At 40.3% G+C, this 115,458-nt stretch overlaps 1 protein-coding gene and 1 long non-coding RNA gene across 6 annotated transcripts; one reads left to right on the forward strand and one right to left on the reverse strand.

Annotated features, from left to right (window-relative positions):
• Positions 1–13,728: 13,728 nt before the first annotated feature.
• Positions 13,729–115,017, reverse strand: abcb5 (ATP binding cassette subfamily B member 5). 5 transcript variants are annotated; one of them, XM_087987085.1, is made up of 29 exons: positions 114,949–115,017; positions 112,989–113,067; positions 104,030–104,108; positions 103,883–103,940; positions 102,373–102,529; positions 99,281–99,350; positions 98,978–99,169; positions 97,877–97,985; positions 93,698–93,822; positions 92,231–92,408; positions 81,187–81,300; positions 80,540–80,650; positions 78,209–78,334; positions 70,452–70,655; positions 66,677–66,847; positions 59,560–59,721; positions 57,952–58,149; positions 53,537–53,683; positions 50,605–50,709; positions 50,346–50,423; positions 46,817–46,900; positions 39,210–39,413; positions 37,099–37,199; positions 36,064–36,204; positions 33,012–33,168; positions 29,668–29,865; positions 28,560–28,766; positions 18,165–18,311; positions 13,729–16,777 (listed from the first exon to the last, which is right to left on the reverse strand). In XM_087987085.1, exons 2-29 carry the CDS (start codon positions 113,035–113,037, stop codon positions 16,580–16,582), a joined length of 3,870 nt encoding a protein of 1,289 aa, XP_087843211.1. In that variant the 5' UTR covers positions 113,038–113,067; positions 114,949–115,017; the 3' UTR covers positions 13,729–16,579. The 5 variants fall into 5 exon arrangements, with proteins under 5 accessions (XP_087843211.1, XP_087843210.1, XP_087843213.1 ...); XM_087987084.1 differs by having other exon boundaries at positions 97,877–98,048; XM_087987087.1 differs by lacking the exons at positions 112,989–113,067; positions 114,949–115,017 and having other exon boundaries at positions 97,877–98,048; positions 103,883–103,960; positions 104,030–104,102.
• On the forward strand, positions 65,335–68,697 carry LOC148149903 (uncharacterized). The gene is made up of 3 exons (XR_015757171.1): positions 65,335–65,446; positions 65,975–66,051; positions 68,526–68,697. It is a non-coding gene; the product is annotated as an uncharacterized LOC148149903 (long non-coding RNA).
• Positions 115,018–115,458: the final 441 nt, after the last annotated feature.

Consider the following 115,458-nt stretch of genomic DNA (forward strand, 5'->3'; position numbering starts at 1 on the left):
TGGTGCCATCATCCTCTTTCCAAGACTGTATGTAAGTGCTTATTTGTTTTTGAGCGGTAGAGAAAAAACACTAGTGAGTCCAATGAAAAGTGGCTCTTGTCTTAGATACAGTTGTAGTTTATTGTGTGTAATGGTAACAGTAGAATTTACGTATATTTCTCAATATTATTTATTGTGAGTTTGGGTTTCTGGACATTGCGATAGTATCTGGTTGATTTGTCTGAAGTTAATAAATAAGTTATAAGCATTTCTGTTGACATGGTGATTTCTTTCGAAAATAGATTTTAGGCTTTGTGCACCGAAGATGGACATTTATTTATTTTAGATTATTTTGTGATCCATGAAGGTAAATAGCAGGGTCTCAAAGTTTGTTAGATACTGCTTAAACTTGTTAAGCAGTTAAGGAAGACACCCCTAGCTTAGAGAAAGAGTTTTTGGGTTTTAGTTTTTGTTTTAAGTGAGACAGTTCCCTGAATAGGATTACTGTGTTGACCTGCGCTGCTTAGAATGGAAGGATATATAATGAATTAGGTTACTTTAGAGTAGCAGTTTATTGCTGGACCCCGACAAGAGGTATTGGTATAAGACCATAATATGTAGGGACAGAATTAGACCATTTGGCCTATTGCATCTACTCTGTCATTTGATCGTGGCTGATTTGTTTTTCAAGCCCATTTTCCTGCTTTCTCTCTGTAATCCTTAATTCTCTTGCCAATCAAGAATCTATCTACTTCTGTCTTAAACACACTCAATGACTTGGCCTCCACAAATTAGATACCCTCTGGCTGAAGAAATGTCTTCTCATCTCAATTCTCTATGGTCACCCCTTCACTGTGAGGCTGTGCCCTGGCATCCTAGTCTCTTCTACTAATGGAAACATCTTCTCTACATTCACTCTATCCAGGCGTCTCAGTGTTCTGTAAGTTTCAATGAAATAACCCCCCCCATCCTTCTAAACTTCACTGAGTAGAGATCCAATGTCCTCAACCACTCCTCCTATGACAAGCCCTTTGTTACCAGGATCATTCCTGTAAGCCTCCTCTGAACCCCACCAATGCTAGCATATTTTCCTTCAATAAGAGACCCAAAACTGCTCACAGTATTCCAAATGAAATCTGACCAGAGACACAGCTTCAGCAGTACAACTCTGCTCTTATATTCTAGTTCCCTCGAAATGAATGCTAATGTTGCATTTGCCTTCCTAACTGCCAACTGAAACTGTATGTTAACCTGAAGTGAATCTTGAATGTTGTCCCCAACCTGAATATTGTACAGGGCTTGCTGCATTTGGATACAGATTGCATCAGTTATTGCCATTCTTGTAAAGTCAGAGCCCACAGGCAGAGCAAATGGAGGAAATACACCCCATTGATTTTAAAAAAAGTGTGCATGTGTTGGGATGGTGGGGTGAATGAAATTTTTAAAACAAAATCTGAAAAACAAATGTTGAACATGTTAAAAAAAGTGAATCTGGGGAATTAGGAATGGAAGATAATGAAATGGCAAATGAATTGAACAAATATTTTTAGCTAGTCTTCACTAGAGAGGATATATGTAACATAAATCAGGAACTGAAATGGAGGGAGGAAACCAGGAAAAGTACAATTAGCAGGGAAGTAGTACTGAGTAAATTGTTGGAACTGCAAGTTGACAAGTTTCCATGTCCTAGATGGATTTCATCCTAGGGTCTTCAAAGAAGTAGCTAGTGAGATAGATAAGGAAGAAGTTTTAATTTTCCAAACTCATTAGATTCAGGGAGGTTTCCTTTTGACTGAAATTAGCTAAAGTAACTCCTTTATTCAAAATGGGAGGGAAACAGAAAGCAGGGAACTACAGACCAGTTAACCTGACATCTGTCATAGGGAAAATGTCAGTAGTTACTACTAAAAATGTTATAACTGCGCATCTCTCTAAGTTCAAAGTAATCATGTGTATCCAACATGGTTTTGTCAAAGGGAAATCATATTTAGCTAATTTTTTGGAGTTTTGTTCTGAGGAAGTAGCTTGTCTGTAGATAAAGGGGAACCAAGTACAGGGGATGTACTGTACTTGGACTTGGTAAGATGCCACATCATAGATTATAGGGAAAAATTAAAGCTCATGGTTTAGGGGGTAACATATTGACATAGACAGGAGGTTGATTGGCTAACAGGAAGCAGAGAATAGGAATAAATTAGTTTTTTTTAGGCTCACAAGATGAGTAGTGTGCTATTGGGGCAAATAATGGGGCTTTTTACAATTTATATAAATTATTTGGATGAAGGGACTGAAAGTATAGTAGTTATATTTTCTGATGACACAAAGATAGGTAGGAAAGTGAATTGTGAAAATGCTGTAAGGAGCCTACAAAGGGATACAGATAACTCATGATTTTTTAAAAAATCATTTGTGGAATGTGGGTGTTGCTGGCTGGGTCAGCATTTATTGCCCGTACCTAATTGCCCTTGAGAAGGTGGTGGCTAGCTGCGTTCTTGAACAGCTGCAGTCTGCCTGCTGTTGGTTGGCTCACAATGTCAACAGGGAGAGAATTCCATGATTTTGACCCAGTGACAGTGAAGGAATGGTGATATATTTCCAAGCCAGGATAGTGAGTGGCTTGGAGGGGCATTTGAAGGTGATGGTGTTCCCAAGTATCCTCTGCCCTTGTCCTTCTAGGTGGAAGTGGTTGTGGATTTGGAAGGTGCTGTCTAAGCAACTTTGGAGATTTTCTTCAGTATGTCTTGTAGATAATGCACATTGCTGTGAATGAATATTGGTGTTGCAGAGAGTGGATATGTATGGATGTGGTGCCAATCAAGTAGGTTAGTTCATCCTGGATGATGTCAAGCTTCTTGGATATTGTTGGGTCTGCACTGTTCCAGGCAAATGGGAACATTCTGTCACACCCCTGACTTGTGCCTTGTAGATAGTGGACAGGCTTTGGGGAATCAGAAGTTGAGTTATTCACTGTAACATTCCTAGTCACTGATTTGCTTTTGCAGCCACTCTGTTTATGTAGCGAGTCCAGTTGAGACTTAGTCAATGGTAACTCCTAGGATGTTGACAGTTGGGGATTCAGTGATGGTATTGATTGTCATGGGATGGTGGTTATATTGTCTCTTATTGGTGATGGTCATAGACTGGTATTTGTCTCTGGCACCAGTATTACTTTCCATTTGTTAGCCCAAGCCAGAATATTGTCCAGATGTTGTTATATTTGAATATGGACTGCTTCAGTATCTGAGGAGTTGCAAATGGTGCTGAACATTGTGCAATCATCAATGAACATTACCACTTCTGACCTTATGATGAAGGGAAGGTCATTGATGAAGCAGCTGAAGATGGTTGGACCGAGGACACTATCCTGAGGAATTCCTGCAGAGATATCCGGGAGCTAAGATGACTGACATCCCACAACCAAGACCATCTTTCTTTATGCCAAGTTTGATTCCAATCAGCGGAGAATTTGCCCCCGATATTCATTTATTCCAATTTTGTTTGGGCTCCTTAATGCCACACTTGGTCAAATGCAGCCTTGATGTCAAGGGCTGACACTTTCACCTCACCTTTGCAGTTCAGCTCTTTTGTCAATGTTGGAACCAAGGGGTCAGGAGCTGAATGGCCCTGACGGAACCCAAATGGGGCATAACTGAGCAGGTTATTACTGAGCAGATATTCCTTGATAGCAATATTGATGACATCCTTCCATCACTTTACTGATGATCGAGTGATGAGGTAGTAATTGGCCAGGTTGGATTAATACTGCTTTTTATACAGGACATACCTGGGCAATTCTCCACTTTGTTGGAGAGATGCCAGTGTTGTAACTGCGCTAGAACAGCTTAGCTAAGTGAGCGGTAAGTTCTGGAGCACAAGCTTTCAGTGCTATTGACAGAATCTTGTCAGGGCCAATTGCCCTTGGTGGGCAGGGTGAGTAGGCAAAGATCTGACAAATGAAATGCAATACAGGAAAATGTGGAATTGTCCACCTTGGCAGAAAGAATAAAAAACATGCCTTTTTTCCAAAAGGTTAGAGCTTGCAGAGCTCCGAGATGCAAACTTAGTGTAGAAGGTCAGGATGCAGGAACAGCAATTAATAAGGAAAGCTAATAGAGTGTCACTTATTATCGTGAAGGGATTTGAAACCAAAAGTAGGGAGATTATGTTTTAGCTATAGGGCTTTGGTGAGACCACATCTGGAGTACCGTGTACAGTACAGGTCACTGTAATGATGAAATGATGTTAATGCTTTGGAAACAGTTTAGAGAAAATTTTCTAGGCTGAAACCTGGAATGTGCAGATTGCCTTATAAGGAAAGGCTCGACAGAATAGGCCTGGATCTTGTGTTGTTGAGTAAAGTATTAGGTGTCTTAACTGAAACATATAAGATCCCAAGGGACTAATTAAGTGGATGAGAAAACACTCTTTCAACTTCTGGGAAAATATAGGACTGGGGGGCTAAAGTATAAAGGCTCTGGTCAAGATAAAGAAGGAGATATATGTCAGCCTCAGGCAGCTGGAATCAAGTGAATCCCTGGAGGAGTATAGAAAAATCGGGAGGGCAAAAAGGGGACCTGAGAAGCTTTGGAAATTAAGGTCAAGGAGAATTCGAAGGGATTCTACAAGTATATTTAAGATTAACAAGGTCGTCTATGTACGGAGCCACAAGAGATGGGTGAGACCCAAAATGAATATTTCTTGTCAGTATTTACCATGGAGAAGGACACGGAAGCTAGGGAACTTGGTGTTGTCATGAATTTGCTCAGGTGTCCCACAATACCGAAGCGCTCAAATCAATACAAACATGAGCTGGTAATGCAAAACAGTCCCAACTTTACCTAGTAATACTAAACATACTATCGCTATAATCCTATTTGACCCCTTAGAGTTAAAATACATCCTGGGTATCTTGTACATTTACACAGTTGCTCTCTCTCTGGCTCTGGCTCTGTGAAGCTACTTTCTTCCTCTTTCTGTCTGTCTCTCTCTGGATGGTCAACTGGTCTCTGCCTCTTAAGAGACAAAAAAACTGCAGATGCTGGAATCCAAAATAGACCGTCAGACCACAGACCATAAGAAATAGGAGTGGAAGTAAGGCCATTCAGCTCATCGAGTCCACTCCGCCATTCAATTATGACTGATGGGCACTTACCCGCACTCTCCCTATATCCCTTAACTCCTTGCGAGATGAAGAATGTATCAATCTTTGCCTTGAAAACATTTAACATCTTGGCCTCCACTGTGCTCCGTGGCAATGAATTCCATACGTCTCCTCATTTCCATTTTAAATTGACCCCCTCTAATTCTAAGGCTGTGCCCACGAGTCCTAGAATCCCCACCTGACAGAAACAATTTCCCAATGTCCTCCCTTTCTAAGACAGGTGGGAGGCTGGAAGAACACCGCAAGCCAGGCAGCATCAAGAGGTGGAGAAATCGACACTTCGGCTGTAACCCTTCTTCAGGACTGGAGGAAGGTGTGGAGGGAGCTGCAGATAAAGGTGGGGGGGGGGGGGGGGGGGCGGAGGGGCAGGGTGGTGAAGTGGCAATAGGTAAAGACAGGTAGAGGGTATGACCTGATTGGTCAATCAGAGGAATGAATCTGATTGGTGGCAGGGAGCAGTGGAAGGGAGGGGAGTCGGAGGATGGCAAGGGACAGTATTTGAAATTGGAGAACTCATTATTGAGTCCTCTGGGCTGTAGGCTGTCCAGGCAGAAGATGCTGCTCACCTCAGAGACCTCAGATGATTCCAAGAGAGAGGTATGCAGATGAACCTTGTTTTTTTTTGCCTTGAGATGGTTTTTGTAACTTTCTATAGTTCTGGCCAATCAGGGAGATACACTTAATAGCTTGAAACATAGTCAGTCATTTAGATGGCAGCTACTGTTAGTTTCTTTGTGTAGCAGGACCTGGTGCCTTTCTGTCTGGGCTCTCCTTTGTTTAGTGAATAAGTTGCTGGGGGTATATCTGACCAAGATAACTGTTGCCCTTTACATTATGCTAATGTCATTAGCACCTGGCTGCTGTGTTTGTACTGTGTCTGGTGTGTGGGTTTTGTGATTTCCGAGTTTCACTTGGCCAATGTACCCAGAATCCCTTACTGTCTGGCCAAGTTAGCACTCCATCTGTGTTTTAGCAGCCAGGAGACTGCTACACTGGGGAAGTAAGTAGCGATGTCTTGAACAGTCCACATTACAAAAGAGGTGTTAGAGGTCTTAAAATACATAAAGGAAGATAAATGCGCAGGACCTGACCAAGTGTCTCCTAGGAAATTGTGGGAAGCTAGAGAAGAAATTGCAAGAACCCTAGGAGTCATAGTTGTATCATTGACAGTCATGGGTGAGATGCCTGAGGGTCGACTAATGTAGTACCAATACAGTACCTGGAAGGAAAAGCCATGGAACTACAGACTGGTGGGACTAACATCAGTGATCGGTAAGTTATTGGAGAGGATTCTTAAGTACAGGTTCTATAAACATTTGGAAAGGCAAGGACTGATTAGGATAGTTGGCATAGCTTTGTGCGTGAGAAATTGTATCTCACAAATTTGATTAAGTTTTTTGAAAAGGTGACCAGGTAGATAGATGAGGGCAGTGTGGTAAACATTGTGCATGTGGAGTCAAAAGGTGTGGCACTGGAAAAGCACAGCAGGTCAGGCAGCATCCAACGAGCAGTGGACCCTTCTGGATGCTGCCTGACCTGCTGTGCTTTTCCAAAGCCACACTTTTTGTCTCTGATCTCCAGGATCTGCAGTCCTCACTTTCTCCATTGTGTAAATGGACTTTAGCCAGGTCTTTGACAAGCTACCACATCATAGACTGGCTAGTAAGGTTAGATCATATGGGATCCAAGGAGAGGTGGCCAAGTGGATACAAAATTGGCTTGATGGTAGGAGACAGAGGATGGTGGTAGAGGATTGTTTTTTTCAGACTAAAGGCCTGTGACAAGCAGCACTGGGCAAGCATTGGTGCTAGATCCTCTGGTGTTCATCATTTATATAAATGACTTGGATGAGAACATGGTGCATGGTTAGTAAGTTTGCAGATGACACCAAAATTGGTGCTATAGCGGACAGTTAAGAAGGTTGTCTGGAGTACAATTGGACTTGATCAACTGTGCCAAGGAATGGTAGATGGGGTTTAGTTCAGATAAGTGCAAAGTGTTGCATTTTCGTAACACAAACCAGGGTAGGACTTACAATGTTAATGGCAAGGTTTTGGGAAGTGTCGTTGAACAGAGACACCTAGGAGTCCAAGAATGTAGTACCTTGAAAATTGCATCACAGGTATGTTGTATTACTTCAGTATATCTAGAATATTGATAAGTTTGCTCCCTCAATTTCTGCAGTGCATCTATCACCATTGTATCTTAGTAGCTCCTATTTATCAATTGTATTATTAACATGCTTGCATCAAACTGACACTTACTTATTGTGATAATACATAAGAATTCTTAGTAATCCAAGATGGAGGACAGGAAAAATTTGTCGCTGCAAACAGCTGCTCAATTGTTGAGGTATTTTAGGTGTTGGAGGTGATTTCCTCAAATTCCAGGAGCAGCAATTACTGTCTTATATGCTGTTGCAATTGTTTTAGGACTTTGGGAAAAAAGTCAAAACAATGGCGCTTTTAAAAGGGAGAAAGACAGACAAAGGCAGTGAGCACATGGTCTTGAAGGGAGAGAGAAAAGAAACCTACACTGCTAACTGATACAGCAGTGAATCTGCGCAGTTACTGCCTTTGCTGTTTGAATTCATGTGTCGCTGGACATCGGAGTGTGTCTAGGCGAACTTAACAAACAGCGAAATGCATAACTTATCTTGAAGGAACCTGTTTAGGAGACGTCACAGCACAGGAATAAATAAGTGAACAGTTTAAGTATAGCCTTGCTGTAAATCTACAATAGTCTGTAGAGTGGATTCTTTTTTGATTATATGTTTTTATTGGGATTTGTCTGTTGATTAAATTATAAAAATGTAAGCCATAAGTTAGCCTGGAGCAGTGTTTTGTAGAGCAATAAGATAGTGCTATTTTCTGGGACTGTAGATTAGAAGCAGCAAAATGGCCTTTAAAAGAGTGATATGCTCTTCTTGTTGGATGTGGGAGTTCAGGGAGAGTTTACGTTTTACTGGGGATTTTATCTGCAATAAACGTTGTTCGTTGTGAATCCTACCAGATCAAATGGATCGGTTGGAGTGACAGTTAGAGGCAATGAGGAATTTACAAGAGCTAGCAGGTGTGATGTGTGGCAGTTATAGGAAGGGAGAAAAGCTGCAGATATAGTCAGGTAGATCTGTTAACTCCAAGAAAGGTAGGAGAGGTAAGCAGGTAGTACAAGAGTCTTCTGTGGCTATGCCCATTTCAAACAAGCATGCTATTTTGGAAAATATAGGGGATGATGAACTTTCAGGGAAATGGAGCACAAATAGCCAAATTTCTGGTATTAAGACAGGCTCTAATGTAATGAGGGCTATGTCAGGTTCCAAGCAATCAATTGTGTCAGGACACTCTCTAGTCAGAGGCACAGACAGATATTTATGTGGCCAGCAGAGAAAAATCAGAATGGTATGTTTCCTCCTTGGTGCCAGGATCAAGGATGTCTCAGAGTCAATGCAGAATGTTCTCAAGAGGGAGAGGGACCAGCAGGAGGTCATTGAACACATTAGAATCAGCGACATAGGAAGGGAAAAGGATGAGATTCTGAAGGGAGAATATAGAAAATTAGGCAGGAATTTAAGATGGAGATCCTTGAGGGTACTAATATCTGGATTACTCCTGGTGCCACAAGCTAGTAAGGGTAAGAATAGAGCAGATGAATGCATGGCTGGTATATGGAAGAAGGATTCACATTTTTGGATATTTGGAATCTCTTAAGGGGTAGAAGTGACCTGAACAAGAAGGACAGATTGCACCTGAATTGGAAGGGGATTAATATACTGTCAGGGAGATTTGCCAGAGCTGCTCGACAGGATTTAAACTAGTAAGGAGGTAGGGTGGGACCCGGGGAGATACTGAGGAAAGAGATCAATCTGAGACTAGTACAGCTGAGAAAAGAAGTGAGATTAACAGTCAGGGCAGGCAGGGACAAGTGGAGAACAAGGTAGGACTGATAAATTAAACTGCATTTATTTCAATGCAAGAGGCCTACAGGGAAGGCTGATGAACCCAGGGCATGGGTAGGAACATGGGACTATGATATCATAGCAAACGTGGCTCAGGGATGGACAGGTCTGGCAGCTTAATGTTCCAGGATACAAATGCTATAGGAAGGATAGAAAGGGAGGCAAGAGAGGAGAGGGAGTGGCGTTTTTGATAAGGAATAGCATTACAGCTGTACTGAGGGAGGATATTCCAGGAAATACATCCAGGCAAGTTATTTGGGTGGAAGTGAGAAATGAGAAAGGGATGATCACCTTACTGAGATTGTATTACAGACCCCCTAATAATCAGCTGGAAATTGAGAAACAAACTTGTAAGGAGATTTCAGTTATCTGTAAGAATAATAGGGTGGTTTTAGTAGGGGATTTTAACTTTCCAAACATAGACTAGGATGGCCACAGTGTTAAGGGTTTACATGGAGATGAATTTGTTAACAGTGGACAAGAAAAAGTTCTGATTCAGTATGTGAATGTACCTACTAGAGAAGATTCAAAACTTGACCTACTCTTGGGAAATAAGGCAGGGCAGGTGACTGAGGTGTCAGTGGGGGAGCACTTTGGGCCAGCAACCATAATTCTATTAGATTTAAAATAGTGATGGAAAAGGATAGACCAGATCTAGCAGTTAAAGTTCTAAATTGGAGAAAGGTTAATTTTGACAGCATTCGGCAAGAACTTTCAAAAGGTGATTGGGGGCAGATGTTCGCAAGGGTCGGCTAGAAAATAGGAAGCTTTCAGGAACAATGAGAGTCCAGAGACAGTATATTCCTGTTAGGGTGAAGCACAAAGGTGGTAGGTGTAGGAAATGCTGGATGACTAGAGAAATTGAGGTTTTGGTTAAGAAAAAGAATGAAGCATATGTCAGGTATAGACAGGAGAGATTGAGTGAATCCTTGGAAGAATATAAGGGCAGTCGGAGTATACTTAAGAGGAAAAACAGGAGAGTAAAAAGGTGACATGAGATAGCTTTGGCAAATAGAGTTAAGGAGAATCCAAAGGGTTTGTATAAATACATTAAGGACAAAAGGGTAACTAGGGAGCGAATACGGCCCCTCAAAGATCAGCAAGGCGGCCTTTGCATGGAGTTGCAGGAGATGGGGGAGATACTAAACGAGTATTGTGCATCAGTGTTTATTGTGGAGAAGGACATAGAATGTAGGGAAATAGATGGTGACATCTTGAAAGATGTGCATATTACAGCGGAGGAAGTGCTGGATGTCTTGAAACACATAAGGTGGATAAATTCCCAGGACCTGATCAGGTGTACCCTAGAACTCTGTGGGAAGCTAAAGAAGTGATCGCTGGGCCTCGTGCTGAGATATGTATATCATCAATAGTCGCAGGTGAAGGTTGGCTAATGTGGTGCCACTATTTAAGAAAGGTGGTAAGGACAAGTCAGGGAACTATAGACCAGTGAGCCTGACATTGGTGGGCAAGTTGTTGGAGGGAATCCTGAGGGACAGGATGTACATATATTTGGAAATGCAAGGACTGGTTAGGGATAGTCAACATGGCTTTGTGTGTGGGAAATCATGTCTCACAAACTTGATTGAGTTTTTTGAAAAAGTATCAAAGAGGATTGATGAGGGCAGAGTGGTGGACGTGATCTATATGGACTTCAGTAAGGCATTTGACAAGGTTCCCTATGGGAGACTGATTAGCATTGTTAGATCTCATGGAATACAGGGAGAACTAGCCATTTGGATACAGAACTGGCTCGAAGGTGACAGAGGGTGGTGGTGGAGGGTTGTTTTTCAGACTGGAGGCCTGTGACCAGGGAGTGCCACAAGGATCGGTGCTGGGCCCTCTACTTTTTGTCATTTATATAAATGATTTGGATGTGAACACAGGAGGTATAGTTAGCACGTTTGCAGATGACACCAAATTTGGAGGTGTAGTGGACAGCGAAGAAGGTTACCTCATATTATAACAGGATCTTGATCAGATGGGCCAATCGGCTGACGCGTGGCACATGGAGTTTAATTTAGATAAATGCGAGGTGCTGCATTTTGGGAAAGCAAATCTTAGCAAGACTTATACACTTAATGGTAAGGTCCTAGGAGTGTTGCAGAACAAAGAGACCTTGGAGTGCAGGTTCATAGCTCCTTGAAAGTGGAGTCACAGGTAGATAGGATAATGAAGAAGGCATTTGGTATGATTTCCTTTATTGGTCAGAGTTGGGAGGTCATGTTGCAGCAGTACAGGACATTGGTTAGGCCACTGTTGGAATATTGCGTGCAATTCTGGTCTCCTTCTTATCATAAAGATGTTGTGAAACTTGAAAGTCTTCAGAAAAGATTTACAAGGATGTTGCCAGGATTGGAGGATTTGAGCGAAAGGGAGAGGTTGAATAGGCTGGAGCTGTTTTCCCTGGAACGTTGAAAGCTGAGGGGTGACCTCATACAGGTTTATAAAATCGTGAGGGGCATGGATAGGATAAATAGACAGTCTTTTCCCTGGGGTGGGGGAGTCCAGAATTAGAGGACATAGATTTAGGGTGAGCGGGGAAAGATATAAAAGGAACATAAGGGGCAACTTTTCCATGCAGAGGGTGGTGCATGTATGGAATGAGTTGCCAGAGGAAGTGGTGGATGCTAGTTCAATTGCAACATTTAAAAGACATCTGGATGGCTATGTTTTTAGGAAGGGTTTAGAGGGATATGGGCCAAGTGCTGGCAAATGGGACTAGATTAGGTTGGAGTATCTAGTCGGCATGGACTAGTTGAACTGAAGGGTCTGTTTCCATGCTGTACATCTCTATGACTCTTTGACTCTATGATATGAAGATGCCCACTTTCTGCATTGCAGTTTATGTTCTGACCCTGTCCCACATGTTTTCCTGAGCTCTCATTCAATCCCATCTTCATGTTCCACGTCTGCTGCTGCACCAACTCTACTCATCACTACTGTCTTCCAGGTTCTTTTTACAAACAAACAACAGGCAGAATTTGTGTGGTTTGAACAATGGCACTTTTAAACAATGGCAAGAGCATTGGGAAAATGGGTCAAGAATGGAAAAAAGTTCTAATTTTCCCTTTCACATTTAAATAATGACTTCAGAATCTCATTATTGAACAGCAAATATCTTATTCCCATGAATTTACAACATATTTATATCTCAAACAATCTTATTAATGAGTCTCTTCCAGTTCTCCCACCTTCCCAGATGGCAGAAATCCTGAACATAAGTCAGAGTCTGTACCCACTTCTACAGGTCAGTTGTATCTTCCCCACAATGTCCCAGCATGCTCCAGGCTGTCATGTTCCTTGACCCTCTATCCAGGTGAATCAGCATCAGCAAACCATCAGCAGCCACTATATGATCATGCTTAATGTCACACCATTTCAGCCCTTTAACACTTTGACTTGGAGCCCAGAGGCATCTACAATTTGCATGTTTCTACCATGCTACTTTGTGCGTGCAGATTTTCGTCTCAAGCATCTGAAAGCTCTCAGCTTCATATTTTTAATGCTTACATACAGCAGCTTGTCATGGTGGGGAGCCCTGACCAGGTCAAGGGGATGGTGAACATTCAGATATGTGTCTTTGTACAATACTGAACTATACCATAGCCAGAGCTACATCATGTGCCAGTAGCCTAGATGGAATAACATTGCATGTGACAATAAAACAAAGGGAAGGATTCAGTATGCTAGAAATCAATGGAAGAGAAATGGGTGGTGACGCAGGACAGGGAGTGAGATGCCCAAGTGATTGAGTGGGAGGACAAACTAGGAAGGCTGAATACTTTGAGTTGATGAAGTGGGTGAAAGCTTTTGATTAGACACGATGCGTGCAATAGTGAATTGTAGTCCATGATCCTTGGTGTGATGAGTATGTAGTGGCTGAGGTGGAGTGAGTAGTGGTCCTGAGGGTGAGCTAGAAAGGTTTGCAGATTATGGTCGGGTCGTGTGATTGCACATGAAGGATGCCGAAGAGTCCAGTTGCATAATTAAAGGGAGGAGGATTGTGTGACCAAAGTTACTATGAGCCATGGCAGGCTGAGTGACAAGAATCACATTTAACCAAAATGCTAACTGAAAGTGAAAAAGGTTAAGCTCATACCTTTAACTCACCATGAGCATTGCCTTAGATTTCGGACTCCAGAAAATATCATAGAGTCTAAGATTTCATAATCTTGAAGAAAGCTATTTACAGAGACTGATATGAAAGTAATATTTAACAGTAGCAATGCATTTCCTGACCAGCAGAATTGAAAATTCAAAAAGATATTTTGATAAGGGGAACTCTGGAACTGATTGGCTGGACCAAAATGTTTTTCTCCTCTGTATTGTTTCTGTGATTCATTCATTGAATGAAGAAATTTACCCAGAATAACCTGCTGAGATTCATTAGCTCGTGAGACTCATGTATACAAAATACAATGACAGCACTGAAATTCAAATTCAAGAAATACCTCAAACCAGTTCTCAATTGACAAATTACTGACTTTAACTTTTACCTGGACATGCAAATACTGCTGACATCGGTTAAAAGAGAAACTTTAACTGCACAGGAAGATTACACAGTTCAGTTGCAGTGGAATCATCAAAAATCCAGCTCTGATTTAATAATTCCATATACAAATAGCTGTTCAGTTGACTACCAAATATTTTTATTCATCGGATATTGTTAGAATACATTCAAACCTGTGGATTATTCATGCTTATCTTTATTCAATTATACTTACATAATCATGACTGAAAAATTTCATAGAATTACCGCATTTGAAAGCAATGAAACAGACCATTTAACCCATTTACAGAAATATGCACATACTTTGGATCTATTAGATTTCTTCCAATCTTATGCTACTTATTCTATCCTTATTTTCAAACGTATCAATATTATTCATTACCAGTCTGTCTTAACAGCTTTCACCTTCTCACCACTGTAACTAAACAATTTCCAAGTGAATATTTTTTAAAAAATCAATGTTTTATTGTATTTATGACGCCTTGTTTCAAACTACCTCGTGGATACAACCTCCATGCTAATCCCATCAACCTTTTTCATAATTTAAAGGATTTTCTTACTGTTTTCTACAGAACAGACAGCATAGTGGAAACGTGGTTAGCTCTGCTGCCTCACAATGCCAGGGACCTAGGTTCAATTCCACCCTGGAGTGACCTTTTGTGTCGATTTTGGATGTTCTCCCTATGTCTGCCAGATTCCATATCTTACATAAGGTATTCAATTGACCCAATTCAATTGATGTATCCAAAGTACCTTCACCATTAAAATGAAATGAGGCAGGCATAATAGAATGGAATCCCTTTAGTGTAGAAGCACTACAAGTTCACACTAACCCTCCAAAGAGTAACCCACCCAGACCCATTCCCCCCTGACCAATGTACCTAACCTACACATTCCTGAACACTATGGGCAATTTAGCATGGCCAATTCACCTAACCTGCACATCTTTGGATTGTGGGAGGAAACCCACACTGACACGGGGAAAACTCCACATAGACAGTCACCCAAGGCTGAAATTGAACCCAGGTACCTGGTGCTATGAGGTAGTAACGCTAACGACAGAGCCACCATGCTGCTGACAAGTGCTTGAATACTTCATGTCTCCTCATAACTGCAATTGGTATCCGGGTCATTAATTCAGGGATGCCCAACCCATTATCCCTATTTCATGCACATAAAATTTCATCTGCCATATGTGGCAGTAAATGAAGTGTCTCTTTGGGTTTTCAGGTTTCCTTCCACATTCTGAAGATGTACAGGTTAGGAGGTTGTACATGCTAAATTGCCCATATAACATCCAGGGATGTGCAGGTGAGGTAAATATGGTGTAGTGGGATAGAGTGGGTAGAGGTTCTTCAGAGTTGGTGCAGACATGATTGGACAAATGGTCTCGGTCTGCACTGTAGGGAATCTATGGCTGTAATATCCCTGATTGTTCAGTGCTTCTCTCTAGTTCTTTGTTCCAATATCCTGCCTTTTCTATCACACACATACACACACACACACACACAATACTGGATAATACAAGAGTATGGAAGAGTGCAGTTGGTGCACTTGTCTACAAATCATGGGGCTGTAGACACATGGGTAGTGAGATTACATCAATTCTTGTCATCATTATCTTTTAAGTTGTTGGATCCTTTCCCAAGTTCAGTACACAATTTACACCTACTCTAAAGCAGAGGCCTACTAAAAGGTTAGTTCGGTTGGCTGGATTTCGAGTTTACAATACAGAGTACCACCAACAGCATTGGCTCAATTCCAACACCAGCTTAGGCTACCCCAAAGATCCTGCCATTTCAATCTTGTTCGTTAACTGAGTTATCACCTCCCATTGTCTCTCTGTAGTGAAATGTAGCCCTCTGAGACTATGGTGACTTTACGTGTACTAGCATTGAGGACAAAATGACAAGGCAAAGTCCACAGCCCATGAAAAGAAAAAGAAGGGACAGCTCATACTAGACTTTGAAAATCAATTGAATAGCAGAGTTATTCCAAGACATAATCAAAATTATTCACATTACAATAGTCAATAATAAAACAAGAAAAACAATTCAATTGTGTTATCCAGCACTGTAGCAAGTGAATTTCTCCACCAACCAGAATGATACACCCTTTGTTCAAAGCAAACCATGTACATTTTAAACATTCTGACTTTGTGTTGAGGGTGATATTCTGAACTGAGACTCATAGCTTCCATTTTCATGGTTTGGACTTCTTTTTTCTTTCGCCAACAAGCTGTGTGGTTGAGCTGCTCACAAAATGCAAAAATACATCTCCGCAGAAAGCCATAATGTGGTGCACGGGAACGAGTCAACACGCCAAGTGCAGAGCAATATTTGTTTACAAGTTACATATTTCTTTCTGTACTATTAGTGGTGATTTAGTTATTGATTGCTCTACTAGTTATACAAAATATATATTTGTGGTTTATTGCTGGTAGCTCTTTCTCTCTGAGGCACTCAAAAGCACCACTGTACAAGTCAATTTACATTCTTCTACGTCTAGAACATAGAAGATAGAACATTATAGCGCAGTACAGGCCCTCCAGCCCTCAATGTTGCAATAAAACCCTTTCTCACTTTATTGTTGTCATTGTGGTAACTCCCCAGCAAGTGGTATTTTTATTTACTGGCACCCCTAATTTTATTGAGTGTATGATAACAATTTCTACTGTATGTTGGAGTACTTTAACTCAAAACCAAATAGGCAATAACAATTATCTGCTATTTGAACATCAGAGGAAAATTTTCATTAATATAAAAGAAAATCACATTTTTGCATAATATTTCATCAAATTGCACCATCACAAGAAATCTTAAAACAAAGAGAATCTTCCAATTAAAATTTTAATTTTCAAAGTTAACATGTACAAATAAATTTCCTTGGAACTTGTGCAGTTATAACAGCAGAGTACCAAGTGAAACACGCTCCAATGCCATTAGAAATCAGTTCGACAACATTCACATTAATGTTGAACTTGTGCATTGACAAGTGCATGATAAGCTCCTTCTTTACTAAGAAGTTGGCTATGAGTTCCCTTTTCCACAACTTTACCATTCTGTATCACAGCTATAACATCAGCATTTTGGATTGTTGACAGCCGGTGGGCAACGATAATGCAAGTTCGACCCTGCCTCGCCTTATCCAAGGCCTGCTGTACAATCTGTCAAAAAGATAAAGAAAATAAATGCTCAGTTTGATATTCAACATGGTAATGTAATTGTAGCAACAATGGTCACCTGTTAAGAGATTATCAATGTCAACCTGCTGGCTTTTTTGAAAAAAATGCCTATCAGATTATCCAAAGTGCAGCCACTTCAGAATAATCTGATTTTTCACTCAAAGCATGACTTGTGCACTTTAGGCCTGGTAGGAGAAGGCCCAAAACTACCAAAGACCTTTGGAGAAGTAGGACACCCTTTTAGAAATAGTCCCAGGACATTTAAGGCTGGCCTCGTGATGTTTGCAAGAAATAACTGCCCTTGAGAGAAACAGGTGGGTTGTGGGACTGATAACATTCATAAAATCATTGCAACTGGCAGGAGGGCTATCAAACGGAGCTGTCAAAAAAGTTTCAACAGAGTTGTCAAAAAGGAAGTTGCCAAGTTGTAAAACCATTTAAAACTGTTGCTAGTTAAATAGTTCATTATCATAGTAGGTGGCCTATCATTTCACATTTTAATTGACAATTCCAATTTGGTATAACTTCTTTGAAGTGGGATTATGAATCTTGATGCTAGTTTTTAAAATGGATTAAAGGAAGTTAAATATTGTGAATTTTACCAACAGAAGTAATGTATTTTGTAGACAGTTAGTTAATAGGCACAAAAGCACTTTGTTTTCCCCATCTCAGCATAAATCCTGAGGTCTGTCCATGGAGGATATGGAGTAAATTAGCACAGTGGATGTAAGGACATGGGTGGTTTACAGAAAGAATGGGTGGTACGAATTGGTACTAAGTTGGTGTAGGGGCTATAAAGAGCATGGGGAGAGTGGAGGGCGTAGTTTAACATGGAGGAATGAAGGGCTGTAGGCCTGGGTATTGAGAGTGAGGCTGGTATGGAGGTTATGAAATGGATAGGGATGAGTTGTGGGTATGAGATCACATGTTACGGCATGGAAAGTGTGTTCAATTTGAGAGATGAGTACTAGAGGGATAATCTGTGTTGGATTGCTTTTTTGTCCCCTTACCTTGAAGTGCCAGCACACTGATGTAGGCTTTCTACTCAGCCCTGCCCTGCGCAAAACAACCTCCAGAGGTTTTCTGGTGTCACCTGCAAGACTCTCAACTTTTATCCTCCTCAAATCGAAAACCTCAACTTCCATTATTTCAAGCTAGGTTTCTAGTACAGAGCACTGTTCAGACTTCATGCTACTAACCAGGATCGAAAATTTAGTTCTAATATTGCAATGTCAAGTTCATTTACCGTCAAGAACTAAGATACCCTGAGGCTGGATTGATTTAAACTACATAAAATTTAATCTGTTCAAATATAAGTAAAATAATTACATGTTACCCAATGATACAGATGATAGATTAAGATTATAACCTTTTCACTTTCAGTGTCCAGGGCAGATGTTGCTTCATCAAGGAGTAGGATCTTTGGTTTACGTATAAGGGCTCGTGCAATGGCTATCCTTTGTTTTTGACCACCAGAGAGTTGTGTGCCTTTATCTCCAACTCGGGTGTTGTACCCCTACCACAGAAGGAGATCCATTAAATTAACACAGTAGAGGGAATTTGTAACCAATAGTTATTGACAATCTTTATCGAATGATAACAAGATCCCTACAGATGAAGGCAGCTATCTGGCCTAACTTAACTCGTTTATGTTACATTCCCACACTGCTGCATCCAAATGTGTCTTAAATTATTCCAGGATATTTGAATTCACAAATCTATCTGGAAGTTCACTCAAAGCACTGATCACTTTTCAGGCTAAATTATTCAAGGCACTTGATTCCCTGGCTCCTGATCCAAATCCCGATGTCTGAAAGATTGAGGGAGCCCACTGAGGAAAATACAATCTGCCCTGTCACCAATTAATGGCCAGTTAGCTGAGAAGAGGCTGGAGGCAGAACCTGCTCTTTGTAACAGTCACAAACAAGTAAAGAGGAAAACATTCCTTGGGTAGTTCAACAATATCTGTGACTAACAATCCAAATGTTAACACTGGCTTTATAAGTGCATTGATTAGATTACTTACAGTGTGCAAACAGGCCCTTCGGCCCAACAAGTCCACACCGATCCGCCGAAACCTACACAGTCACGGGGAGAATGTGCAAACTCCACAAAGTCAGTCGCCTGAGTCGGGAATTGAACCCGGGTCTCTGGCGCTGTGAGGCTGCAGTGCTAACCACTGTGCCACCATGCTGCCCATTGGTGACATCATGCCCTGTGAATAAGTTTTTTGATATTATTTCAATGCATTTGCTTCTTAAAATTTGAGATAATTGGATCTGCTATAAATAATAAATAATTATAAAACTGATGAGAAAACTAAGAAAAAACAATGAAACCAACTAATTATTAAATATATTACAGTATGTTGATTTGTTTTGCAATGGAACACATGAGAACCATTGTATTGTCAAAGTTATTTGAAATGCTTGTTCATTAACAAAATTTATATCTATTTCATTTTGGCACAAAAATATCTCCTTCAACAGGTGTGGAATATTCATATATGTGCAGTGTATCCACATATGTATTATAACTTAAATATTCTTCATTTCTTCAGAAGGCTGCATGCACACAGAGATACCAAGTTCCAAACAGCAAGGTAGGGAGAAGATCTTAGATGTTCTGTGCATGAATAGTGAACTATGTACATATGCAATGTGACCTGACAAAAGTTCTAGGTGGGCCTTCAACTTTTATCTCTTTAAGATGAACTGGAGCAGATCGTGGCAGGTTCTGTGGTGGTGGCAGTTTTGTATTATTGCATAGTTTCTAGATCAGACAGGCAGTGTAACTTCATCAGTTACATGACATCACACCATGTGATGCTCAGATATAAAGGTACCTGTCTCATCCTCAGTCATGTTTTCAGTGCAATAGAGTCAACACAGAAAGTTATGTCTATGCAATAAACAATGGCATGAGTCAGCACAGAACCATGGATAAGTCTAAGATATTATATCAATGTAAATAGTTTGTATGGCTAATAAACTTCAAGATATCTATCTCAACAAGAACCCAGTCTATTTGTATATTTAACATGAGGTACGCGTAGAGCAGGTCACAGTAGTGTTTGACACAAGAAGCTAAAGCAGTAGTGACTATAAAACAGTCAGCCTTTGTCACTTTCATTCCACTGAACTGCCAAAACTTTGACAGTCTGAATAATGCAAGAAAAAAAATACAAGTTACATGTTCCTCCTGTGGATGCAAATCCAAACTGTAATTAATAGAAATCTATGAATGGATAAGAAGTTCCACTCTTATATTGTTAGTCTCACAGGCGAAGTGTTTGAAAAAGTTGCACCTTGTTGAAAGTGGTGTAGCTCAATTTTCAATGATGTTTAAAACTTATAATTGCTGCTAAACACCTTCAGTTGTCTTGGAAGCTAATTTAAATTGGTGGGGTATCAAATTTCACCTTAATGCTAAAAGAAAATAATTTTAAACTTTTCCTTCCTTGAACTTCTATCTTAATCCAAATCTAATTGCTATTGAGTGAAAGAAAATTTCAATTAAACAGAAAAATTATTAAGTATTTTTGTCTGAAACAAAAATAGAAATTGCTGGAAAAGCTCAGCATGTCTGGCAGCATCTGTGGAGAGAAATCAGAGTTAACGTTTCGGGTCGAGTGACCCTTCCTCAGAACTGGTTTTTATGAAGTTTTTTTTTATCTGATTGCTAACATCACAGCTGCTGCACACCAGGATATCCCCTTGAACTGGTGCTAAATTTAAGTGGCTGTTGGGAAAAAGAGAAAACCATGGCTTCAGATAGCACTAAATCTTTGTTGACAGCTTTAATTGAGGCTATAGGTAAGTGTTGTCCTTCCATAGCTGACTAAAAATCCTGTACCCTTTTTTCTGGAAACTTCTGTGACCTTCTGGGTGAGAGTGAGAAAAAAAACAATCTACTGCCAAACTGTGACAAAAAACTGTAGATATTGTTGAATTCTGACTTTCCAGCAATTTAATCAAGCTAATCCTCCAAAAACTAAGTTAGTGATGCCTGTATCACATTTTGTGGCAAAATTACCCATCTTAATAATTAATTTTTTGACTAATTGGCTAACAGATGAATAGAATAACACAAAGACAATGACATAGTGCATATATCATTTGCCTTGTGTCCACTGAACACTGTGTCAGATTCTGTTTGCAGATGCATTCCTCCCGATTAACTTGAAAACTGTTTTACCCTTAAAAGCAACGACTACACTTAATAGTTTATGTTTTGCGACTGTAGGTCATCCCAAAGTGGCTTCCAATGAATGAAATTTCTTGGAATTGTATGACAGGGTTTTCCTTTCCTCAGAGTGATAGGAGAAATGGTGGGAAGAGCAAATAATGTAGCCGAGCTAACCGTCCCTTTCTGCCTTCTCAGCAAACCAGTTCAGGGTGCAAATGTCTATGGGCGACCTTCCTGAACAGTCACCAATTAAGGCACATGAAAATCCTAATTAAATAACAATACTAAATAAATAAGGGCCTCAATCCACCACTGAGATTACTACCTATCGTTTACTGGTGGTGGGTAATAAAAGGAAATAAAAATACCATGCATGATTTGGTGTTGGGGTGAAAAGACAGTGGCTAGAGTGTCAGAGCATTTCTGGATATAAATTAAATGATTACCCAATTTCCTTCCAGGTAAGGAAAGTGGCTATTCTGGGCCTGTTTCTGTGACCATGGGAATAAAGGCAAAACCCAATGAAAGTTTTGTTTTAAAAAGAATAGGGAAGTGGCTCCAAGGAAATGAGGTTGGCTTACCTGCAGCTTGGGAAGGAATTGGGGGGGGGGTTCTCTATTTACCCCTATCTGGGGGGTAAGTGTGGGTATGAATGTGGCTGCAACACAGCCACCTTTTTTACTGTAGTCTCCCCAAGGTGATCCACTCTGTGATGCCCCAAAATTCTTGCCCCCCGCAAAAAAACACAGCTTTATGCTGGTGCAGGCGTTTATTGTTGTACAGCAAGATCTCCACAGACTCTCTCCAACTCCAGTGGATGCCTGACTATCAGGTATCAATAGCTAAAGGCTGTGTGGAACTCGAAGGCGAACTTATTGTACTATGAAGCCTGCCACTCAGCATCATAGGGAATGATTTGTGCTCGATCTGATGGGATCTCTTGCTGGCAAGAAAGTTAGTCGCTGTGCTTACTGCTGTAATGTAGGAACGCAACAGCCAAATTGTACACAGAAAGCTCCATCTAATGTGAAAATAATCAGGCAATCAATTATTTGTTTTGAATGAAGGATAAATATTAGCCAGGGCCAAGGACAGTAGGGATAACTGCCCTACTGTTCTTCAAAAGTGGTGCCTTGGGAATCCTTACATGCACCCAAGAGGATTGACAAAGCCTTGACTTAGGGTCTCATCCAAAAAAACAGTGGGTGGCATTTTCACCATCCCCTGAGTGACATGGAGAATGCAAGGCAGTTGGGAAACTATTAGGAGAGTGGAAATATTGGAGAAATGGAAGAAAGAGCCTGATTTTCTATGCAAGGTTTCAATATTCATTGGGAATCTCACTGTGAGTGGCAAAGCCATGATTTGCATGCATTAACATCTCATGATTATCAAATCTTGCCCAGTTATATGCAGGTTACAGTTTTTCTGGTTAGTGGAGAGGAGCTAAATGACATTAACCATATTCTCTTAGAATCCAGCTTGGTCAGCGTTCCCCAACATCTCAGGGTACACTCCATGGACAGTGACTGCTCACACTATCCATCCACAGAATTCAGCTTTGATCAAGCACAATCTCAGCACATTATCATCTCACACTCACATATGAGCAGAGCACTTCAATATTGCACTTTGGAATTCACTGATATCTTACTTTACATTGCTGCTGCCTAGCTACTTGGTGCGCAAGGATAGGAACCCATCAAAACGTGGTATACCTCAGAGTTTTTATACTGCTTTCTTAGCACTCACTGACTTTGCACCTACATGGATGATCACGTCATCTGTTGTGCCTTACCTTGTAGCTTTGCTGGCTCATAGTACTTGCCTTACCTTTTCGTGCAGACCAAACCAGGCAACTTGTCATGTTTGCCAGCAATGATCAATTAAGGGGATGGACAGATTGCTGGATGGCATTGTGCTACATTAATGTCGAACCTAAACCAGCTTACACAGTAAATAAAAGGAATGTGCTTCAATCAAGTGGCCAAGTCTCAAGGATTAATGGAAGTAGTCCTCCGTCAAGTCTGAGGGTTTGTTGTCGGTCAGACAGTACTGCCACAGTTAGTCACAGGCATTTTCCAGTATTAATTGTACAATGATCTGTTAGCCACTGGACCGTCAAGGTCAAGGGTTCTGCATCATTACAGTTCAGTCAGTCCTGTAAACCCAGTTCAACCAGTCCAGGGATTAGCAGGAAGTCAGTCAGGGAGCTGCACAATGATCAGTCAGGGTGTGATCCAACATTAATCAGAGCTGACCGTCCAACTTAATTAAGGGGTTGGGTCATGGCCAGTCCAGGAGCTATGTTCACTGAAAGTCAAGGGATCACTATCAGAGGCCAATGTGTGGTAAGAACTTTGGAGAAGCCAACTATGGAATTGGAGGCAGCAGCATACTAGGATGCAGAGGGGATAATAATTGTGAATGGGAGTAACTCAACATATAAGGGTGGGAGGCTGTAAAGCCAAAGAAAGCACAAGAGTAAAGTGTTAAACAAAAGGTTTGAGTGGGACTGTGGGAAAGCTCAAACCTCTTGGGCTTGGCAGCAAACCAAGGCAGAAAGGAACATGAAGCTTTGAGGGGCCAGCTACACTGACAAGCTGAATCTGCAACTCACTCCATGAAGTGCTATCTGTTTTACTTTTCATCCCCATATGAATTGCAAATGTGAAACAGAAATGAATGTTGGCTGCCAGCACACTCAGAATGAATGGAGTAACTGTACTTTATTTGTGTGAGGAAGTGGCCTCAGCATATGAGAAATTTGATGGCCATCAAGGACAATGGCATTAATCAGGCGCTCACACAGTACGGGTAAAAGGTACCTGGAATCAAAAGTGAGAAACTATGTCAATTAAAAACCCTGGCCACAAGTAGCCATGTCACTGATCATTACAAATTGCAAGTGGTGGGGGGAAGAATAAGAAAGAGAGAGAGTGACTGAGTGAGTGTGCATGTATGTGTAAGAGAGTGAGAGACAGAGAGTGAGAGTGTGAGTGTGTGTGCAATCTCCTACATTATGTAGACCTAATCTATGTAGGATAATGTTTAAATGTATTTGTGTGTATTGCAACTGCTGAATGACCACATAATAATTAGCTAAATTAAATTTATAATGAGCTGCTTTATCTCTGATTTTCCTCACAAGTGCTCTTTGGAACCAACCCCCCCCATGGATCCTGACACTGTAGCTGTTGCTATGTTTGTTCCACCGTGAACATCCACAGAAACTGATGAGGAACTCATGCATTTGGAAACCCAGAACTATTTTTAGCCTCCAGCCAATCTGCAGCAGCCACATCGTGCAAAGTTTCCTTCAAAAGGTGCCTTCCTGATATGGAGAAAGTGCAGGAGTCCCATGGTCATTCTCCTTTGGTGGAATATCCTTCAGATTAGAGAGGGGTTGTTGCACCACTGAATGAGGATGTCCCAGGACACCACACCAAGACTGTGTCATCTGCAGCAACATTGGAGTTTCAGGAAGCAGTCACAATGCCACGACATGAGGCCCAGCGTGTGCGCAATGCAACACCTTCTTCCAGTGGGGCCTCCGGTGAGCTGCCAATGCTTACACAGGCCGTGGCAGTACTGTCCAGATGAAGCGCTCCTTGCATGGTTTATCTATGACAACTGAAAGTTACAACCATGATATGTGATGGATGATGAAGATCTGAGAGAGCTACAGCATCGTTTAGTGTAAGAAAATGAGGATGTTCATCAGAAAAAGTATCACCTTCACTATCTGACAGAATAACACCATCAACTGCAGCGACCATTATACGATTACGGCAAAGGAAAGCATCCCCTATTTAATCCCAACCACAAATACACCTTACCACTTTATTCTTTTTGTTTTTCTTGTTGTTTCATAAATATTAGCTCCAGCAACCAATATCTGATGCTCCCTCATTCAATCATGGCAATGTCTTATGTTTGTATGGGCCATCAGGAAAAATTAGCTATCCTCCAGACAGGGTTAAAACATGGTGGGCAATAAGGATGGGTACCTACCTGGGCACACTTTGAGTATCCTGAGAGATTTCTATATGAGGTGCCTTCTTCTGCTGGATGCCTACTGGCATTACCTTGTCACTTTGTGAGAAAGGGGTTCACCTGGAGAAAGGTCAAAGTCTTCCATCCCTCTGTCACCTTGTTATTGGTGTTGACCACCAACAGCAAAAGTGATGAAGTGCAGGTCTGCATGCATCTCCAGCAGCTAATGACCATTCTATTGGCTCTCCATGGCAGCCACTAACCAGTCTGCTAATAGGCCAAAGCCAGAATTGTACAGACAATATTGGTGGACTCTTCCAACTTTTGCTCTAGCTTCCCTAGTATTAAGAAAAGGGTTGCTGCTGCTCCTTTGTCAATTTGCTCATGTTGACAAAGTTATTAATGGCCAACACCATGCAATCCTCTCTGACCTGAGACTGAGCAGGGACCTGGACTCCAGCAGTCCACACGGTGCTAGTGAATTGGGCATTTCTTCCTTGGCTATCTACAGAGACGTGCCAGTAATATGCTCACCAGGGCATCCTCCCACCTCTAACCTAGCTCATGTACCCATTGAGATGTCAGTGTCTGAGCTGTGCAGGAGACATCCTCTCCTGTACATCCTCTGATGGGTCTGTGCCACAAGGCGCTGAGGTGGTGGAACTGGTGTTGGCAGGAAAGGCTGGTCTCTTCATGGTGGGGGCTGTGAGGGGGGAAAGCAAGTTAGGGAATGGGTTGTGAAATGGGGTTTGAAACTCAGGTATGTTAAGAATACATTCACAATGCTGGTATTGGGAAAGCAGCACAGCACTTGACAACAATTCTTGGTCAGCAAGGCATAAAGCTTTCACCATCACCACATCAGCAATCATGGTCCTCTCATGGTAAGGTGAGAATTCTCTCTGCATAGCAGATGAGCAGTTGATTTTCAGGCAGCCCACTACCCATCCTTTTCCTCACTGCCCTGTGGTGGGCTATTACCTTCTGGGAAGAAACAAGGTCAGAATTTGAGTGAGATGAAAGTGACTGGTACAGCTGCTGCACTGGAGCAAGTTGGTAAGGTGTCTGAAGTCAACGAGGGTGTGCTAGATTAGATTACTTACAGTTTGGAAACAGGCCCTTCAGCCCAACAAGTCCACACCGACACGCAACCCACCCAGACCCATTCACCTACATTTACCCCTTCACCTAACACTACGGGTAATTTAGCATGGCCAATTTACCTAACCTGCACATTTTATTTTGGATTGTGGGAGGAAACCGGAGCACCTGGAGGCAACCCACGCAGACACGGGGAGAATGTGCAAACTCCACACAGAGTCGCCTGAGGCAGGAATTGAACCCGGGTCTCTGGCGCTGTGAGGCAGAGCGTGCTAGGTTAGTGATTTTGGGGGAATGGGGTGTGTTTGAGGGAAGATCCTACATCTAATAATGGGAGTGGCCAATCATGAACCTTGGTGGGCACAGTAGTGGAGTTATGAGTGAAAGTGAGTTTAGAAGAGAGAAGATAATGACATATAACTTGTGGAGTGCAGAAAATCATTAACCTTCTCCTTGCATAGCTGGGCAAACCTTACCATGGACACCACATTGACCCAGGTGACAAATTCAGACCAGACTGGGGAGGTTCTGCTGCTCTGCTCTCCTCTGGCAGATGTGAGGAAAGATGACATCCTTCCTGTCCACTATTCCATCCAGCAGGATCTCTGGGTTCCCATCAGCAAACTGGGGTGCCAATATTTCTCTATTGGCCTTTTCTGGTGTGATGGTTCACAAATGTGAACCATGAAAGGCTATTTCTGGCTTGCAGCATTCCAACCAGTGCTCAGCTGGAGTTTAAGTGTGACACTGGTGGCAGAAACCACAGACCATCCTCGTAGCTGAACATATTTGCACTATTGTTGGGTACAAGATGGCATGAGAACACCTCTGTGGAAGTGTGGTGCATGCTTAAGGTGAGCGTCACATAATCACATGAGAGCTCACGGAGAGAAACCTTCCATGCCCATCACTGAAATCAACATTAGGCCAAATTTTGGAAAAACTCATTCCATTATCTCTAACAGAGAATCGCGTCCTCAGTCCAAGTATCAATCCAGACTGCCACCCTCAAAGCCAAGGGTGGAATTTGAACACAAACCCTTTAGAGTTTGAATCCAGTTGCTACCATTTGAACCATAGCTTTCTGCCAGTGTGAGCTGACAGTGACCACTCTTGACATCAAAGCAGAATTTGAGCAAAACTGAAGTCATTAGGAATTGGGGAAAGCTCATAGGTGGTTGAGCCATACCTAGCACAAGGGAAGCTGGCTGTTTTAGTTTAAGTCCAATTATGTCAGCCCCTTCAGAGGAGTTTATCGGGGAAGTGTCCCCGGACCAGCCACCTTCAGCTGCTTCATTAATGACCTTCCTTCTTTTATAAGGTCAGAAGTAGAAATGTTTGCTGATGATTGCACAATGTTCAAAACCATTTATGACCTCAGGTGCTGAAGCAGTCCATGTCCATTTGTAGCAAGAACAGGACAACATTCAGGCTTGGGTTGATAAGTGGCAAGTAATATTTGTGCCAGGTAATGACCACTTCCAACAAGGGAGGATCTAATCATTGCCCCTTGATGTTCAATTGTGTTACATCACGTAATCTTCCACTATCAAATTCTGGGGATTAGCACTGAGTAGAAACTAAACTGGATCATTTACATAGATAGTGTGGCAACAAGAACAGGTGAGGAATTCTGCAGCAAGTAATTCACCCTCTGAATCCTCAATGCCTGCCCACCTTCCACAAGGTAAAAGCCAGGACAGTGATGGAATACTCTGTACTTGGCTTGATGGTTGCAACTCCAACACTAGTCAAGAAGCATCAAGGAGAAAGCAGCCCACTTGTTTGGCACCCCATCTACCAACTTTAACTTTCAATCTCTGCCACAGATGCTGTACTAACTCAAGCCTCCTTTGAGGCACCTTCCAACTTGTCAGCACTACTAGGTGGAAGGGCAAGTGGAACAGATGCAGGGACACACCATTATTTGCAAGTTCTCCTCCAAGCCACACTGCATTCTGACATGGATCTTCATTGCCATTCCTTCTCTCCTGGTCCAAAAACCAGGAACTTCCTACATTACAGCACTGTGGGTCTGCCTACAGCCAAAGGCACTTAAAGAAAACAGCTCCCAATTACCTTCTTTTGTACAAAGTGATGCCCAATAGATGCTGGCCCTGGTCAATAACAACATCTCAAAAATAAATACAAAACCCCTCTTTTAATCAAGTCAAATAAATAATTAATAACACTTTCATCCATCTGTTTTCAAAGAAGGCGTGTAATAATGATTCTGTATCAATTAAACAACAGAAATACATTTATGCTAGTAATTCACTTACTATAAAATACTCATTTGGTAGCACAAAACTTCAGGCACTTACAAATTCTATCATTTAGATTTAATCTCTTAATTATGTACATATACTTGTGTATGTTTGCACAGAAAATTATTTAATATGTAGCAGTGTATTAAAATATTAAGGATTTTGTGCCTGCCTCATCATTAAAAAGACAACCAATGTAAATATGGACTTACTTCAGTTAAGCTTTGTATGAAACTGTGAATATTAGCTGTTTTTGCAACCTCTTCAATTTCTTCCGGAGTTACAGTTTTGCTGTTGTCACCATATTGTATATTTTCAGCAATGCTACAGTCAAAGAGTATGGGCTCCTGGGATACGATTCCAATCTGTTGTCTCAGCCATGACAAGGGAAGACATTTTATATCTTTCCCATCTGCCAACTGGAAAACACAATGACATGATGCAGTGAATTCAAACTATACATGCTGAAAAAGTGCATGAAGTATTTTGTTGATTGCTATACACATAATTAATTTATTCTAAGAAGAGTAGTTTTAATCCACACTTACTTCCAAAATGATTTCATCTTGCATAATAGCATGATATAATGTACTGTAGTCAATAAAAACTATGAAATGTACAGATACAAGCATCATATCATCATTATTTCTTGAAGACTGGGATTTGTTTCCAGGAGAACAGCACCTTTCCATTTCTCTGTTCAAGGTGCCATGTTTCATTTATAGGAGCAGACAGGTTACTTGATTATAAATTTGTATATCTTGAATGGTTAGTGTCAGTGAATGAGAACTCTGGATGAATACAAGGATTGCACTCGCACTGATGGAAAGAATAAACAGGATATAACAAGCCAACAACATTTCAGTTAAAAATACTGTGAAGTCAGAGATGTATTCTTGTTATAAGGTTGGGAGAGCTGGTGCATTCGAAAGGTTGACAGCAGCAGTTGCTGACAGCTGATGAGCTCATGAAAAGGACACAGTGACAATGTGTGAATCACCAACCTATCTTCTAAACACATAGCTTGGACAAGAGTCACCTTAATTCAAAAGGTTCAGGAGTGATAACTGCGATGATTTTAACTGCTGGATGGACCCTTTTATGGACTTACCTGCAAAGGTACATGGAATAATCAGCCAAAGAGGACTAAGGAGGCACCGAATAGACAATGTCAAGATTAATTTGCTAATGAAAGGGATAAAAGTGACTGAAGCAAAGAGGTCAGTTCAGAAGTAATGACCATGAAGTGAATTCATTTGATGTTCAACATTCCTGCTGAGCTGATGGATGACAATTTAAGTGTTATGAATTGACTCTTACCACTTGTCCATCTACAGCATCATAAAATCTCTCAAGTAGCTGAATCGATGTGCTCTTTCCACATCCACTGCTTCCAACAAGTGCCAGAGATTGGCCTTTATTAACTTGTACGTTCAGACCTTTCAGGACCTGTATGTCTGGTCGTGTAGGGTATGCAAATTTCACATTGCAGAACTCAATGTTCCCTTCGAACTTGCTCTGCAAAAGGAGAAAGGTTGCAATAGTTATGATAATTAAATAGAGATGAGATGCTATTATTGAACAATCAATGACATTGCTGACTTTAATAGACAACTGAATCTTTAATAGTTCATTTACATAAGACATTATACAGTTATAAAAGCAAAACAGAAATAATGGAAATACTCAAAGTCAGGCAGCATCTGTGGAGAGGAAAACAGAGCTAATGGTTCAGGCCTGTGACCTTTCATGAGAACCCCAAGAAAAGTTTCACATGTACAGGTTTTGAGTATGCAAAAAGGGGAGAGTAGGAAGAAAAGAAAAAGAAAACATTCTTTGACAGGGCAGGAGAGTTAAAGAATAAAGCAATTAAATCAAAGAGGAGAGCCAAAGTCATGGGACCAGTAAATAAACTATTGAGGTGTCCAGATGAGGTGTCAATGGCAAAATAGTAGCTATATGAATGTAAAGGAGTTAAGAAGAAAGTGATTGAAAAGTCAAAACAGCAAAAAGCAAGGCACAAAATGGAGGTGAAGAACATGATCTTGAACTGTTGAGCTCCATGTTCAATCTGAAAGACTTTTAAACACCAAGTCAAAAGCTTGCATTGCGATTTATCGAAGCACAGCATAGGCCTAACAAGAAAGATCAGAGTGGTGGCAAGGGAGAGAATCGAGAGGACTGTTAGGGTCTGGGATTTTCCATCTTGGAGCTAAAGCTCTGCTTTAGCCTGGGGTGGGTTATCTCATGTGATTAGAGGATTACATCTCATTTTCTATGCAAGCAGGGAATTGAGCAAATTACTCCATAAATCATAAAGGGCTGGAAAGCAGGATCAAAAACTCGGGTACTGTATTTAAGAACCAGCTGACACACATCACTCACTGAAGTCCAGGAGCTTTCATTCAATCTGAGGGTCACTCCCACCCTAGTGAAGACGCCATCAAGAATCAGAAGCTGGCTGACAATTTCGTGACCCCTCATTACAGGTGCTGCTGGATGGAAGGAAGACAAAGTAGGCAGGTCCTCTTCTTGGGAGATGGCAAAAGGAGGCCTCCCCAGCAAGAACATCTAGCCTGGAGTCAGGAGTGACACCAGTACCCACCAGCATAACCAACTGCAGTGCTTAAGAGAATGAATGAATTGCCACACTCCATAAAAATGAGTGTAAGTCTCACAGGGCATCATTCTGTCTGACTTTCCACTGCACAGGCATCTCATTAAAGGATCAATCTGTAAGCCTGCGTATCACATGCATAAGTTGACCGATTAAAGTTCTAACTGTAGAAGGGACTATCCGACCTCCGCACCTACCAGGTATGGCTCACCAACTTGTCCTGCCCCCAGTGATATCACGTTTAATCCTCCTATTTATTTCATTGCAGAATAAACTGGCCCATAATTAGGTGGAGAAGGACATGATTGACAGAGAGGTGTTGGACGTGAAGATCCTTACCCACCTTGAGGAGTGGGCAATGGAGCTGATCACAGAAGACCAGGTGTATTCGTGTACCACTGAAGAGACAATGATTGCTCACTCAGTCTCGCATACTCCAAGGTCCATTGTCACATGAAATGAATGGCATTGTGTGGCTCACCCATCTTCTCCCACTCTTATTCCCTTTTGTCGCTTATTCAACTTTTCTCTTGCCCTGACCTGTTATTTACAATAGGAGAAAAATGAGGACTGCAGATGCTGGAGATCAGAGTCAAAAAATGTAATGGTGGAAAAGCACAGCAGGTCAGGCAGCATCCAAGGAGCAGGAGAGTCGATGTTTCAGGCTTAAGCCTTTCATGCGTTTGAGATGTCGATTCTCTTGCTCCTTGCTTGCTACCTGACCTGCTGTGCTTTTCCAGCGTCACCCTTTTCGACTCTGCTATTTACAAGATCCTTGTTTAACTACCCCTTTTGTATACCTCTTTCTCTATGGGCTCCACATCTAACTGTCTACTCAACTCTCTCCTTTCCCCATGCCTCAACCTCTCCCAATTTCAGGTTCAGTATAACCATCGCTTTTTCTAAGGAGTTAACTAATGAAGTCAGTGGACCTGAAGTGTTAACTCTGCTTTCTTCCCACAGATGCTGCCAGAACTGCTGAGCTTCTCCAGCAATTTCTGCATTTTTGTTTTGTTTCAGCTCTCCAGCATCCACAGTTCTTTGCTTTATTTACACAACATTTTGCTAGATGTAGAAGAGGCCGGGAATGTACCTGGAGGTCAAAGATCAAGTTGCCAGGCATGTGTTTGTTGAACGCAGATGAGCATCTGAAGTGTGAGATTGAGCAGAAGTCAATGGGAAGGCAAAGTTAATTCCACTGAGTTGTGCCATTAAGGAGACACGGATACTTGCATGTTAGGTTCTTACCTCTTGATGGCAAGAACGTTGACTCGCCTTGAGGAGAGAGTCTTAACCATTAAAGTTTCACTCTCCTGAATGAGTTAGCACATTATTCTCCCTTCCTCTGGCAGCAGAAATTCATGCCCAGGGTCTCTCCAATAGAAAGAGTGGAGGTATTCTGCAGAAAGTTTGTGTTTAACATTTCCAAAATTGAGGAGACCATATTGTGAGCAGCAAATACTGGACAGAGTATTCAGGCTTTTGGATGGTGAGAAAGGAGGATGTAAAAGGAAGGTGTTACATTTTCTGTGCTTGCATAGAAAAGTACTGTAGGAAAGGAAGGTGCTGTAGGGAGCGGGAATGAAATGGACCAGGGTATCACAGAGAGAAAATTGTCCCTTTGGCAAGGGAAGATGTCTTCTGCTGGTGGCTTCTCACTGGAGCTGGAAAAAAATTGGCAGAGGATAATCTGTTGAATAGAGATGCTGTTGCGGGGTAAGATGAGGAAAAGATGAATCTTGTCATGGTTCTGGGAAAGATAGAGGTGAATCAGGGATGACAGCAGAATTGTTAGTATGGAAAAAGTGACAGAGATGGAGAAACTGGGAAAATAGTTAAGTGGGATGCAGGAAGTACAATTCTCTAGTTAGCTGTGGTGGCCCATGGATTTCCAGTGAGTGTTAGTTAATAAAAAAATTACAGTTAGAGGTGAAGATAGAATTCCAAGAATGCACCATGAAAATTGTAGAATTAATTAACATGCATATAACAGACAGTTAATACTTATTGAAATAAGTTTTGGTTGATGCAATTGCTTGCTACTTACCAGTTTTTCTCCTCCTTCATCGTAAGTTTCAATAAGTGGCTTCCTTTCTAAAAGACGGAATATCTTTTGTGCTGAAATTTTAGCTTTGGTATAGTCTGGTGCAAAAGTTGAAGCTTGTCCCAAATTCATAGCAGTAAATACAATGACAGCAAAAACCCTAATATTAATTAAAAACAGATTTTAGAAATAGTTTTATTCTCTTTAGTATTTTGGAAAAGCATGCTTGCAATGAAATAACTTCACCAGAATTGGGCAAACTATTCAATTGTTGCTTTTTCTTTTGCCGATTTCTAATTTTCTAACATAGCATCCCTTGTGGAAATAAATGTATGTGATTTGTCTCTGCAATAATTCAAATAAAGACATCATGGACAAAGACACTTGTCTGAAATATTCTGACCTGGTTGCAATCCCTATATCTAAACCAGATTAGACCAACTGTTGCCAACTTCTAACAATTTTGGTCGGATTTCTGATGCAAGATTGATCACAACAGGAGTAGTCCAGCAATCCATACAGGCAGCTTTCCAGTGGGCTGTTGCAAAGATCATTGTTATGACAATAGCTGCCATATTCTATTCTTTCTGGTCACAGATGTGAACGGTGTTGACCAGGAGCTGAGAGGCAGCCACTCTCACACAAGCTCAGTGATGATGGAGCAGTAGCATACATTGGAGGGAGTGCAACACTCACCCCTTTTGTTTAAACGAGAGAAGCAGAGAGGAATGAATTTTGCAAGATTTAATGGGGTAGCATGACAGGCAGATAAAATAATGGATGTCAAGTGGTTGAGGGGGTTAGTGTACCAGGGATGTAAGGGTGTAGGGTGCCTTGGTGGGTGAGGGAAAGGGGTGCCAAGTGTATCTGTTGACAGGTGAATGAGGGGATAGGGTTCTGGAGATATAAGTAGTATGGGTGGCAGCCAGATGCACATGGATAGAGTCCAAGGGCTGGGTGCAGAGTGGATAACAGCTCAACTGCATGGACCCTAAGGGAAAAGGGTGCCAGGTGGGTAAGGGATAGAGTGTTAGCCAGGTGGTGAGAAGGTTTGTGTAGCAGATTGGTGGAGAATACAGGTAGCAGTTAAGTGGGTGATTTGATTATGGTGGGTCAGTTGTCAGGGGTTGGCAGGACTGGCATCCATTTATCAGGAGGGGCCTGGGAGCTGCAAGATAAGTCAGGAGGTGGGTGAAGTTGGACCGCATTAGGGAATATGGTCAAATGCCCGTGGGTTGTGGGTTGGCTTTATGGCAAAGGTTTAGTCGTGTGGGGAAATCAGGTGCCAGTGGTTGGAGTATTCCTTGATGTGGAGTGGAGTCACATCTCCAGTGTGGGAAGTTGAGTGTCCCAAATGTTGGTCAGTTCCTCAACGGAACTTTAAGCTTGACAGGTAATTATATATAAACAGTGTACTAGGATTGCCAAGAGATCCCAACATATATCATTCAGATATGCCTGGTCTGTGCCATCATAATAACTGGGACAAAGAAAGCAAAACACAAAATTCCAAAAATCTGAGATTTCTTTGCAGGGCAAAGTCATTTATTTTTTGCCTCAGGGATCAGAGTTTGGAGCATAATTCAAATAAACCAGAGTTGCTCCCATTCCAAATTCCAGCTGAAATAACTATTAGCAGCTCATAAGAACATAAGAAATAGAGTAGGCCATCTGGCCATTGAGCCTACTCGACATTCAATTAAATCATGGCTAATCTTTTCATGGACTCAACTTTAATTCCTTTATTGTTCGAAAAACTATCTTTGTCTTAAAAGCATTGAAAGAGATAGTCTCAACTGCTTCCCTGGGCAGCAAATTCCACCAGATTCACAATCCTTTAGGTGAAGAAGTTCTCTCTCAACTCAGTCCTAAATCTGCTCCCCCTTATTTTGAGGCTATGCCTCCTGGTTCTAGTTTCATCTGCCTGTAGAAACAACCTCTCTGCTTCTATCTTATCTATTTCCTTCATATTTCTAGATGTTTCTATAGGATTCCTCCCTCGTTCTTCTAAATTCCAAAGAGTACAATCCCAGTCTACTCAACCTCTCCTTATTAGCCAAGCCTCTCAATTTCAGAATCAATGTAGTGAACCTCCTCAGTTTCCCCTCCAGTGTCAGTACATCCTTTTTCAAGTAAGGAGACTAAAACTACACAGTACTCCTGGTATAGTTCATCACAAATTGATCACTGTTCACAAATGAGAATCAATGTTGCCTCAGAAATCCCACCACTCAGACCAGACTGTATCAGAATTTTAAAAATTAAATGAAAGTAATGAAAGCAAAGTTGATTAACTGCATAGCTTGTCAAAAGAGGGATTGCTTGAACACACAGGCTTTAATTGCTCACTAACACAGCCTGAAAAATTAGATTTAATTTCCGCTTTCAGACACATTCTAAGAAAAGAGTCTGCAAGTGTATACTTGGCCATTCAACTTGAACATTGTTCTGGTAGCTTATCACACTACCTCTTGCCACTATTCACACCATCCAGTTAAACAGCCCCTTCATTCATTTCCAAGATATTATATCCTAATCAACAAAAATATTGAAGGAATGTTATATGAAGCCCTAAACTGTTGTATGGGACAACACAGCAGTGGCTACAGGAATAACATCAATAGTGTAATAGGATATTGTCATCTTCATGGTTATTATTTTACTGCTTTTTTTGGGGTGATGATCAATCATGCTTCAAAACATTCTGAATAATTTTGTATAATATATAGTAAAGTATGTCACAATCAGCATGCAAATTGTTTTTGGATAGACTGTTGACCAAATACAAAGCTTTGCTTTGTTACACAGTTCACATTAAGACCTTTTCAAACTGACTTACATATTTTTTATTCTTTTGTGTAATAAACTTGTGTTCTTTTGTTAGGAAACATTGGCAGCCTCTTGAGAATACATTCAGCAACTAATCCCCACAGTAAGCAACCTCAAAAATTCATCTAATGTTCTGTTTACCCAGATTTCACTCAGGGATCTAACCTGTCCAATATTACCATCAGCTAGGATCATAAGAACGGCTTTACTTTATAAAGTTACTTACAAGAACACGTCCTCAAAAACCATGAAGCAATTTACAATGAGCCATGCTCCAAATCGAAAGACTGCAGCTTGAACAAAAAATGCAAAACATTGTGCCAAACCGTAACTGAAGCCATAGAATGGAGCTTTTGAAAGTGCGGCTCTGCAAAAATCATAAAATAGCTCAGAAAATTTGGCATCTTATTTACAATGCGAATCAGTGAAAATATGGTTCATGCAATATATTCATTGACTTTATATTTAAATAACTATCATTTTGAAAATGTGTAGTGTTAAAAAATCCAGAGTTAAATTTAAAACAATTGTGAAGGCTATCATAGAATAATAGGGAAATCATTGCTATGGTTAGATTAGATTAGATTACTTACAGTGTGGAAACAGGCCCTTCGGCCCAACAAGTCCACACCGCCCCGCCGAAGCACAACCCACCCATACCCCTACATTTACCCCTTACCTAACACTACTGGCAATTTAGCATGGCCAATTCACCTGACTTGCACATCTTTGGACTGTGGGAGGAAACCGGAGCACCTGGAGGAAACCCACGCAGACACGGGGAGAACGTGCAAACTCCACACAGTCGCCTGAGGCGGGAATTGAACCCGGGTCTCTGGCGCTGTGAGGCAGCAGTGCTAACCACTGTGCCACCCACAAATGTCATAGAATAATAGGGAAATAATTGCTATGGTTAATGAATGGATCACTTTATTCTTGGTGAGAAAGGAGAAAACAAGCTCCCCTTGGATTATTCTTTGGATCTCGGATTGGTTAATTTCTCCAGAGCTAAAAAAATAGCAAATTGGAGGAACTGGTTTCTGATAAGGGGGAATCATGGATCAAAAACAAGTATTTTGTCTGAACATATAATATGCATTGTGGACACCCATGTTCCCATTTTAGACTAAAGACTGCATGGGAGCTTTAAATCTTTTATAAAAAGAGCTACTAAAATGTTGCTCTAGGTATAATGTTTTCAATCATAGACTCAGCATGTAATATGTTTGCAATTTAAAATAAGTTTGGGAAAACTATGTACCTGTAAGGTTTATCTACATGTTCCATGTATTTTTTATAAAAAACATCTTCTCTTGTTAAAGATACCACAGTTCTAATGTTCTCTACTGTTTCTGTTGCAATCTGAGAGGAAGTGAAACAAAATATCACAAAGATTGCTATTTCATACAATTTACTGAATCAAATATAACCAGAACAACAAACAAAGTCTGTTTTCAGTAATGAAGTTTAAAAAAAAGATTCAAAATTTTATTCTCTAAAGCAGAGGTTCTCAATTGTATCTGAAGCCATTCTGAGGAATCCACCTGAATTCACAACAATTCTGTTTTCGAAAGGGGAAAGAATGTTTACAAGTTATTTAGACTATGTTTAGTTTGGTGATAAAAGTACAAAAAATCAATTCAGAATATCTATAAAAACACAACCTGCAAAAATAATTAAATTATTAGTTCATAAGTAAAGCTGCTCAAAGGAATCTGATTCTCTTTGCCATGGAATATTAACATATCTAATTACTATGTTTTAATCTAGAGTAATCTTAGAATAAAAGAGATCATCTTAAAGATCAGAGATAAGGAGAAACTTCTTCAGCCAGAGAGTGATGAATCTATGGAATTCATTGCCACAGAAGGCTGTGGAGGCCAGGTCATTGAGTATATTTAAGATGAGATAGATCGGTTCTTGAGTATCAAGGGATCAAGTGTTACAGGGAGAAAGCGGAGAATAGGGTTGAGAAATTTATCAGTCATTATTGAATAGCAAAGCAGACTCGATGGGCTGAATGGCCTAATTTCTGCTCCTATGTCTTATGGTCATATACTTAGCCACACATTCCTAATAAAGTGCACTGACGATGTGGTGAATTATGCAGTAGTAAATATTGCTCTTAGTAAATACTCAAATATTAGCAATGTAACATATTCTGTAAATATTTATTTTTCTAATTTCTTACTAAGTGTTACAAATCTCAGTGAGATGTGGCATCGAGCAGTTTAAAAAATACATTGCAAATGACCAGAACAAAGCATATATGAGAGACTGAAAATCACATTAACCCCTTTAACTTTTTATTGGTTAATACATGTGTAGCATAGTAACAGCCAATTGTATTATGTTCCTGTGATTCCTGGAGCCTCTGATAAATTATGCAAAATCATTTATACAAGAGAAACAGGCAAGGAATGGCAGATTGTTTAAATTATGTCTCCTCGACCTACAGGATGTAGAACTATTTTGTTGTTATCATTTGAAAACAATATTCAGTTTATTTGTACTGTATTTGCTCGGAGTAATGAAAAAAAGGATAATTTCTATTCAGAGGTCCAGATCCACCAAGAGATTATGTTGGAAATTACATCCCATAATTTCCTATTTCAAATTTTAATGGACAGGAAGTGTTAGGGGTTGTGCTCTTAGTTTCTTAATTTACACTCCCATCTAATATCCAATAAAAATATACACTTGTTGATTCAACTTGTAAATATCAATGAAAAGACATTTTAAATATGGAAGAAAAAACATTTTAATGCATCACCAAATCACTAACACAAAATAGATTGGCCCTGTTCTATCAGTGTTAGCCTTTTCTTTATAAAGTTGCTTACAATTTTAACTTGGGAAAATTGTGGCTGGTGAGAAATACCAAAAGAAGCTTTGGTTTTAATCAACTGTGCAAAATAGACGACATTGGCTCAGTCACCAATTAAACAGTTCTCTGGACTTTGATGTTGGGCGATGGGGCAAGATTGTGGCTCAGTGGTTAGCACTGCTGCCTCACAGCATCAGGGACCTGGGTTCAAGCCCTGCCTCAGGTAGAGCTTGCACATTCTCCCTGTGTCTGTGTGGGCTTCCTCCCACAATCCAAAAATGTGCAGGCCAGGTGAATTTGCCAGGCTAAATTGCCCGTAGTGATAGGTGCATTAGTCAGGGGTAAAGGTAGGGGGATGAGTGTGGGTGGGTTACTCTTCAGAGGTTCGGTGTGGACTTGTTGGGCTGATGGGCCTGTTTCCATACTGTAGGGAATCTAATCTAAATGCTCATTTTACATTATTGCCTGAAGTTATGACATGTAATCAGAACATTTGCCTCTTGGGCATCAAAAAATGTAGTAAGAATGTCTAGCTAAATTCTCACCTTTCCAGATTCTTCGAGGGATTTGTTATCCTTATATGCGTGCCCAAGAACTGATTTCATTGCAATAATATTTGCAGCAACAAGAAATGGGATGCAGCACAGGATGAGAAGAGTTAACTGCCAGCCAAAAATGAATGCAAGAATTAAAGCTACCCCAAAAGTGCAAACAGTCATTGCCATCATACCAAGTCGTATTCCAGTTGCCTGAGGAGAAATTAAAAACATTGCTGATTAAATATAAAATACTTCGGGCAGTTCAATATACAGCGAATAAACCGCTGAACTAATTCACACAAAAATGAAATAATCAAATGGTGTTGTTAATAAATACTTGGTTGTTTTTTGAGGTTATTTAAAAGATTAGCATCTAATTTTGTTGAGAGGATGATAAATACATAGGAATTAAGGATAATACGGTTAACAAGAGTTGGGAATTAATAAGTCAATTCTATTAAAATGTGTAGATGGTCCTCTAGTGTAATGGTAATGGCCCTGGGTCAGGAGGTTGGTGTTGAAGTCCCACTTGCCCCAGAGGTCTCAGAACATGCCCAAACCAGTTGATTTAAAAGGAGGGCTCTTGTGGTGCAGGGCAGTGTTCTCAGAACTAGAAGCTGAATAGTGAAGAACAGTTATGACTTAATGAACTTTATGACATAAATCTATATGAAAGCTGACTTGTTGAATGTCTATGGTGCTCGGACAGACTTTGACTAATTGAAAAAACTGGATGATGTTTCTATTGAAGAATGCATCATGGACACAATTTGACTGTGTGTGATGCAATGCTTCCCCAGTGGGGCAGCATGATAACTCAGTGGTGAGCACTGCTTTCTCACAGCGCCAAAGACCCAGGTTTGATTCCAGCTTCGGGCGACTGTCTGTGTGGAGTTTGCTTATATTCCCCGTGCCTGTGTAGGTTTCCTCCGGGTGCTCCAGTTTCCTCCCACAATCCAAAGATGTGCAGGTTAAGAGAACTGGCCATGCCAAATTGTCCATAGTGTTCAGGGGTGTGTAGATTAGGTGCATTCGTCAGGGGTAAATATAGGAAATAGGGTAGGGGAATGGGTCTGGGTGGGTTACTCTTCGAAGGGTCAGTGTGGACTTGTTAGACTGAATGGCCTGTTTCCACACTGTAATGCAGACTGTTGAATCAATCTAGATTATCAGCATGGATAAGCTTTTTGTCCTAACCAGAGTTAAACTCAAAGAGGGACATTTTATCTGAAGCTCCAAAAACATTGTTGGCAATGCATTAATTTTTGGTTAGTTTTGTGGCACGAAGACCCTCATCAGCAGTGACACATGTCACTTTACTATAATTGTGGAGCCAAGTGGAGGGAACAGATCCATATCTCATGGCCCAAAGTACTGGTATTGTCAGTGATTATACATTGCAAAGGTTCACTGCATTTTGCAACAGTGAAGGGAAAATTAGGAGTATAACAAGGCTCATGAAAAGCGGTCTCAGAGCTTAGTATAATTTGGTGGTATTTACAAGGGAGTGGGCTTTCTAATATGATTCACATGCCTCTGTTACAAAGGGCCATTTTGATTCTGGATAATCCAAGGTGGAGGACGGGAAAAATTTCTGTCTGTAACAGGCTGCTCCTTTTTTGAGGTACTTTAGGTGTTGGAGGTGATTTCCTCAAATTCCAGGAGCAGCAATTACTGTTTTATAAGCTGTTGCATTGTTTTGGAACTTTTGAGAGAACAATAGTCAAAACAACAAGATGTTGAAAAGGGATAAGAACAGACAAAGGCAGCACATGGTGAGGTCCATGCAGGAGAGAGACAGAGAGAGAGAAAAACCCACTGTTGCTGTTTGAATTCATGCATTGCTGTACATTGGAGTGCGTCTGGAAAAATTAACAAACAATAAAATTCACAACTAATCTTGGAGGAATCTGTTCGGGAGAGGTCACCGCAGAGAAACAGATAAGTGAATATTTTTAAGTGTGGCCTTACAGTAGGTCTGCAGTAGTGAGTAGAGTGTGTTCTTTCTTGATTATATGTTTTATTGAGGTATGTCTCTTGATTGCAAATATTAGATCACTTACAGTGTGGAAACAGGCCCTTCAGCCCAACAAGTCCACACCAACCCGCCGAGGCACAACCCACTCATACATTTAGAGCTGAAAATGTGTTGCTGGAACAGCACAGCAGGTCAGGCAGCATCCAGGGAACAGGAGAATCGACGTTTCGGGCATAAGCCCTTCTTCAGGAAGGGCTGAAGGCCTTATGCCCGAAACGTCGATTCTCCTGTTCCCTGGATGCTGCCTGACCTGCTACGCTGTTCCAGCAACACATTTTCAACTCTGATCTCCAGCATCTGCAGACCTCACTTTCTCCCCACTCATACATTTACCCCTTCACCGAACACGACAGGCAATTTAGCATAGTCAATTCACCTGACCTGCTCATCTTTGGACTGTGGGAGGAAACCCACACAGACACGGGGAGAATGTGCAAATTCCACACAGTCAGTCACATGAGGCGGGAATTGAACCCGGGTCTCTGGCACTGTGAGGCAGCAGTGCTAACCACTGTGCCACCATGCCGCCCAATATAAGCCATAAGTATTAATTTAACCTGGAGCAGTGTTTTGTAGAGGAATAAGACAGTGCATTTTCTGGGTCTGTAGATTGAAATAAGCAAAAATAGCCTTTAGGAGAGCGATGTGCTCTTCTTGTCGGATGTGGGAGTTTAGGGAGAGTTTACATGTTACTGAGGATTTCACCTGCAATAAATGCTGTTAGTTGTGAATCCTATCAGATCAAATGGATGGTTGGAGAGGCAGTTAGAGGCAATGAAGAAATACAAGAGCAAGGGAATGTGATGGATGGCAGTTATAAGAAGGAAGAAAAGTTGCAGATACAGTCACATAGGTGGGTTAACTCCAGGAAAGGTAAGAGAGGTAGGCAGGTAGTGCAGGAGTCTTCTGTGGCTATCCCCATTTCAAACAAGCATGCTGTTTTGGAAAATGTAGGAGGTGATGGATTCTCAGAGGAATGTAGCATGAACAGCCGAGTTTCTGGAATTGAGACTGGCTCTAAGCAATGTCGGGTTCCAAGAGATCTATTGTGTTCAGGGACTCTCTAATCCGAGGCACAGACAGATGTTGCAGTAGCCAGCTGGGAAAAATCAGAATGGTGTGTTGCCTCCCACTGCCAGGATCAAGGATGTCTCAGAGAGAGGGTGCAGAATGTTCTCAAAGCGGAGAGGGACCAGCAAGAGGTCATTGTACACATTGGAACCAACAACACAGAAAGGGAAAAGGGTGAGATTCTGAAGGGAAAATAAAGTGAGGTAGGAATTTAAAAAGGAGGTTCTTGAGAGTAGTAATATCTGGATTACTCCTGGTGCTGCAAGCTAGTGAGGGTAGGAATAGGAGGATAGAGCAGATGAATGCATGGCTGAGGAGCTGGTGTATGGGAGAAGGATTCACATTTTTGGATCATTGGAATCTCTTATGGGGTAGAAGTGACCTGTTCAAGAAAGACGGATTGCACCTGAATTGGAAGGGGACTAATATACTGGCAGGGAGATTTACTAGAGCTGCTCAGGAGGATTTAAACTATTAAGGTGGGGGTGTGGGACCCAGGGAGATAGTGAGGAAAGAGGTCAATTTGAGAATGGTACAGTTGACAAAAGAAGTCAGTCAAACAGGCAGGAACAAAGCAGAGAACAAGGTAGGAGTGATAAATTAAACTGCATTTATTTCAATGCAAGGGGCCGAACAGGGAAGGCAGATGAACTCAGGGCATGGTTAGGAACATGGGACTGGGATATCACAGCAATTACAGAAACGTGGCTCAGGCTTGGACAAGATTGGCAGCTCAATGTTCCAGGGTACAAGTGCTCCAGGAAGGACAGAGAGGGAGGCAAGAGAGGAGGGGTAGTGGCATTTTTGATCAGGGATAGCATTACAGCTGTACTGAGGGAGGATACTCCCGGAAATACATCCAGGGAAGTTATTTGGGTGGAAGTGAGAAATAAAAAAGGGATTATCACATTATTGGGATTGTATTATAGATCCCCTACTGGTCAGAGGGAAATTGAGAAAAAAATTGGAAGAAGGCTAATTTTGACCGTTTTTAGGCAAGAATGTTCAAAAGCTTATTGTGGGCGGATGTTTGCAGGTAAAAGGAAGGTTGGAAAATGGGAAGCATTCAGAAATGAGATAATGAAAGTCCAGAGACAGTATATTCCTGTTGGGGTGAAAGGAAAGGCTAGTAGTATAGGGAATGCTCAATGACTAAAGAAATTGAGAGTTTAGTTAAGAAAAAGAAGGAAGCATATGTCAGAAATAGACAGGATAGATCGAGTGAATCCTTAGAAGAGAATAAAGGCAGTAGAGAGAAATCAGGAGGGCAAAAAGGTAACATGTGATACCTTTGGCAAATAGGGTTAAGGAGAATCCAAAGGGTTTTTACAAATACATTAAGGACAAAAGGGTAACTAGAGAGAGAATAGGGCCCCTCAAAGATCAGAAAAGTGGCCTTTATGTGGAGCCACAGAAAATGGGGAAGATACTAAATGAGTATTTTGCATCAGTATTTACTGTGGAAAAGTATATGGAAGATATAGAATGTGGAGAAATAGATGGTGACATCTTGAAAAATGTCCATATTACAGAGGAGGATGTGCTGGATATTTTGAAACACATAAAAGTGGATAAATTACCAGAACCTGATCAGGTGTACCCTAGCACTTTGTGGAGGCTGGGGAAGTGATTGCTGGGCTCTTGGCTGAGATATTAGTATTGTTGATAGTCACAGGTAAGGTGCCAGAAGACTGGAGGTTGGCGAACGTGGTGCCATTTTTTATGAAGGGTGGCAAGGGCAAACCAGGTAACTATAGACCATGAGCCTGATGTCGGTGGTGGGCAAGTTGTTGGAGAGAATCCCAAGGAACAGGATGTACATGTATTTGAAAAGGCAGGTCTGATTAGGGATAGTCAACATGGCTTTATGCATGGGAAATCATATCTCACAAACTTGATTGAGATTTTGGAAAAAGTAACAAAGAGGATTGATGAGGGCAGAGTTGTGGACATGATCTATATGGACTTCAGTAAGGCATTCAACAAGGTTTCCCATGTGAGACTGATTAGCAAGGTTAGACCTCATGGAATATGGGGAACTAGCCATTTGGATATAGAATTGGCTCAAAGGTAGAAGACAGAGGGTAGAGGTGGAGGATTGTTTTTCAGACTGGAGGCCTGTGACCAGTGGAGTGCCACAAGGATCAGTGCTAGGTCCACTACTTTTCGTCATTTATATACATGATTTGGATGTGAGCATAAGAGGAATAGTTGGTAAGTTTGCAGATGACACCAAAATTGGAGGTGTAGTGGACAGTGAAGACGGTAACCTCAGATTACAACGGGATATTGATCAGATGAGCCAATGGGCTGAGAAGTGGCAGATGGAGTTTAATTTAGATAAATGCGAGGCGCTGTATTTTGGGAAAGTAAATCTTAGCAGGACTTATGCACTTAATGGTAAGGTCCTAGGGAGTGTTGCTGAACAAAGAGACCTTGGAGTGCAGGTTCATAGCTTCTTGAAAGTAGAGTTGCAGGTTGATAGGATAGTGAAGAAGGTGTTTGGTATGCTTTCCTTTATTGGTCAGAGCATTGAATATAGGAGTTGGGAGGTCATGTTGCAACTATACAGGATGTTGGTTAGACCACTTTACAATATTGTGTGCAATTCTGGTTTATTTCCTATCGGAAGGATGTTGTGAAACTTGAAAGAGTTCAGAAGAGATTTGCTAGGATGTTGCTAGGGTTGCAGGATTTGAGCAATAGGACGAAGTTGAATAGGCTGGGGCTGTTTTCCCTGAAGCGTCGGAGGCTGAGGGGTGACCTTATAGAGGTTTATAAAATCATGAAGGGCATGGATACGATAAATAGACAAACTCTCTTTCCTGGGGCGAGGGAGTCCAGAACTAGAGGGCATAGGTTTAGGGTGAGAGGAGAAAGATATAAAAGGGATCTAAGGGGAAGCTTTTTCACACAGGTGGTGCGTGTATGAATGAGCTGCCAGAGGAAGCGGTGGAGGCTGTTACAATTGCAACATTTAAAAGGCACCCTCAACTTCCTCCTCATTGGTTTCCTGGCAATCCTGTATCTCATCCTTGGCTGACACAGCCCTCTTTGGTTTTGAGGATTGTGCAGGACGTTGCTAAGTTGCAGGATGCCCCTGTCTAGAGTATGCTGCTTTGCACAACATGAGAAACCCAAGCACAAAAAGTATTCCTGACCCAGTCTACTAAAGTACCATCCATGAAACTGAATTGAGGGTGTAGCCATTCTCTGGTTAGGTAGAGCAGTCGTCAAGGTACACATCCTGCCTCCTCCCTCATGGACAGTCTATCTGAAGTGGTAGAAGCTAGAACAGAAGTGTAAAGAGGACCATTGTGAAGGTTTCAATGGAAGGATTTTTAAAGGGAAAGGCAATGGGTTCTAGTGAGCATGAGGATGTGCAAGTGAAAAGGGATAGGAATACTACTTATCCAGAGGTGTAGAATTGACCAGCCTCAGTTGGGACACTGGTCTCAGGCCACTCTTGAAGAATCAGTCATTTGGGACCTGGGATCTCATGTGTAGGTAGTGTAAACAGTATCGTTTCATGTGTTTGGGGTGATAGAGACACATAGATGGATATCTCAGGACATTCCAAAACAGCCAAGGAAGTACTGGTGATGTGTAGTCACTGTTATAACACAGGAACCATGCTGTGCATATTAAACATCCACAGGCAACAATGATTTGAAAATCAGCTTTTAGTGAAAGATAAACGTGAGGGCCAGGGGAAGTCAGTGGTCTTCACTTGTACCTCTGAGATGTTACAAGAAGTTTGACGTGACTAAAAGAATATCAGGGAAAGTGAAGCAATCCAGAAAGATGCCTCAAAGTTCCAGGTGGAGGCAGTAAGGCTGTTCATGGTTGCTGCTGCTTCAAAAAGATACGTTGTGGATCAGCCTGAATACGGTTTTGTCACAAGATATCTAATGCTGTATCAGGACTATATAACCTGCTCTCAAACCTAGCAGAAACACATTAAAAACTCTGGTATTATCAGGTGTCTTATTGTTGTTTCTTGAGAATAAGTTCATATCTGAGTGGAAATAGTGCCTGACAGGTGTTATCAAGAAGATTTCTGTTGAATATTTCTGTTTGGAGGATTGTAGTATTAAAACTGATAATTCTATTTGGTGCTGCGTTACTGTCTATGAAAGCTACTTTTGCGAATTAAAATCTATCCAATTAGCAAGTTACTTCAAAGGTACTGCTTTAAAAGATCAAGGTGCAGAATTCGCTTAAGGGTTCTACTGACTTCGTGCTGTAACTTTGACAGAAATCCCAGAGAAATGTGACAAAGATTTCTGTCAGTTCTTTGGAGGATCTACTGATCGCATGGAAAAGTTTCATTTTAAAAGAAAGAGTTAAATTGTAAAAAAAATGCACTACATTACAGAAATCATGTCTTAAAGAATATATACTGCTCTCTTCTGAACCTTACACCTGTGGTTATCATGTAACTGTAAGATAGTAAGCATTTATTCCATGAATGAAAGAGGGATATTCTAATAAATTTACTTACCCCTTTAACCTGTGATGCATCTGTAGCCAGATGGGTTATTAGCACACCAACAGCATTCTTGTGATCATCAAACCAACTGATATCCTAGTGTTAGAATAAATTAATTGGCAATCAGATTTGAATCATTAAACAATATACATTGATAAAAGATGCAATATCAGGGACCCTGCCATTCCAATCTGGAAGCATGGTGAATAAGTTGTTTCTTTGCTTGATCTGGTATTTTGGGTTCAACAATGATTCCAGTTTCTAATGTACAGATAGGCAGATCCAATGTGCAGATGGGTGGTACGGTGGCTCAGTGGTTAGCACTACTGCCTCACAGCACCAGGGTCCCAGGTTCAATTCCAGCCTCGGGCAACTGTCTGTGTGGGTTTCCTCCCCCAGTCCAAAGATGTGCAGGTCAGGTGAATTGGCCATGCTAAATTGCCCATAGTGTTAGGTGCATTAGTCAGAGGGAAATGTGTCTGGGTGGGTTACTCTTCGAAGGGTCGGTGTGGACTTGTTGGGCCAAAGGGCCTGCTTCCACACTGTAGGGAACCTAGAAGATCTTCTATACATACCTTGTTTCAATGGGCCACATAGGAGCGAGTTCACAAGCTACCCTGGGGTCTCTGCCTATATCCATCTTTGAAACCTTGTTAGGAACTGTCTCGATGAAAAAGCCATAATCTTCTGATATGGGAAAGATAAGCCCAGAGAGCAATGATCACCTTTCTCAAGAGGCTTACCAGTTGCTGTGGGAGAGAATGGTTTTTAAGAAGTGTATTTTTTTTTTACTGGACTCTATAGGAGTCTGTGCTCTGTCAGTGGAGTGGAGACGAGTGGAATTTTCAGGACAGAAACTGATGGGAGTTCTGAGATAATAAAGCTGCCAGATCTTCTGGCAATTAGGCAGCTGATGGACTGCCTTTCTGATGGATTAGGACCCTAGAGCAGGAAGTCCCACCCATTTAGAATTACTAGGGAGAGATGGGCAGTGCCAGAACTCAGTAGCATAAGACTGCTGCTGGGAAAACACCACCCAGTGAGTGGATCAACACTGAGAAATGTCGGTGATATTTGATGGTGGGTTGGCAGTGGGTATTGCAGGGAAAAGGATACAGGGGTGTCAGATACAGTGGTGTTATGAATCCTTACCACTGCTCATCATTTTATGTGAGTTACTTGGATGCTTGGTGACCAGAAAGTAAATTTGTTGCCACCAGCTTCATTTTTAGGCGGGATCTACAGAACCGGTCTACTGTGGCAGAGGAAAACTATTAGATAGCCTAACAAGAAGAGACTCTTGTCGTTATCAAATTCCACATAAACATGAGACAGAAGCAGGACCAGCTCATTTGGCCCCTTGAGCTGGTTCATATATTCAGCAGAATTGTGGCTGATCTGATCAATCTACATTCCCACCTACCCGAATTAACCCCTGTTTGGTGTAGTTTATTGCATAGCAGCAAATCAGGTAGGAGTTACATTGATAATATGATAGACATGGTTCTGAAAATTGCAAGAAGGTCTCGATGGTGTGTCATGCTTCTTCAGAATCCAGAGCTGTACACCCCATATGTGACATTATCCAAATGGTGGACCTTAATGCACTTCGCAGCTCTAATGCTTTCAGAACCAAATATCTTCTACAATGCCTCTCCTCAAGCTTTTTTTTTCTGATTAATCTGTTCATATACATAGTTATATTTACTACCATCCTAACTCATCCATCAATTCTTTGAATTCACCAATTCAGATATTTTTCACTAAATACAATGTTGTCATTCATCTCAAGAAGACGAGAATATAAAAGCAGGAATGTATAAGGCTCTGATCAAACCATATTTAGAGTATTATGAACAATCTTGGGCCCTAAAAGTCAGGAAAGATGTATTGGCCCTGGAGTGGGTCCAGAGGAGGTTCACCAGAATGATAACAGGAATGAAAGGCTTAACATATGAGGAATGTTGGGGACTCGGGAGCTGTACTTGATGGAGTTAAAAAGGATGGGTGGGCATCGAATTGAAACTTATAGAATACTGAATGGCCTGGACAGCGTGGATGTTGGGAAGATGTTTCAACTGGCACAGCCTTAGTGTAAAGGGAAGACCTTTTAGAACGGAAATAAGGAAAAATGTTTTCAGCCAGAGAGTGGTGAATTTGTGGAATTTATTGCCACAGAAGGCTGTGGAGGCCAGGTCATTGAGTATATTTAAAACAGAGATAGATAGTTTCTTGATTGACATGGGGATCAAAGGGTATGGGGAGAAAGTGGGAGGATGAGGTTGAGAAACTTATCAACCATGATCGAATGATGGAGCAGACTCAATGGGCTGAATGGCCTAATTTCTGCTCCTTTGTCTTACAGTCTTATTATTCTGGAAAATATTTCCTTTGGAATTGGACATTTTGCTCAGTGTTTGGCTGGCGGACTACTGACTTTGACGGTGTTCTCCGTATGTGACGAGTCCCTTTAAACTGAAAGGTTTTTTACTTTTGAATGCCCCTCGCAGAGGACACCATTTCTACTGAACCAGGCTTTTTTTTTATATAGTGGTTCATGCAATCAGGGCATCTCTTGCATTTAATGCCCAGTCCTAATTTGTCCATACAAATGTTTGATTACCTTCCCCTCATGGCATCTTCCCTGCTGCAGTTCAGGAAGGGAACATTCCTCCAAACATTTCATTCACCCGTCACCACTTTTCCTCTGGGATCCATACTGGCTTCCAGTTGAGAAACTCCTTGGTTTTACAAATTACCTCCCGGTTTCTAAATCAATCCATGATCTTGCGACTCCCTGTCTGTTATCTCCTCCAGTTCGTTAATGTTCCACAATATTTGTGCTCTGCCAATTCTGGGCTCTTGCTTCATTTCCAATTTTACCTGCTCTAACACTGACTCTGTCTCACCAGTTCCTGAATTCTAGAATCCCCTGCTTACACTGGCTCAATTGAGCAGGTTAAAGTCATGAGCTGGCTGCTTCTGGCATCTCTAGTGGAGATAAAATAAGCCAAGAATTTTACATTCCCTTATGCTAATCTTATTGAAGGATAAATCTGTTCTTGACACTCCCAGCGAGATGTTCATAGAAGCCCAATTCACAGTATTGTATTCCTACTTTGCACAAGGCACTTCAGTCATTATACATACATACATATATATATATATATATATACACACATATATGGAATCCCTACAGTGTGAAAACAGACCCTTTAGCCCAACAAGTCCGCACCGACCTCTGAAGAGTAACCCACCCAGACCCTATTACTCTACATTTACCCCTGACTAATGCACCAAACTACACATCTTTCAACACAATGGGCAATTTAGCATGGCACATCTAACCTGCACATCTTCAGATCGTGGAAGGAAACCAGAGCAGACATGGGCAGTATGCATGGTCGCTCAAGGCGAGAATCGAACCCGGGTCCCTGGCACTATGAGGCAGCAGTGCTAACCACTGAGCCACCGTGCTACCTCACAGCATCAGCAGTCATGACAGCTGACATTCTCCCAGAAACTTCGAAACACGACCTACCTGATGCAACATGGCTTTAAAGGATAATCCACGCAGCCTCATAGTTAGGATTTCTCCAGACTTTCCAAACATGTATCCCTAAAGGATTTAAAAAGGAAAACTGGTGATTAAAATAAAGCATCAGATTAGCAGGGATTTTTTTTAAAATTATGATTCCCCAAATGGGTAAAACCAGCATTCAAATTAAAACTTCAATCTGTTTCAGCTTTAAAAGTTTTATTTTGGTGGGTAAACATTGTGTCCTCTCTTGACCACTTACCTGTATACTGTAGCTCACAAAGAAAATAGCACCTAGAGCCAGGAATATCAGCGAAAACATAGCAGTCCTCTGTCGTTTCAACTCAGGGTCTAAGATTGAAAAAACCTATTGGAAATAATAAAAACAGACTTGCCTTTATATCAGAACCTTCATGACTCAGGACTTCCCTGAGCCGTTTGTAGTAGGTAAGTATTTTTTTTCCGTGTTGTGAGGTTCCTGTTGCAAAACAAACAGCTAAGACTTGTGAATTTTTTTGATTGAATTTGAGGTAATAATGTTGTGTAGGAGGAACTTATCATGTTCTTCCTTAAAATAGTGCAATGAAATCACTTACATCCACCTGATCAGTAGAGAATGCCTCCGTTTATTTCATGGAGGTCACCTCCAATTGTCTAGTGCTGTAGTGTAAGCTAGATGTATGCTCAGACCTCCAGAGTGGTGTTTGAACCCAGATGCTTCTGAATCAGTAGCAAGTGTACTCTCATTGAGCCAAGGCTGATATCTAATTAGAGTAATTAGAATCATAGTGATGTACAGCACGGAAATGGACCCTTCGGTCCAACCGTCCAAGCCGACCAGATGTCCCAACCCAATCTAGTCCCACCTGCCAGCACCAAGCCCATATCCCTCCAAACCCTTCCTATTCATATAGCCATCCAGATGGCTTTGAAATGTTGCAATTGTACCACCTCCACCACTTACTCTGGCAGCTCATTCCATAAACGTACCACCCCCTGCGTGAAAAAGTTGCCCCTTAGGTCACATTTATATCTTTCCCCTCTCATCCTATGCCCTCTAGTTCTGGATTCCCCACTCCAGGGAAAGGACTTTGTCTGTTTAGCCTATCCATTCCCCTCATAATTTTATAAACCTCTAAGGTCACCCCTCAGCCTCCGACCTTCCAGGAAAAACAGCCCCAGCCTGTTCAACCTCTCCCGATAGCCTAAATCCTCCAACCCTAGCAACATCCTTGTAAATCTTTTCTGAATCCTTTCAAGTTTCACAACATCTTTCTGATAGGAAGGAGACCTGAACTGCACATAATATTCCAAAAGTGGCCTAACCAACATCCTGTACTCAATACTCTGACCAATAAAGGAAAGCATACCAAATGCCTTCTTCATTATCCTATCTACCTGCAACTCTACTTTCAAGGAGCTATGAATCTGCACTCCAAGGTATCTTTGTTCAGCAACACTCCCCAGGACCTTACCTATAAGGTGGTGGGCCACTGGTGGGCCTGTGGAAAGCATTGCCATGGAGCGCAGTGGAGGCTGGAACGTAAAGGCAGAGATTGATAACTTCTTGATCTCACAAGGAATTAAGGGCTACGGAGAGAGTGCGGGTAAGTGGAGTTGAAATGCCCATCAGCCATGATTAAATGATGGAGTGGACTCGATGGGCTGAATGGCCTTACTTCCACTCCTATGTCTTATGGTCTTATTAGGTATATAAGTCCTGCTAAGATTTGCTTTCCCAAAATGCAGCATCTTGCATTTATCTAAATTAAACTCCATCTGCCGCTTCTCAGCCCACTGGCCCATCTGACCAAGATCCCATTGTAATCTAATGTAACCTTCTTTGCTGTCCACTACACCTCCAATTTTGGTGTCATCTGCAAACTTACTCATTATACCTCCTGTGTTCACATTCAAATCATTTATATAAATTACGAAAAGTAGTGGATCCAGCACCAATCCTTGTGGCACTCCACTGGTCACAGGCCTCCAGTCTGAAAAACAAACCTCCACCACCACCCTCTACCTTCGAGCCTGTTCTGTATCCAAATGGCTAGTTCTCCCCGTATTCCATGAGATCTAACCTTGCTAACCAGTCTCCAATGGGGAACCTTGTCAAATGTCTTACTGAAGTCCATACAAATCATGTCCACCACTCTGCCCTCATCAATCCTCTTTATTACATCTTCAAAAAACTCAACCAAGTTTGTCAGACATGATTTCCCATGCACAAACCTGTGTTGACTATCCCTAATCAGTTCTTGCCTTTCCAAATACATCTACATCCTGTCTCTCAGGATTCTCTCCAACAACTTGCCCACCACTGACATTAGGCTCACTGGTCTATTGACCCCTGGCTTGTCCTTACCAAGTAAACAGTGGCACCACGTTAGTCAACCTCCAGCCTTCCGGCACCTTACCTGTGACTATCAATAATATAAATATCTCAGCAAGGGGCCCAGGATTCGCTTCCCTAGATTCCACAGAGTTCTATGGTATACCTGATCAGGTCCTGGGGATTTATACTTTACGCGTTTCAAGACATCCAGCACTTCCCCCTCTGTAATATGAACATTTTTCAAGATATCACCATCTATTTCCCTACATTCTATATCTTCCATGTCCTTCTCCACAGTAAACACTGATGCAAAATACTCGTTTAGTATCTCCAACTCCTGCAGCTCCACACAAAGGCCGTCTTGCTGATCTTTGAGGGGCCCTATTCTCTCTCTAGTTCCCCTTTGTCCCTAATGTATTTGTAAAAACCCTTTGTATTCTTCTTAACAGTATTTGCCAAAGCTATGTCATGTGCCATTTTCACCCTCCTGATTTCCCTCTTAAATATATTCCTATTGCCTATATGCTCTAAGGATTCACTTGATCTACCCTGTCTATACCTGACATACGCTTCCGTTTGTTTCTTAACCAAAACCTAAATTTCTTTAGTCATCCAGCATTCCCTACACCTACCAGCCTTTCCTTTCACCTTAACAGGAATATACTGTCTCTGGACTCACGTTATCTCATTTTTTAGGGTTTCCCATTTTCCCGCTGTCCCTTTACCCTTTAATTGAGTTCCTAAATACACTTAATCATCAATTTTCAATGTAACTTGCAAAATCACTCGAAACAAAGCAAAGCATATGATTTTAAATTTCTGAATGTTACCAATTAGAGAAAGAAAAGCAGCTCACCCCAATAATCCTGGAAAACACAACAGCAAACGCTGGTGAGACAGCACCAGATACTACGGCAGTGAGAGCTCCTATAGCAATGTACAGCCACTCTGGCTTGTTCAAAGAAAGAATTTTTGAATATGAAATTTCTTGCAAGTTTTCCTCCTTTAAAATTTGAAAACAAAAATAAATAATTAATTACAGCTCTAGTTTAGCATTTTCTATTTCAGCGTGATTCAGTTTAACTCAAAAATGCCTTTCATTTGATATTGTGGAATATGGTTGGACTGAATCCTTAGATCACAGAACACATTTTATATGATAATTCAGCTTTTCTGTCACCGAGCATTGTACGTGTTTGTTTTGGAAAATAAATGGTATTCGTCTCATTTTAGGATCAAACAACAGTTAACAATGTTTGGCCACATTTTGTTAAAATGGAGGCATCGGAACTGGCAACACAGACATTTGATTTTGACTCTGTTGGGATATCAGGGTCCGGGCCAAGTCAACTGGTTCACATGGTAACAGTGAGCAGCCTTTCAAAGTTTATGCATCTTAAATAATACCTGCAGAATACAGTCTACGTGACCAAGATGATGGCTACGGAGAGAGGATTAGGTCCCTCAATACATTAGTAGAGATGTTAGAGATTTTTACCTCTAGTTTATCCCTTTATAAAAGAAACTATTTAATCAAGCTTATAAGCTGTATTTCATATCAGGACTTTGACCTTAAGACCTTTCTTAAACAGTGATATGAATCCTTTGATGTTTTCAGGCAGCTCGAACAAACAGCACAAATCCTTAACATGGGAACTGCTTCCCCTTGTCTTTGTTTCTTTGGCATCTCTCAGGCCCAGGTCTGGAGCAGGTTGAGGTTCCAACTACTCTAGGTTCCTGGTGCAGTTCAGAGGCAGCAGTCATTTAGACAGAGATCCTGCATTTCTGATATTTTCAAGCCTTTTGCATATACTTTTGCTAAAGATCCACCAACAGTGTAGAGGATTTCTGGTCCCTTCAGCTTGAATAGATCTACCAACTCCTTGCATTATTTTAGATCAAGTAAACAAATAAACCAATATTAGATAGCTGTGTATTGAAAGTTACTGAACTGGAAATCTACCATAATTCTCAACTGACCATGGTGGGGATTTTTTATATATAAATTAGAAGTTAACCACAATTAACTTCCTGAAAGAAAATGTTTGTTTTTGAATATTACTCTGGCATGTAATTGCAGATGTTAAGCAGGGAGTGCAGAGGTAAGAACATGTTTTCAATGATAACTTAAACTGTAATTTCATCTTCCACAGGTATCATTGTCAAATAAATACTTACTCAGAATGAACAGCTGTAGCACCCCAGCAGCCAATATTTAACTCTAATAATCAGTAGCAACACAATGTCCATAGGCACAGGTGGATTTTTTTCTGCTGTTCTCCTTAAAAATATTAATGTTGCAAGCTGATGAAGTGTGTGCTGATACTGCAGGGGAGGGCAATGGGGCACTTAGATTCTCCATGGATGACAGGGCCAACAGTCTACCTCCTTGATCAATGAGTTGAAGGAATGGCAAAGAAACTGAGGAATGGCTGATAGCAAATAAGCTGATTAAAGTTATATCAGTAACCAAAAGAGAAATAAAGGGAGGTGTTGGAAATTGAGGGCCCTTCTGAAACATTTAGTATTGCACATTTAATATTTCCAATGTAGTGTGAGACCTCATTTAACTGTGCTCCAAGTAGTAACTAGCCTTCTATAAACAGAAAGCAAATCCGGGGCATGTGAAAACAATGGTCACAAGGTCATTGAACTGACAGCAAAGATTTATTGGATCCACATTACTTTATCAGCAATACAGCGTCTGAGAGAATTAGGATGTTTTGGTCTTAGAAGAATGACCTTCATATGGAGGTGGGCAAGGGGATATCAGCCATCTTGATCATAATTAGTTGCTCCTTGGTCATTGGCCAAAGGATTCAGACAGTTGATTGATGCAATGTAAATTCTCATTCATTAGAAGTAGGTAATCTTAACAAGTACTCAAGAGCAGAGAGCAGTCCTCATTAGATCGTCCTGGAGGTGGTAGTCCTCAGGGACTGGTCTTCTTCAGATGGAAAATGGACTTAGAGAGATTGAAGAAAGACCTGGGGAAAACTTCAGCTGGAAAATAGGATACTGAGATACCAGCTTTACTGAGATTTATAAGTTCCATGGCCAACAGCTTGTTTATCCTTTGGTATGAGTGACTCATCCTCAATTGTCATGACTGTCTATTTTCCCTGTCTAATTAACTAATTGTCAGATCTAAACCTCTGCTCTTTAGAACCTCAAAGTATCTGAAAATTGTTTACAAATGGTCAACTGACTATAATCATGTGATCATGCCTCCCCAAAATCTAACAGAAGAAAAGAAAACCACAATTAGAGAGAGTGAAAAAGTAAAGAGGGTAATTATGAAAATGCTGCAAAATCTAAAGAACCACTCAAAATAATTTGCTGCAACAAAAACAAGACTCAATTGTTTGATTGTACTCCTTGTGAGAAAAATGGTGGAGGGGTATCCTACAAATATAAATCTCACTAAAAAGGTATTTCCATAGTTAAGGAGCCACTCTCTGTGGAGAGTTCAACAAACTATTAATATGCTGTTATGGCAATTTCTTGAAAATGGCAGGGACACTTTGGGAAAGCTACTGTCCTTTTCACAAGGTTCGAAACAAAGCAGCACAAATTTCCAACATTTTGTTGAGATGGTCACCACTCGGGTTATCTCCTTAATGCCACCAGTTACTGCACAATTTATTTATTAATATTGGCAAATTAATCTTGCCATTATTTTACCTGTAAATTATACTCCGATATGTTGGATGAATATAATTTGCGTACTGAACATGGATCCTGAACCCGTGGTGAGCACTGCTTTTGAATATAAACTTAAGAGATTTAAAACTAAATATTTTCTGATTAATGCTGTGTCTACTGGCAAACAGGAGGAGTTACATACAAGAAAAGCCTGTACAAAAGGAATATCAGTCAGGGTAGGGTTACAATTCAGAGACTTGGATTTTAGATTGCACGATTATAAACTTATTCTTTTTCATGTTACTTTTTTCTTCACTATCAGTTTCTAATAATAAAGCATGAATTTCATGGTACTTTATTTTGAGACACCACCATTGTCAGTCAAATCTCAGGTGGCAATGAAACAGACTACAGATGGGAGGTGGAAGACCCGGACAAATGGTACACTGAGAACAACCTAGCTCTCAATGGCAGCAAAACCAAGGAACTTATTATTGACTTTTGGCAGGATATTACTCATGCTCCCCTACACATTAACAGCACAGAGGTGGAATGAGTGGAGAGTGTCAAGCTCCTGGGAGTGGTCATCCACAACAGGCTTTCTTGGACTCTTTATGTGGATGCACTGGTTACAAAGGCCTAACAACATCTCTTCTTCCTCAGGCAGCTGAGGAAATTTGGCATGATGGCAAATACCCTTGCCAACTTTTATAGGTGCGCCATGAAGAGCATTCTGTCTGGATGTATCACTACCTATTATGGCAGCTGTGCCATTCAAGATCGGAAACGGTTACAGAGAGTGGTGAACTCAGCCTGGACAATCACAAAGGCCAACCTTCCATCTATAGAATCCATCTATCAGGCCCACTGTCAAGGAAAGGCCACCAGGATTCCCATAGATCTATCCCACCCTGGCAATGCTTTTCTACAACCTCTACTATCGTGGAGAAGGTACAGAAGCCTGAACTCACGCACCAGCTGGTTTCATATCAGTTTCTACCCTACTGTAGCTAGAATACTGAATGGACTCATAAACACTGTACATTTGCCTGTACCTGTGTTTTTGTTTTTGCTGCTGTTAACCTAGTATTTACTTTTCTATGCTACTTAATTCTGTGATCTGCCTGCATTGCTTATGAGACAAAGCTTTTCACTGTGCCTCGGTACATGAGACAATAAATTCAGTTCAATTCAGTTCAAATGTTTGAAAGAAATCGAAGCAGGAACTGCATGAACTCGGTTTGTGAGTCAAACCAAGTTACTCAGAGTTCTGAGAAAATGTCACTGGACTTGAAATATTAACTGTGATTTCTCTCCACAGAGGCTGCCAGACCTGCTGAGCTTTTCCAACAATTTCTGATTTCTAACATCCACAATTCTTCAAGATTTTATTACTGAGATTACCTTTTTTTAAATCATGAGGTTAATGCTAATTACTTCTCTGATTGCTTCACAGTCATGGAGATGTACAGCATGGAAACGGACCCTTCGGTCCAACGTGTCCATGCCAACCAAACATGTTTCTGATTTTCCTCAGAATAAAAGTCAAAAAAAATACACACAAATGTATACTGTATATTGAAAAACATTTGCCAATATTAATTCACATTATTATTTAAGTCTAACCGGTTCCTTCTCTTGCTCATTGGCTCCTGTTGTTGGTTCTCGTTCAGAGGAAGCAAATTGGTGATGTTTCCTGCTTGATTTTCTTTTAAAGCTGTTCCTGTCGATAATCTTTACACTTTTCTGTTCATTGTCTAGTTGTTCCACTTCCTTCAAAGTATCATCTGTTTCTTCATCGCTTTCACTCTCCTCACATGAATTCTTAAACATAAAAACATTATTTTGGAGTTAGTATTGCTGATTCTAAATAGATAATTTGAACCCCAATTGCCCTTCATAATCCAAAATAGTCAAAATCACCAGACTACTTAACATGCCGTGGAGTTGTGATGAATTGCTATTTCCTGGGTTTTTTTTTGCTTACTCAGTGCTGTAGGTTAGTGCACTTGGGACATGTTATCATAACCAGCAGGGCTCATTCTCATATATGCATAGAAGGTGAAGACAATATCAGGATCTGACAACAATTTTAAAATCCAGATCTAAGTGGCACACTGTAGTGAGTTTCCTAGCAGGAAACAATACAGTGGATTAGTATCAGGAGGCTTCCAAAACCACAAGATTTTGTTTTCCTTTTAATAGTCACTCATATAGTAGTATGGATGCTCCTACAAATTATAGATATCCTCAATTGGAGGAATTGGTTTAGTTCAGTTGGCTGGACTGTCGGTTTGTAGAGTAGTATGACGCTAACAGCGTGGGTTCAATTCCTATCACTGTTTTGAGGTTACCATGAAGGACTCTCCTTCTCAACCTCTTCCCTCAACTGAGGTCTGGTGGCCCTCAGGTTAAATCACCACTGGTCACTTCTCTCTCTAATGAGAAATCAGCCCCTATGGTTTGGTAAGACTATGGTGACACAACAACATTCTCGATTGAAATTCCATCATTATATAAAATGAACCATTTCAGATGTTAAGGGCTATTCATATTGTTATTGTGAACAGTTGAAAGTGTTGCCAAGGTAAATGTTGATTAATTTCTTAATTGCTTGGAACAGGGACATTCGTGTCCTTCTCACGGAGGGCTATGTTGACATTCTAGGGCAGGTCAATATTAAGAAGGAGATGGTGTTGGGTATCTTGAAAAACATTAAGCTAAGTCAGTAGGTCCTGATGGGATCAGATGTAATGATACAGCTCAATTAACAAAAGCTTTCATACAACTCAACTTCTTTGCCCAGGGTTTTTCTAGATTTTCACAGAATACATATATGTCACAAGTCAATTTGTTTTGGACCACTGTACAAATTAGGAGACATATTCTTTTTATGGTGAACATAATTATTTCTAGCTAGCAGAAAGGAAAATGCAGTGTGTTGCCCCTCTGACAAGAAACTTGGTTTCTTAAGAACACTAGAACATTTGATGCGAGACTTCCATTCTTTTGCTCAGGAAGGTGTTCTTGGAATAAAAAGGAATCTCTGAATTTTTCTTCCTCATTGTGTAGTCCCATATTGTTGTTTCTCTGCCATGAATTGCTTCGATACTTTACCTTGTTATATGAAGTGCTGGTGGCAAAATTCTAAAGCGACATCTATCACAAGGAAACTGATTAATTAATGCTGAATTTGTAATTTTCTGGTTTCTGGTGAAGATGTGTTCAGCTTACCTGTTGCATTACCAGGGAATAATAGATCCCTTTTCTTTCCATGAGTTCACTGTGTTTTCCTTGTTCAGTGACCACTCCATTGTCAAAGGCAGCAATAACATCGGCAGTGCGAATTGTTGAGAGGCGGTGGGCAATCACAATGGTGGTCCGGCCTGCCCTTGCCTGTAATGAAAGAGAATGATTAGAGAAGGTATTACCAAACCTTGCTCAAAGGGATTGAAAACTGAAAAATATTCATCTGTAAGTCTCAAAGGTTATTTTAATTACAGTGTCCTTTTAACGGAGAACTGTTCATTGATAGGTCCAGATCATCCTGACGTTCATTTTGCCATTGCTCAAGGAATCCAGAGTGGGTACCAATGTTATAACTGCATTAAATAGTCACAGCAAAACCCATTTATAAAGGTAACAGCTTCCCAACTGGTATCATTGCTGTGAAGAAATATTTTTGCAATAAAATTCAATAAAGGTGGTTGCTTTTCAGACTGGAGGCCTGTGACCAGCAATGTGCCACAAGGATCAGTGCTGGGTCCACTGCTTTTCATCATTTATATAAATGATTTGGATATGAATGTAGGTGGTATAGTTGGTAAGTTTGCAGATGACATCAAAGTTGCAGGTGTAGTGGACAGTGAAGAAGGTTACCTCAGAGTACAACGGGATCTTGATCAGATGAGCCAATGGGCCGAGGAGTGACAGATGGAGTTTAATTTAGCCAAAGTGAGGTGCTGCATTTTGGAAAGGCAAATCAGGGCAGAACTTAGACACTTAATGGTAAGGTGCTGGGGAGTGTTGCTGAGCAAAGTGACCTTGGAGTGCAAGTAGATAGGATAGTGAAGAAGGCATTTAGTATGCTTGCCTTTATTGGTCAAGCCAGCTTTGACATAAATTCCTGGAAAGATTTTGGTCTCTATATTTTTTGTACCCTATCACATTTCAAAGTTAAAATGCCTGTTGCAAAACAACGCATGTACTTTCTGTACTTTGAGATGATAGTAAAATCTAAACATTTCGACTCCCCCTCCACTCTGCCAAAGACATGCAGGTCCTGGGCCTCCTCCACCACCGCTCCCTCACCACCCGACGCCTGGAGGAAGAACGCCTCATCTTCCACCTCGGAACACTTCAACCCCAGGGCATCAATGTGTATTTCACCAGTTTTCTCATTTCCCCTTCCCCCACCTCAACCCAGCTCCAACCTTCCAGATCAGCACCATCCCCATGACCTGTCCTACCTGCCTATCTTCCTTTCCACCGATCCACTCCACCCGCCTCTCTGACCTATCACCTTCATCCCCACCCCCATTCACCCATTGTACTCTTTGCTACCTTCCCTCACCCTCCTCTCTGATCTATCACCTCCATCCCCACCTCCATTCACCTATTGTACTCTATGCTACTTTCTCCCCACCTCCACCCCCCTTTCATTTGTCTCTCCACTCTGCAGGCAGCCTGCCTCTATTCCTGATGAAGGGCTTTTGCCCGAAACATCAATTTTCCTGCTCCTCGGATGCTACCTGACCTGCTGTGCTTTTCCAGCACCACTCTAATCTAGACTCTGGTTTCCAGCATCTGCAGCCCTTGTTTTTACCTAGTTATTCATCCTCTACCACTGTTAGGTGATCAGGTACTTAGACCCAATACAGACAGGAGAATTGGTGGCAACACTCACCCCCAGCCATTAGTGATTGGTTCTGTAAAGATATGGGAGGAGAAAGTGAGGACTGCAGATGCTGGAGATCAGAGCTGAAAATGTGTTGCTGGAAAAGTGCAGCAGGTCAGGCAGCATCCAAGGAACAGGAGAATCGACGTTTCGGGCATAAGCCCTTCTTCAGGAATGAGGAAAGAAGGGCTTTCATTAGAGTGGAGTGATTTCTGTTAGAACTCTTAATCTACCACTTCTTGTGTATACACATATATTAAACAGAGCTGAAAAATATGTTGCTGGAAAAGCGCAGCAGGTCAGGCAGCATCCAAGGAGAATCAACATTTCGGGCACAAGCCCTTCTTCAGGAACATATTAACAGATCTACCATAGTCAAGATTCATTCTCTTGAAAAGAAAGAAAGGGACAAACAAATCTAGGACTGCAATGCAAAATGCAAAATGCAAAAAAACCATTGAAATTATGCTAACATGGAAAGTGTGTGCTTATGACAGACGTCAAATGAAAAATACAACTGGGAATCAGACTGATTGTAGAAGGCTCAGAAGAAAAGAGAGTCAAAAATCAAATAAGGGAAGCAAAAAAAGGAACATTATTAGAGATTAGCAGCTAACATTTGAGAAAATCCCAGTGTTTTTGATAAAGAGATGAATGGTAGAAGGAGAGGCAGAGCTGATCAGAGATCAAGGAGACACAGCTGAGGTATTAAATTTAAAGTTTGTAATTATCTTGAAAGAAGAGAAAATTTGGGTGCTTGAGCGGTTTAAAATTGATAGAGATTCGATATTACACAAGTTGTCTTTACTTAAAGTTGACTAGGAGCTGTGATCAGATGAGATACATCCAGGGACACCGAAGGAAGGGAGAATGGAAATTGTGGAGACACTAACAATTTTTCAGTCTTTCTGAGACTCGGGGTGATGCCAGAGGATGAGAGAATTACAAAGGTCGTGTCCTTTTAAAATGACAAACCAGTCAGTTTAACTTCAATGTTGGGAAACTGCTGGAACTTATTAAGGAGCTAATGGAGTGGGTTGATGAGAGCACCTCAGCTAATGTGTGGTGGACATGGGCATCCAAAAGGCAGTTGATATGATACCATACAACAAAACTTCTCAGCAATGTGGAAACCATTAGAGCTCATGGAAAAAAAGGGATAGTACCAACAAAATTGGCAAAGTGACAGGAAATAGAAAATAATGCTTAGTGGGTGCATTTTGGAGTCAGAAGTCAATGTTGGAAACTTCAGTTTTCCTGATATAAATTAATGATCCAGACCTTGGGGAACAGAATACAATTTCAAAATTTGTGGATGATACAAAATTTGGAAGCATTGTGACGAAGTAAGGTAATGTAAAAAAATCAAAAGGATATAGAGAGATTGGTGGGATGGGGAGAATGGGACCGGACAAAATTCACTGTGGAAAACGTAATGTTAGGACGAACATGGAAAGACAACACATTATAAGGTGCACAATTCTAAAGGGATTGGAAGAATAGAGGGACCTAGGTATATATGTGGCCAAGTCATTGACATAATTGGGTGAGTTTGGAGTTAATAAAGCACACACAGCATCCTCGGCTTGATGGGGATATTAAAACTACAGGTAAGGAGGTTATGTTGTACAAACATTAATCCAGCCTCAGTTACAGTACTCCACCCAGGTCTGGGTACTGTGCTTTCGAAAGCACAGAAAACATTAATGTGAATGTTTTCAGTCGTGAGGAATTTCAATTATTAAGATAGATTGGAGAATTTGGGACTGTTTTTCTTGGAGAAGAGAAGGCTGAGAGGAGATCCAATAGAAGTATTCGAAATATGAACAAAATAATTGGGGAGAAAATGTTGCCAATGGGAAAGGATTGAGAATGAGAGGGCATAGGTTTAAAGTAATTTGTTAAAATAACAGGTGATGTGAGGAATTATTTTTTTCCACACAATGAGTGGCTAGTGTCTGGAATGTTCTGCCTGCAAGAGTGTGGATAAGGCTAATTAAATTGTTACATTCAAATAGGAAATTAGATCTCCATTTAAATAGAGTTACAGGGAGAAGGCAGGTGAATGGCACTAACTGAGCTGCTCATTAGGACAGCATGCACAGACATGTTGGGCCAAATGGCCTCCTTCTGTGCTGTAATAATTCTGTGATCCTGTGATGTTGCTTGAACTTCTGCATCATTCCAGTTCTCTCTCCATTATCACAAGATACTGACATCATCTTTACACATGCTGTTGCTATCTCATTACTCTATAATAGTAACTAACTAAAAGCATAATTTACATCTAAGCTAGCAACAGTGTAAAGATTCACATATATGTGTTTAACGATTTACTTGAAACTACAACCATTTGTGAAGAAGCCTTCAGCAGAACTTTACGCTGACAGCTATGAAAGATGCTGAGGTTATGGAGTTTCTGGCAATGGCGATATGGATTGGGGTGGGGGGGCGTTTTTGGTCATTCAACTTCTTGCATTCCTGGTGCTTTTGAAGTCACTGCACTTTATACTTTCAGAAATGTTCAACTGAGCTTTCTAAAAATTACCCTGTACTATTCTAGTCTTTTCCTTAGACAAATTACTGTCTTTTGCTGCTCAAATATTCTTTGATGCTTTAAATTCTTCAAATTATTTAATGGCTATTTTTATTGTTTGGTTAAGAATACTGTTTATTTCATCTAACAATAATTCTACTAGTTTTTCCTCTCGGTATTTCTTTGTTGATTTTGTCCCTCCCCCCCCACCCCCTCTTTCAAATTTTATTAAGATGTTTTCCTTTTCTGAAGGATAAGAATCTGAAACATCAACTGCATTCTCTTTCCAAAAATTAACTGGTCTACTATGTGCGTCCAGATTTTCGTCTGTATTTGGATTTATGGAGAAGAAAAAATTGTACAGATACATTATAGAATCATTGAAATGGAATGCATTACAGTTAGTAAATATATGTTTGGAATTTGAGAAACAAAATGGAATACTTAGAACAAAGCAAAATTCTCACAGAAAGTACTTCTGACGGAAAAAATCGTCAGAAAAACAACTATTCAAAAACAAGCTCATCATGTTTGCTGAAGACATTTAGTCACAAATCTAACCGAGAAGCAAGACTTACCTTTTTAGTATAAGTTCAATGACCAAGAGAGCAGGTCAGGAAATATAGCATGAAGGTCAACACATTTCACAGGATTTTTTATTTTAAATTAAAGAATGGAAAATCCTACAATACTCATTGGGCTCCATGGACGAACAAATGTCTATACACAGTACTTGGAATGCACATTTGTGTCTTTCATCAAATTTGCGGCAGAACCTTTGAGAATATTGGACACATATTGAAACTAATAGCTTAATAGTACTGGGGAAATACTGCATCACATACAGATCAACTGGTCATTCATCACAAGGATGTTTGTGAGATGGTACTTTACAAAAACTGAGTGCTGCGTGTGTCTACCTGTAGCAGCAGCCACACAGTAAAATCATGCATGCAAAGTGGTTTAAAATGTTTCTAAAATATATAACAATGCAATTTTTATCTTTTAAAACTATCACCAACTTGGCTTACTCAGTAAGAAAACTGGACCAAAAAGTAAGAGTAACCGAAAGAACTTTGGAATTTCCTATATTCTTGAATTTTCAAAGTTTAAGGAATTTTGTGTCCCTTGCGTCAATGTATCGCCCAGACAGCAATTTAAAAAAAAAGAACATTGCTCACTTACACAAAGTACAGAGTCAGGTTTTTTTTATAGCCTGCCGTTTATTAAACCAGTTTCATCTGAAGCATGCAAACCGTACACATAGGAATTTAAAACTTTAAATTCTCAATTAAAGTATTGCAGAAATATATACTGAATTTGATAGCATTATAAATAAAAATAAATCAACTGGTTTGTTTTATCCAATCATGAATGAAATCAAAATGTAATTATTAATGGATTTACATTGATGGTTAAGACTTCCACTTTGATTCTTACTCCTGCAATAAATGTTTTGAGACAACTATCTTTAGCAAGTACAAAGTTCCATCAGTTGTTCATGAGTCACCTCAATCAACATTCTTACCATTACCTACTGGCTGTTTATTTACAGACAGTTTGCAGCTCTACAATTCTAAAATCCTGTAGCTAAGTGGAGATTCCATAAATATACTTCTTAATTCAAGAAATCTAGATGAAATCTAAATAAGAGATACCAAGTTGAAAAGAATAGGAAGGAAAATAATGTAAGCAATGCTTGAATTTCAAATAAGTATATTTCATAAAAAGCAGGGAAGACTGAAGTGCTGAGGAATCACATTTGGAATGGATCTAAGCTAAGATTTAAAATGATTGGACTCAAAGAAGGTGCAGTTTGTCTTGTTTTCATTACAACAACAATTAGGAGAGGAGTATTTAATGCTAATGAGGAACAAAAAAGGAAACCTGAGGTAAAATTGGGGTGACCATATTTTCTAGACTGAATCCATGAATATACAGAGTGGGAGTTTAGAAGGTAACCAGGATGTAAATCTAGATTGCATCGTAAAGCAAGACTAAACATCGTTGGAAGATCATATTTTAACAGTTAATATTGGGAATGACAAATGTAAAACAGGATGTGATGTCATATTATAAATGTCCATTCAGTCAATACTTTTTAAGAATGTCAAATTTCTCATATATACTGACTAAACAGGTTATGGTTCAATCTTGTACAGAAAATTGGTAGCAGAACTTCTTTATGGTTAGTGTGCTTTTGTGCTCTTTTATAGATGATTCTCGAAATGGAAACTGATCTACATGAAATGGAAACTGCAAAATTAACATCATGCGGACGTTTCCTTTTTAGGTAATTGTAAATAAGGAAATGGTAAAGCTGCAAATACACAAACTTTGACAACACTATTTTCAAGTTATATCAAGTCTGGAATGTTGCATGTATACTATGTGATACAGCATACAATGTTATGGCAACTGCAATAGTGGTGCACCCTCTAAGTTATAGCTAATTGCAATAATTACAATAGAAATGCTCTGTGTACTTCCCTCTCATGCATTCTTAATGAATAGATATTTACCAAATATTTTATCCAAGATAACTTAAATTAAATACACTGTTCTATGGACCTGTTATGCATTGGAAATATTTCAAGATGACAACTTGAAGTTTGAGTTTAGTGTTGTTGGAGAGTTGTTTGGCGAACACAGGATTGTTCTGGGGATTGGTTTATCCAGGAATACAGGGATGGACAGTTATCAGGTAGCCTTAAACTAATCTATCTGGCAGAAACTGGTTCAGTTACCCATTTTGCATTGCACTTACAGATGATAGATAGCCATTGCAAGAGCCCACAGTTTCCATACTGTGCTCCGTAGAAGCTAACAGTGTGAAATTGATCACAAATTCTCCTAAAGTTAACTTCAGGAAAGAGATGCTGTGAAATTTAATAGCAATTTCCTTGATAATTTCTTACCTTATCCAATGCTGCCTGCACTATTGATTCACTCTGAGTATCAAGAGCAGATGTTGCTTCATCCAGCAGAAGGATCTTTGGGTTTCTGACCAACGCACGAGCAATAGCAATTCTCTGTTTCTGTCCACCACTCAGCTGGGCACCTCTTTGACCAACCATCGTATTAAATCTCTAGAAATTGCATAAGTAAAAAAAGTAAACTATTAGGAAAAATATACCTCCATACTTGCTACCATGCAGGGACTTAGAATGATGACAGAAGGTATCGCTTGGTCTAACAATCAATTATTGCATTAGTAAAAGAGAATAGAAGACTTACATTTATACCTTTTATGCACTCAGAACATTTTCATGTGCTTCACTACCAATAAAGAGTTATTGAAGTGTTATAACCACTGCATAGGAAACCTTCAAACGATAATCCAATTATTAGCCAAAATTGACTGTGACAGTAATGATGAGGGTAACAGTGTATTCAATGCCCTTACACACAAATCACTCAACGTGCCACAATTGTGCATTGTTATATTTTGAGGTTTTATGATGCTACTGTATTTCAAATTGTCTCTTTAAATTAAGATACAATGAAGGAGTGAAGAGACTGCTCTGATCACTGCCCAACAACAAACCAAATGACTTGATTAGGAAGAGATGGGGTGCAAGGTTGATTTAGTGGGAAGAAGGTGTAAGTTGTTCATGAGATTTAAAAAAAAAGGAAAGAGCAGATGAACTGACTGTGGACAGACTTGCATTCTCCAATTTTTCGGACAGAGGGGATAGAGGTCACACACAAAGAGACAAATCACTATGGCTACTGAGGCTTGCAGAGAGAAGAAACTGAAAGTTCTCTGTGAGCTACCAGGCAGAATGTGGTAAGGAATGTGGTCTCTGGTCAAAAGATATACACAAAGATACATTGAATCCAAAAGATTCACCCTAGCATGCCAATGTGAAAAGAATATCCCAGTATCAACTCCCCATACATATACTGACTATTTCTAATGTCACTATACATTTTGTAAGATAAGGGACCCAAAACTTTTCTTGTATTCCAGCTGTAGTCTGACTGGTGTCTTGTACAACTTGACTATGACACCCCTATTTTTGTAATCTATTCCAGTTGAAATAAAGGACAGCTTTCCCTATTAGCTGTTGAAACTGGCTTCTCGCTGTTTCTAATTCATAAGTGAGGGAGTGCATTGCTCTATTTGCTTGTCCAGCTGACAGTATCTTGTAAAAATCTTGTAAAAAACAGACTAGAGCCAAGTGTAAGTATGAAGTAAGTTAGTAACAAACAAGTAAACTGGTGCTGTTTGCTTACCACTCACTGTACAATTTGTGGAGAAAGTGAGGACTGCAGATGCTGGAGATCGGAGCTGAAAATGTGTTGCTGGAAAAGCGCAGCAGCTCAGGCAGCATCCAAGGAGCAGGAGAATCAACTTTTCGGGCATGAGCCCTTCTTCAGGAATTCTCATTCCTGAAGAAGGGCTCATGCCCAAAACGTTGATTCTCCTGCCCCTTGGATGCTGCCTGACCTGCTGTACTTTTCCAGCAACACATTTTCAGCACTGTACAATTTGTGCCATTATGTTTTTTAACGATCAATGAGCACTGTTCACTGTGCACCTCATTGTCCTGAATTAAAATTTCCAGTAATTTCTGTGTTATGTTTAAAACAATGAGCTATATTGATCTAAAATAAATTGTAGGACAATAGAAGATCTACAGCTCTCAAGCAGGTGGACTGTACCTCAACCAGAGTTACTTTTGCAGCCTTTGAAAATATGTGGCCGAAATAATAATCTCAGCTTGTTATTAATTCTGTGAACAATTTTTCTTTTCTTTGCAGGATAAATAGAAAAATCACCTCATGATTGTAGTCAGGAAATCAACCATTTGTGAAGAGTGCTGCTTCCTTCAAGTTGGTCATGAGTAGTTCACCTGTAGTGTTATAGTTTTCCACACAGTAACGATAAAAATTGCAGCTACCATTCATATTGTGATCTCACAATAATAAAATATCCCAATTCACTTACAAAGAACATTAACAATGAAAACTTTTTTTAATACCATGCCACAGAAAAATATATCAGAACAGATGGCCAGGATATTAGGCATTGGGAAGAATTCTCTGGTTCTGAAGATAATAGCTCTGGCTTAGGGAAGGCAACTTAATTAGGCAGAATCATGGTATTTCAGGATCCTGCCACATTCCCATCTCTACTAGAACCAACTTCTGGTTGGAAAGGTTCAAACTCAAACCTCCCACCCTGCAGCTAATTCAGGCCTTTAAATGGTCAATTAATAACCACCTAAGCGCCATTTAAAACTCTAATCCTACCTGTTCTGTAACTATTGAGAGACTGGATACAGCCAAAAGAGTGACCAATTAGAGCCGTACCCCCGACCTTTTCCTGGCCTGATGAGGTCAAAAGTCCATTGGTGACCAATCCACATGCCTGATCGTTGGAAGATCCAGTTAATTATCAGGGTTTAACATAATACAGACAGCATTTAACAAAACACACAGCATCATCTCTGCTAACCTCTTGCACTTTCACACTTAATCTTAGAATGGGAAGATACTATATAAAGAGTTCAGTTTTACAGAAAATCTTAAAGCTTGAGAGAAAAGTAGAAAGGTAGGAAGGCAGGAAAATATAGAGAGAGAATCTCAGACATTAGTACAAGGCAGATGAAAGGACAATAATGGATTGTTGAAAACAGATAACTTATAATATCATAGCTGCTGTATGACCAGCACATGATTGCCTCATTTACATTAATCAGACCAAATTAATATCTACATACTGTCAGTTGTACTATAGTACGCGTTTTCTTTAATGCAAATTGGTTATAATGTGGATTGAAGAGTTTAGACCATCATTTGTAGAAAGTGAACTTTCCTTACCTATATTGGCTATAACTTTATTCTGGTCCTATTGGTTTAAATGGTGCTGCTAAGACCCAATTTTGTTACAACACAGGATCACACGGGAATGGAACTATTGCATTATATCAGAACAGACTGTAATTGTCACTAAGTTAAATATGATAATAGTGAAATATTAGAGTGCACTGTATGCTGTTATGATTAGATTAGATTACTTACAGTGTGGAAACAGGCCCTTCGGCCCAACAAGTCCACACCGACTCGCCGAAGCGTATACCGCCCAGACCCATACTCCTACATTTACCCCTTCACCTAACACTACGGGCAATTTAGCATGGCCAATTCACTAACCTGCACATTTTTTTTTTGGATTGTGGGAGGAAACCGGAGCACCCGGAGGAAATCCACGCAGACACGGGGAGAATGAGTAAACTCCACCCAGAGAGTCGCCTGAGGCGGGAGTTGAACCCGGGTCTCTGGCGCTGCGAGGCAGCAGTGCTAACCACTGTGCCACTGTGCCACCGTTATCATTTGTGATAACAGGGAACATTAAATACTATCAATTGAGCAATTGAGCAATCAGTTAATGCATATGCTATTCAGACTTTTCAATGTTACTGCGCAAGAGGATATTTTTGAACACATTTGACTAACATAAAAGGAAAACCTCCCACCTCAATGTACGCAGGTTTCCAGAGATCAAACCTGGTGGGATTTGTGTTCAAGTTATTTTCTCTAACTCAGACATCGATGTAGCATGTTACAACAAATGGAAAGTAGAAAGATTCAACATAAAAACGTTTTCTACAGAAATCATGTCACTCAAAACAAAAACGAGATAAATAGGATTTGTGCTTTTGTAAAATTCAAACATTCACTTACATCAGGAAGCATAGATATAAAGTCAAAAGCATTTGCTTCCTTTGCAGCTTGCTCAATCTCTTCATCAGTTACATCCTCTCGACCATATCGTATGTTTTCAGCAATTGTTGTGGCAAATAATATTGGTTCCTGGCTCACAATGCCAATGTGTTGTCTCAGCCACTTCACATTCAAAGTACGGATATCATGCCCATCAAGAGTGATCTAAAAGAACAGATAAAGTGATTATTTTTCAGTTAAGCATTTTCTACACTATTCATTTAGCAGTTGCCCAGATTATGTATTTTGCCCAGATTATGTATTTAACTTGTTTCAATACATTTTCTTTTCCCAATATCCAACATGCTAGTGAATTGCAGTTGTTTTCGTGAATTGTTTGTTTTATTGTCACCTCCTGATTCTTGCCTCCTCTGCACTGAATTCTATATTCGATGAATGATTGCATTGGAATGGAGTTTATTTTTATGGGGGAGGGGTGCAGAGTGGTGAGGGAGCCCTTGAAAGTTTTTAAAAGGGGTGAGGTTGGCAGGAGGACAAATGACCCTTTTTCACACAATGAGACATCTAAATCTGTCAAAGCTTTTAGTAGTTTACCTTTTGTCAGGTTAGAGCCAGTCAGTTTGAACAGAAGGAGAAAAGTAAGTGCATAGTTTACCTGGGGTCATCGATATCAGAAGATTAGAGCAAGGATGTGGAAATTAAACAATAGATTAATTCTAGTTGGAGTAATGGCAATAAGTTATTACATAACTTATATTATATTACATAATACATATGGCAAATATAAGGAGAACAATGAATGGGTACTCATGAGATGAATTTGCTGAAACAGTTGTGTGAAGTGATGAGAAAGAACAAAAACTGAATCGACTGATCAGTGGGACAGTGAAGATTGTGGAAGCACCAAAGAATGTAGCCAAGAGGACAGTGAAATGATACAATTATCCAAATTGCAAAGAGAGAGAAATGTGGTGAGTCGAATGATAGAGATGAAACTGCCAGGATTAAAAAGGAGACGAGATTTTTTCCTATGACAAAATGGAGTGATGTAGTGGAAGGATTGAAAAGACTGACAGGAGGTCTTGGTGAAGAGGTATCAGTTAGAATTGTAGTGAAAAGATCCCATATCGCACATATTTCACTGACTCACAAAGAGCAGAAAACATGACATAATCTTCCTTAATGTTAATCTCAGAATAACTATTAATTTTGTGTCTGGATCATTGATGTAGATAAACAATGAACAGCAAGAGATTCAGCGCCGTGGTACGCCAATGGACATGGGCTTCCAGTCACAAAAAAAAACCTTTGACCTGTGTCTCCTGTCACTAAGGCCATATTGGCAAATTACCCTGTGAAATTGCTGGAGAAACTCAGCAGATCTGGCAGCATCTGTGAAGAAAAGGCAGAGTTAATTTTCAAGTTGTGCCTTTTAAGTAGCCTGCCTATATCCTCAGTTCATTGATGCAAAATGTTAACTCTGCTTTTTCTCCACAGATACTACCAGACTTGCTGAATTTTGCCAGCAATTTCTGTTTTTGTTACTGAAATACCAAGCATGTTTTTTATCTTTTTATTTCTCTTGGACAGTTCATGACCAGCTTTGACAAATTTGACTCCTCATTGACAACTTTGAACATTCTGGCAGTTCTTTCGATAGTTTTGGCTGTCCCAATCATCATCAGCAAAATGATAGAAGGGTTAATTGAGAGTCGCTGTCAAGTAGCATTTGCTCAGAATAAAAAACACCTGCTCAGTGATTCTCAGTTTGGATTTTGTCATGGCCCTCTAACCCCTGACCTCACTTCTGTCTTTTTTTAACACATTGTCAAGATGTGTTGAGTGATGTCCCATAGAAGTCTGTGCTTCATCTTCAACTTTTTAGAATTTACACCAATAACTTCAATAAAGCATTCAAAGATGTGGTGGCTGAATTTGCAGTTAACATAAAAATAGTTCGGAAAGTACGTACCAAGCTGACCCAAGACCTTCGCCTAGCGATTCAAATCACTGATATCAGATCTGCTATTATCTGGTGTAATCTCCTTTCCCGAGAGGCTCCAAACTCCCATGACCTGCTAAATAGCTCGCTGTATCCAAGAACTGTGCATGCACAATTTATGGATTGCTTCCACTCACAACTGCATCATGATTAGAGGTACCAGATTCAATGAATAACTTAAGAATCCTGGCTTCTTCCTAACATTCTTGCTGTGACGAAGATAGTCTCAGTCATGATGAAAAGCTAAGCCCAATTGCATCGCACCTATATTGTCTGGAATTGTAAGAATACCACCCCCTAGAATGATGTTAGTGAACACATAACAAAGACTTGAAGAGAGTTTGAACATAACTTCAGTAGAGACAGACATAATTATATATAAGCATGACATAGTTCCTTACTACATGATTAAACTTTCACCCTTTGAATCCACTATGGTTCAGCAATCTCTTCCAAGATATTCTAGCTAACACACAAAACTAGCAACACGTAGAAATAAATTTTCTCCTTACTTTCATGATAAATGGAAGAGCTCTATAAACCTTGCTGCTTAGTTCTAGATTCCCCTATAGAGGGAGACATCATATCAGTATCTTGCCTGTCAACACCCTCAGAATCTTACGTTTCAATTAGATAGTGTTTCATTCTTTGAAACATCAATGAATATTGGCACCACCTGATCAAAACTATGCATAGTACTCAGGTTGTGGTACCAACAATGTCCTGTTGAGTCATAGCAAGTCTTCCCCAATTTCATAATCTAACTCTTTGCAATAAAGGCTGATGTTTTATTGCCTTCTTAATTACTTGCAGTACCTGCATTCTGAAGGTTTGTGGTTCAAATAAGAGGACAGACAGGTTCCTCAAAAAACAATTTACACTCTTTCGAATGGAAACATGAAATCAAACTTTTAAAAAGTTGTCTTAAAAAATACAAATTAACAAGGACTTAAGCTTATAATCAAAATGTCCACCTGATTTGCAAAAATATCCATCCTGCATTCAACTTAATTAGAATGAAAACAGCAAACCTGTAAAAGGACGAAAGGCAATAGCCCCCTGAGTGTGAAGGTCCCTCCACCTGCTTTATTAACAAGGCAGTCACCTGGGTATTCAACTGTTAGAGATGACCATTTAATGTTAATTGTTTGGATAATAGAACCCTTCTTTAAGATACATCAGCGGACATAACCTAATTGACTTACAATTAAAATGTAAGATTCAAATTATTATTAGTTTGACAGAATGGTCAAACACCTCTATGTGTTTCTGTCTGAACAAGAATCTAAATTTGATCCCTCTTTTTCCATATTCCTTGGAAGCTTTGAATCTTGCTTGCTACAGTTCATTGTCTCCACATGTAGCAAGCAACAATTTTACAAAACGGACTGAATTCTACAACTGTGTTAGTGAGTTTTGAGAAGATTTGTAACTCATGTTGCGGGTCTGGATGTAAGTTTGCTCACTGAGCTGCAAGGTTCTTTTTCAGATGTTTCGTCACCATACTAGGTCACATAATCAGTGAGTCTCCAGTGAAGCACTGGTGGCATGGCCCACTTTTTATTTATGTGTTTAGAGGTATGTGGTAGCCCACCAACCCATTAACACACTAAAACAGCAGCTAATGAACTTGAAAGACCCTACACAGGCAACAAGCAAAACTAATGTCATTTACAAAATACCTTGCACTACACTGGATGAACAGGCAGAAATTTAGCTACCAGGATACATGAACATCAACTAGCCACAAACATCCATGACCCACTATCATCCTTACATAGAGATGAGGAAGAACACCACTTCGACTGGGACAACACATCCTAGGACAAGCCAAAGCAGGACATGCATGAAAATCCCTAGAAGCATGGCATTCCAACTGGAACTCTACCAACAAACACACTGATTTGGATCCAATTTACCACCCCCTGAAGAAAATAACAGGAAATAACATTGCCAAGGTAAATAACATCACCAACCCAAGGAAACCTAAACACATAAATAAAAGGCTGGCCATACTACCAGTGTTTCACTGGAGGCTCACTGATGATGTTACCGCGTATAGTGACAAAACGTCTGAAAATGAACTTTTCAGCTCAGCGAGCAAACTTACATCCAGATCTACAGCTGTGTTTCCTGAAGAACAATCAACTGAGTTGTCTACATCTTTAAATTAGAAGCACAGACGTTCAAATTTGGGCTGAAACCAGCCAAAGTCACCAAATGATGTACTCTTTTACTTTTCTTCAAAGACTCTAAATTGGACATCTTACCCTTTCCTCCAATGTAACCTGTGTGTATGGATTGAGTGAGAAAATCAGTATTTCTTTATTTAGATTGATTTAAAGATGATAAACTATTGGAATTATTGTTAAACACAGGAAAACTTGACTAATTGGTTATTTTATTATCATAGAAAATACGTAGTCAAGTATTTACTGAATTGGAAAATATTATTTTTATTTTTAAATGAAAACTTGTTGTGTTCAAACAAGGAGGGCAAAGACAGGAGCTATTTGACTGTTCTGATTTAGTTGGAACAGTTTAGATAATCTGGATTTCTATCCATCCCATGAGAGTTTACCATCTTGCATTTTCCTATATTATAATCCATTTTCTGCCCACTCACTTAAACTACCTATATCCTTTTGCCAGCTCTTAACTTTCTCACAAGCTTGCCTTCCCAACTATTACTTTTCTTCAAAATATTTGTCTAAAAAACACTTGGTTCCTTCAGCCAAGCATTTCACATCAATCATAAATAATTGAGGTCCTAGTAATGTTCCCTGTCGCATTCCACACGTTACTGTTTGTGAACATCTAAATGACATACTTCAGTGGATGGGGCTTATCTCTCTGGGACCATTGATCTCATATGAAGCCTGCTGTTATACTGTGAAATGCCAGAGTGCCATTTAATTTGACAGGCCCTGCTTAAAAGAGCAAAAGGTGTGTTCCCTGCTGGCTCTTGAACCAGTATGTGAAAATCCCTGTGACAGGTAAGAAATCCAGTCCTGCAATGTTATTTAAAGCACATAATTTCTTAGAATTGCACCATTTATGTGATGGAGGACAAGAAACACAACATAGTTCAATTGGCAAGTAACTCCAGCTGTTACGTAACGAACAATTGTGAAATGCATTTAAGCAATGATGTGTTGAAATTTTTTTAATGAAGGGCTGATTGCTACAATCATCAGTATCACATAACTAAGTGTAGTTTCTATGCAGAACACTTGCATAATTTGCGCTAGGAATGTGATTTCCCTGGTAACGCCAATATTTGTTAGCCGTTCTTAATTGCCTTTCAGCAACTCATTGGCTTACTAGGCTATTTCAGAGGGCACTTTGGAGTGAACCACATTGCTGTGGGCTCAGAGTCATATACAGGCCAGATAAGGTCAAGAAAGCAGATATGTCCTTTCCTGAAATACCAATGAGTTTTCAATGACAACATCATGATTTTAATAATCATTTATAATAAAGCTGGTACTATATTCTAGTCATGATTTGGAGTTGCTGGTGTTGGACTGGGATGTACAAAGTTAAAAATCACACAACACCAGGTTATAGTCCAACAGGTTTATTTGGAGGCACTAACTTTTGGAGCGCTGCTCCTTCATCAGGTGGTTGGTGGACTATAACTTATACTCTTCGAGGAGAAAGTGAGGGCTGCAGATGCTGGAGATCAGAGCTGAAAATGTGTTGCTGGAAAAGCGCAGCAGGTCAGGCAGCATCCAAGGAACAGCAGAATTGACGTTTCGGGCATAAGCCCTTCTTCAGGGCATAAGCCCTTTTCCAGCAACACATTTTCAGCTATAACTTATACTCCACAACTACTTGATGAAGGAGCAGCGCTCCAGAAGCTAGTGCTTCCAAAGGAACCTGCTGGACTATAACCTGATGTTGTCTGATTTGAACTATATTCTAGATTTGTTAATTAATAGAATTTAAACACCTCTTGCGCTGTGATCGGATTTGAACTTATGATTCCAGAATATTCACCCAGAATTCTAGCTGCAGTCCTCACTTTCTCCCAGAATTCTAGAGTGGTAAAGTTACCATCATGCTACAAATCACAATGTTGATTAATGTCAAAAATGTATCTTTGAACTTACCTCAATCCTAAATTAATGATTAATCAAATTAATTCCATGCACTGCATTTGAAACTGCTTCTTGAAATACATTGGGACATTGAATTCATGAGTGTCATTCAAGTGCATTTATTTTCCTTTAGATTAAAAGTGGCTTCATGATAGATAGCAGACATGGGACTCACAAGTGAGATGGGTTAAGAGTCAAGGGTAGGGGTCTGCAGGCATAATGATGATTGACAGTGGCTTGAGATCCACCAATTGAGATTTACAACCTCAATTCCGTTCTTTAGTGCATAAATATTACTTGTGTAACAACAGACAAACTTCAGTGATCTGGAGTTTTCAATCCTGATGGATGGGAATAGTGGGCATGAAATTCAATGTCACCAGTTAGTTGGCATTCCCTTACTGGCTCCATCCTGCCCCCAGGCTATTCATCACCAGGCAGAGTCAGAGACAATCAGGCCTTCTGCCTGCAAGCAGGATGTAGCCACTTATTGACAGTTTGAAGGCTAATAATGTCCTGTTATCAGAGGCTGACTGTGACCTTTCAAACCACATGGTTATAGTCCCAACAGGTTTGTTTGAAACTACAAGCTTTTAGAGCCTCCCTCCTTCCTCAGGCAGAATGTGAGACATAAAACATTGGACACATAATTTAAAAGTAAAAAATCGAAGGGTCATACAACTTATGCAAATGTACTGAACAATCCTAGATGGCCATTAAGTCTTTAATCAGTAAGAATGGAGATACAGGCTTCGATGACTAATATGTAAATCGTAGAATTTCTTTCAAGTCACTGCCCCAAGATAACTTTCCAGTATAAAGGTGACATCTCAGGTCAAACATTGCATGTTAGGTATAAGGTCTTGTTTTGAGTCGTTTGTCATACTTGGATAACATCAAGCTCGTGAGGGAGAGTCAACTTGATTATGTTAGTAGGAAATCATGTTTTAAATCATCAGCAAACATCCTAAATGTGACCTTATCATGAAGGTATGATCATTGATGAAGTAGCTGAAGGTGGCTGGGGCTAGTACAGTGTTATGAGAAAATTTCGGAACTCAGACAACTTCTCTTCAACAACCATAATCATCCTCCTTTGTGATCATTATGACTTCAGCCCGTGGAAAGATTTCCTTCAATACCCACTGACTCCACTTTTGCTATGGTTCCTTGATGCCACACTCAGACAAGTGTGGCTTTGATGGCAAGACAACCCCTCAAGCCTCATTTCTGGAGTTCAGCTTTTGCCCATGTTTGGATCAAGGTTGTAATAACAGCAGAATCCAGTGAACAAGTTATTTCTTTGCAAGTGCCCCTTGATACCATGAAATGTTATTCATGAAGATGTTTCAAGGTTATCCATTCCTTTTATTATTTCTCTGTAATGAGGGGATTCTAAATCAAGACTTAAAGCTTAATAGCAGGCATATTTTTCAATTATTATAATATTATTGTTGGTACATAGTCATCTTCCATTCATGGTGATTGTTGACCTTGGATGTGATGCTGTTTGCATGGGTAATGTTTTCTCAATACCATGAAATCTGCACTTGAGGTCAAAGTTTTAAACACTGGGTTTAAGTTAGAATTGATGTGTGACATTAATGATATAGTGCTCTCCTAAGAGCTCAGTAAATGTAATACAATCTTACCTCTCCTGCTTCTGGATCATAAAATCTCTGGAGCAGTTGAATTGTTGTACTTTTACCACAACCACTAGCTCCAACCAATGCAACGGTCTGTCCACTCCATACTTTCATGTTCAAGCCCTTAAGAATCTGAGATTTAAAAAAGAACTGTGATTTACAAGCCTGTAAAATAAAAGGGGTTATGGATAACAATACAAATTAAAAGTTATGGCCATACAATGTTTCCAAACATACATTACACGGATTACTTATGCGTTGTGTTTTTTTGAAACTTGTCACTGTCAACATTTTAACCTTGCATTCAGAGGAAGATAATATAGAATATCAAAATATAATAGTTTGCATGATATTTATTGATGAATACTGTAAAAAAAACTTATGGACTATTCTATAATTCACCCATTCTGCTAAAAATTGGACTGTTATACCTTTTCTTGAAGAATATTATTGATGACTGAGCACCAAATGCTGAAAATTAATCAGTTAAGAGAGATGGATTTTAAAGATGTCAGGGAATACAAACTGGAACATGAAACAAACTGAAACATAATTCGTCATCAAAGGTAAACTGCTCCTTAATAAGAAATTTGTAAAAAGAATATCAACAAAACTAATCAAAGGCTAAATAACAATCTAGGCTTTTAAATTCAAGTCATAGAGACCTACAGCAGACCTTTGGTCCAACACATCTGTGCGGACCAGACATCCCAAACTGACATAGTCCCACTTGCCAGCATTTGATGTATACCCCTCTAAACCCTTTCTAATCATATACCCAACCAGATGCCTTCTAAATGTTGTAATTGTAGCTGCCTCTACCATCTCCTCTGGCAGTTTGTCCCAAACATACACCACCCTCTGTGTAAAAAAAATTACCCTTCATGTCCTTTTAAAATTTTCCCCTCTCACCTTAAACCTATCCTCTCTAGTTTTAGACACCCCCTATCCTGGGAAAAGACCTTGACTATTCACTCTATCCATGTAACTCATGATTTTATAAACCTTTTAAGGTCACCCCTCAGCCTCAGATGCTCCAGGGAAAAACAGCCCCAGCCTCTGCAGCCTTAAAGCCACCTTTGCAGTCAAGCAAAATGAAAATTTACTAACTCAAATTAAGCAAAAGAACAAAGGTTTTTTTTAATGGAAATAACTCATTCAAATTTAGCAACTTTGATTCAAAAGGAGTATTATTCGTTAACTCATTTACAAATGAACTGGATAGGTATATGGTGAGGAATGTGATTATAATCTGTAAGGAAATGTACTAAAGAATATAAGGAAACAATCAGTGGAATACTGTGGTTCTCATCCTCCTGGCACTAGAACATGGCATTTATAGAATGCAGCTTTTCACATTTGAAAGTAGTTTAGATTTGATTCAAGGATTTTCTTTGAACAGTTAGTTAACTCTTTAAGCCACCAGTTTGATTCATCTAGAAGAAATGGTGGAGATTTGAGGATATACTCAAAAGTTTGGATCATTAATCTTTGACAAATTTCATGCCCAGCAATCAGCCGAGTGATAAATTTCTCTTCCAGTTAGTCAGGGACAAGGCCACAGAACTGGGCAGGTCAGATCCCTGACCCTCAATGTAGGCATGGCAGACCTAACCCAGGGGCATAAGCTTGACGTTCAAATGCTGAACCTTTTCTGCAAATGAAATAAAGGAATGGTCAATGTTTGAAACCAGTCAAGTGTTTGATTCCTGACTTTGTAAAGGATTGGCTTGATCCCAAATGAGGAATCTGATCCTGACCTCAGGGAATTGTTGTGTTATATATTCATGAGATGCAGGCATTGATGCTGGGCCAGCGTTTATACTCCATTCCTTTTTGCCCTCTTGAGAAATCATTGGTGAGCTGCCTTGAACTGCTGCAGTCCAATTGGTCCAGACACACATACAATGCTGTCAAGGAAGAAGTTCTAGACGTTTGACCCACCAACACGGAAGGAACAGCAATAAATTTCCAAGTCAGGATGGAGAGTGGCATCTGCTGCTCTTGTCCTTTTCGATAGTGCTGATCATGGGTTTGGAAGGAGCCTGCAGTGTTTCTTGTAGTACTCTAGTACACTTTGCTGCTACCCAGCCTCAGTGGTGGAAGGAGTGATCATTTGTGGATGCGGTGCCAGTTGGCTAGATTGCTTTGACTTCAATTTTGTCAAGTTCATTTGGGGGTGCGCTCATCAAAGCATGTGGTTCAGTGAAACTTTAGTTGGGGTTTTCCCAGTGGTTTTCAATGATAATTCTGGCCTTAATTTGTACACATTGACTTTTTGATTTGGCTATTTAGATATTTTCCCAAATTACCAGAGATTAATGAAAAAGTACATACTTTTGTATCTGGTCTAGTTGGATAGGTGAAGTGAATATTCTTGAATTCAATGTCTCCTTTGATACTATCTGGCTTATGACCATCTTTGGAGCTGCTGTCTATAGGCCGATGCTGCAAATAAAGGAATTCAAAATAAATACATTTGCATTGTGATGTTTTCACAAAGCATCAAATCTCTTTTGTGACAGGTGACCAAGTAATTGCATGAACCTTCTGGTTTGTATTTTCTTTCCAATATTTTGCAGTTTTCTTTTGTTTACGCCCCTTCAGAGTTCTTGACTAGTGCGATGTTCCAAAAGTACAAAAAAAACCTAGAGTTACCTCAATCATCTGACTGTTTTACTTTTGAGTGCCTGGATGATGAATACATATCGAAGATTCAACCAAATGTTCAAACGTGAACACTCCCCAGCAGATAACATTAGTATGAACAGATACAAGAGATTGGGTCATTTCTGTGATCTCTAGCCTTTACTTTAAAGTCCCAACTGGTGACCTGCTAAAATTACCAATGCATGACAGCTTTGCAAATGGACCACTGACCTTCTGCGCTGCCGAATTAATCACCACATCACCCCTGTGAGAATCAATTTTAAACAAGTCAAGTAATTCCTAGCAGTGGAACAGATATACAAGGCATTATTTACCTTTGCAATAAGGCTATACACATTGTAAGCAGCACCTCGAGCTTTTGAAACACCTTCTAGGTTTGGTGCTCCCTGGCCAAGTGAGAAGGCTCCTATGATCACAGAAAAAAACACCTGCAAAATGAAGATGGAAGGTTAGTTGCCAATTTCGAGGTTAATTTAACAGAACACTGAATTACATTTCTAACATCCCACATAAAGGGTGGCAATTTATACTGAATAACAGACCGCATTTTATATGTGTTAATGAAAACAGGATACTGATTCTCACCAGTATAATTATTTTTTAGCTAATGCAAATCCCCAGGGCCAAGCAATAGCTTCATCACTTATTAAGTTTAAGGTGGTACATCTACTATTTTGAGAGGACACTCAGGATAACGCACAGCATAATTTATGATATAAGGAGTTTTACAACAGTAGAGCTTGGCTGCACAGAGGCCCTGGTATGTCCTGCATTTGTTCAGCAAGGAGTGCTCTTGCCATGATGGCTCAAAACTTGCCATTCAACAAATGGGCACTGTCACAAGGAATGTGTTGGTGACTGCCCATGTTTCCTACTTCCAAGTCCAAAAGATGCCTGCTGGTACATTCGCACAGATTGCTCTGTATGGAGTCGATGTGTGGGGAAGTGATGTTTGCAAGGTTAGGAAGACAGAGGAGGGATTTTGAATGAATAATTCCTGTTACAGTATACATTGTTACACTCGACTGAATTTGTATGTGATGACCTCCGCCTCTGCTGCAGTCTATGATAGGACAAGTGCTGAGGTTTGAGAGTTGTCCCAGCAGTTGTAAGTGCGCCAGAGAACATTGTGCTTTATAAGCACACCCAGTGGCACACCCACAGGTACACAAACAGCATGGGGAGATAGAGTGTCTCAAAGCCATGAGCAGCATTTAACTGACCGGGGTGGGTGCAGGTTCAGGAGTAGGAAGTGTTTGGTAAAATAATAGTTATGAAAAAGTTAATGTTGAAATTGGGTTGGGCTCCACCCAATCTGAAAATATCATTCAACTTTTATGTGAAGAATCAGGCAGTTCAGCTTGAGGTCAGGACACAGAAAAATGTCATCACTGGATCTTGATAGTCTTTAATGTAACATAAACCTAACTAATTAATGTAACTTGTACATATTGCTATTATGCAATATACTTGCCTCTTGTTGCATAAGACGAGTGCCTTTTCTTGGCTCATTAGCGGTCTATACTCCATATTGACAATCAAACTAAACCTTAGACTCAGTATGAAGAGGAAAACATCCATTGACATTTGATTCTGGTTTTGTTATATTGTACCACCAGAGGTAATCTCATTGGGTACATGTCTCATCGGCTCAGCCTTGGAGGGCCGAAGGGCCTGTTCCTGGACTATAAATTCTCTTTGTTCTTTGTTCTATGTTTGTTTTATAAATAGTAGAAAGGAGCACATCTCCGTGCTATTCCCCCACCACCCAGAGACCAATAATTTTAAATAGAGTTTTTACCTCTAAAAAATATCAGTGTGTTGAAAGTCTGACATAATCCCATTTATTTCCAGTTTTCACTGGAGATCCATTTGGAGCTAATAATGGAAATTATTCTTGGAATAATGGGTGAGTATTTTAAATATAATAAGATGTCTTAAACAGAATCCTGGCCTAAACAGCCAATGTATTGATTTCCAACCTGTTTGAAGCTTAACAGAATCAACAGGCCTAGAGCGTGTAGTCATAGGGATATAGAGCACAGAAACAGACTCTTCGGTCCAACTTATCCATGCAGACCAGGTAACCTAAATAAATCTTGTCCCATTTGCCAGCATTTGGCCCATATCCCTTTAACCCTTCCTATTCATGTACCCATCCAGATGCCTATTAAATGTTGTAACTGTACCAGCCTCCACCATTTTCTCTGGCAGTTCATTCCATTCACACACCACCCCTGTGTAAAAAGGTTGCCCCCTTAGGTCCCTTTTAAATCTTGCCCCCTCTCACCTTAAACCTATGCCCTCTAGTATTGGATTCCTTCAACCCAGGGAAAAGTCCTTGTCTATTTACCATATCCATGCCCCTCATGATTTTATAAACCTCTTAGGTCACCTCTCAGCCTTCGACATTCCAGGGAAAAACAGTCCCAGCTTATTCAGCCTCTCCCTATAGCTCAAACTCTCCAACCCTGGCACATCCTTGTAAATCTTTTCTGAATCCTTTCAAGTTTCACAACATCTTTCCTATAGCAAGGAGACCAGAATTGCACACAATATTCCAATAGTGGCCTAACCAACATCCTGTACAACCACAACATGACCTACCAACTCATATATTCAATATAAAGAAAAGCATACTAAATACCTTCTTCACTATACTCTCTACTGAGACTCTACTTTCAAGAAAATATGAACCTCCAGTCCACACTCTTTGTTCAGCAACACTTCCCAGGACCTTACCATTAAGTGTATAAGTCCCACTCTGAATTACTTTTCCAAAATGTATCACTCACATTTATCTAAATTAAAATCCATCTGCCAGTCCTCGGCTCATTGTCCCACCTGATCAAGGCCCTGTTGTAATCCGAGGTAACCTTCTTCACTGTTCACTACACCTCCAATTTTGGTGTCAACTGCACATTTACTAACAATACTTCCTATGTTCATATCCAAATCATTTATATAAATGATGAAAAGTGGACTCAACATCGATCCTTGTGGCACTCCACTGGTCACAGGCCTCCAGTCTGAAAAGCAACCCTCCACCACCACCCTCGGTCTTCTACCTTTGAGCCAGTTCTGTATCCAAATAGCTAGTTCTCCCTGTATTCCATGTGATCTAACCTTGCTAACCAGTTCATATAGATCACATCCATCCCTCTACCTTCATCAATCTCTTCATTACTTCTTCAAAAAACTCAATCAAGTTATTGATACACGATTACCCACACACAAAGCCATGTTGACTATCGTGAACCAGTCCCTGCCTTTCCAAATACATGTGCATTTTGTCCCTCAGGATTGCCTCCAACAACTTGCGCACCACTGATGTCAGGGTCAGCAGTCTATAGTAAGGCTTTTCCTTACCACCCTTCTTAAATAGTTGCACCAAGTTAGCCAACCTCCAGTCTCTAGTGCCTCACCTGTGACTATCGATGATAGAAATATCTCAGTAAGGGGTCCCGCAATCATTTCCCCTGCTTCCAGAGAGTCCTAGGGTACATCTGATCAAGTCCAGGGGACTTATCCACCTTTATCTGTTTTAAGACATCCACCACCTTCTTTTATGCAATATGGACATTTTTCAAAATGTTGCTAATTTTCTCCCAATGTTCTCTTACTCTCATTTCCTTCTCCACAGTAAATACAAAATACTCATATTATCTCACCTATCTCCTGTGATTCCACACATAGGTGGCCTTCCTAATCTTTAAAGGGCCCAAATTCTGTCCCTAGTTACCTTTTTGCCCTTAATGTATTTGTCGAATCCCTTTGGATTCTCCTTAATCCTATTTGCCAAAGCTATCTCATGTCTCCTTTTGCCCTCCTGACTTCCCACTTAAGTTCACTCCTATTGCCTTTATACTCTCAGGATTCACTTGATCTCTCCTGTCTGTACCTGACAATATGCTTCCTTCTTTTTCTTGACGAAAACCTCAATTTCTCTGGTCACCCAGCATTCTCCACACCTACCAGCCTTGCCCTTCACTCTAACAGGAACATACTGTCTCTAGACTCTCGTTATCTCATTTCTGAAGGCTTCCCATTTTCCAGCCATCCCTTAACCTGCAAACATCCAGCCCCAATGAAAATTTGTAAGTTCTTGCCTAATCCTGTCAAAATTAGCCTTCCTCTAGTTTAGAACTTTAACTTTTACACCCGGTCTATCCTTTTCCATCACGAGTTTAAAACAAATAGAATTATGGCCACTGGCCCCAAAGTGCTCCCCCACCGATACCTCATTCACATGCCTTGCCTACATTTTGCACCTTTTGTAGAAGGTACATCCACATATAGAATCAGAAATTTTATTCTACACACTTAAATTCCTCTCTCTCCAGCCCTTAACACTACAGCAATCCCAGTTTATAATCTGAAGGTTAAAATCACCAACGATTACCACCCTATTATTTTCACAGATAATGAACTTCTCCTTCCAAAATTTGCTTCTCAATTTCCCACTGACTATTGTGGGGTCTATAGTACAATCCCAATAAGGTGATCATACTTTTCTTAATTCTCAGTTCCACACCCAAGTAACTTCACTGGACATATTTCCAGGAATATCCTCCCTAAATACAGCTATAATGTTATCCCTAATCAAAAATGCCCCTCCCCCCTCTACCCTTCCTTAGATCATTAAGCTGCCAGCCCTGCCCATCCCTGATTCACGTCTCTGTAATTGCTATTATATCCCAGTCCCATCTTCCTAACCATACCCTGAGTTCAACTGCTTGACCTGTTAGACCTCTTGCATCAAAATAAATAGTTTAATTTTGTCTATCCTATCTCGTTCTCTACTTTGTTCCTGCCCTGATTATTTGACTTAGTCTTTTTCCAAACTGTACTAGTCTGAGACTGCTCTCTTTCCTCACAATCTCCCTGTTTCACAACCAAGAACCCCCATCCCACCCCAACCTTACTAGTTTTAATCTTCCTGAGCAGCTCTCGCAAATCTCCCAGCCAGTATATTAGTCCCCTTCCAATTCAAGTGCAATCCACCCTTCTTATTCAGGTCACTTCTACCCCAGAATACATTTGAATGATCCAAAACTGTGAATCTTTCTACCCTGCATCAACTGCTCAGCTACGCATTCATCTGCTCCATCCTCCTATTCCTACCTTCACTAACTCGTGGCACTGGGAGCCACAGGAGACTCCTAAACTACCTGCCTCCCTCTCTTACCTTTTCTGGAGGTCAGCCATCTACCTGATTAAACTGAAGATACATCTCCTTCCCTGAAACTGCCATCTATCACACCCCCAGCTCCTGTAAATTCCTTATTGCCTCTACCTGCCGCTCCAACCGATCCATGCAGTCCGATAGGATTTGCAACTAAAGACACGTCCTGCAGACATTATCATCAGTAACATGGAAACTCTCCCTAATCTCCCACATCCAACAAAAAGAGGACATCACTCCAATAATAACCTTAACAATATGCAGACCAGAAAATAACGCAGTCTTCCTGTTCCAAAAAACACTGCTCCAGACTAACGTAGTAACTTCGTTTTTATATTTTTAAAGTTCAATCCAGAGACAGATTTCAATAACAACATACAATCAAAAAAAACCTCACTCTACTTCACTCTACTTCCAATCAAAATATTGATTAGAAGCTCTTTAGATCAAGTAGATTGGACGGGGCGGTGTTTGTGCAGTGTGTCCAGGTAGCTTTTCTAACTCAGTATGTAGATTGTCCGACCAGAGGGGAGGCCATATTGGATTTGGTACTTGGTAACGAACCGGGACAAGTGATGGGCTTGTAAGTGGGTGAGCATTTTGGTGATGGTGACCACAATTCTGTGACTTTCACCTTGGTTATGGAGAGAGATAGGTGTATGCAACAGGGCAGGTTTTACAATTGGGGAAAGGGTAAATACAATGCTGCAAGACAGCATCTGAGGAGCATAAATTGGGAGCACAGGCTGTCAGGGAAAGATGTCATTGAAATGTGGAACTTTTTCAAGGAACAGATACGACGTGTCCTTGATATGTATGTACCTGTCAGGCAGGAAAGAGATGGTCATGTGAGGGAACCTTGGTTGACGAGGGAGGTTGAATGTCTTGTAAGGAGGAAGAAGGAGGCATACATAAGGTTGAGGAAACAAAGGTCAGACAGAGCGTTGGAGGGATACAGGATTGCCAGGAAGGAGCTGAAGAAAGGGATTAGGAGAGCTAAGAGAGGGCATGAAAAATCTTTGGCAGGTAGGATCAAGGATAACCCCAAGGCCTTTTATGCGTATGTGAGAAACATGAGAATGACGAGAATGAGGGTAGGTCCGATCAAGGAGAGTAGTGGGAGACTGTGTATTAAGTTGGAAGAGATAGGAGCGGTCTTGAATGAGTACTTTTCTTCAGTATTTACAAATGAGAGGGACCGTATTGTTGAAGAGGAGAGTATGAAACGGACTGGTAAGCTAGAGGAGATACTTGTTAGGAAGGAAGGTGTGTTGGGCATTTTGAAAAACTTGAGGATAGACAAGCCCCCTGGGCCTGACGGGATATATCCTAGGATTATGTGGGAAGCAAGAGAGGAAATTGCAGAACTGTTGGCAATGATCTTTTCGTCTTCACTGTCAATGGGGGTGGTGCCAGGGGACTGGAGAGTGGCGAATGTTGTGCCCCTGTTCAAAAAAGGGAATAGGGATAACCCCGGGAATTACAGGGTAGTTAGTCTTACTTCAGTGGTAGGCAAAGTAATGGAAAGGGTACTGAGAGATAGGATTTATGAGTATCTGGAAAGACACTGCTTGATTAGGGACAGCCAGCACGGATTTGTGAGGGGTAGGTCTTGCCTTACAAGTCTTATTGAATTCTTTGAGGTGACTAAGCATGTGGATGAGGGTAGAGCAGTGGATGTAGTGTACATGGATTTTAGTAAGGCATTTGATAAGGTTCCCCATGGTAGGCTTATGCGGAAAGTCAGGAGGCATGGGATAGTGGGAAGTTTGGCCAGTTGGATAGAGAACTGGCTAACCGGTCGAAGTCAGAGAGTGGTGGTAGATGGTAAATATTCAGCCTGGAGCCCAGTTACAAGTGGAGTTCTGCAGGGATCAGTTCTGGGTCCTCTGCTGTTTGTAATTTTTATTAATGACTTGGAAGAGGGAGTCGAAGGGTAGGTCAGTAAATTTGCAGACGATACGAAGATTGGTGGAGTTGTGGATAGTGAGGAGGGCTGTTGTCGGCTGCAAAGGGACTTAGATATGATGCAGAGCTGGGCTGAGGAGTGGCAGATGGAGTTCAACCCTGCCAAGTGTGAGGTTGTCCACTTTGGAAGGACAAATAAGAATGCGGAATACAGGGTTAATGGTAGGGTTCTTAGTAAGGTGGAGGAGCAGAGGGATCTTGGGGTCTATGTTCATAGATCTTTGAAAGTTGCCACTCAGGTGGATAGAGCTGAAAATGTGTTGCTGGAAAAGCGCAGCAGGTCAGGCAGCATCCAAGGGACAGGAGAATCGACGTTTCGGGCATAAGCCCTTCTTCAGGAATAAGGAAATCCTCTTACTCAGGTGGATAGAGCTTGTAAGAAGGCCGATGGTGTATTAGCATTCATTAGCAGAGGGATTGAATTCAAGAGTCATGAGGTGATGTTGCAGCTGTATAGGACCTTGGTAAGGCCACATTTGGAGTACTGTGTGCAGTTCTGGTCACCTTATTTTAGGCAAGATGTGGAAGCTTTGGAGAGGGTGCAGAGGAGATTTACCAGGATGTTGCCTGGAATGGAGGATAGGTCGTACGAGGATAGGTTGAGAGTGCTAGGCCTTTTCTCATTGGAACGGAGAAGGATGAGGGGTGACTTGATAGAGGTTTATAAGATGATCAGGGGAATAGATAGAATAGACAGTCAGAGACTTTTCCCCCGGGTACAACAGAGTGTTACAAGAGGACACAAATTTAAGGTGAAGGGTGGAAGGTATAGAGGGGATGTCAGGGGTAGGTTCTTTACCTAGACAGTGGTGAGGGCATGGAATGCGCTGCCTGTGGGAGTGGCAGAGTCAGAATCATTGGTGACCTTTAAGCGGCAATTGGATAGGTACATGGATAGGTGCTTAAGCTAGGACAAATGTTCGGCACAACATCGTGGGCCGAAGGGCCTGTTCTGTGCTGTATTGTTCTATGTTCTATGTTCTACTTGCTATTGTAGATTTGCAAAAGTAAAACAGGAAGATTACACTTTTTAAAAAAGCCCTCAGGTACTCCCTTGCTGTGTGTGTTGACACATAGGTTTCTCCAAGGTCAGCTGTGAAATTCGTTGTATGTTTATTTTTCTTAGAAGAACTTCGATGTCTAGAGATCCTCAAGTAATAGTCAATCTCATGTAAAAGTTGATGCCCTATATTTTGGCCCAATAATCTGGAATTTTCCATGTATCTCATGTAAAAGTCAACCCTAGCTCTTCACAGGTAACAGATCAATATTTATGACATGTCCCGCTCCAACTATCCAGTCTGCTGGTTGTTTTAGATTAGATTAGATTAGATTACTTAGATTAGATTACTTAGATTAGATTAATTACAGTGTGGAAAGATGCCCTTCGGCCCAACAAGTCCACACCGACCCGCCGAAGCGCAACCCACCCATACCCCTACATTTACCCCTTATTACCTAACACTAAGGGCAATTTAGCATGGCCAATTCACCTGACCTGCACATCTTTGGACTGTGGGAGGAAACCGGAGCACCCGGAGGAAACCCACGCAGACACAGGGAGAACGTGCAAACTCCACACAGTCAGTCGCCTGAGTCCCAGTCTTCCAGTCTTCCAGTCTTCCAGTCCAGTGGCTGTTGTGCTCTGCTCCAGGTTTTCAGAACTACCATAATTCATTTTTTCTTTCATAGAGATGTACATTTCTTTATTTGTTTAGAGATCAGTTGGCCTTCTGCTAATGATATGGTAGGAATTTTGACTGGCATGAATTTCAGCCCCTCAAAAGTAGCATCCATGTAATAGTCAACCTCATAAATTCAACCTTAAAAAGCAGTCAAACAATTTGACTATTACTCAAATATATAAGGTGAAAAATCACACAACACCAAGTTATAGCCCAACAGGTTTATTTGGAAGCTGTAGCTTCCAACATTTTGCTATAAATTCTGCGTCTTACGATCTTATACTCCACAACCATCTGATGAAGGAGCAGAGCTCCGAGAGCTAGTGCTTCCAAATAAACCTGTTGGACTAAACCTGGTGTTGTGTGATTTTTAACTTTGTACACCCCAGTCCAACACCGGCATCTCCAAATCAAGTATAAAAGGTACTTGAAACTAAACAACAAAGGCAGTAGCTGTGCAAGTTACTGCTGGCTCAGGCAGTGCAGATTTCTTTCTCCATTTGAATCACTGCCCTTGTCTCTCTTCCTCCTTTTTAAAGTGCCATTGTTTTGGTCTTTTTTTTCCCCCAAAGTTCCAAAACAATGTAACAATAGAACAATAATTACTCTTCCTAGAATTCGAGAAAGTTAGCTCCAGCACTGAAAATACCTCAAAAAAAGGAGCAGCTCTTACAGCTAAAATCTTTTCCTATCCTCCATCTTGGATTATCCAGAAGCCCTGACAGGCTTTAAAATCTTTCAAGCCTGGATCTGCACCCTGTGACAAAGTCTTATCTGCAAGACTTCTTCAGAGTGTGCTTTCACTTTATTAAGTATTTCTATTATTTATATGGTAGTTACAGGCAATCTGGAGACATTAAAGTCTTTCTTATCCTGCTCCTCTCCTCCTCCTTTCCCTTCTCTTAACTTATCCCTCTAAACCTTTTGTATTCAAGTTCCTGTCCAAATATCTTTTCATTGTTATAACTGTACCAGCATCTATCGCTTCCTCTGGTAGTTCATTCCATATATAAACCACCCCCTGGGTGAAAAAGTTACACCTCAGGGTCCCTTTTAAATCTTTCTTCTCATCTTAAAAATATGCTCTCTTCCCCACTCTAGGCAAAAGACCTTTGCTATTATCCTTGTCTGTCATGATTTTATAAACCTTTATAAGGTCACCCCTCAACCTCTAATGCTCCAGTCTCTTCTTATAACTCAAACCTACAGTCCTGGTAACATCTTTGCAAATATTTTCTGAATCCTCTCCAATTTAATAATATCCTTCCTATAATAGCAACCAGCACTCCAAAAGTAGTCTCACCAATGTCCTTTACAATTGCGAGTTGATGTGCCAACCCCTACACTCAATGTGTACACAACTCTGTTTAAAGAAATAAAGAATCCGGTACCTATTACATGTGCTCCATTTGGCTTCAGCTGCTTGTTTTACTATTATGCAAGCTGGATTTCATTCACCTTTCTGGCCCTCATGACGTCAATGAACCACTTGCAGCACTCTGACCCCATGCGAGGGACCAGCTCTTGCTGGTCATTTCATCTGCTATTTCCTGCTGTATGCTTGTTTGTTCTTTTGGAAAACAGTACCTCTCTGTAGGTTCTCACAGCTGCCCCAGGATTTCCAGGAAAAAAGAGAGCCAGCAAGCAGCTTTCCCATGTTGTGTTTTGATTCTTGCGCATGCTGAAGCCTCAGGAAGCCACTCAGACTCTGATTCTGCTGGAGTCCTTTTAAATAATTCTTCCATTGAGAAGTGCAGGTTGTTATGATCTCTGCACTCAATGACTGGTCAGAAAACTCAGAGGTGGGGCATTAATGCCCGCTTCTCCTGTAATCAGGATTTTGTTGTCAGATGCCCACATGAGGTCTGGTTGGTGAAATAAAATTTCTGCCTACGAACTCAAATAGCTGGGTACAGCTTGTGGTATAATCCAGCTGGCATCAGAGAAGAATTGGAGGTTATTAAGCACAGACTATGAAAACCCAGTCCCCCCAGACTTAGATATTTTCTGATCAACCAGTTCAGAGACGTTATTACACATCTCTGGAGCAGGTGCCCAAATTTATGTACGTATGAAAGAATTCATAAAGATGAACAATCTCCATGAAAGAACAGCAGATCCTCTTAAACCTACATTAGTAACTTCATCTCTTTTCTTTATTTCCACCACCTTCTATACAAATTTGGGGGACTGAAGTTTCCTGCTTCCAATTCTCCTACTTGTTAAAATAAGTGAGCAGAATAATACAAAATGTGAACTGTCCAAGTGGAAGACTCCAAAGCAATGTTGCTTTGAAGGTGTGTGGATGCTCAACAGTTAAGGATGTTCTGCATAGTGAACAAATAGGCCGCATACAAGCAATGTTCCCTTTAAGGTACATTCAGGTACAGTTACACAGCAGTCTTGAAGGCTGGTGCATAGACCGCAGTGCATAGCAACCAGAAATGGTAGAGAACATTACTCCAATCCTAATGTCACATATTCTGCAAAATGACAAAAGTAACAAAATACCATACTCACAATCAAAACTCGTCCAATTGAATAATTTTCAGGTTCATCAACAACTAGTTTGGACCCATACCAAAATGCAAGAGCATAGGAAGCATAAATTAAAAAGTTCTGAAGTCCTATGGAAATACTTGTGGTGACAGCTCTCTTTATTCCAGCATCTTTAGCCTGCTTTAAGTTGGCTTCATATCTGAAATAATTAAAAATAATGAATGACCATAATGACTTTAAAGTGTTTTATAGTTGATAATTTATTAAAAATTGTTATTGTTCATTAAAATGTTCATGGCACGAAATTGGTGGAGTAGCACAAAGCATAAGGGACTGTCAAGGAACACAGGAGGATATAGATAGACTGGAGAATTGGGCGGAAAAGTGGCAGATGGATTTCAATCCAGACAAATGTGAGGTGATACATTTAGGCAAGACTAATTCTAGAGTGAATTATACAATGAATGGAAGAGTCTTGGGAAAAGTTGATGAGCAGAGAGATCTGGGAGTGCAGGTCTATTGTACCCTGAAGGTTGCTGCACAGGTGGATAGAGTGGTCAAGAAGGCATATAGTATGCTTGCCTTCATTGGACGGGGTGTTGAGTATAAGAGCTGGCAAGTCATGTTAAAATTGTACAGGACGTTGGTTCGGCTGCATTTGGAATATTGTGTCGTTCTGGTTACCACATTGCCGAAAGGATGTGGATGCTTTGGAGAGGGTGCAGAGAAGGTTTACGAGGATGTTGCCTGTATGGAAGGTGCTAGCTATGAAGAGAGGTTAAGTAGGATAGGTTTATTTTCATTAGAAAAAAGGAGATTGAGGGGGACCTGATTGAGGTTTACAAAATCATGAAGGGTAGAGACAAGGTGGATAGAAACAAACTTTTTTCCCAGGGTGAAGGATTCCATAACAAGAGGTCACACTTTCAAGGTGAGAGGTGGAAAGTTTAAGGAGGATACATGTGGCAAGTACTTCACAGAGGGTGGTGGGCATCTGGAATGCATTGCCAGCAGTGGTGGTAGAAGCAGGCACGGTAGATTCATTTAAGATGAGTGAGTAGGTGGGGAGCAGAGGGATACAGATGCTTAGGAATTGACCGACAGGTTTAGACAGTACATTTGGATCGGCTCAGGCTTGGAAGGCCGAAGGGCCTGTTCCTGGGCTGTAAATTTTCTTTGTTCTTTGTTCTTTACTCTTAAATATAAAACGCAGTTGTACATCTTTCTGTGTAAGTCATGTACACAATGATTGTAAACTATTTAAAGGTTCTTGTGCTGTTGGCAGCACAGGATGTTGAACATGGCTCACTGAAAGTAGCAATTCTATGCAGAACCTTATGTAATGTCAAATTTGTACTGTTATGTAATGTATTTTTTAAAAATTGTCAAATAAAGTATGTTTTCTGAAAATAGAATCTTGTGCAGTTTTCATTTATTTGCACATCACAATATCAGAGTTGCTACAGGTTAACTCACAATGAAACTTACTTTGTTAGTGCTTTTTGTTGTCCGTTGAAGGCAAAGACTGTTCTTATTCCCATTAGAACTTCTTCAGCCACTGCCCCTGCTTTAGCATAAGCTTCCAGTTCCTTCCCGGTCAGTATTGTCAAGATCTGTTTCAATATAACAGATGGTGATAAGTCATATCCAAAATGAATGAAACTGCACTTAATTAAATTTGGAAGATTAAATTATTGTCATTGCATGGGAGGGCAGAACTTAACTTTGCTAAAAGGAGACAACAGATCAAAGCTTTTAATCTTGCAATCAGCAGAATTAAGATGCAAGGAACAGACTTGAGAAAAATACACCATTTAGTACTGCATGTGGAAAGTGTGTTCACTGGTGGAGTCATCAGTGACCTGACAGTGCAGCAACAATAGTTAACTGTCAATCTTAATTCTCAGACCAGGCAGGTTGATTCTGATTGGTCGGGGTGTTGCCACTCTGCTGATGATATAGCAGAGACTATCTCCATAACCTTTTTTTAATGAAAAAGCTGTAGCGTGTGTGCAAAGTACTTTTTCCTACATGAAACAGGTCCTGTTTATTTATATATATATAGCTTCCAGCATTCGTAAATGCACCACACTTTGAGCCCAACTGGTAATCCTAAAATGGTTTCCAGTGTAACTCTTACATGGTTTGGATTATTCAGTACACTATTAGTAATAATAGAATCACATCTAAAAGTAGATGGGCTGGTTAAGCACAAGTGACACGTTGCCAGCTGCAGATGGCCAATTGGACACATTGTTTGATATGGTCTGCCACTTGTTGAGACATACAGCCAACACTCCCATCATTCCCACCTGTATTGAAACATTGGTCAGATCAGCATTTACTGTAGCCACACAGATGTTTGGCTTGACAGTGGCATCCCATTAGTGGAGAAAAACACTCATGGGTTTATTGCATAATAGCAATGTGAGACAGCTAGTTCCACATGTTGTCCAAAACTTTGTGACACCTTCTTCTTGTAAGGTAATCTGAGGTAGACTGGAAGACAAACATTCCACTCTCAGGAGTTCCATAAGACCATAAGACACAGGAGCAGGATTTAGTTTATTCAACCCATCAAGTCTACTCAGCTATTCAATCGTGGCTGATAAGTTTCGCAACCCCATTCTCCTGCTTTCTCTCCTTAACCTTTGTTTCCCTTGATACTCAAGAACTTATCTACCTCTGTCTTTAGTATATTCAAAGACCTGGCCTCCACAGCCTTCTGTGGCAGTGACTTCCACAGATTCACCACTCTCTGGCTGAAGAAGTTTCTCCTTATCTCCGTCCTAAAAGATCTTCCCTTTGCTTTAAGGATGTGCCCTTGGATCCTAGTCTCTCCTACCAATGGAAACATCTTTCCAACGTCTACTCTGTCCAGGCCATTCAGTATCCTGTAAGTTTCGATTAGATCCCCCCTCATCCTTCTGAACTCCATCAAGTATTGACCTAGAGTCCTCAAACTTTTCCCACATGTTAAGCTTTTCATTCCTGGGACCATTCTCATGAACCTCCTCTGAACACGCTCCAAGGTCAGTAATATCCTTCCTGAGATATGTGGCCCAAAACTGTGCACAGTATTCCAAATGTGTTATTTAAATTATTTAAGGAGAGAAGATGACTCCAGTTTCAGATGATTTCACAGTGCAAGTGAGTCAGAAAAAGCCAGGTCTACAAGGTAAGTGTCTTTACAGCATTTCCTGTTGGCCACAATGTGCTGAAATGTTTCCTCCAGCTCAAAAAAATTAAATCAACTTGGAGCCAATGATGAACTTTGGTATTTATGCTTTTCACATTGGTCTGTATTTTAAAAGCTTCACTTCAGTCTCTCCAGCTTTGATCTCCCATCTTTGATCTCCTCCTCACCACCCCAGGTCAAATTTCCCACCCGACTTTCACCCCTCTCAGCTCCACAGTTACAGTCCTCTCCTCCGTGCTTTCTCTCCAAATGGGAAGTCAGTTTGTCAGTTGCGGAAAATTTCAGAGAACATCTCCGGGACACATGCAACAAATAACCCCATCACCCTATGGCCGACCACTTCAACTCTCCCTCCCCCTTCACCTCTAAATCCTAGCCACCAGACAACTGGAGGAAGAACGCCTCATCTTCCGCTTTTGGATCCTCCAACCACACGGCATCAATGTCAATTTCACTAATTTCCTCATCTCCCCTCCTCCCCACCTTATCCCAGATCCAACCCTCCAACTCGGCACCGCCCTCTTGAACTGTCCTACCTGTCCAACTTCCTTCCCATCTATCTGCTCCACCCTCCTCTCTGACCTAGCACTGTCACCCCCACCTGCATCGACCTATCACCTTCCAAGCTACCTTCCCCCTAGCTCTACCCCACCTCTTGTTTATATCTCAGCCCTATTGGGCCCCTCCACACTTCTCATGGAGGGCATATGCTCGAAATATCGACTCTCCTGCTCCTTGGATGTTGCCTGACTGGCTGTGCTTTTGCAGTGCCACACGTTTTGACTCTGACCTCCAGCATCTGCAATCCTCACTTTCTCCTGGTCACTCAAACTAGCTGTCAAGGAAGAAATTGGATAAAACATGTAAAAGAGGGCCTGCTAGTATTTCAGCAGGACCTTGGGGAAACACTTGTTTCTCGATCAATAATCCCTCACCTGCCATACCCATAACTCTTCCCTTACCTTCTCAGTTCAGTCTCTTCATGGCCCTGAGAAAACACTGTATTCAAGATGCAGTTCAAACAAATTAATATGAAATTTGATCACTACATTTTGAATTTAGTCTACTGTTTTGTCAATGTGGCTTCAGACAGTTTGAGTTTGTTGGTTTCTGTTCCGAACTAGTTAGAAATACTTAGTGTCAAATCTACAAAGCTACCCAAGTCTCAGCGCCGGCATTTCACTGAGTATATGTGCTGTCATTTTTTCCTAATGTCTAGCAAAGGTGCTGTATGAAATCTAGGATATTCTGTATCTCACAGAATATACATTATACTAAAGGTCTATTTTAAAATTATATTTCAGAACCTTCTCCATAGCATTTATAAATATTTCCACCACGTAGAGTAATCTGGGTATAATTTATGCCACTATCTGTTATATTTGACATAACTTGGGCAAATCAAGCTAATTACTATGTGCATCAGGTAATATGAATGAATTTCAATTTCATGTTATTTAGTTTAATAAAGTACATTAGTTTAATAAAACATTATAGTGTTGACAATTATAGAACATGAAATGTATTAAATACTCAGGACCTATTTACATTCCATAAAGCTACAATAACCAAAAACATTGAAAATTAAGCATTTTTTTGGTTTATATAATTGAAGCTGCTGATACTATTTATAAATCACACTACAAAGGGGATACAGTCTGAAAGCTTGGGATTTCAAATCTACCTGTTCGTCTAAAACCTGGTGTCATGTGATTTCTGACTTTGTCCGCCCCAGTCCAACACCAGCACCTCTACATTATGGATAATATTCAACTTCAAGTATTTTTCTAGTCACCAGCATGTTTCATTTGAATTTGCTGTGTGTTTTAAATTTCATATTTGTTGAAACCAATGTTTTTTTCCTCCTTTTTGGTTGTGTTTCTTTACCCCTCTGCAACCCCCAAATAACTGGAATATTTGTTCTTTACATGTCGGGTTAATCAGGTATGGGGACACTGAATTTTTAATTTGGGTGAGAATGTAATATGGGTGATATGGATCAGCCAACTTTATTCATTTCTTAGGATTCTCATTTCTATCAAAGTCAGTACAAATAAAAATTGAGATTGATCAAGGTCAGAATTATCTCCATGAACTTCTATGCCACAAGTTTTCTATTGAACAATTTTCAGTATATTAGACACTGTAACTGCTCTCAATGTTTGGTGTATCTGTTGATTCTTTCTCCTGTCTTTTATGTTTCTGACTTTATTCAACTGTTTTTGATCTGATAAAAAGTTAATACACCAAATTTCATAACCTGTCTTTCTCCTGTTGTTTGACCAATTCCTTATTTAAAACAATTATTGCAGAAGCTATTCCAGAATTAAAATTGGTTTAAATTTATAAGTTATTACTTAAAAAGTTATTAACTTTATAAACATAAAATAATAACCTTCATCTCATACTGGGTCCATTTTGCTCTGATCAGGTATTAAACTTATTGAAAATATATGCTATGCTTTTACCTTTGTCCATGCTGCTACTGAGACCATGATAAGGGGAGACACTGCCAATATGACCAGTGTAAGCTTCCATCCATAGACAAATCCAATAGTAAACCCTGCCACAAAAGTGCTAAATAACTGAGTGAATATGCTGAACTTGTCTCCAAGACCGTCTTTAACAGTATTTATATCACTGTTAATATAAAAGACACAGAATCAATTACTGTCATCAGTATAATTATGTAACTGAAAGAATGTCACATTAAATTAATACTATGAATACAATTTTCATAGTTATATAAAATGTTTGTTCATAGCTTAAATGCTACCAAGAAATACTGATGTAGCAACTACAAAAAGTCTGATAAGATCTTGTATGACAGGGTGTGTCTTTTTCCATCTTGTTACAACAGAGACATCAAACATATTTGCCTATTTCTTTATCAACAACATCAAAAGATCAGGTATATAACTTTGATGCTCTGATTTAAAGACCCATCTTTGGTACCTCTATATATGACAGCAGTTTCAGAGAAAGCAGTGAAATGTTTCCCTCATGCATTTTGTGATAAGTAACTTATCACGGGCGGCACGGTGGTTAGCACTGCTGCCTCACAGTGCCAGAGACCTGGGTTTAATTCCCAACTCAGGCGACTGACTGTGTGGAGTTTGCACATTCTCCCCGTGTCTGCATGGTTTTCCTCCCACTGTCCAAAGATGTGCAGGTCAGGTAAATTGGCAATGCTAAATTGCCCATGGTGTTAGATAAAGGGGTAAATGTATGGGTGGGTGGCGGGTCGGTGTGGACTTGTTAGGCCGAAGGGCCTGTTTCCATCTAATCTAAACAGTAATTGAGGGAAAATTTAAATAACTGATTAACATAGAAATAGACAAAAGTGATGTAGAAAGGAATATGACCATTAAATAACTTTGGTAGAGTAATAAAGTTGGCTATCAAATGCTTAAATGTACTGTTAGGCCAATTGGGCATACAAATTAAGCTGCTATAAAAAATAGGCAGTTCTAAAACTTGACGTTTTCTAGGCTGGATAAATATGTTGTAATCCTAATAGTATTTGATTATCATAAAGAGTAGCTAGTTTTTAAAGCTCAATTACTTACTCTGTCAGCCTTGTGTTTAGTTCACCTATTTGGACTGAGTCAAACCAAGCCATTTCTTGATGAAGAATAGCATGGAAAAATTTTTGTCTTATTCTTCCAGTCTGTCGTATGCCAGCGATTAAAAACATGGAGACATGAAAACTGCCAAAAATCAGGACAGCGAACCCAAGTCCCACAAAGTAGAGGGCAAACCTATAGTAATGAAGACATTTAGGTAAAAACATTGCAGGAACTTGATGTGTCAACTCTAGTTAAGGATAGTGACTGCGGTAAACGTATTTCCAAGTTCCATAATCTATTTACCGTGTCATGTCAGCTTCCAAATCCAGTCCAGGTATTTCAAAACATGCATCTGTTGAACTGTTGTTAAATGCTGTTAAGACCAATGGATATATGTGTATTAATGTAAATGCTTAAATTATAGACAATTGTTAAATGACAAATGTATTGTTGTCTGCATCACCAATCCATATCGTTTATAAAATCTTAGGTTTCTGTGAACTATTGTGGTGAGGTTAGGATTCGGGTTTAGAATTCTTGTTTTTGCAATCCAGGTAACAGAGAGGAAATATCAACCAAAGTCTCTATCTTGTCTGTATCCAATGGCTGTTGCTGAAATTCTTTTATTGAGGAGGTGATCATCTGTGAGGGTTTAACATTCACTAGTATTCAGTATCCTGTTCACACATGAACACTGGGCATAAATTTCCCAGCCCCTGAATACATAAGCAATGGCGGATCAGTTGAGAAAATATAGCAAGAGTAGCAAAATGAGATTCTCGTTGTCAAGAAGAAAAGGATTAACTTTTCACCCAAGATTCAAATGGTGAGATGAGCATCTTCCTAGGGAGCATCAAGGGACTTACTTTCAGATATTAATATCTCATCGTTACCTAAGTGCGTGTCATTTAAATGCAGTTTGCTGCTTTCCCAGGCAGTGGAAATGGCAACAATTCTCAACATGAAACTCTGAGCAGGTATCTGGTCAGCATTTCCCAACATCTCAGGGCGCATTCCATAGGCAGCAACTGCTTACACCCTATATCTATGGATGTTGGCATCAGCACTGCACCAGCCTCATCACATCATCATGGCACTTGAGGAACTCATTTATAAAGCTGTTCAGCACTTCACTACCGTACTTTGGAGTTCACCACCACCTATCATTGCAATGTTGCTGACAGGGTGCTTTGTGCATTGGAAAAGACACCCTTCTCTGAGGAAGGATCACTCGACCCAAAATGCTAACTCTTGTTTCTCTCCACAGATGCTGCCAGAACTGCTGAACTTTTCCGGCAGTTTCAGCGTATGTTTGTGATTTACAGCATCCACTGTTCTTTTGGTTTTTATTTTGTATCTCACTGCTGTTCACTTGCTTTCTTCATACTCATTCCCTTTACGCTTACTTGGATGCTTACAGCATCTCTGCCTTACCTTTTAGCACAGAGATAGCCAGGCAACTTGTCATGCTTGGCAATAATGAACCATTGAAGGGAAGTATGATCAGTCAGGTGGCTGTTCTGTCATTGGTCAGTAAAGGTAGTGAGGTGTCTTGCGTGAGGGAGTATAAACGGCAGAGGGCAGGATGGGTTAACAGATTGTGCGGGGAGAGGGAGGAGGTAGTGGGAGGATAGGATAGTTGGGATGCATTAGAATGCAGCAGCGGAGTTAGAATGCGAAGTAGTAGAGAGAAAAGTGGGGCACTTCTATTCAAGGAGCGCAGAAGGTCATTAACTATCCTGTGGCATTGCTGAGCATTCCTGATTGAGGTGGCTACTTCAGACCAGCTGGCAGTGTTTGGCATAGGGGGCAGCTGGGATTGGAATGTGACAGCTGCAATGTGAGTGCCAGGGGATCCCAGCAGCAGGGAGCACAAGACAGTGCAAGGGCGGAGTCATGTTTAAAATAAGAGCATCTTTATTTTAAGTCTTACCATTAACTTTCCTCCAACACTATCAAGGAAAAAGGATAATGGCAACAAACTATCCCAACCGCAGGCTCATAGTGGTTGGCATCATCACATACACAACACGATAATAGCAGTGGGCAATGTTGTTTAGTACCACAAAATAACAATGGCACAAATTCCAGTGAACCAACAGCAGAAAATTACAGTGGATTAGCTTTCGGCATTCTCTGTGTTTGCTGCTGAGAACAGTATCAATTCCCCTAACTGTACTATCCCGATTACTATCAATTTCTCTTTTCTCCCTGTACTCAAACAGTGCTCCGTACCATGGAGCTGTGGGCAGTTTGCTCATTGTCCCTGCAGTCTGTGCCTTATCTACACCAGGAGTAAGAATTTCATACCTTTGGTCAAAAGCACTGGCTGAAGCTCTTTCACAGTTAAATCTTGGATTCCCATATCTACCTCACTCATGATCACATGTCCCTGCAATTATTCTAAGGGCTGCATCCTGAAACACAGTGTCCTGGTAATTCAACCCTTCCATGATGAGTCACAGTGTCTGCAGCACATCAACTCTGAGCTGAAATTCCTCAAGCAGCCAACACTTGCTGCAGATCGCACCAGGATCTACCAACACCCACATACTACAGCTGCAACAGATCACCTGCCAGGCCTCTCTCTTTTTAACAACTTAATATGGATGTCAAGTATTATTTTTTTCTTTTTTTTAACAGAAGTCAGACACTTCTTTTTTTTGTGTGTGTGTGCAGGTGTGAGACACAGTGAAAGACACAAGGTGCACGAATCTTTATTCAGATTTCCACCACCAGGAAGAAAGGAAACACTTGAGTGGCCTGTGACAAGCAGTGCCCTTCACATCAAAGGGCAATGCTGTGTGATCAAAATGTTAAGTATTATAAAAGGGAGTTTCCTAATTGTATTCTTCAGCTGTAAATAATGTGTCCTGATTAAAATCACTTGGCAAATCAACAGAGACTATTGATGCTAGTCAATCACCCAATTGTTTCCTGTTATATCACATTTTGGTAAGTTGTTTCTGAGGCGATATTCTTTTACTGATATATTTTATCTTGAAATAGAGAACTAAGTCCAAAGCTAGTAACAGTAACTGAATTCCTGTAATGGTTAAAAGTGTCTTTGGTAGAGGTTTTAGCTGAACAATACGTTCACTTGGATTAATCTACTTTGCATGGTGTAAAGATGGTAGCACCATTAACACTCTTAGCCTCATCCATAATGCGAAATTGGAAGGAACTGGGATCAGACGTTAGTCCACTTGTGTTAAATACACTCAGACCATGTTGCTTTTACAAAACATTATAATGCAGGAAGAGCAAAGATAGGATTCAAAGTTTGCCAAGTGAAAAGTTTATCTGTTCACCAATTATCTCTGGGTGATAAAAGTGCTTTAAAGTTAATAATTTCTTTTTTTTAACTGAATGAAGCATCAAAGCATTTTCAGTACCTGCAGTGGAGATGTTAGGCACGATACCACTTCTGACAAAACTGTCAGTCATTTCTCCAAAAACAATGATCATGAGGGGCAAAGCAACTCCATGTAGTATTGCACAGATCAGTCCTACTGTTAACAACAGGATGTCCAATCGATCTGCAAAGCGAAACTATAAGTAACAACATGCCTCATCAATAGATATATCACATTAAAGTATGAAAGATTTAAATACAATGACCATATTATTCTGAATGTAATTCTGATAACAATTAGTAAATACTGATATAAGGTCAACTTCTTCATGGACATTATCTTGGACCACCTTTACTTCTGCCCTAGCTCTCTCGATACTCCCAATACTGTTGCACTATTGTTTGTCCAACATCCAACAATTCCATTTGTTAAATATTGGGAAAACTAAAGCCACCATTTCCAGTCTGCTTCAAAGTTTGATACCCCTGTGCAAGTTTCTTCCATTTCTCCACCCATTGTCAGAGGATGACTCTGGTTGTTCCCCCCTTCAACATCCTAACTAACCCCACATTTAGTTTCTGACTCCATATCCTTCATATTGGAACACAGGACCAGGATGAGACAATTCACCCCCTTGTGCCCTGCATTGCCATTCAATAAGATCATGGTCTAATTCCATATGCCTGCCTTGTGCCCATAACTCTTGACACCCTTACTGAATTAAAAAATGTCTATCTCAGACTTAAACTTAACAACTGAAGTAGCAAAAATTGCCGTTTGAGGAAGAGAGTTCCAAACCTCCATTACTCTTTACAGAAATCCTTTCTAACATTATTCCTGAATGGCTCGGCCCTAATTTTTAAACTATGCCCCTGGTTCCAGAGTCTTTGACCAGTGGAAATTGTTTTTCTTTATCTATTTTATCTTTACCTGTTAATATCCTGAAGACTTCAATTAGATCACCTCTTAACCTTCTAAATTCTTGAGAATAAAGGTTTGATTTGTTTAATCTCTGCTTATAACTGAAGTCCAGGTATTATCCTTGTAAATCTGCTTTATGAACTCCCTCCAGGGCTAAAACATCCTTCTTAAGGTATAGTGCCCATATCTGCTCACAGTGCTTTAAGTGGAATCTAACTAGGGTTTTGTATAACTGCAACATAACATCTCATCCCTATACTCCAGCCATTTAGGTATGAAGGCCAACATTCCATTTGCCTCCTTGAATTATTAAACCATCTCTGTAAAAGTCTCAGTCCTCAAAGAAAGTTTTGCATCTATCATCCCACCTCACGGCAGGAATTTTGCTCACCCGCTTCCCTACCTCAGATGTTAGCTAAGACGTGAGGGGAGGAGATAAAATCAAGGGGCAGTGACCCTCTTCCTGCTGTCCTGCCAGTCTACCAGGATTTAAATGTAGCAAGTATAGGACAGCTGGTCATGGAGTTGCAATGGCAACCAAACAATTCACACAATCTGATGCTCATATTCAAGTGTAGACCAACAATATACAGTTCCTATTGTGTAAAGAAAAATAGGAAAAACAAACCAGTTCAAAAAATCCAACTGCCTTTCTTAACTTCTTTTCTTTCTTCTTGCTCTGTTTTCTGCAGAAATAAAAAAAAACCTACGATTAATTTGCAGTGAAAATCGTGAGAAAATCTGTTTGCCCCTGAATTATGAGTGGATTCCTTACTCTCCTTTCTGTGGATGACCAGTATCTTCATTCTCATCCTCCCTGTAGCCTCGATTGTCATAGCCAGCAGTTAAGAATCCTGTGGGAAATTTGTTAATATTTTAATCAATTTTTGTTGGTATTGAAATATATGTCATTAAAGCAATGGGCATATAAAAGGCGCTTAGCCCATTGTTAACGTTGTTTATTTGAATAATTAGTTCACTCTTTTATACATTCTTTCTCATTCTCCATCACTTTACAGATAGTTTTCCTTCAATATATCTTATTCATGTTTGATAATTAGTACTGAATCTCCTTCAGCACCAGGTAAGGCAATAGATGCCAGATGATTGTGACAAATGGCATGGAAAGAGAAAGGAAGCCCCCATTTTCCCTTTGCTTTTTATTTTGTCTATTATCCTTTTCCCACTGGAAACCATTTTTCATTCTCTACAATAAAAGTTCAACACTCTTACTAAATCTTCCTTTAATTCTTTTTGCTGCTGGCCATGATGGTGGAAGTGCAATGCACTCATGGGGCAGCCAGCAGCTACAATAGGCCACTGTGGGACAAAGAGCACAGGTTTCCCCTTGCTTTCTCTGTGAACCCACACATGATCCCAGGCCAAATGTCAGGCAGCCCATCACTCATCTTGATTACTTCAGCCCAATTGTGGGCTCTGTTCCTCCTGGCATGACAGAGAAGCAGATACAGAGGAACCTCGATTATCCGAAGGACACGGGCGGGCAGTACTTTGTTCAGCTAATCAAATTCCAGATAATCAAATGCCGGATAACATAGCTTAGCCAAGCATTGGGACCTTGAGATCTTTCCAGAGAATCCATTATTTGGACGATCAAATGCCAGATGATCGAGGTTCCTCTGCTAAGCCCCTTTAGAACTGATATGTTTCAATGAGATCACCTCTATTCTTCTAAACTCCAGTGAGTAGACTCCCATCGTGTTCAGCCTTTGCTCATAAAACAACACCTCCATTCCAGGGATCATTCCAGGGAATCTTCTCTGAACTGCCTCCAACGAAATGATATATATGTCCTTAAATAAGGGGACCAAAGCTGCTCACAGGACTCTAGACGTCATCTCACCAGCACCTTGCACAGTTGCAGTAAGACTTCCCTATCCTTACACTGCAACCCTGCTCTTGTTACATTGCTGGTTCAATGGTAGTATTCTTGCCTGCCATGTGGGAGGCCTGAATTCAACTCCCAGTCAACACCTGGCAGTCTTTTCCTTTCATTCTTTGGGAGGTCTTGACTTACAAACTTGATTGAGTTTTTGAGGAAGTGATGAAGATGATTGATGAGGGTCAAGCTGTAGATGCTGTCTACATGGACAAGGTCCCTCATAGTAGGCTGGTCCAAAAGATCAAAGTGCAAGGAATCCATGGTGAGTTGACAAGCTGGATGCAAAACTGGCTTGGCCTTTGAAGACGGAAGGTAATTAAGGAGGGGTTTTCTGCAATGATCAGTGCTGGGGCTTCTGTTGTTTGTAATATATATATAAATGATTTGGATGAAAATGTCTGTAGTCTGATTAGTAAATTTGCAGGTGACACAAAAATTGGTGAAGTTGTTTTTGACAGGAAGGATATTAAAGGAGGCAGCAGGATAGACATCAGGTGGAAAGTTGAATAAAGAAGTGGCAGATGAGTTTAATCTGGACAACTGTGACATGGTGCATTTAGGGAGGTCAAATTCAAGAGGAAAGTATACTGTAAATGGCAGGACCCTTCAGAGCATTAATGTACAAAGGGACCTTGGGTCCAAGTCAATAACTTCCTGAAAGTGGCAACAGAAGTGGATAAGGTGGTATGGAAGGCATATGGCATGCTTGCCTTCATCAGTCAGGTTTGGAGTATAAAAGTTTGCAGTATAAAAGTTTGCAAATCATCTTGCAACTGTATGAAACTTTGGTCAGTCCACATTTGCAGTTCTGGTCACCACGCTATAGGAAAGATGTGGAGGCTTTGGAGAGGATGTAGGTGAGATTTGGCAGGATATTGCCTGTATTGGAGTGTATTAGTTATAAGGAGAGGTTGGATTATCTTGGATTGTTTTCACTAGAGCGTCAGAGGCTGAGGAGCGACCTAATGGACCTATGTAAAATTGCGAAGGATTTGGATAGGGTGGATAGTTGGGGTCTCTTTCTCGGAGAGGAAATATCAAATATTAGTGGGTATAGGTTTAAAATGAGAGGGGGAAAGTTTAAAGGAAATGTGCAAGGCAAGTGTTTTTTATGCAGAGGGTCATAGGTGCCTGGAATGCACTGTCCCTTGAGATGGTAGAAGCATGTACGATTACAAGGCATTTAGACAGATACATGAGTTAACTGGGAATAGGCGATAGGCAGGCAAATGGGATTAATTTAGATTGGCATCATGGTCTGCACAGACATGGTGGGGTGAAGGGTCTGTTCCTGCACTGTACTGTTCTATGTTCTATGTTCCAAACCTCTTGAAAGAAGGCCCAACATTCCATTAATATTCCTAATTACCTGCTGCACCTCTATGCTAGCTTTCTGTGTTTTGTGTACAATTCCCTCTAAGTCTTTGTGTTACAGCTGTCTGCTAAACTGTCACAGAAATATCAACATTTTCAACAGCAACCAAAATGGATTTTTATGAATGATACGTTTTTTTCAATCAAATGTAGTCTGCAATATACAACTTTAAGTAATTGAACCTTATATTTTATCCTGTGTGCATGGGTAGCAGTAGATCCTAGGTGAGTTGACATGGTAGACAAAGGGGGAAAGGGCAGAATTTTGGAATGGCACTTAAATCCCTTCATAGCCCACATTAAAGACAACTTTTACAATGCATGGAGCTGTTAATCAAACCATGAAAGTAGAATGTTCCCACTGTGTTAAATGATAGGTTGTAAATGCTGTCATTGAGACAGAGATCTACATCACAGAAAAAGGTCCTTCCCTTTGGTCCATACCAGTCACAAACAACCACGTAACTATTTCGAATCCCATTAGGTGGTTGCTGCCCAACTTTGTCTGACTCCTAAATCCCTGGTCTTCATTTTTGCATATTCCCCATGTAGTTGTTGATAAAAAATAAAGTTTCCCACAGTTTTTGTAATGTGGATATAGAGAGGAATCTGTGCATTTGTCCTTTTTTTGTCCAGAGACATGTAAATTTAATCTATCCTTGTGATCCTAACTTTCTCTACAGATAGTTAAGGAGAGCATAACATTATTATCAAACACTTCTCACAAACACTGTCCTTGCTATTTACACATGTTAAGTATTAACCCGAATACAACCCTAGGAATGAGGTATTTTCTTCGAAATCACCAATGAATCAACATTTTTCTTGAGAAAACTGCTGCTAGTGATTGACCACCTGTTCTACACAGAACCCAATAATAACTTCTATTCCAGAAAATGGAAACAAATAAATAGGTAAATAATTATTAGATGTTGTACAGAATGGGTTTCTGTTTTGTGTCACCTCCCAAGATAAATAACAATCCATGGAAGGCAATTTGTTTATCGTATTCTCCCATTCTTCCAATTCCTGTCTCAAATCTATCTTGGCTATTACATTTCACAATATCTCATAGTAAAGTAATTAGGTAAGCAAATAGATTGTTATTGTTTATTACAAGGGAATTGAATACAAAATGGATGACTATGCTTCAGCTATATAGGACATTGCTGAGACATCTGGACTCCTGTGTACATGTTGGTCTCTTTATTTTAAAAAGAAATGTATATGTATTGGAAACAATTCAGAGAAGGTTTATTAGGCTAATACCCAGAATGGATGGGTTGTCATATGACAAAAGGTTGCCAGGTTAAACATATCTATCTGGTGGAGTTCAAAAGTGTAACAGGTGATTTAATAAAAACATAAAGGATTGTGAGGGTTCTTGACAAGTGGATACAAAAAGAATGTTTACACTTGTGGAGGTTCTAGAATGAGGGGTCATTGTTTAAAAATGTCACCATTTAGATTGTGATAAAGAGAATTATTTTCTTAAAAGAGTTTGAGAGTCTTTGAAACTCTACTCTTTTTAAGGAAGAAATACATAGATAGATTCTTGATAAATAACTGAGTGAAAGATTATTTTGGGTGGGGGGAAGTAATTAGATCAGCCTTAATCTTAATGAATGAGGTAGCAGGTTCAAGGGGTCAAGTGTCCTACGCCTGCTCTCATTTTGACATGTCTATGACCTGAAAAGTAATTTAACAAGCACTAATTGCAAAACCTACACTTTTATCAGAAGTTCAAGAACCCAGTCCAGTAAGTTTTGCCACAGGGATCCCTAAAGCAATCAGAATTAACAACTTTAAATATTTCAACATTTCTACATCCATAAATCATTTATAAGTCAAAAAAACAAACATTTTAATCATATATTTACTAACCAAATTTTAACCTCTGTTACATACGTATGCACAACTAAGGTATCTTACAATCCTCAATTTCACACCATTTTGCTGACAAATCTATTTTCTGTTACCTTATTCAATACCTTTTCAAGGCCAATCAATTCTCAGACCAAAACTAGACGACACAGATTTAAGGTGAGAGGGGAAAGATTTAAAAGAGACTGAAGGGGTAACATTTTCACGCAGAGGGGGAAAATCGTGTATGGAATGAGCTGCCAGTGGAAGTGGTGGAGGCTGGTACAATTATAACATTTAAAGGCATCTGAATGGGTATATGAATAGTAAGGGTATAGAGGGATATGGGCCAAATGCTGGCAAAAGGGACTAGATTTATTTAGGATATCTGGTCGGCATGAATAAGTTGGACCAAAGGGACTGTTTCCATGCTATACAGCTCTATGACTCTATGTTACATTTCTCCATTATTTCACTGAAGAACAAAATCAAGTTTGCTGTTCATAGTTTGTCTTTATTGAATTCACATTAGTTATCATTTATTAATCATTATTCTTTGTGAGAGGTAATTTCGGTTTAAACTTTAAGATGTGCCTGGACCACAGACTGATCTATAATAAAATACAAAACTTTTGTTTCTTTTCTAACAACCATTTTATATACTCAAAAGTAGAATAGTTTAAATTGTGCAGAATGCTGACAATTTGTGAGCAGAGTAAAAACAAGCAGGCTCTTGATTGATGAAGCCATTAACACAGGCAGGGAAGGATGAGTCCTTGACTGATAAGACTGCTAGCACAGACAGAGAAGAATAAGTCTTTGACTGATAAGACTACAGGGTGAGAAAAACAACAACTTTAGAGACTCTGAAGACATTTGTTGCAGACTTTGTGATAAGGGTACAAATCGAAGAATAATGATGTTTTTAAGAATGTGAACCTCATGGCTCGTTAGAGCTAGGGAGGGGAGGGTCTGGAGACGTTTGTTGCAGACTTTGTGATAAGGGTGCAAATTGAAGAATAATGATGTTTTTAAGAATGTGAACCTCATGGCTTGTTAGAGCCAAGGAGGGGAGGGACTTGTACTGTATATAATGGGAGACTTTGTAAGCCTCAGCGCGCTTTTCTCAGAAGAGTGCCCAACTCTGCAGACTTGCTAATAAAACTTTGTTTTCCTGAATTTGTCTAGAGCGATTATTGAGAAGCGATTTTCGTTTATAACATTCTTCTAAACGGCAATCAATTTTAACCCACTCTTGATGCTTCCCAGCACTGAAATTAAGCCTATCTATCCGTCTCCACTTGTGTGAACTCGATGTCGCATTTACTAAGTCCACACTGATAGGTAATTGTCTCAAATAATACATCCGTGATGTCTTTCAAAATTTCAAGTAATCTGCATGAATGATGGTGCATACCAGGTCAATACTGCAGCACAAATCATTTTGAGGAATCTCCATTGCAACGTGATAAATTACTCATCTATTCACAAGAGTCAGAGGGAAATTGAGAAACAAACTTGTAAGGGGATTTCAGCTATCTGTAAAAATAATAGGGTAAGAATCTGTAACAATAATTATGGTAGGGGATTTTAACTTTCCAAACATCGACTGGGACTGCCATAGTGTTAAAGGTTTAGATGGAGAGGAATTTCTTAAGTGTGTACAAGACAATTTTCTGATTCAGTATGTGGATGTACCTACGAGAGAAGGTGCAAAACTTGACCTACTTTTGGGAAATAAGGCAGGGCAGGTGACTGAGGTGTCAGTGGGGGAGCACTTTGGGGCCAGCGACAATAATTCTATTCATTTTAAAATAGTGATGGAAAAGAATAGACCAGATCTAAAAGTTGAAGTTCTAAATTGGAGAAAGGCCAATTTTGACGGTATTCGGCAAGAACTTTCGAAAGCTGATTGGAGGCAGATGTTCGCAGGTAAAGGAACGGCTGGAAAATGGGAAACCTTCAGAAATGAGATAACAAGAATCCAAAGAAAGTATATTCCTGTCAGGATGAAAGGGAAGGCTGGTAGGTAGAGGGAATGCTGGATGACTAAAGAAATTGAGGGTTTGTTTAAGAAAAAGAAGGAAGCATATGTCAGGTATAGACAGGTTAGACCGAGTGAATCCTTAGAAGAGTATAAAGAAAGTAGGAGTATACTTAAGAGGGAAATCAGGAGGGCAAACGGGGACTAGAGATAGCTTTGGCAAATAGAATTAAGGAGAAGCCAAAGGGTTTTACAAATATATTAAGGACAAAAGGGTAACTAGGGAGAGAATAGGGCCCCTCAAAGATGAGCAAGGCGGCCTTTGTGTGGAGCCACAGAAAATGGGGGAGATACTGAATGAATATTTTGCATCAGTATTTACTGTGAAAAAGGATATGGAAAATATAGACTGTAGGGAAATAGACGGTGACATCTTGCAAAATGTCCAGATTACAGAGGAGGAAGTGCTGGATGTCTTGAAACGGTTAAAGGTGGATAAATCACCAGGACCTAATCAGGTGTACCCAAGAACTTTGTGGGAAGCTAGAGAAGTGATTTCTGGGCCTCTTGCTGAGATATTTGTATCATCGATAGTCACAGGTGAGGTGCCGGAAGACTGGAGGTTGGCAAACGTGGTGCTACTGTTTAAGAAGGGCAGTAAAGACAAGCCAGGGAACTATAGACTGGTGAGCCTGACCTCGGTGGTGGGCAAGTTGTTGGAGGGAATCCTGAGGGACAGGATGTACATGTATTTGGAAAGGCAAGGACTGATTCAGGATAGTCAATATGGCTTTATGCATGGGAAATCATGTCTCACAAACTTGATTGAGTTTTTTGAAGAAGTAACAAAGAAGATTGATGAGGGCACAGCAGTAGATGTGATCCTTATGGACTTCAGTAAGGCGTTTGACAAGGTTCCCCATGGGAGACTGATTTGCAAGGTTAGATCTCATGGAATACAGGGAGAACTAGCCATTTGGATACAGAACTGGCTCAATGGTAGAAGACAGAGGGTGGTGGTGGAGGGTTGTTTTTCAGACTGGAGGCCTGTGACCAGTGGAGTGCCACAAGGATTGGTGCTGGGCCCTCTACTTTTTGTCATTTACATAAATGATTTAGATGCGAGCATAAGAGGTACAGTTAGTAAGTTTGCAGATGACACCAAAATTGGAGGTGTAGTGGACAGCGAAGAGGGTTACCTCAGATTACAACAGGATCTGGACCAGATGGGCCAATGGGCTGAGAAGTGACAGATGGAGTTTATTTCAGATAAATGCAAGGTGCTGCATTTTGGGAAAGCAAATCTTAGCATGACTTATACACTTAATGGTAAGATCCTAGTGAGTGTTGCTGAACAAAGAGACCTTGGAGTGCATGTTCATAGCTCCTTGAAAGTGGAGTCGCAGGTAGATAGGATAGTGAAGAAGGCATTTGGTATGCTTTCCTTTAATGGTCAGAGTATTGAGTACAGGAGTTGGGAGGTCATGTTGCGCCTGTATCGGTTAGGCCACTGTTGGAATATTGCGTGCAATTCTGGTCTCCTTCCTATCAGAAAGATGTTGTGAAACTTAAAAGGGTTCAGAAAATATTTACAAGGATGTTGCCAGCGTTGGAGGATCTGAGTTATAGGGAGAGGCTGAACAGGCTGGGGCTGTTTTCCCTGGAGCGTCGGAGGCTGAGGGGTGACCTTATAGAGGTTTACAAAATTAGGAGGGGCATGGATAGGATAAATAGACAAAGTCCTTTCCCTGGGGTCGGGGAGTCCAGAACTAGAGGGCATAGGTTTCGGGTGAGAGGGGAAAGATATAAAAGAGACCTAAGGGGCAATGTTTTCACGCAGAGGGTCGTACATGTATGGAATGAGTTACCAGAGGATGTGGTGGAGGCTGGTACAATTGCAACATTTAAGAGACATTTGGATGGATATATGAATAGGAAGGGTTTGGAGGGATATGGGCCGGGTGCTGGCAGGTGTGACTAGATTGAGTCGGGATATCTGGTCGGCATGGATGGGTTGGACCGAAGGGTTTGTTTCCATGCTGTACATCTCTATGACTCTATGACTTTAAACAATTAGTGCAACAGAAGAAATAAAGCCTAGAAAAAACATACTGAATCCATAAAGCAGATGAGGAATGGATTTAATTCAATTTACTTGTTTGAAAAGTTGGTAGCACCTGTGGTCATTCTGGGAAACTAGTGATCTAATAGTCCTTCTCTCCAACACATGCCCCCTTATAAATAAAGTGAACAGTTAACAGTAACATACCATCATTTTAAGGACAAAACTCAGGTTGCACACAGAAAAGCCCACTTGCCAACTAGATAATTCCTTTTAGGTCATAATGTCAACACTCAGCACGAACATGGTTTACTAAATTGATAATCACTTGAAAATCTGAGAAACAAAAATATGCTTTGCAAATTTCAAACTTAGTTTCATATTCAGCTGAGCTTCAGAATATTTGTTTCTTTTTAAGAGTGATCTCAATGTGTTCATGTTTAAAATAAGCAGTCGCGCTTCGACTGCATATTTTAATAACATTTTTCGGATCTTGTGAAATGCATAGTGCACTACTTGAAACAGAAACCTACAGAATAAAGACTCACCATCAGCAGAAACATCTTGCCCTTGGTTTGCTTTGTATTCTTGAATCATGATTCCTGGGATTCCTACTCTCCTCGAAAACTAATTAAAGAAAGCGAAAAGCATTCAGGCTGTTGTGTAAAACAAACCTAAAAGAAAGAAATTTCCTGAAAATGAAGGTGTTTTCTGTGCTGACACTAGGAAACTGTGAAGACATTGCAATGTGAAGACATTAGCTTGCTTTCATATTCATTTATTTATTCATGATTTACAGCTTTTGCTGGTTTTGCTAACATTTACTGCCGATCCTTAGTGTATCTTGATGGTCTGGATTTTGGATTCATTGGTGAATGAATGGCAGCATATTTTAATTACACTTGAATCTGTCAATTTGTTTTCTATGCGTTTTGAACCAAAGGTCATGGTGTAGTAAAGGCCAATAAATATGACATCCTTTTTCGAGCATCTGGGAGCTGTATGAAAAAGATAAATAACTTTCCCACTCTTCCTGTAAGTTCAAGTGTGAACCTCTCCAACTAGCTCCCTAATCCGTTCCATCCCCGCTCTCCCTTCTCTACTGTAATAGTCCCAATCAAAATAAAATATGAAATCTTTAACGTGACCTTTGTGAAACATCCCTCCTTCTCAACTTGACCACATCCCCCTCCTTCAATATCCCTTCACTGCTGACCAGCTAGAGCTAGTTGGGAGTACATTTACCTGGTCTGTTCTTATTGATCCAGTGTTAGGAGGAAATCCATCTCAATGGCTTCAGACCTATTTGGCCTCTCCTTTTCCAATGTCCATAAATCTGGTCTCATCCAAACTCTGCTGCCCATATCCTAACTCACACAGAGTCCTGTTTTATCTATCATCCCGTGCTTCTTAACTTACAATGTCCCAGTATGACAATAGCACAATTTGAAAACACTCATCCTTTTGAAAAAATAAATCTCATCACCCTTACACTTCCCTACATCTGTGGCCTCTTTCTGTCCTAGTAACTTTCACCAGGTCTGCACTCATTCAATTCTGGCCTCTTAATATCTCTGATTTTAACTGCACTACTGGGGTTCACCACTTTCAGTTGTTCAGGACCTTAACTTTTGAATTATTTCTACTAATCTGTTTACCTCTCTATCTCCCTCTCTTCCTTTAAGCCATTCCTTCAAGTTTTGGGAACTTGTTCCAACCTCCCTTTATGTGACTTGGAGTTTAGCAAATCTTCATTGAAGCATCTTAGAACCTTTTACTATGTGAAAGGAAATATTAATACAGGTTAATATTATTACATCCGTAATGTATCAGATTGAATAATTGTGACTGAGTAATGTAGAGTCTGAGACTGTTTGACAGTACTTATGAAATATCACAAATTTAAAGGGATACTTACACTGAAATAAACAAATCCTTTTTTTCTGGGGAGTTTAGATACTATCACTGAAGAAAGTATAGGAACTTCACACCATTCCCAAATTTGAACAGTCAGGCAGATGCCACAAAAACCTTTGGGGTGACCAGAGTACCTACGAAATCAACTTGCTCATTTTAACATTCTGCATTTTAAAATTACAATTTTAGTCAAATAAGGCAGAGATCTAGATCACACTAATAATCTAGCAGGTCCACGGGATGTTCATTATAAATAACCAACTTTTTACAAAGGTAAGAATCACACAATACCAGGTTATAGTCCAACAGGTTTATTTGGAGGCACTAGCCTTCGGAGCATTGCTCCTTCATCAGGTGGTTGTGAAGCAGCTCCTGGGCCACAGCTACCTGATGAAGGAGCAGCTCTTCATAAGCTAGTGCCTCCAAATAAACCTGTTGGACTATAACCTGGTATTGTGTGATTTTTAACTTTGTTCACCCAGATCAACACCGGCTGCTCCAAATCACAACTTTTTGAACTTTTTGAATGAGATTGACTCTTTTTAAACAATGATATTAAGAAATAAATTGTAAACCAATGCATTTGCTTACCTTTATTTGCCAGTATTAAAAATGGTCTTCATGAATTTTCTAAGTATGATTCCTCAAGAGTACAGACACTTCCTTTTCATTGATGTCTTTAAGTGTAATTAGATAACACCCTGATGCTGAGGCACAGGTATCAAGTTTCACCTCCTACATGTGATATAACATTCATGTGACTTCTATGCCAGTGATGGTTGAAGGTATTCTTGTTTGACAACTTATATTGTACTAAGTTATTATTATCATTTGTAAAAATATCACAGCTATGTGTTATTAATCTACAAAGTCCAAAATGGGTTCCAAGTGATTCAAATTTATCTGATCTGATTTAAATTTAACCAAAGTGAGTTTACAGGCATTTGATGTGGGTAAATTGAAAATCAAACATTTAGGAGTCAGAATTGCGTTGTCATAGTTGTGTAATTAATTAGGTTTAAGTTTCCAACATGTACTGTATGTGTGTTTAGTAAGGAAAACCTTAAATTGTATGTGCTATTGTTAAAAATCTTAAAGTTG

The sequence above is a fragment of the Chiloscyllium plagiosum genome, unplaced genomic scaffold (genome assembly GCF_037043375.1).
Source record: "Chiloscyllium plagiosum isolate Xiang-an unplaced genomic scaffold, Cpla_swu_hap1 HiC_scaffold_5, whole genome shotgun sequence".
Taxonomy (NCBI): domain Eukaryota; kingdom Metazoa; phylum Chordata; class Chondrichthyes; order Orectolobiformes; family Hemiscylliidae; genus Chiloscyllium; species Chiloscyllium plagiosum.

Bases quoted from the DNA above. Each gene is read 5' to 3' on its own strand.
- abcb5 (XM_087987084.1), bottom strand. From the start codon at position 113,037: ATGATTCAAGAATACAAAGCAAACCAAGGGCAAGATGTTTCTGCTGAT. The intron at 103,941-104,029 runs GTAAGGAATCCA...TTATTTCTGCAG, and splicing joins GGTCATCCACAGAAAGGAGA to AAAACAGAGCAAGAAGAAAG. The intron at 99,170-99,280 runs GTAAATAGATTA...TCATTACTATAG, and splicing joins TTGGAAGCTGACATGACACG to GTTTGCCCTCTACTTTGTGG.